The sequence below is a fragment of the Hylobates moloch genome, unplaced genomic scaffold (assembly GCF_009828535.3).
Source record: "Hylobates moloch isolate HMO894 unplaced genomic scaffold, HMol_V3 SCAFFOLD_23, whole genome shotgun sequence".
NCBI lineage: Eukaryota > Metazoa > Chordata > Mammalia > Primates > Hylobatidae > Hylobates > Hylobates moloch.
The window spans coordinates 2,768,890-2,913,068 of NW_026652298.1; the positions used below are offsets into that span (position 1 = coordinate 2,768,890).

The 144,179-nt window shown below is 38.8% G+C and overlaps 2 protein-coding genes across 4 annotated transcripts; one reads left to right on the forward strand and one right to left on the reverse strand.

Annotated features, from left to right (window-relative positions):
• The first annotated feature begins 53,792 nt into the window (after window positions 1–53,792).
• On the forward strand, window positions 53,793–120,865 carry ITGA2 (integrin subunit alpha 2). The gene is made up of 30 exons (XM_058434238.1): window positions 53,793–53,883; window positions 55,838–55,958; window positions 71,566–71,675; window positions 74,352–74,443; window positions 78,030–78,144; window positions 78,306–78,433; window positions 81,062–81,210; window positions 85,192–85,342; window positions 85,638–85,803; window positions 87,664–87,740; window positions 89,512–89,650; window positions 90,540–90,685; window positions 92,419–92,562; window positions 94,543–94,746; window positions 95,471–95,607; window positions 96,749–96,888; window positions 99,729–99,880; window positions 101,555–101,665; window positions 102,231–102,313; window positions 102,737–102,878; window positions 104,598–104,690; window positions 105,274–105,350; window positions 105,434–105,517; window positions 109,094–109,196; window positions 110,824–110,934; window positions 111,908–112,012; window positions 113,653–113,766; window positions 117,278–117,367; window positions 120,202–120,318; window positions 120,768–120,865. Exons 1-30 carry the CDS (start codon window positions 53,793–53,795, stop codon window positions 120,846–120,848), a joined length of 3,573 nt encoding a protein of 1,190 aa, XP_058290221.1. The 3' UTR covers window positions 120,849–120,865.
• A 7,442-nt stretch (window positions 120,866–128,307) lies between these two features.
• On the reverse strand, window positions 128,308–139,543 carry MOCS2 (molybdenum cofactor synthesis 2). Of its 3 annotated transcripts, XM_058433980.1 has the most exons (8): window positions 139,398–139,543; window positions 138,848–138,969; window positions 137,404–137,548; window positions 134,077–134,154; window positions 132,430–132,557; window positions 131,693–131,843; window positions 130,662–130,785; window positions 128,308–128,905 (listed from the first exon to the last, which is right to left on the reverse strand). In XM_058433980.1, the coding sequence occupies exons 3-8, from the start codon at window positions 137,499–137,501 to the stop codon at window positions 128,840–128,842; spliced, it is 645 nt and encodes a 214-aa protein (XP_058289963.1). In that variant the 5' UTR covers window positions 137,502–137,548; window positions 138,848–138,969; window positions 139,398–139,543; the 3' UTR covers window positions 128,308–128,839. The 3 variants fall into 3 exon arrangements, with proteins under 3 accessions (XP_058289963.1, XP_058289966.1, XP_058289965.1); XM_058433983.1 differs by lacking the exon at window positions 134,077–134,154 and having other exon boundaries at window positions 139,398–139,541; XM_058433982.1 differs by lacking the exons at window positions 138,848–138,969; window positions 139,398–139,543 and adding an exon at window positions 137,820–138,254.
• Between the last annotated feature and the right edge of the window lie 4,636 nt (window positions 139,544–144,179).

Consider the following 144,179-nt stretch of genomic DNA (forward strand, 5'->3'; position numbering starts at 1 on the left):
TGCTGAGAATGATGGTTTCCAGCTTCATCCATATCCCTACGAAGGACATGAACTCATCCTTTTTTATGGCTGCATAGTATTCCATGGTGTATATGTGCCACATTTTCTTAATCCAGTCTATCACTGATGGACATTTGGGTTGGTTCCAAGTCTTTGCTATTGTGAATAATGCCACAATAAACATACGTGTGCATATGTCTTTATAGCAGCATATACTTTTGGGTATATACCCAGTAATGGGATCACTTGGTCAAATGGTATTTCTAGTTCTAGATCCTTGAGGAATCATCACACTATCTTCCACAATGGTTGAACTAGTTTACAGTCCCACCAACAGTGTAAAAGTGTTCCTATTTCTCCACATCCTCTCCAGCACCTGTTGTTTCCTGACTTTTTAATGATGGCCATTCTAGCTGGTGTGAGATGGCATCTCATTGTGGTTTTGATTTGCATTTCTCTGATGGCCAGTGATGATGAGCATTTTCACATGTATCTTTTGGCTGCATAAATGTCTTCTTTTGAGAAGTGTCTGTTCATATCCTTCACCCACTTTTTGATGGAGTTGTTTGATTTTTTCTTGTAAATTTGTTTAAGTTCTTTGTAGATTCTGGATATTAGCCCATTGTCAGATGGGTAGATGGTAAAAATTTTCTCCTATTCTGTAGGTTGCCTGTTCCCTCTGATGGTCGTTTCTTTTGCTATGCAGAAGCTCTTTAGTTTAATTAGATCCCATTTGTCAATTTTGGCTTTTGTTGCCATTGCTTTTGGTGTTTTAGTCATGAAGTCCTTGCCCATGCCTATGTTCTGAATGGTATTGCCTACGTTTTCTTCTAGGGTTTTTATGGTTTTAGGTCTAACATTTAAGTCTTTAATCCATCTTGAATTAATTTTTGTTTAAGGTGTAAGGAAGGGATCCAGTTTCAGCTTTCTACATATGGCTAGCCAGTCTTTCCAGCACCATTTATTAAATAGGGAATCCTTTCCCCATTGCTTGTTTTTGTCAGGTTTGTCAAAGATCAGATGGTTGTAGATGTGTGGTATTATTTCTGAGGGCTCTGTTCTGTTCCATTGGTCTATATCTCTGTTTTGGTATCAGTACCATGCTGTTTTGGTTACTGTAGCTTTGTAGTATAGTTTGAAGTCAGGTAGCATGATGCCTCCAGCTTTGTTCTTCTGGCTTAGGATTGTCTTGGCAATGTGGGCTCTTTTTTGGTTCCATATGAACTTTAAAGTAGTTTTTTCCAATTCTGTGAAGAAAGTCATTGGTAGCTTCATGGGGATGGCATTGAATCTATAAATTACCTTGGGCAGTATGGCCATTTTCATGATATTGATTCTTCCTATCCATGAGCATGGAATGTTCTTCCATTTGTTTGTGTCCTCTTTTATTTCATTGAGCAGTGGTTTGTAGTTCTCCTTGTAGAGGTCCTTCACATCCCTTGTAAGTTGGATTTCTAGGTATTTTATTCTCTTTGATGCAATTGTGAATGGGAGTTCACTCATGATTTGGTCTGTTTGTCTGTTATTGGTGTATAAGAATGCTTGTGGTTTTTGCACATTGATTTTGTATCCTGAGACTCTGCTGAAGTTGCTTATCAGCTTAAGGAGATTTTGGGCTGAGAAGATGGAGTTTTCTAAATATACAATCATGTCATCTGCAAACAGGAACAATTTGACTTCCTGTTTCCCTAACCGAATACCCTTTATTTCTTTCTCCTGCCTGATTGCCCTGGCCAGAACTTCCAATACTATGTTGAATAGGAGTGGTGAGAGAGGGCATCCTTTTCTTGTGCCAGTTTTCAAAGGGAATGTTTCTAGTTTTTGCCCATTCAGTATGATATTGGCTGTGGGTTTGTCATAAACAGCTCTTCTTATTTTTAGATATGCCCCATCAATACCTAGTTTATTGAGAATTTTTAGCATGAAGGGCTGTTGAATTTTATCAAAGGCCGTTTCTAAATCTATTGAGATAATAATGTGGTTTTTGTCTTTGCTTCTGTTTATATGATGGATTACATTTATTGACTTGAGTATGTTGAACCAGCCTTAAATCCCAGGGATGAAGCCAACTTGATCATGGTGGACAAGCTTTTTGATGTGCTGCTGGATTCAGTTTGCCAGTATTTTACTGAGGATTTTTGCACTGATGTTCATCAGGGATATTGGTTTAAAATTCTCTTTTTTTGTTGTGTCTCTGCCAAGCTTTGGTATCAGGATGATGCTGGCTTCATAAAATGAGTTAGGGAAGATTCCCTCTTTTTCTATTGATTGGTATAGTTTCAGAAGGAATGATGCCAGCTCCTATTTGTACCTCTGGTAGAATTCGGCTGTGAATCTGTCTGGTCTTTGACTTTTTTTGGTTAGTAGGCCATTACTTATTGCCTCAATTTCAGAGCCTGTTATTGGTCTATTAAGGGATTCAACTTCTTGGTTTAGTCGTGGGAGGGTGTATGTGTCCAGGAATTTATCCATTTCTTCTAGATTTTCTAGCTTATTTGCATAGAGGTGTTTATGGTATTCTCTGATGGTAGTTTGTATTTCTGTGGGATCAGTGGTGATATCCTCTTTATCATTTTTTATTGCATCTATTTGATTCTTCTCTCTTTTCTCCTTTATTAGTCTTGCTCCTGGATTCATTGATTTTTTGAAGGGTATTTTGTGTCTCTATCTTCTTCAGTTCTGCTCTGATCTTAGCTATTTCTCACCTTCTGCTAGCCTTTGAATGTGTTTGCTCTTGCTTCTCTAGTTCTTTTAATTGTGATATTAGGGTGTCAATTTTAGATCTTTCCTGCTTTTTCTTGTGGTCATTTAGTGCTATAAATTTCCCTCTACATACAGCTTTAAATGTGTCCCAGAGATTCTGGTATGTTGTGTCTTTGTTCTCGTTGGTTTCAAAGAACATCTTTATTTCTGCCTTCATTTTGTTATTTACTCAGTAGTCATTCAGGAGCAGGTTGTTCAGTTTCCGTGTAGTTGAGCAGTTTTGAGTGAGTTTCTTAATCCTGAGTTCTAGTTTGATTGCACTGTGGTCTGAGAGATAGTGTGTTCTAATTTCTGTTCTTTTACATTTGCTGAGGAGAGCTTTACTTCCAACTATGTGATCAATTTTGGAATAAGTGCAGTGTGGTGCTGAGAAGAATGTATATTCTGTTGATTTGGGGTGGAGAGTTCTGTAGATGTCTATTAGGTCTGCTTGGTGTAGAGCTGAGTTCAGTTCCTGTATATCCTTGTTATCTTTCTGTCTCATTGATCTGCCTAATGTTGACAGTAGGGTGTTAAAGTCTCTCATTATTACTGTGTGGGAGTCTAAGTCTCTTTGTAGGTCACTAAGGACTTGCTTTATGAATCTGGGTGCTCCTGTATTGGGTGCATATATATTTAGGATAGTTAACTCTTCTTGTTGAATTATATCTTTACCATTATGTAATGGCCTTCTTTGTCTCTTTTGATCTTTGTTGGTTTAAAGTCTGTTTTATCAGAGACTAGGATTGCAATCCCTGCTTTTTTTTTGTTTTCTATTTGCTTGGTAGATCTTCCTCCATCCCTTTATTTTGAGCCTATGTGTGTCTCTGCACGTGAGATGGGTTTCCTGAATACAGCACACTGATAGGTCTTGACTCTTTATCCAATTTGCCAGTCTGTGCCTTTTAATTGAAGCACTTAGCTCATTTACATTCAAGGTTAATATTGTTATGTGTAAATTTGATCCTGTCATTATGATGTTAGCTGGTTATTTTGCTCATTAGTTGATGCAATTTCTTCCTAGGATCGATGGTCTTTACAATTTGTCATATTTTTGCAGTGGCTGGCACTGGTTGTTCCTTCCCATGTTTAGTGCTTCCTTCAGGAGCTCTTGTAAGGCAGGCCTGGTGGTGACAAAATCTCTCAGCATTTGCTTGTCTGTAAAGGATTTTATTTCCCCTTCACTTATGAGCTTAGTTTGGCTGGATATGAAATTCTGGGTTGAAAATTCTTTTCTTTAAGAATGTTGAATATTGACCCCCACTCTCTCCTGGCTTGTAGGGTTTCTGCTGGAGATCAACTGTTAGTCTGATGAGCTTCCCTTTGTGGGTAACCCGACCTTTCTCTCTGGCTGCCGTTAACATTTTTTCCTTCATTTGAACTTTGGTGAATCTGACAATTATGTGTCTTGGAGTTGCTCTTCTTCAGGAGTATCTATGTGGCATTCTCTATATTTCCTGAATTTGAATGTTGGCCTGCCTTGCTAGGTTGGAGAAGTTCTCCTGGATAATATCCTGAAGAGTGTCTTCCAACTTGGTTCCATTCTCCCCATCACTTTCAGGTATCCCAATCAGACATAGATTTGGTCTTTTCACATAGTCCCATAATTCTTGGAGGCTTTGTTCATTTCTTTTTACTCTTTTTTCTCTAAACTTCTCTTCTCACTTCATTTCATTCATTTGATCTTCAGTCACTGGTACCCTTTCTTCCACTTGATTGAATCAGCTACTGAAGCTTGTGCATGCATCATGTAGTTCTCGTACCATGGTTTTCAGCTCCATAAGGTCATTTAAGGTCTTCTCTATGCTGTTTATTCTAGTTAGCCATTTGTCTAATCTTTTTTTCAAGGTTTTTAGCTTCTTTGCGATGGGTTCAAACATCCTCCTTTAGCTCTGAGAAGTTTGTTATTACTGATCGTCTGAAGCCTTCTTCTCTCAATTCATCAAAGTCATTCTCCGTCCAACTTTGTTCCATTTCTGGTGAGGAGCTGCATTCCTTTGGAGGAGAAGAGGTCCTCTGATTTTTAGAATTTTCAGCTTTTCTGCTCTGGTTTCTCCCAATCTTTGTGGTTTTATCTTCCTTTTGTCTTTGATGATGGTGACGTACAGATGGGGTTTTGGTGTGGGTGTCCTTTCTGTTTGTTAGTTTTCCTTCTAACAGTCAGGACCATCAGCTGCAGGTCTCTTGGAGTTTGCTGGAGGTCTACTCCAGACCCTGTTTGCCTGGGTATCACCAGCGGAGGCTGCAGAATAGCAAATATTGCAGAACAACAAATGTTGCTGCCTGATCCTTCCTCTGGAAGCTTCATCTCAGAGGGGCACCCAGCTGTATGAGGTTTCAGTCGGCCCCTACTGGAAGATGCCTGCCAGTTAGACTACTCGGGGGTCAGGGAACCACTTGAGGAGGCAGTCTGTCCATTCTCAGATCTTAAACTCTGTGCTGGGAGGACCACTACTCTCTTCAAAGCTGTCAGTCAGGGACGTTTAAGTCTGCAGAAGTTTCTGCTGCCTTTTGTTCAGGTATGCCCTGCCCCCAGAGGTGAAGTCTACAGAGGCAGGCAGGCCTCCTTAAGCTGCAGTGGGCTCCACCCTGTTCGAGCTTCCCAGCTGCTTTGTTTACCTACTCAAACCTTAGCAATGGTGGTCGCCCCTCCCCCAGCCTCAGTGCCACCTTGCAGTTCAATCTTAGACTGCTGTGCTAGCAGTGACTGAGGCTCTGTGGGCGTGGGACCCTCTGAGCTATGTGTGGGATATAATCTCCTGGTGCGCCATTTGCTAAGACTGTTGGAAAAGTGCAGTATTAGGGTGGGAGTGTCCCGATTTTCCAGGTACCATCTGTCGTGGCTTCCCTTGGCTAGGAAAGGGAATTCCCTGACCCTTGCGCTTCCCAGGTGAGGCGATGCCCCACCCTGCTTTGGCTCATGTTCCATGGGCTGCACCCACTGTCCAACAAGCCCCAGCTAGGTTGGTGTCTGCCCAAATGGCTGCCCAGTTTTGTTCTTGAAACCCAAGGCCCTGGTGGTGTAGGCAGCCGGTACCTCAGTTGGAAATGCAGAAGTCACCCATCTTCTGTGTTGCTCACACTGGGAGGTGTAGACTGGAGCTGTTCCTATTCGGCCATCTTGGAGTCTCCCCTTTCCAAGGTTCTTAGCTTCCTTGCATTGGGTTAGAACATGCTCCTTTAGCATGTTCTACCCATGTTTGTTATTACCCACCTTCTGAAGCCTACTTCTGTCAATTTGTCAAACTCATTCTCCATCCAGTTTTGTTTCCTTGCTGGTGAGGAGTTGTGATCCTTTGGAGGAGAAGAGATATTCTTGTTTTTGGAATTTTCAGCCTTTTTGTGCTGGTTTTTCCTCATCTTCATGGATTTATCTACCTTTGGTCTCTGATGTTGGTGACCTTTGGATAAGGTTTCTGTGTGGATGCCCTTTTTGTTGATGTTGATGCTATTCCTTTCTGTTTGTTAATTTTCCTTCCAACAGTCAGGCCCCTCTGCTGCAGGTCTGCTGGAGTTTGCTGGAGGTCCACTCTAGACCCTATTTGCCTGGGTATCAACAGCGGAGGCTACAGAACAGCAAAGATTGCTGCCTGTTCCTTCCTCTGGAAGCTTCATCTCAGAGGGGCACCCACCAGATGCCAGCTGGAGCTTTCCTGTATGAGGTATCTCTCGACTCCTGCTGGGAGTTGTCTCTGAGTCAGGAGGCACGGAGTTCAGGGATCCATTTGAGGAAGCAGTCTGTCCCTTAGCAGAGCTCGAGCACTGCACTGGGAGATCCGCTGCTCTCTTCAGAGCTGGCAGGCAGGAACATTTAAGTCTGCTGAAGCTGTACCCACAGCTGCCCCTTCCTCCAAGTGCTTTGTCCCAGGGAGATGGGAGTTTTATCTATAAACCTGACTGGGGCTGCTGTCTTTCTTTTAGAGATGGCCTGCCCAGAAAGGAGGAATCTAGAGAGGCAGTCTGGCTACAGTGGCTTTCCAGAGCCATGTTGGGCTCTGACCAGTTTGAACTTCCTGGTAACTTTGTTTACACTGTGTGGGGAAAACCACCTACTCAAGCCTCAGTAATAGTTGACACTTCTCCCCGCACCAAGCTCAAGCATCCTAGGTTGACTTCTGACTGCTGTGCTGGCAGCGAGAATTTCAACCCAGTGGATCTTAGCTTGCTGCACTCCATGGGGTTGGGATCTGCTGATCTAGACCACTGGTTCCCTGGCTTCAGCACCCTTTCCAGGGGAGTGAACACTTCTGTCTCACTGGCATTCCAGGCACCACTGGGGTATGAAAAAAAAAAAGCAAACAAAACTCCTGCAGCTAGGTTGGTGTCTGCTCAAATGGCTACCCAGTTTTATGCTTGAAACCCAGGGCCCTGGTGGTATAGGCACCCAAGGGAATCTCCTGGTCTACAGGTTGCAAAGACCATGGGAAAAATGTAGTATCTAGGCTGGAATGCACTGTTCCTCACAGCACAGTCCCTCATGGCTTCCTTTGGCTAGGGGAGAGAGTTCCCCAACCCCTTGTGTTTCGCAGGTGAGGCGATGCCACAGCCTGCTTTGGTTCACCCACCATGGGCTGCACCCACTGTCTAACCAGTCCCAATGAGATGAGCTGGGTATCTCAGTTGGAAATGCAGAAATCACCCGCCTTTGGCATTGATCTCGCTAGGAGCTGCAGACTGGAGCTGTTCCTATTCGGCCATCTTGCCAGCCAGCCTCTGAAACATTTTAAAATGGCGTTTAGAGGATGGGGAATTGAGGTTTTGAAGAATCCCATCACTAAAAGTGCCCTTAACATTTTTCCAAAGTTTTAAATACTATCAAAGCTATAATACCCAAATATTACAAAACATTAAGACAAATCATTTTCCATTATCAGAAAATTATAAATAAGCATTTATTTGACCTCATGTAACAGAAAATCCAATTTAGGATGGCTTAAAATTGAGTGTAATTAAGTAAGTTGTGATATTGCCATGCAATGGAATACTATTCAGCAATAAAAAAGGAAAGAACTACTGATAGTCAACAACATAGTTTAATCTCAAAAGCATTATGCTAACGACCACATTAAACATCACATATTGAATGATTCCATTTGTATGAAATTCTAGAAAATGAAAACTGTAGTGATAGAAAGCAGAAAGGCAGTTGCCCGTAGCTGACATAAGGACAGGATTGACTGCAAACAACCATGACAGAAGTGTTTTGAAGTAATGGAAAAATTCCACGTTGTTATTGTGATTATACTTATATGACTGTATACAAGTCAAAACTCTCTAAATTTGCACTAAAAATTAGTAAATTTTATTTTGTAGACACAAAGCTGAACCCTACAAAGCTGACCAAAAAAAAAAAAAGAATTTTCAAAAGGAAATTCTAAGTACCTACACATCTACAGAAAATCATCAGCTCAAAGTGTGATAATGAACCTGAATGTCACTATTCCCTCAATGAGATATCATAGGATACTTTATTAGTGCAAAATTATTTTCTGACAATTCTTTGCAAAGTGCTTTTTGCAGAGATTTGAGTTAAATGTCAACTCCAGAGCTCAGATCTTCTCTTTCTCAGGGAAGTCCTATAGCAGGGTAGTCTATGACTTCTCCCTCCTCTGAATTTCGATGGCAATTACAGTCTGCCCCAGTCCTTATGGCATAAATGGTATTTTATTTATCTGCATTTACCCATATAATATCTATTATAGGCCCATGTGAAGGTAAAACTGGGCTCATATGAACAGTCACCAACATCCTTGGATATACAGACACTCTATGAACCGCAGTCTCCCTGCTGCTGGCCCTTAGAAATAACCTCTTCCAATTCTTTCTGTTCTTTGTTGTAGCTCACCAACAGAAGCCAGACCAGGCACTTTTTAGTAATCAAAGTAGTCCCTTCTTTCCAATTCTAGGTCATTGCTTTGTCTATCTTCTTAATTAAGGTAAGTTCATCATTCATGAGGCTCCTCAATCCAGAGAGCAAGTTGACTCCCAGCGAATTCTCTCACCAATTCAGAGTCAGAGGCTGTTACTGCATGAGTATGTCTCACTCCACAGCTGACCATCAGCTCCTGAGGAGAGGGCACATTGCACTTCTGGTTCTCCCTCACTGTGCTTTCCGTGCAGTAGTTAGCCACAACAGGAACTCAATAAATAAATGCTGAATGGAAGGAAATAGTACCTACCTAGCATGAAGAAAGAATCATTTCTTACCGCACAGGGTTCGAAAGTTGGCTGAAGGTGAAAATGAAAATGAACACTAGATTTTCCAGCACATGATTGAATTGCATTTGATGGTATTGTCAGGGAGGCTTCTTTGGACTAATAGAAATAATTAAAGAAGACGGACTGCTTCAGACACCCTAGGGGCTACTTAGCTCTCCAGTGAGGCATTTTGCTTTTATGTTTAAATATTATTTTCACTGATTATAAAAAGAAACATCCGTTCTCTTTTATCACTTTCTAGTCAAGGCAGCCAAATGTGCTTAGATAGATGGAAAATGCCTTTTAAGTAAGTGATTACTTATGAAGAATTAGTCTCTCTTCTTTCCTTTCCTAGACATTGTGGCATTAATATTGGCATTTTGTTTCTTTAAATGGCATCCTAAGGTCCCCTTCCACCACAGCTCCTTCCCAGACGGCTTACTGTAGACCAGACTTTTTACCCTACTCGTCTCCTTTTCTAAAGACTTTTATTTTTAGTTTGCACTTTTCAAACTCCAGCCATAATTACTGGGGTATAATTTATACACAGTGAAGGTTATCCTTTTCAAGTCAACCATTCAATGAGTTTTGAAAAATTGATATAGTCATGTAACCACCACCACAATCAAGATATAAAATCTTACTATCAATTCTAAAAGTTTCCTTGTGCCCCTTTTGTCAATTTCCTCTCCCCATTTCCAGCCTCTGCAACTGATCTGATTTCTGTCGCTTTAGTTTTGGCTTTTTGAGATTGTCATATGGATAGAGTCATAAAGTACATCGCCTTTTGTATCTGCCTTTTTTCATTTAGCATTCATTTGTGATCGTGATTCATTCATGTTGTTGAATGTATCAATTGTTCATTCCTTTTTATTACTGAGTAGTATTCCATCCTATGGATGTATTTTGTGATTAATGTTTATTAGTTTGTCTTCTTGTTTGTAATATTTGTATGTGTGGTGGGTTGGAAAAGATTTTGTTTCTATCATAGTTGGATTTTTTTCACTTTGTATTTCCTATCAGACAATATGGTCCGCTAGGAAGATTCATGCCTGGTAGTGAACATATTTACATGCCTTGCATTGTTCAGGCAGATATGTACTCAGATCCCATATGCTGTATAAATGACCTACTGCATATGTGTGATGGTTCTTCCTGTAGTTTTGAAGAGTGTGATCAGGGACTTTGTATTTCAAATTGTGCAATTTAAAGATGTGCAGTTTATTATTTAGTTATAATCATATAATTAATTATATCTCAATGCAGCTGTTAAATACAAATATATAAAATCACTGTTAAAATCTTATTCTTAAAAGAAAAATATACACATGCAGCAGGGGTTTGTGGTAGGGCTGGAGCTGAGATGTAGTGATATATTTAATGTGGAAGTAGGTAGCTGGAGAAGGCAGAGAATGGAAAAGAACAGCAGCCAAATTGCAGGGAAATATGGAGGGAAAATTCTGAGCCAGATTCAGAAATGGAGCCAAAGGTCAGGAGGAGACAGTGTTTCTGAGTCTATAGTGGTTCCTCTCATTTGAATGCTGGTGACCCAGCTATTCTGGATGCACATAGGTACCCTGCCAGTGGGGCATGGGGGAATGACTACAGATAAATAAGAATGTGTAACACATTGGGGTATACAAAAGACTTCTTTGGAATCCCTCTAAGAAAATGTTAGTCTGAGGGAAAGCAGCAGTCTCCTCAATTTCAGACAGACTCACGAGCAGACCTGGCACAATAACATCCAGTGTCATCACAGGTTGTTGAAATGGACAGGGATCTACTCCAATCTTGTGATGGATAAGTACATGGGCCGCCAAGTAACAGGTCAACAGCAGCTAGGACTGATCTCTAAGCACAGCGAGAAATAACTCAGGGGTTGAGGAACTTAGTTCATTTGTGTGGCTACAACAAACTACCACGGACTGGGAATTTATAAAGAACAGAAATGTACTCTCTCACTGTTCGGGAGGCTGGGAAGTTCAAGATCTAGTCACCGACATCTGGTGAGGGTCTTCTTGCTGGAGCCTTACATGACAAAAGATGCAAAGGCAAAAAGGAGTCAAGCTTCCTCTGTCAAGCCCTTAATCCGTTCATGAGAATGGAGGCTGCACCTCAACACCTCCCCAAAGACTTCACTTCCCAACACTGTGACATTGGGGATGAAGTTTCCAACACATGAATTTGGGCGGACAAATTCAGACCATAGCTGGGCCCTATATATACAAGTGGCAACAGTGAGAGGAGGACATCTGGGCATTTGCAGATAGGACCTCATTTGTACTGAGAGGCTGGTGAGGCTGATAATTTCCAGTTTACAAATGAGTAAAAGTCATTACCTCTAGGTTTATGGGCCACAACTCTAAGAAGGAAATGGGCCTCTATGTATAGGTTACAACTACAAGAAGAAAATAAACTGCATTACCATGATATATCATGTGAAAGTGTATGGTTTCAGGGGCTTTTAAAATGTTAGTTCCTCTCAAATTTAAGCCTTAGAATGTCTTCATTTATCTACACATACAGAGTTTTTTGATGGTACAAGCCATCTTCCATATAACCGTACTTTTATAAAGATTCCTGATGCATCTAAAGAAAATGTGCCTAGGCTGGGCATGGTGGCTCACACCTATTCCTAGCACTTTGGGAAGCCGAGGCAGGCAGATCTTCTGAAGTCAGGAGTCCGAGAACAGACTGGCCAATACGGCAAAACTCCATGTCTAATAAAAATACAAAAATTAGTCAGGTGTGGTGGTGTGCACCTGTAGTCCCAGCTACTTGGGAGGAGGCTGAGGCAGGAGAACCACTTGAACCCAGGAGGCGGAGGTTGCAGTGAGCTGAGATCATGCCACTGCACTCCAGCTTGGGCAGCAGAGTAAGACTCCGTCTCAAAAAAAAAAAAAAAAAAAAAGGTGTCTAAACGTTCTGTCATTCCACTGAATAGCATAAGCCAGACTGAACTTCCATTTTTTCTGCTCACATCCAAGCATATTATTTCAGCTAGAACAAGATTCTATCTGGTAATGAGATTTCAAGCCCATTGAGCATAGCTACTGAGGGTAGTCATGACTGATTCTCAACACTGTGCTCGGCTCAATACTTTGCACATTGTAGATGCTAAATAAATATGTGGTAAGTGAGCGAATGTTACAAAACTGAAGAGAATGCAAGATTCTCAACTTAATCCAAATGGTGGATAATGTTAGAAATAATAAGAATCTGTGAGAAAAAAGAGACTGAAAGTCTGGAGAAGAATTATGCAGAGAACTCAGATTCTCAACTTAATCCAAGTGAAGGATAATGTTAGAAATAATAACCTGTGAGGAAAAGAAATAGAAAGTCTGGAGAAGAATTATGCAGAGAACTTAGAGACAAATATTAGGGGACCATGAAATAGGCCACCATTTGTGAGCCAGGAATACTAGCCGTTGCTTTCTCATACTGCATAGTAGGAAATGTGAAAGCAGAAAATATTTAGATTGTGATTAAAACTGAGATTCTTGGAAAAACTGAAGTTCAAAATCTTTCTGGGCTCTCCCAGCTTCACCGATTCCGTTCTTTTGATGGGCAAGCAAAGTTCACTAGTCTGCCAGTCAAATAGATGCTAATGGTAAAATTGGCTCTGTTTGACTTTTTGATGTTACACATTTGAAATGTGTTTCCATCTAAAAGGACAGGCTCCAATCTAAATGGTACCAATAAAATTACTTCAAACAAAACAGGAGTTAATGTCACTCAAGATGCACTAAAAGTTAAATTGCAAAATGGCTGAAAAGGAGAGGTCTTGGCTTCAGAAAAGAATAATAACTACCTAAAGAACAAAAGTTTGTGTTCTTGGCAGGAAATTTAAAAAAAAGAAAAATCATCTGGTGTGGTCACATAGTGTATCAAACTGAAGAAGACCCTTTCTTTACTGAGTTAAAATTAAGTCTATAGAATCCTAACTGGAGACAAGCCACGGAAAACTAAAGGCATTTGCAAGTTGAAGTTAAGGGGCAATGGAAATGATGAGTAATGAAGGAGGAAGTCAGCCTACAGAGAAGACAATAGAGCAGGTACACACAGAGAAGCAAAGCCAGCAAGTCATGCATTCCCTAAAAGTTGCAGAGAGTTAATTAGGTTCTTATCTTCCCAGTCTCCACTTTAAGTACCCAAGGGCTATAATTCCTGTCTTTGGGTTCTCAGAAATTTCTTCATATCCTTGCAATTAACTATTCTTTGACTTGGGCTAGTTTAAATATGATTTATTTCCCCCCTGAAAAATAACTGCTAACTGGAACATGCAAGTTTTCTAGACAGAGTAGAGTAGCAGATAGCCATAAGCAGCCTTAATCCTTCATATGTCACATTTCTTTAAAAAAGTCTAAAGTATGGATGAACAATATTTCCCCTTCATTGAGCTTTTCCATGTCCTAAGAGATAAAATTCTTCTTCTTTTTTCGGGTTCATCTTAACAAATCAAGACATTAGTCACTAGTTGAAGAAGTGTGTTTATTTATTTGGGGAACAAACATTCACTGAGCATCAACTCTGTGTCAGGCCCTATTTTAGGAACTGTGAGTGAAAGAAGTTAATGAGACATGTTAACTTGGAAGTCCTTAAGATTTCCCAGAAGAGAGACAGATATGTCTTAAAGGTAGTCTAGTACAAGGACTAGAAACCTGCTCAAATTAGCTTCAGAGAAAAAGAGAAACTTTTATTAGGTTGGTCCAAAAATAATTGTGAGTTTTGCCACTAAAAGTAATAGAATGACACACAGATATTTCATGGAAGTAAGCCTAAGAAGAACAGCCAGATCTCACACAACGGCAAACAAAATTAAAAGACCTGGAACAATCTCTCTCCGTGTCTCTCTCTTTCTCTGTCTGTCTCATGCATGCACACCTCAGTTTCTTGGTCTCTCATATCTGTCTCTGTTTTTGATAAACAGGGCAGATTGGCTTTTTCCACATTCATTGAAGAAAATGAATGGGCTGGGCATAATTCCAACACTTTGGGAAGGTGGGGCAGGAGGATCGGTTGAGGCCAAGAGTTCCAGACCAGCCTTGGCAACACAGTGAGACCCCGTCTCTATAAAAAGAAAAATTAAAAAATTAGCCAGGTGTGGTGGTGCATGCCTGCCCAGCTACTCGGGAGGCTGAGGTAGCAGGATCATTTGAGCCCAGGAGTTTGAGGCTGAAACAAACTATGATCACACCACTGCACTCTAGCCTAGGCAGCACAACAAGGCCCCATCTCAAAAAAAAAAAAAAAAAAAAAAAAAAAAAAAAAAAAGAAAGAAAGAAAGAAAACGGTTGTACAAAGTGAACACAAATTTCCATTTCATGTGATCAGCAAAGATTCTAGAATCTCTATACCATGAATATAAATCCCTAGGAGATTGATCGAGCTTGGTCAGGCGTTTGGCTTAGTGACAAGGAGGTAGGATTATGTGACTCAGTGACTTCTAGAAGGGGATCACGGAAGACTCTGAGAAAGCCCTATTGGCAGAGCTGGCAGATAGCTTTGCATGTCTGCCACATGCATGAAAACAAGGAAGGCCAGTCAACCGTAGTAGTGCTAGAATCGAAATATGAATATGATTCATCAGTGTATTGATGGGTCCAGGAAGCTAGGAAATCTAGAATTATTTTATTTGTTTTGTTTGTTTTTAAGTTAGGAGTGTCTCTTTTATTTTGGCTATTATGCACCCCAGCCAGTGCTTAGAGACTTGTGTGTGAGTCAAGCTCAGTGGATTCTAAGCTTTACTCACTCATGCCATGGATTCATTGAGTAACATTTGAGAAGTCACTGGTTACTTCACTTCAAAATTACTAGGACTTACCTAGAAGTTCATATTTACCACCCTTTTCAGGTCTAGGGAGAAGAATGTGGAATTGTTAGGAAACTCATTTCAATGTATTATAATAACTATTAATATTTATTAGAAATTTATTTACTAGATATAGGACTAGACTCTTATAAACAAAATGTATAAGATTTCAGAGACCCAGCATTTAAATGAAAAGGTAGAGTATACACATATAACTCAATAATATATTACTCTGTAATACATATAAAAGAAAGCTTATTTGGGAGAAAAAAACAAAAGCAAAAAAAAAGCTAGAGGAAACCAGAGCCAAGAAAGAAGAATGATTAGTTCTCAGTGAAGAAGATGGGAAAGGCTGGGCTAATAATATAAAATTTGACTGGATCCTTGAAGTAGAATTTGAAACAATGGAAGAAAAAAAGAAAGCTATTCTAAGTAGAAAAACAAGGAATTGACAATGAACAATGGGAAAGGCAGGCCAGTGAATTGGTGAATTTGGCCTAAACACAGTGTGCAAGATGGAAAGATAGCCACGGAGCCCACAGAGGTGAGGTGGAGCCAAATCGTGACCTTAGGCACTAGGGTACTTTGAATGTCCTGAAGACATCTAATGATTTTCAGCAGATCAATCCTGCATTTTTGGATAACTGTGACAACAGGTGTAAAAGATGAACTGGAACAGGAGAGGAGGAAGCACAGAGAGATGATATGGGAGTTTGTCACCATGGTGAAAGATCAAAAGGGTTTGAACCAAAGAGATTAGCAGTGGAACAGAAAATAGCAGATGGCACAGAAAACCCTAGTAGGGGGTAAAGACAGAATTGGAATGGGATGTTAGCAGGGGGCTGGTGGTGCACCTGGGGAAGAAAGCAGAGGTTTCTGGTTTGGGTGATTGTCTATGTGAAAACAAGATAAGCAAAGGACGGCAGAGCATGACAATACAACAGATCAGAAGGAAACACTGGGGAAACTTATCTGAGCCGTCTGCCCCAATAAAACTCTGTCTTGAGCTAAGGAAAAGAAAAAGAGGGGAAGGCCTCACTTCACCCCTGAGTGCTTTTTGGAGTAGGGTCTCTGGGTCTCTCAAGATCCTTTCAAGTGGCCAGTGAAGTCAAAACTATTTTCATAACAATATTGAGACATCACTGTGTTTTTCACTGCGTTGACATTTGCCCTCATGGTGCAAGAACAAGGATGGGGACTGGTGGTCATCGTATTCTTCATCACTGGGCACTCACAGGAAGAGAAAGGGAGAGGGACAGGGAGAGGCCAGCAGATCAATGAATTTTAATGCCACGGAATAGGAAAAACCATTGATATGGTTTCAGATTCCACATTGCAACTTTAAGAAACTACCACTTGTTGAGTTTTGGTGTAGTATCAGGGGATTATCCAGAATTATCTCCTGTTTTTCTAAGTCCATATCTGTGTAACACCAGATTAATCAATATAATTTCACCAAAACCACATGCCACAACAGATTGGATGCAGAAGCAGATCTGAGAATCCAAATGTCTGTTTTTAAGCCAGATATTTAAAATATTAGTAAAAATGTAAAGCAATGCCACTCTTCTCCTGGATTCTTTCATTTGGAGAAATATAGTTATTTTTCATAAAATGTACATTATTTATGTTCACACGTAATAGACTTTTTGTTAAAGGACTTACTGAGTAAAGGGCCCTTGAGACCAGAGTTTGAGAAGCCCCAGCTTAACCTTCCATATTTCCTGCTCTGAACATGGTGTCCCTCACAACTGCACCTAGGCAGGAGCGCACCCCGGAAGGGGTTCTCCAACTACTTTGTCTCAGGAACACTTTATCCTCTTAAAATTAATGTGAGGCAGGAGTTTGTTCTTTGTTTCTAAAAGTTTTGCCTGGCTCTGGAAAATCGTAGCTCCTGACTTATTCTGCCTTCATGCCAGTGTAATGTTAATTTGTCCAGTTCTGAGAACAAAAACCAAGAAGGATGCATGTTATTTCCCCCCATCCCCAGAGATAAAACACAAATTCCTGTCTCACATTAAAGGAACTGTCCTGCCTCCCAAACACAGGTCTGTTCCAAACACTTACTCACATTTCAGTGAGTCAGAAGGAAACAGACGGGTATTCATCTCCCTGAAACCTGGCTGACTTCCTTCAAAAAGTCTGTAAGGAGCGTCAAAATTGTGTCACGGGTTAGTGAGCGGCCACCTAAGAGCTCTCAGGTGATAGCTGGAGTTTTAGTAAGCAAGTGAGTACCCCAGACAATTCAGAAAAAAATGCCTTCAGGTGTTTGTCAAGGTGAGTAAGTACAGCCAGTAAGTGACTGAAAAGAAAACAGGAAAGGGCCTGGGACTATATAATTTGGGTTCAAAGGGTATTAGTCGTAACCCATCAGCAGCAACATCTGATGCATACCAATTTAATACTTTAACAATGTGACACTTCAGCCCTATCTATAGTAAAGAGAAGAGCTTGCTTTTTATGAATTATTAAGTCCTTCCCACCTTGAGCCACTTTGCTTCCTAGAGGCAGTATCTCAGGCATCCCATTCTGCTCATAGTAGCATTCCATGAAGATCTGGATTGATGACAATAATGATGATTATTAGACCCATAACTCCTTAAGCTTGATTTATGAAAACAGTTGGTTCCTTCGCAAAAGTAGTCACTGGAAGAATTCTGGTTTCAGTAATGTGCTGGAAATTTGTGGCCAAACTTTTGGATAAAACATAAGATTCAGACAAGAAAAATTAATATCCTATTTCTTAGGTTTTTAACTAAAAATCTCGGATATAGAATGTTCTCTTTCCAGATGTGAGACTGAAATAATGGAAGAAAATGGTCACAGTCTATGTCACGGTGTAATGTAGACAGGGAGAGTCACAAGTGCATGTGTGGGCTCTCAGCCTTCTCTCTGGCCTTGAAGTTAATCTCCTAAACTCGGTCATTAAATCAGCTGTTAATTATCTCGGAGGAGAGGAAGTAATGATTTCTCTCTCTCTGTCTCTCTCACACACACACACGCACACACAGACACACACACAGCTCTTGCAGCAGGTAGTGCTTAAATATCACCTCGGATAATCATAACTTGTGAGCAGATCTTCTTTCCTGATGACCTAGTTTCTAACCTGGTCATTCTGTGCTTATTTTTGTCCCTTTCTCCACCCACTTAGGAAAAACAGAGAAAGGGACGCACCGCGCAGCCCCTAGGCACTGTGGTTTAGGGCTAGTGCCCTCGGCACCCGCTGCCAGAAGCCGGGCGCTGCCAAGGGCTGCGGAGGGGTCACGTTCTCCTGGGGACTGGGGCATCTCCTGCGGGCTGGCGACAGGCTGCGGGGGCGGAGTGGTGCCAGGGCGGAGGCTCGCCCGTCGGATGTGCCCACCCGTCCCGTCCAGGGCAGGAAAGCCTGCCAGGGCGCCATCCCCATCCCCACCGCCTCCAGGCTGCCGGGCCTGGGCCACTGTACGGGAGCCAAGGTGCGGTGCCGCGGGTGTGGACGAGCCGAGGTGCAGCCCGCGGGGCCGCAGGGCCGGGGTGGGGCGGGGCGCGGCCGGGGCAGATCCGGTGTTTGCGGAATCAGGAGGGGCGGGCCGGGGCGGGGCCTCGGCGCTGCAGGAGCTGCCCAGAAACTTTTCCCTGCTCTCACCCGGCGGGGGAGAGAAGCCCTCTGGACAGCTTCTAGAGTGTGCAGGTTCTCGTATCCCTCGGCCAAGGGTATCCTCTGCAAACCTCTGCAAACCCAGCGCAACTACGGTCCCCCGGACAGACCCAGGATGGGGCCAGGACGGACAGGAGCCACGCCGCTGCCGCTGCCTCTGCTGCTGGTGTTAGCGCTCAGTCAAGGTAAGCGGGGATTTCGCTCTGCATCGGCTGCAGGACGGACCCGCGCGGGTCCCTGGGGCTCGCTGGAGGGATTGGGCGGAACTAGGGAGCAAGCTCCGTGTATGTTCCCTCGGATTCCACGTAGTCTCGGGCTCCCAGCCACCAGGACCTTCTTGGAAAGAGATACTTCTTAGTCCCCTTCCTGCTCTCCCAGGCCTTGCGTCCCCATTAGGCGCGTCTCGCCCTGTCTGTTAAGCACCCTCCAAAGTCATCTCAGTGAGTGCTTTGTTTTAGGTACACACACGCACGCACACACACACACACAGTCACAGACACGCACGCACTCAGGCATGGACAGTGTGGGGATCCACGGTGTCCTGGAGACCGCGAGTCCTGCAGCCCAACTTCCCCTGGCTCACACAGGTGCCGCGCCTGCCAGGGACCAGGGGGACCCGGAATCCAGTGCTGATGGCGGCCTGCAGCTCCCCAGCGCGGTGCTTGCTGGCTTTGCAGAAGCCTCCGAGCCCCAAAATGCTTATTTTTCAACCCAAGGATGTGAATAATGCCTCTATTTCTTACTTGAGGACGAAGCGCTGTGTTTCCTCCCGGGGCCGGGGGGACTTGGAATAAACCGAGCGCCACTTAAATACTTGGCAGAGGGGAATTCTTCCTTCTCTTCTGCCTTCCTCTTATTGTTGTAACATTGTCTATTCGACGAATGTAAACTTAGGCTAGGAAAAGTTCTTTTCACTTCTGGATCCTAGATGCCGCAATGAGAGAATAAACCGGAGCAGCTGCTCTAACTGTAGTGCTGTGGCAGTGGGGCCCGCCCACCTCCTGAGTTCTTTTACACTAACAGGAGGAAATAAGGCTGGGTGGGGAGCTTTTGTGGGACCATCGCGAATACGTGAGTACTTTTTCCCTGACCATTAGACAGAGCTAGAGTGTGGTCAAATTTAAGAATTGTAGTTTATTTGGAGGGAGAAGGAGACAAGTTTGTATATTGTAGTTTGAACAGCGATCAAAACAAAACAAAAAAGTTGTCTCTGATTTTAAAGTGTGTGTGTGTGTGGTTTTTTTTTTTTTTTTTTACAAAGAAGATAAACATTTCCTAGGCTGTCCTCCTTTGAGACTGACATTCAGCCACTTGCTATTCTTTATTGTGGAGGAATGAATCCTAGTCCACGTCAACCTGGTGGCATTTTCTCCGGGTCAGAGATAAGAGAGAAATAGCACCACTGTCTCCAGCCCCAGCAGAAAATGGGCATCTTAGGTTTTCTGTCTCACGTGTATTGGGTGCTTCAGATACTTTCTCTGGGAACCAGATGAGTTGTTTTGAGGGGCCACCAACCCTAATCTATGGATTTCAGGTAAAGTTGTACTTGACATTGAAAATGAGTCTCTGGAATACAACTAAAGCTAATGGAAATATAAACCCAAGCTTTTCATCTCTCTGTGATTACCCAGTATTAAAATAAGCTATGGAAACATAACGTCATTTTCTTATGTTTGAAGTGTTGAGGCTTGTTACACAAAGAGCAGTGAGAAACACTTTAATGGAATGTAGCACTGCAAGGCATGAAGTCAGGAACAGAGACTTAACCTGGAGTTAATAAGGACACCTCAGGGCAAGCAAGCAGAGATGATGAAAAATAACATCTGCAAAAGTTTTGTGCGTTTATTCCCTCCTCCTACTCCAGTCATTTGTATACTCAAGGAACAGGTTTTCTCTTAATTTAAGATCATCATAAGAAAGCTCTCTCATTTGTGATATCACTTGAGGTTCCTGGAGAAGCAGCATCATTTTTTGATACCATGAGTATCCCAGGTTAACATGAATAAGTGAAATGTCTAGCTCAGTAGTATCTAAAATTTTGTATGGCATTACCCTTTCTGTATAAAATTTCTCATTCACTATCATTACACACGCACACATATAACTATTATAAAATTATATGTATGTACAATTGCATAATATGATCACATAGAAAAATTCAAATTTAAAAGCTATGTATGTGACAGAGCTTTATTATGATGATCTTAAATTAAGAGAAAACCTGTTCTTTGAGTATTACAATATGCTGTGATTATGTATACACAATTGTATATACATAATATACACATACACATACCTGTTAATATGTATAAAAACATGTATGTTTAGACATCTTGTATCATCCCTAGCATACATGCAAACCACTTTAAAAACATATCACCTTCAAATCTTATTTTAACACTTACATTCAAATTTGCTTTCCAGAAACCTTTTCAAAGGTGCTTAAGAAGAAACTGTACTCGTAATTTAGTCCCATATTTATCACCTTTCATTGCTCATTTCTAAGTGCTTAATACCATGAAAATGGTAAATGGGCAGTCTGAGGATGAAAAAGAGAGAACATAAGAGGCCTAGATAATCTATAAACTAAATATAGGCCCTTAGCAGAAGGCAAATGTAATTTTGAACTGAAGGCCATCACGTATTTTTTCCAGTATGTTCACAGGTCAAGGATAGTCCTTCCACCCAGGTTCTAGACCACATCTTTTCTTACTATCCCTGAAACCCTGCCCCAGCACTCATCCCTCTTCAGTGTACGTCTTCAAATTCTCTCCCTAATGTAACTTCCCCTCAGTCTGTAAATATTCTAATTTTTCTTAGTGTAAAAAATATTTCTTTTGATATTTAATTTCCTCCTGAAACATCCTGTACTTCGGGCTTCTGTTCTCTTCCTGTTTTTCTCCTTCTTTCCTCGCTGCTCTCCTGTCATCTCCTTCACAGGCTCTTTCCTTGTTGGTGTTTGCAGAGTTTCATCCTGAATCCTCTTCTTCATTCTGCAGATTGTCTCTGGGCCCATTCCCTGCACAAGTCACTATCTCCAGCCAGCCTCCCCTTCTGAGTTCCAGATCAGTATTTCCATCAGCCACCAAATTTCTCCAGCTAGACAGTCTGTAAGTAAGCCAGATTCAACATTTCCAAAACTGAATTTAATACGTGTCCTCCAAAATTTTCTCCTCTATTGGCTACCATTGTTTAATGGCAGTAATATTATCACACAAACATGAAAGCCGGGAATTTGTCCCCAGGTTTTCAACCTCACAGCCACTCTCCAAATTCTCTTGGCTCTCCTCCCATCCATGCAACTCCTGCCACCCAGTCAGTCCCTCATCTTATGTCTGCATGTAACTTTTAAACTGGATTTTCTTTTCTTATCTCTCCAACCCATTCTCTTCATTTTCACCAATGATATCTTTCTAAGACACATATACGTATCCAATTACTGCTTTGTTTCAAATGTTAGTGGCTCCCCATCTCAGGTGGGGTAAAGTGCCAATTTCTTGGCATGTCATAAAAAGGTACCTTCTACCTCTCCAATCTTTTCTTTACCGTATGCTTTCTTGAGCACAAATACACATTCACACACACACACCACACACATGCCCACACATGTACACACTCTAAAGCCATCTATATACACCATTCTTTGTTATGACTACACCTGATCATACCATATTTAGTGTGAAAATATTTTCCAAATACTCCCTTTGCCTTCATTGCATTGTTGCTTTCACTCCTTTTCACTCATCTCTTTGCAACTGACCATTATCCAATGCTAGAAGGGTCAATCCCAAGCAAAATTATAAAGTAGAGAACTTTTACTTTTGCAACAAAAAGGAAAGCTTGAGGTAACCTACCTTTGCTGGGTCCTTCCCTAAACCACCTCTCTGGTCTCACCCTTAGCCCCTTAATAGACTTAGGCCGCCCTCTGATAAAGTAACTTTGCTCCCCTATGGCTTAGCAGTTATATCTGCCCAACCTCAGCTAAGCTTTGCTCTCTTAATACTAGGTACTGAGCTGCTGTTTGACTTAAATTTGTGGACTGGGGTTCAGGATTCAGTATTTACAATGGCTCATATGTTTCTGATGTATGGTCTGGTTTGGAAGTGATTGCTTAAATATCATCACTGCCTTCCCACTTTCCTAAAATTAAAATTCCAGTGCTACCCACCCCATACCACCTTGTGGGATGACCACCAAGACAGGTAGATTTCAACATCAAGAGTTAGTGGCTGTGAGCGGCTGTGTCAGTTAAATTCCTTCCAAAGTGGATGATGACTACTCCTTGTCTTCATGTGCTGACAGCCCTGGAGATATTAAAAGGTAGAAGCTTGTTAATGTAAAGAGATGAGCTTCTCATGATGGAATTTTAGACATTCAGCAAAATAAAGACACATGTTCAGTCAGTGTATATAAAGTCAAGAATTTCAGGAAGAATGGGGAAGATATCTGGGGCCAAAAGTGTCCAGGCATCACATAAATTCTACCACTAAAGTCATAAGTCTTGACTACCAACACTGCTCAGCTTGGGATATTACTAAAAGATTTAGCACAGCATAAAAGAGGAGAAACCATGAAAGATCACCACTCTGATTGGAAAGTGAAAGAAATGGAAGGCGGATGGGGTTCTTTTTTCCAGTTGTTACAGTGACCAATCATTTACCAGCAGAACATACAGAAGAATGGCTCCCTACAGGGGAGAATCCTAGCATTGCAAATCATGAGACAGTAAACTCTGTGTATGACAGTGATTCCTGTGCCCCTTCAGGTGATCCATAGAGGCTTTATTGATTTGGCTACAGTGAATTTCATAAAATTAATACTTGATAATATTCTTATAAGGTATCTACTTTATGTAAGGCTGTGTGTTAGGCTCAAGGTGGAATCAGAGAAAACTTGAAACATGGCTGAGAGAGGTTGGAGTTTATTTGGAAACAAATCCAAACATAGGGAAAGGAAATTGTCTCAGCCCTGAAGCATACTTAACCAATTTCAGCCCCTTGTCATCTTCTTTCTAGCAGAAGTCCATTTATTGAGTTACCATCCTCTTGTGCATAGCTAAAAAATTGAGGCGATGCTGAAGGATGATTAGACTGGTCCCAGGCATCTGGCTGTGTCTGGTTTAGCCATGGGCATGTAATGCAAGGTTGGCCAATGAGATCTGCTGGGTGACTTATGGGAAAGGAATTTTCATTCCTAAGAGAGATATTTGTTAAAGAAAATATTGTCAAGTTTATATGTGAAATTTGGAACAACTACAGCCATCTTGCAACTGCAGTGTCAACTAGCTTAAGGATAAAGCCAGTATATTGGAGTTAGCCTTATGGAAAGAAATGGACTTTGATGTTGTCTTTGAACTTCTGAATTATTGGAATTTAAGACTATAGTATGTCTTGGTGTCTTTAAAATTTTCCTATAATTTAAAACTTGGTTATATCATTTTCTGTAACTTAGAGAGCTGTAACGTAAGTTTCCGTAGCATAATAGATGTCATGTGTTCACAATTAATGAGTGGTACAGATAACATGTTGAATTCAGAGGATGGAGAGATATCATTGTGATACATTGAAGTGTTGAGCCTCTTGAGATGTCTTCATGGAGACAGGTAAGAATCATTACAATTTAGATCTGCCACGAAGAACCTCAGATATCCTGGAGTACAGTTTCTACCTTTTAAAATGGGTGTGAGTGATACTAGAAACCAAGCAGCATAACTAGCAATAGGACTCATCTCCTAGTTCCTGGAGCAGATGTTTAGGTTCTTGAATAGGATACTGACACAATGAAAACAGAAGGTCCTTATGCCCACAATGTGGTATTCAAGTTGTTCCCAGGGAGTGAAAGCTGAGTTGCAGCCACCAGACCTTGAAGGGCCTTGGAAATCATGATATAGAGCAGGGGTTCTATCCTGAGGACAATAGAAAGGTCTCGAAGGGCCTTGAGCAGGGGAGTGACATGATCAGATGAGGAGAGTGGATTGGAAGGAGGCCAGGTGGAAGGCACTAAGATCATTTAGGAAAGAATATGTTTGGGTTTTAGTTTTAGTTTAGGAGACCAGTTGTGAGATGATGGTGGTAAAAACTCAGATAGTGGCAGTAGGGAAAGAGACTGGAAGATTTATTGGAAAGGCATTAAAGAAGAAGAATGAACAAGATTTGATGATTGATTTACTATGGAGGTAGAGAGAGAGGGAGAAGATAAGGCTGATGCTTAGGTTTCTGATATGGACAAGTGAGTTGATGTTGTGCCATTCACTGAGATAAGCAGTGCTGAAGGAGAGCACGTTGGAGGAAAAAGATGATCAGTTCAGGTCAACAGATTGAGTTTGAGACGTCTGGATGTACACCTGGATGTATATGTCTAATTAGCAAATAGTTATATGTAGTGGTGTTAGGAACAGGCAGGAAAGTAAGATGGGGATAGAGATTTAGGAGTCATTGGCACCTAGAGAATAATTGAAGACATGACATTAACAAGATGAGTCAGGCAAAGGGACTAGAAGAGGGCTTTGGCCATGGCTCAAGGAACTGCTTTAGAGGGTCAGGTGAGGAAGAGGAGTTGTGAAGGGAGAGAGTAGGAACAGCTGGAGAAGTAGAAAGACAACTGCAAGAACTGGGGCAGGACAGAAATATTTGGAGAAGGAAGAGGTAGTGAATAGGGTCAACTTCTTCAAAGAAGTCAAGCAAGTTGAAAGTCTTGAAGGGCAGTCTACATGGAGTGAAAAAAGAGAAATCAGAACAGAGTGGCCAGAGGAGTAAATGGAAGATGAGGAAATGTAGAGAGTGTGAGAAAGTTTGGTATGACAGTAAAAGAGAGGAGAGAGTAGCAAGAGAGGTAAAATGGGAGCAGCTGCCTTTAAGCAAACATGGGAAAGGCTTGCATAAAAATTATTATAAGGAGATTTTTTACTTCTGTTACTTATGGTGCTGCATGGTACACTTGTAATGTTTTCAAATTGCATTGAGGTATATGTATGTGGCAGAGATTCATTGCACAAGAGAAACTGAGGGAAGGGGAGGAGCTCTGATGACCATACAAAGGATATTATCAGAGAGAAAGGAGAGGAAGAAACTTAGGGTATCCAGCACCAGTAACAGCTCTGGCAGAAAGGAGCTCCTGCTTAGAAGCTACAGGTGATCGTGGGAAGGTAGGCAAAGCAGACTCTGGGCTATGAAATAGAGAAGATATTAACTAATCAGGGAAAGGTGAAGTTGATCCAGGTATGCAAAGAGGGAAAGAAAGCAGAGGGATGGAAAAAGATACCTCCCATCCTCCAGGGTGGCTGCTTAGATTGATGAGCCCATGTATACATTTTGGTTTCAAACATACTTTTCACGCTAATGTAGTTATGATTAATAAGCTGTTTTTAGGGCATGTAATATATAACACTCCCAGTTGCAGAATTAATATCGGTGCTTTAGTCACATTTCCTAAAAAAAACAAACAAGTTCTTTTAGAAATATAGATTTATGTTTCTCCAGTTAAGCCTGCAATTCCTTATTTCTATCTAGTTTAATAAAGATCTCCAAAATAATCTTGTTAGAAATAACAGTCTCATATATCACAGAGAAATAGTGTTGTCTCTGAAAGATTTTGCTAGTAAAATGTGAAAGCTTTTTGCCCTGTATCTTAGTGTTGTTTTCAAAGCATTTTAAAACATTTTCATTGAATCATAAATTAGAAAAGAAGTTGATGTCTATTCTTAATTTTGTTAGTCATAATTAAAGTGCTTATATTCAAATGTTTTATCCAGTCTATGCCTGCTAACTCTTGAACATGTAATTTACATTTTAGAACCAGTATAAACTTGAACTGCATATTTGGCTAATGTTTTCAGCTCCATAGACTGTTGGGACAGTTAATGATTTTCAAATATATTTTACTTCCTTTGAGAGACTTGTCTGTTCTGTTGCCCAAATAGGTAACAGAAACTTTGCAATTCTGTCAGCAAAGATTCCTGCATTATTATCTTGTTCTGAAAAGGTGACTGAAATTCTTTCATTTATTAAAGTGTCTAGAGATAGTTTTTGCTACAGAAGCCATATATAACTCCTGACCACTGAAAGGCTTTCTGTATAAAAATGAAGTTAATGTTTAAACAGAGCAATGGAAAAAAAGTGTTCAAAAAATGGAAATAAAACAGAGCAATGGAAATAAAAGAATCACTGTACTGTCAATGTAAGAGATTACTTCATTGTGTTTTGAAAGGCATGAGCAAAGCTATTGCACCGATGGACGCCTTGAACATTGGCAGTTGTCATTCTCCCGGATTCATTTGAAGGTGGCCTTTGTTTGTCTTTGTGCAGGCCTGATCTCATTTCCATGGATACCATGTAGAAATGCAGACTGAACACAAGCTGGCTTCGGGTCAGTTCAGTCAGACAACTCTATTCCAAATTGTTTACCAGTTGCCTTCAAGTCCTTTAGCCAACAGCTTCTTAGATGCTTGTTAGAATAGAGGCCCCAAACCATCCCGGATTTCATAACCTCTTCTAAACCATATTCTGAATGCTGGTGCATAAAAATAGATATTTCAATATAATTGATTTAGTTTTCTATGTACTTATTAACATTGTTTTCTGGGTGGAGGAGGGGAAGGAAAAACTTAGCCTTGGAGATTGGGGCACTTTTATGTGATCTTCATTATTCTTTCAGTATAAAAATGTAATAAATAGCCCTAATGAGAAAATCTAATGCCACATTGAAAAATGATTAAAAATTTATGTAAGTAGTCATGGTAATTAAGAAATGCCTTTATTATTACACAGTATTTAATTTTTGCCCCTCAAATAATCAGCCTTTATTATATTAGTGTCATTTTATTATTTTTTTTGCTGTGGTTCAAGTGAGCTATCACCTTAACTCTTTTTAAAAGTGAAGTCCTAGACCGAGTGCAGTGGCTCATGCCTGTAATCCCAGCACTTTGGGAGGCTGAGGTCAGGAGTTCAAGAGCAGCCTGGCAAACATGGTGAAACCCCATCTCTACTGAAAATACAAAAAAATTAGCCAGGGTTGGTGGTGGGTTCCTGTAATCCCAGCTACTCGAGAGGCTGAGGCAGGAGAATTGCTTGAACCTGGGAGGCAGAGGTTGCGGTGAGCCAAGATTGGTGCCACTGCACTTCCGCCTGGGTGACAGAGCCAGATTCTGTCTCAAAAAAAAAAAAAAAGGCAAAATCCCATGAGCTCCTGCCTTTCTTCATGTCCTTCTCTTTCTGGAATACTCTTTAGCCCCAACCTCCATTCTGGGCATCATTTAAATCTTAATTTCACTGAGGTTCATGCACCCTAGGAACCCTACTAATCTTCTAATCCAATTTAGGTATCACTCCTCACTTGGACCCTTCCATAGCAATGTTACATTCTATTTCAATAACCCATTCAGAACTCGGCTATAGGTCTTACAGACTGCAAGCTGAGAAGACAGGCCCATATCATCTTCACTTGTATCAAGGGTTCTTGGCACCATTTTGTTCAATGAGTGATGAATCTATGCACCATGTATGACAGCTACTGTAACGTGATTAAGGACACACTTTCTGAATGAAGGCCAAGCTGAAAAATTTCTACTTCTTTCCAATTAGTATATGCAAAAATAATTCTATTTGTAAGTGTATCTGAATTTGCTAAAATATTCCTTTAGTTGATAAATTTGTTTTCACTTCTTTGACAGAGTTTGTTTGCTTTTAAAATGTTTTTCCTTTTTCATAACATGTCTAACTAGGATAGCTCTGTTGACAAGTAACAAGATTAATGAAAGTATTAGGATAGTACAGATATCATTTTTTCCCCAAACCCTTTTCAGTTCCCCTTTTCTGTTCTCATAAAGCAACACCATACTTTATCTTCAGCTTGACTCTCTCTCCCACTGAATACATTCTTTAAGATTACCTTCTGTCCTATTTATCATTGTATTTCAGGAGCCTGGCTCATAGTAAGCACTCAGAAAATGATGTATTAAAAAAGAAAGAAAAAAATCAAAATTCAAATACAATAAATTGTAAAACCTTTATTTATTGTAAAATGTAACATACATGTAGACAAATGCATAAAAGGTAAATGTACAGCTTTTTAGGGTTTGGGTTTCATTTTACTCAAAATTAGTACTTTTGTTTGTTATTATTTCACGGACACTGGCACAAGACATGAAACTTCTAGGTCAGAGACAAAGGTCTTTATTACTCATTGCACAGCAAGTAACTTGATCAGCATATCTGTGTTGATACCCTTTGCCCACTAAGACACAGAGGGGCAACACAGAGGGCCGAGATAGATGCCTAAACATGCAGTAAGTTGCATTATAGAAAAGGAACACTGAGCTTGGCGAATCTGCTGTTTTGTAGCAAGTCAGAAAGCCTGTTCTTTGTCCCACAGGGAGATGTTACCTCATTCTTCAAAGCTGCTCACTGCAAAGACACCCCTCAGAAATGCTATGGTAAACAGTCATCAGGGTCTTGCATCTCAGGCGTATTCAGCAGATATGTAGGTGTGTGAGATCTCCATGGAAGCATGTCTCCCAACACAGCTTAATACATTATTGTTTAAAATGTTGTGTAACCACAACTCAGATAAAAAAATAAAAATAAAAGATTTCCAGGATCCCAGAAGTCCTCTATATGTTCTTTTCCAATCACAAATCCATTTCTCTAGCCTTATTTTTTTGGCAATAATTTCCTTGCTTTCATTTATACTCCTACTAGTTAAATATACATCTACATTCAAGGGTTAAATTTTGCTAGATTTTAAGTGTACACACACACAATTATACAATGCATATTATTTTGTTTTTGACTTTTTTAACATTGCATTTGTGAGATTAATCTATATGTTGCACATAGAGGTAGTTCTTTTGTTTTCATCACTGTACAGTAAATAGTATAGTATTTTTATCATACAGTTCTCCATCACTGGATTGCTAAGAGATTTTTTAAAGTGACAATTGAGTATTAACTTTTATAAATATTTTTCTGCATCTATTGGTGATTACATAAATTTTTTTTCTTTATTAATGTGGAAAAGTACATTGATTGATATTAAAATATGATGAAAACCTGGTATTTGTGGTATAAACCCAAGTTGATCAACATGTTCTTTTTATAGGTTGCTGGATTTTGTTTAGAATTTTTGCATTCATGTTCATGAGTGTGATTATCCTATAATTTTCATGTTTCTTACTCTCTCTACTGTATTGTCCCTCCATATGTCTGCCTACACTTCATTCTGGTTAGTTTCTTTTATCCTATATTACTATTCACTAATTTTTGTTTCAAGAGTGTGTATTCTGGAGTTAAAACATTCATTGAGTTCTTAATGTTGGTTATTATATTTCTCGGTTTATGAGTTTCTATTTGGTTCTTTTCTAAATTTCTTTGCTAAAACGTTTAAGTTTACCTTGTCCCCTTCACAACTTTTGTAAAGTTAGTGCTGGTTCTCATTTATGTTGCCTTCTTTCCCCTGGTGCCTGCTTGTCTTAGCTAGACATTATATTAGAAAAAATTGTTTGACAAAATAGTTTGAGGCTTGGGTGATATTTTCCTACATAAAGCATTTTCTTTTTTTCTTTTTCTTTTTTCTTGTTTTTTTTCTTGACGAAGTCCAGCTCTGTTGCCCCGGCTGGAGTGCAGTGATGCGATCTTGGCTCACTGCAACCTCCAAATCCCGGGTTCAAGCGATTCTCCTGCCTCAGATTCCCGAGTAGCAGGGAATACAGATGTGCACCACCATGCTGGGCTAATTTTTGTAGTTTTAGTAGAGATGGGGCTTCACCATGTTGGCCAGGCTGGTCTCGAACTCTTGACCTCAAGTGATCCACCCACCTCAGCCTCCCAAAGTGCTGGAATTACAGGTGTGAGCCACCACACCCAGCAAGAAAGCATTTTCATTTGCTTCTATTGAGACAATACCCTAGAAGTTTGCAGTGGCAGTGTGATGACCAGTGAGGTTTATCTGAGGCGTGATTATTGCTAATTGAAGCAGTGCCCTGAAGGTACTAGAATTCCCTATCAGTTTCATACAATTTCAGGGCTTGATTTTTTATAGGTTACCCAGACAATTCATTCAAGGGCTGCTTTACTTATGGTTCACATGTCATGTAAGGAGCAGTGGTTTTGAGCATAAACCACTGGAGTGATTTATTGGATACCCCACTTTTGACAGGTCTTGGATTTCACTTTTCAGATCCTTTTTAGGATTGGCAAATCCCTTTCCTCACTGTCCTCTAGCAAGACAAAAAGTGATTCAACTCCCCAGCACTTTGGGAAGCAAGGCAGAAGGATTGTTTTAGGCCAGGAATTTGAACCTAGACAGGTCAATATAGAGAGACTCTGTTTCTACAGAAGAAAAATTTAAAAAATTAGCCAGGAATCGTGGTGCATGCCTGTAGTCCCAGCTACGCCAGAGGTTGAGGCAAGAGGATCATTTGAGCCTGAGAGGTCAAGGCTGCAGCAAACCTGGATAACAGAACAAGGCCCTTTCTAAAAAAAAAAAAACGTGATCCAACTGTCTGCCTGAGTCATTTATCTGAACTTCTTTCTTCACCCCATCTTCTTAGCAATTTGATACTTTAGAAGACATCTTAAATATCTTGTTTTATATTTCTTCCAATTTTTCAGTGATCTTCAGTGGGAGAATTGGTTAAAATAACAAAGTCTTTTATTGCTAAAGGAGAAAATCTAGAGTGGTGTTATAGAGTACCCTTTTAAAAAAACATTGATTTTTAATTTTGCAAATTCCCCTCATAGTATTAATTGATGTGGCATTTTAACTGATCGAAAATTAGATTTTTTTTCAAAATAGCTTAAAACAATATTCAATATTGGTTAGCATTCTAAAAATTTAATTTTATAGTATAAAACATTTTTAACCAATAAATTCAACTCACTTTTTAATATACATCTGCATATTTGCTTGTATTAATTACTCCCTTTAACTGTGAAGTAAATGTGTCCATTGAAACACTAAACTTGATTAATAATTTTATTTTGTGGATTTTCTTTATAAAGTTGAATATTTAAATATCTTTAGAGAAAAATGACACATACTAAAATACTCAACAGAAAAAATATTTATGTTTCTTTTGATATTTACATGTGATTATATGAATATAACCTTTTCATAGATATACTCACTATTTATATGCAAATGAATACTGCACTTTTTTCACTTAATATATTTTGTATATACTTTTCCATGTGAGTTTTATATTTATAACTTTAATGCATCCTGCCATGCCATGGTTAACTATTGTCCCATTGTTGGATATTTAGGTTGTTTCCTGTGGGATATTTTGCCCCCCACTGTAAATAATGTGGCTGTAAACATCATTGTACAAGAAGTTTTTTCTTTTCTTTTTACTTTTGGATCATTTCCAGAAGGGGCATTACTATGTCAGAGAGTGTGTGTTTTTTAGCTCTTGTTGCATATGGAACAGTGTAGCCATCTGTAATGTGGAATTTACCAATTTCACCAACATTAGATTTTTGTTTACTTCTCGAAGTTTGACGGATATAAAGTGGTGCTCCATATTTATTTCCATTCTTTTTATTCATGAGGGTGCATTTTTTCAAGTTATGATTTAAAAATGCCTATATTTTGAAAAAAATATTTTTAGATTAGGGTATTCTAGAAATTTGACCTAGAAGAAACCTCAAGATATCATCCAGTTCAGCGTCCTGCTTTATTCTTATGATAACCAGCCTTGAAGTGACTAAAGCCCAGGACTCCAACCTGAACAGAACACTCCAGCCAGTATAGTGTCCATCATTTTAAGCTACCCATTGGGTCTCCCTCTCCAAATCTCTTTGACAAACTGCCCTTTGTCTTTTATTCCCCACAGGCTGATTACAATCCATTTTCACTTGAGGAATGGCAATCTTCTAGTTAAGATTTCCACACTTCCATGGGTCAGAACCCTTTAAGGGAGAGGGAAGACATTCTGTTTGCTAGAGCACTTGACTGTGAGTAACTGAATCTGTAGACTGTTCTGGTTATCCCTTGACGTGTAACCAGTCACCCCAAAATTTAGTGACATAAAACCACAACCTCATTTATTATCTCTCATGGTGTCTTGGGTCAGGGCTTTGAGAATGGCTTGGCTGGGCAGTCTCACTCGAAGTCTCTCCCATACTGTTAGAGGGAGGCAGCTCTCTCTCTTCCTGTGGTATCCTCAAGCCTCTCTACATGGTGCTCTCTGAGCAAGTTGACTTCTTGCATGGTGAGTAGGGAACCAAACCATCCCAAAAGAAACTGGCAGAATGGATGGGCTTTTATAACCTTGGTGCAGAAATCACATAACTGCATCTATTAATCAAAGCGATCACAAAGTCTCACCTAGATTCAGGGGGAGGAGACTTAGAGTCCACCTATGGATAGGGAGTGTCAAAAAATTCCCAGACATATTTTTAAACAAAGTAGTAACTTAATGAACTTAATGGTCCTCACAAGACCATTCATTGTTTATTTTTTTTGTTTTTATTTTTTAGAGACAGGGTCTCACGATGATTGCCCAGGCTGGTCTTGAACTCCTCAGCTCAAGCGATCTGTCCTCCCCTCCTCAGCCTCCCAAAGTGCTGGGATTACAAGCTCTTGAGAGACCATACGAGGCCCCATTTGTTGTTTAGACCAATGTTTGGGCATGGATATTACTGACAATTGGGGCTAGATAATTTTTTTTTGAAGTAGTAAGGTAGGGTGGGGGTGTCTGTTCTGTGCATTGTAGGATATTGATCAGCAGCCCTGTCCTCCACCCCCTAGACGTTAATAGCAATACACTACTCCAGCTGCCCCACAGTGACAACCAAAAATATGCCCAGACATTACTAAATGTCCTTTGAAGGATAAAATTGCATCCAGTTGAGCACCACTGCACTAAATGAACATATATTAAGCGCATTTAACGTTCATGGCAACATAAAGAGAACTCCAACTCTGGAGAGTAAGTTAAATCCCATCATTTTTCTGGGTAACTTTAGATAAGCCATAGGCAAACAATTCCCTACCTTGTTGGGTCATTGAGAGGGTCAAAGGGGATTATAAGTGAAAAAGTATTTTTCAGATTGTAAAAGCATATGGAACATTATTTTAAAAAAATCAGTACACTTGGTATGCATCCGTTTTTATCATCATTCATTTATTTAAGGGACCTTCTTAAGAGACTTTTATGGAGTGCCTATTGTATACCCACGGAGTGTCAGGCCTGGGGAACTGGAGGATTGAGGTAGCCAGCCCCCTTCCAGAAGCTCTTCTTTCCATTTCTAGTATCACCTGTACAGGAGAATAGTAGCACCTAGATCCTTAGTGAATGTAAAGTTTGACACTTAAAGCAAGGACTTTCTAAGAAAATTGCATCTTTCTTTTTTTAATAAAAGCAAGGGGAAATGTTATGCCACTGCATTCCAAAAGCAGTTGTAAGGGTCCTTTTGTGCTTTTGGTTTTTGTTCTAACGTTTTGTTTAAGGACTAGAGCCATAAACCAAACATTATAGAACTTAAATCTTTACACAGTGTGTGGTCATTTCCAAAAGGCCTACAACTTCTAAGTTTAGTTGCTTTGTTTTTTTTTGTTTTTTTTTTTTTGGAGGGGGAGGAGAGGACTTTCTACTTGCATTACTGTCCTTTCAACATGAAGACAATGCTATTGGAAAATGAGATTTCCTGTGGTGATGTATGTGTTCAAAAGATCTAATGTGACCTGTGATCATTGCCCGTTGCCATACATATTCTGAGTAATGATGAGATACACTTTAGAGTTTGAAGTCTATTTGCTTAGGTTCAGAGTCAGGGTCTGAGTAACCCCACTTCCTGTTTGTGTGACTTCCTGGAGGATCCATCGATGGATAATATTTTCTTGGCTTTTGTGGTGTGCTTCTCATGTGCCTCAGCAAAATGCAGCAACATGTCATCCTCCTACCCATTAGACAGCAATTTTCAGAAACTTAAATATAAATTTGCTCAGGATATACTTTTTATGTTAGAGATGAAAGTGGGGGCCAGGCTCACGCCTGTAATCCTAGCATTTTGGGAGGCTGAGGCGGGCAGATCACTGGAGGTCAGGAGTTTGAGACCAGCCTGGCCAATGTAGTGAAACCCCATCTGTACTAAAAATACGAAAATTAGCCAAGCATCGTAGTGGGCACCTGTAATCCCAGCTAACAGGAGGCTGAGGTAGGAGAATCTCTGGAACGCGGGAGGTGGAGGTTGCAATGAGCCAAGATTGCACCACTCCACTCCAGCCTGGGCGACACAGTGAGATTCTGCATTAAAAAAAAAAAAAAAAAAAAGATGAAAGTGGGATAATAAATTGATATGCCTTATTAAATTTCTCAAGAAGCGTGCCCCCCTCAGTAGTGCATAATGATACTAATCGTAAAAACAAAAACAATCTACTAAGTACTTACCATTTGTTGGACACTGGGTCAAGAGAGTTTTATATGTGTTGTCTGACCACAATGAGGTAAACATATACATGATATCTATTTTACAGATGGGAAAGGAATGGCTTATACAAAACAAGGAACTTGCTCAAGGTCACAGTACTATTCAAACTTCAGAGGCCAAGCTCTTAGGCACTGTGATATACTGTTGGCTTTGCTCAGTAAATGGACCTTTCAGCTTAAAAAATGCTGTACATCACAAACTAACACAGAAACAGAAAACTAAACACAGCATGTTCTCGCTCGTAAGTGGGAGCTGAACAATGACAAGACATGGACACTGGGAGGGGAACAACGTACACTGGGGCCTGTCGGTGAGGGCAAGGGGAGAGAGAGCATCAGGATAAGTAGCTAATGCATGCTGGGCTTAATAGCTAGGTGATGGGTTGATAGGTAGAGCAAACCACCGTGGCACACGTTTACCTATGTAACAAACCTGCACATTCTGCACATGTATCCCAGAACTTTAAAAAGAAATATTACAGTTGCGAAATTTTAAAAAAATGGTGTACATCTCTTAGTGGTATTAGCATACTTCTGCCATGCCATCACCCCGTAGTATAGTCAATCTTCTTTTTAGGGTTCTCCTATAGCTAGATTCTTGAAGAAGTTAAATGTTCTGTCAAATTCTAAATAGAAAATACAATGTGTTTATTTGCATGAACATATGTGTATATAGGTATATATATTTTAAATTAATCTGTCTTTTAATTCATTGATGTATATACCTGCACAGTAGCCTGCATTCAAGCATTTTCCTTTGAATCAGTCTAGAATTCTGAGGATTTATTAGTTAATTAAACTGTTCTTTATTAATCTCCTATTATATCCGTAACTTATTGTTAGGTGGAAAGGCGAAGCAATCAGTGTTTATTCAGTAATTATTATTGAACCACGACCATGTGCAAGGCATTACTCTAAGTACTGGGGAATATATCAGTGAACAAAATAGACCCAGCCCCTCTCTGTTAGGGTCAAAGGCATATTTCTCATAAAACAAGTGAAGCTGAAGTTTCAGGGGCCCTCCCTGTGCACTTCCCTTCCTCTGTTTTCACAGTGCCAGATATTTTCATTCAACATGCAAAAGGTTAAGGTCACCGTCTCTTTTCTATCCTAACACAACATATATCAACAACAAGAACATCAAAAAAAATTCATTAATCGACTTCATCAATTCAGAGTTTCTGGATTAATCACTATAAAACAAAGCGTGAGGTGCCTTGAAATGCTGTGGTTCCTATGCAAACTTAGAAAACAGTCCCAAACGTGTGCATGGCATCACAAACAGGGAGGTGTGAAAGTGAAAGGAGCTTTTCCTAACTACGAGTAATGATAATTTTAAAAATTCAATTTAGCATGCTAGAAGAAAAAATGAATTCTCTTATTCTCTTTAGAGAATAGGACTTAATAAAATTGCTATCATGTGAAGAGGTGATCTAGAGCACAGCCCCAAACTAGGAAAAAATGAGTTACATAAGTGTGTCAGGCAATCAGTTGGATTTCCAGGAAGTACACTACAGTAAGAGCTGCCAATAGTGAGCATCAAAGGAGTTGGAAGAAAGGTATGCACAGGCTAGGATGGTCAGAAAAGACCCTAACCAAAAGTTTGTAGAGAAGTGGCTTGTGAACAGGGGTATAATAAAAGAAATACTAACTTCAGTTATGTCTGTTTTTTCCATACATTGCCTCAAGATATGTGAGACATATCCTGCTGATGAGCAAGTTAGGTGACAGGCACTGACTTGCTACATACACACAAAATATGCTATTTTGACAGAGAGAAACAGGGAGAGAGAGAGAAAAAAAAGAGAAAGTTTATCCTTTCACATAGAAGCAATTTAGGAAGAAGTGGAGAAGTAGAAAGTGACTTCATGAGATGGTATTTCTAGTAACTCTTGGGCCAACACACTTTCTTCTGTATTTCACTGTCTTCCTCTCAGCCACTGAGAGACAGCAAGTCTACCAGATGGTGGCTTACCCTCCAGCAATCTTATGAGAAAGAGAGAATCTATTGAGTTGTTAAGAAGCACTGACTCATAATAAATGGACATTAGAGGCAATTGCAATGGGCTTTTGGAGATGTTCCTGCCCTGAAGATTGAATTCTGGAAATGGGAAAGGGCCTCCAAATGATCTAAACACGTGCCATAGTACTCCAGGACTCGATGCAGTTACAAAACAAAATGAAAGCCACTTTGGATTGTTTTCACACAAAATATAGACCTTAAATTATACAACTGGAATTATTGTATATCTGTCCTTATATTTATATCTGTGCATAAATATATGGACAGAATTATCTTCACAACCTAAAATAGTAAATTGGAATTTTCTGGTGTAATATACTTTCTCCTTATATTAGTCAGCTCGGGTTATCACAACAAAATATCACAGACTAGGTGGCTTAAACAACAGAGACATATTTTCTCACAGTTCTGGAGGTTAAAAGTTCAAGATCAAGGCTCTCTCAGGTTGGTGTTGGTTTCTACTGAGGAGTCTCTTCCCGGCTTATGGATGGGCACTTTCTCACCATGTCCTCACATCACCTTCCCCTATGTGTGTACTGAGAGAGAAAGATCTCCGGTGTCTCTTCTTCTTGTAGGGACATCAGTCATACTAGATTAGGGCTTCACTCTTAGGACCTCATTTGGCCTTAACCACTTCATTAAAGGCTCTGTCTCTAAATACGATCACATTGGGGGTTAGGGTTTCAATATAGGAATTTTGAGAGAGACACAATTCAGTTTGTAACACCCCCTTAGGCTTAATGGTTTAAGGAGTTTATTTCTGGCCATGGAAGTGACGCTCATGTATTTCTTTGATATGAACACAAAGTAAGTGTCAAACATATGATATATGGACACACTGTAAAAAATAGCTGCAAATCATGAAGCAGGATATTATCGCCAGATGTCAACCAGAGTCAGTCTCTCTGCCTCTTAAAGTTGAGATAAGATTTATTCAAATCCCTATTCCATTCTTATAAGAAAATGCAGTTCCCTCTCAAGATTTCTCTGAACTCCCAGGAGATGTGCATTTTCATTGATTTGGGCCCTCACTTCCTGACTGCAGAGTGTTATTCTCCACTCTGCCAGGTCTGGTATTTGATTCTGACCCTAGGTACAGTCAATACATTAGCCTGATACTGTCTCATGGATGCTGCCAGATGCCATGACATGCATGAGTCAGAGAAGGACTTTATTACTCACGGCACAGCAGGCAGCACGAGCACAAGCATGCGTCTATCAGTTCCCCTTTCCCCACTCTAGTCTCATGGTGTTACATGAAGTGGCCCAGGCAGACACCTGCACACAGTGGGGTGCACCACAGGAAAGAAACAATGAGCTTGGTGGACCTGCTGCTTTATAGCAGTCAGCAAGCCTGCTCTTTGACCTGGGGGAAGAGATTATCTCACCCCTCAATATTATTCACCATAAACACAACGCTAAGAAATGGCCCAGGTAAATAGTAGTCAGGGCCTTGCATTCTTGATATACCCATTGTATTAAGTTGAATGGTGGTCTCCCCCAAATATGTCTCTATTCTAATCCCCAACACCTATGAATATTACCGTATCTGGAAAGAGAGTTTCTGTAGATTGCCTTGAGGATACTGATGGTAAAAACATGAAGGCTCAAGCTACTTCTGGTGAGGGCTCAGAAGGAAACCAGGAATACGCTGTTGGAAACTGCAGGAAATGTCCTCATTATACAGTGGCAGAATATTTAACCTAATTGGGTCTTATAGTTGTTCAGAAAGCACACAACTTTTAAGTCAGGAACTTGGGTATTTAGCTGAGCAAATTTTCAAGCAAAATGTTCAAGGTGTAGCCTGTTTTTCCCTGCTAGATATAGTAAATTGTGAGAGGAAAGAGATAATTTGAAAGATCACCACTTGATGATCTGGCAAATTCTCAGCCTATCTAGATTGATTATATATATAATATATATATATATATATATATATATATATAATCTCTCTCTCTATATATATATACACATATGCGCTAAGTGTTATGGACTGAATGTTTGTGTCTCTCCAAAATGCATGTGTTGAAATACAATCCCCAGTGTGATGGCATTTGGAGATTGAGTCTTTGGAACATAATTAGGTCATGTGGATAGAGCTCTCTTCCTGCCTTGTGAGGATGCAACAAGAAGTCAGCAGCCTGCACCTTGGAAGAAGGCTCTCACTAGAACTTGACCATGCCGCACAATGATTTTAGACTTCCATCTCCAGAACTGTTAAGAAATAAATTTCTGTTGTTTTTAAGCCACCCAGTCTATGGTACTTTGTTATAACAGGCAGAATGAAGACACTCGTATTAGGAGTTTCACTGTTAGAAAAGCATCCTCTGAAAGCAAAGGGTGTGGGCTAGACATCCTTTTGTGGAAAAGATGAGGTATGTGGTTGCTGGATCCTCTCAACCATCTCAGCAGCAATCAGAATGGTGATGAGGTTATCCAGGAAAGATTTCCTGCAGAGAGCTCTTTTGTTTAGTGGCATGAATCCTGCATTACCTACATAAGAAACCTACAAATTTTTTTAAAAATGTTATCTCGGCAGAAACATTGCCATCTTTGACTGAAGGTGATAGACAGGCAGAGGCCAGAGGAGCTGTTGAGAGCCTAGAGGTCTATGGTTGACAGCCCGGAGAACAGAGGCTCGAACAACAGGATTATTCTCAGGCCTTGAAATCTAATGGAAAATTTCCTGCTAGGTATTAAATTTGTTTAAGGTTGGTGACCCTTTTACTCCTTCCAATTGCTGCCTTTTGAAATGGGAATGTCTATCAGATGCCTGTCCCACCATTATAATTTGGAAGCAAATAACCTATTTTCTAGGCTCACAGGGTTAGAGATGGAGAGGAATTTTGCCCCAGGACAGATCATGCCTGGCACCTGACTCACACCAAATTTAGATGATGAGATTTGGGACTTTTGAGCTGACAATATTTAGATGAGATTTTGAGCTCAGAGTTAATTCTGTAATGAGCCGTTTGGAAATGTTGAGATACCTTAATGAATGTATTTTGCATGTGGCATGAATGTGAATTTTGGGGGGCCAGGTGACAGAGTATAGTGGCTCCCAAAAAGACATGTCCATGTCTTAATCACTGGAACCAGTAATTGGAAAAGGGGTCTTTACAGATGTAGTGGTGAAGGATCTTGAGATGAAAACATCTTGGATTATCTGGGTGAGAGCTAAATCCAATGACAAATGTTTTTGTAAGAGTGAGGCAGAGGGAGATCCGACACACGTAAAGGGGAGGAGGAGATGCGACCACAGAGATAGAGACTGGAGTGATGCAGACACAAGTTAAGGAATGCTCACAGCCCCAAGAAGCTAGAAGAAACAAGAAATGGATTCTTCTCTGGAGCCTGCAGAGGGAGCAGAGCCCTGCCAACACCTTGATTTTGGACTTCTGACCTTCAGAACTGTGAGAGAATAAACTTCTGCTGTTTTAAACCACAACATTTGTGGTAATTTGTTACAGCAGCCAGAGAAAACTACGGTATCCATTAAGACGTATGGAGGGGCCAGAGACCCATAGAGGACTGTCTTTCCCAGCAGACTAATCCTGTAGTTGTTCCTTTATTTTGCCTAAAAGGTTGAATTTTCTTCCTTAACTTTCCCACAAAATCATTCATACAAAACCTTTGTGTGTGTAGTGAGCTTTCGCCAAGGTGTGGTGAGATCAGAGGCAAGCCAATTACAGCAATACAAACAGACTAAACTACTGTGTTAGGCATCCCTGTTTTTGCAAGTTTCCAACCACACCGCTATGTTGCTGGTCATCCTTTCTTTCCCTGTTGTCATTGTTCCTGCCTCCCTCAAAGTCCTATTCAGCTTCCTCCTTAGTGGCCCTGCCTCTTTATTACTGATGCCCTAAAATTTGTATCTGCACTTCAGTTTATCAAGGATTTTTCTACACAAAGATAGTTTCTCTGTAAAATATAAGTATAAAATATTTTCCCCATTAAATAATAAATGATTGCATCAGAGTAATAGTGTTTAAAAAGAACTTTGAGAGATTCAATGTAGTAATGGTGAATATGTGAGTGGGGCAGAGTGAGGGGAGTGGTAATAAGGGAGGAAGGTAGGATGGGACCAAGAAAACTCGGCATCAGAAGGATGTTGGAATTAGAACCAGTCAGAGCTAGAGAAGCAAGGTCCTCAAGGCTGAGAATATGGTATCATGCATCCGGACATCAAAGTTACAAAGTGGAAGGATTTGCCCACTTAAAATGTAAGTAATGAGTGTATTTGAAAACAAATTTGTCATCATTGATTTTAGCAAAATCTGTGTAAATTAAGTACAAAGAAATTGTCATGGTTATAAAAAAAATCCTTGGGAGCAGTAAAGCGTTATTTATATGTAAAATATCATTATAGTCTTAGGAAGTTGAGCACAGCCTGGCTTTCATTCTGCACCACACACTAGAGTGGAGATTCACTCAGGATGAGGACTGTATTTTAAATTTCATTGATGATTAACAGTTTCTACAAGGTGGGAAAATATTCTCCTACTGTACACTCTTGCTGAGAATTTCTAATGTTTGTGGATGCATTTGGATTTATTTGGATAAAAAAGGATGAGTTTGTTCCTAATACACATGAGATAGATTTGGTTTTCTGTTCCTGGCACCAGATAGCAACAATATATCCAAATGGTGGCTTGGATTGACTGGAAAGTTTTAAATAACATTAAAAAAATTAATTTCTATTTTTATTTTTGGAGAAGGAAGAAATGATTCTGTCTTAAGCATCAGCATTTATTGCTTTCTATTATTTTTATTTTTAAACAATACCATTCTTGGGCTACCATTGGTGGGCATTTAGGTTGACTCCATGTCTTTGCAATTGTGAATAGCGCTGCAGTGAACATAGGCATGCATGTGTCTTTACGGTAAAACAATTTATAGTCCTTTGGGTATATACCTAATAATGGGATTGCTGGGTCAAATGATAATTCTGTTTTAAGTTCTCTGAGAAGTCACCAAACTGCTTTCCACAATGGCAGAACTAATTTACATTCCCACCAGCAGTTTATAAGTGATCCCTTTTCTCTACAATCTCACCAGCATCTGTTATTTTTTTACTTTTTATTAATAGTCTTGCTGACTGGTATGAGATGATATCTCACTGTGACTTTGACTTGTAGTTCTCTAAAGATCAATGGTGTGGAGCATTTTTTCATATATTTGTTGACCACATGTATTTCTTCTTTTGAAAGCATTGGTTAATTTCCTTTGCCCACTTTTTAATGGGGTTGTTTGGTTTTTTGCTGGTAAATTTGCTTAAGTTCCATACCGATTCTGGATATTAAACCTTTTTCAGATGCATAGTTTTCGAATATTCTCTCCCACTCTGTAGGTTGTCTGTTTACTCTGTTGATAGTTTATTTTGCTGTACAGAAGCTTTTTAATTTAATTAGGTCTCACTTGTCAATTTTGTTTTGTTGTAACTGCTTTTGGCATCTTTATCATGAAATCCTTGCCAGAGCCAGTGTTCAGAATGGTATTTCCTTGATTATTTTCCAGGTTTTATAGTTTCAGGTTTTGCATTTAAGTCCTTAAATCTATCTTGAGTTGATTTTTGTGTATGGTGTAAGGAAGGGGTCCAGTATCAATCTTCTGCATATGACTAGCCAGTTATCCCAACACCATTTAGTAAATGGGCAGTCCTTTCCCTATTTCTTTCTTTTTTTTTTTTGTCGACTTTGTCGAAGATCAGATGGTTGTAAGTGTAAAACTTTATTTCTGGGGCTCTCTATCCTGTGCCATTCATCTCTGTGTCCATTTTTGTACTAGTACCATGTTGTTTTCATTACTGTAGCCTTGTAGTATAGTTTGAAGTTGGATAATGTGATGCCTCTAACTTTGTTCTTTTTGCTTAGATTGTTTTTGCTATTTAGGCACTTTTTGATTCCATATGAATTAGAATTAGTTTTTTCTAATTCTGTGAAGAATGTCATTAATAGTTTGATAGGAATAGCATTGAATCTATAAATTGGGTTGGGAAGTATGGCCATTTTAACAATATTGATTCTTCCTAGCCACAAGCATGAAATGTTTTTCCATTTGTTTGTATCATCTAGGATTTATTTCAGAAGTGTTTTATCAGTCTCTTTAGAGATCTTTCACTTCCCTGGTTATCTGTACTCCTAGGTATCTTATTCTTTTTGTGGCTTTTGTGAATGGGATTATTTTCTTGTTTTGGCCCTCAGCTTGGATGTTATTGGTGTATAGGAATGCTACTGATTTTTGTATGTCAATCTTGTATCCTGAAACTTTGCTGAAGTTGCTTATCAAATCTAGGAGCTTTGAGCAGAGACTATGGCATTTTCTAGGTATAGAATCATATCATCTGCAAACAAATAGTTTGACTTCGTCTGTTTCTATTTGGATGCCTCTATTTCTTTCTCTTGTTTGATTGCTTTGGCTGTGACTACCAGTAATATGGTAAATAGGAGTGGTGAGAGTCAGCATCCTCATCTTGTTCTGGTTCTCTAAGGGAATGCTTCCCACCTTTGCCCATTCAGTATGATGTTGGCTGTGGGTTTGTCATAGATGGTTCTTATTACTTTGAGGTATGTTTCTTCAGTGCCTAATCTGTTGAGGGTATTTAACATGAAAGGATGTTGAATTTTATTGAAAGGTTTTTCTGCATCTATTCAGATGATCATGTGGTTTTTGTCTTTAGTTCTGTTTATGTGATGAATCACATTTATTGATTGGCATATGTTGCACCAACTTGCATCCAAGGGATAAAACCTACTTGATTTTGGTGGATTAGCTTTTTGATGTGCTGCTGGATTTGGCCTACTGGTACTTTATTGTGGATTTTTGCATCTATGTTCATCAGGGATGTTGGCCTGAAGTTTTCTTTTTTATCGTGTCTCTACCAGGATTTGGTATCAGAATAATGCTGGCTTCATAGAATGAGTTAGGAAGGAGTCCCTCCTCCACAATTTTTTGGAATAGTTTTAGTAGGAATGGTACCAGCTCTTCTTTATACATCTGGTAAAATTCAGCTATGAATTCGTCTGGTCCTGGGCTTTTTCTGGTTGGTAAGCTTTTTATTACTCATTCAATTTCAAAACTCCCTATTGGTTTATCCAGTTTCAGTTTCTTTGTGGTTCAATATTAAGAGGTTGTATGTTTCCAGGAATTTATCTATTTCTTCTAGGTTTTCTAGTTTGTGTGCATAGAGGTGTTCATAATAGAATCTAAGGGTTTTTAGTATTTCTGTGAGGTTGCTGACAATATCCCCTTTGTCATTTCTGATTGTGTCTATTTTAATTGCCTCTCTTTTTCTTTATTAGTCTAGCTAGCAGTCTGTCTATCTTGTTTATTCTTCAAAAAAAAAAAGAACTCCTGAATTTGTTGATCTTTTATATGGGTTTTTGTACGTCAATTTCATTCAGTTCTTCTCTGATTTTGGTTATATGTTGCTTTCTGCTAGCTTTGGAGTTGGTTTGTTCTTGTTGTTCTAGCTCCCACAGGCGTGATATTAGGTTGTTAATTTGAGATCTTTCTAACTTTTTCACGTGTATGTTTAGCACTATCAACTTTCCTCTTAACGTTGCTTTTGCTGTGTCCTAGAGATTCTCGTATGTTGTATCTTTGCTTTCATTAGTTTCAAAGAATTTCTTGACTTCTGCCTTAACTTCATTGTTTACCCAAAAGTCATTCAGGAGCAGGATGTTTACTTTAGATGCAATTATTTGGTTTTGAGCAATCTTCTCAGTATTGATTTCTATTTTTATTGTGCTGTGGTCCAAGAGTGTGGTTGGTATGATTTTTTTTTTTAATTTGCTGAGAATTGTTTTATGGCTGATTGTGTGGTCAGTGTTAGAGTATGTACCTTGTGCAGATGAGAAGAATGTGTATTCCATTGTTTTGGTGTAGAAAGTTCTTAGATGTCTATTAGGTCCATTTGGTCAAGTGTCAAATTCAGGTCCTAAATATCTTTGTTAGTTTTCGGCCTCAGTGATCTGTCTAATACTGTAAGTGGGGTGTCGAAGTTGCCCATTATTATTGTGTAGTTATCTAAGTCTTTGTAGGTCTCTAAGGACTTGTTTTATGAATCTGGGTGCTCCTATTTTGGGTGCATACGTATTTAGGGGAACTGAACTCTTTACATGATATAATGCCCTTCTTTGCCCTTTCTGATTGTTGTTGGTTTAAAGTCAATTTTGTCTGAAAGTAGAATAGCAGCCTCTGCTTTTTTCACTTCTCTGTTTGCTTGGTAGATTTTTCTCCAGCTCTTTACTTTGAGCCTATGGGTGTCATCACATGTGAGATGGTTCTCTTGAAGAGAGCATACACTCGGGTCTTGCTTCTTTCTCCAACTTGCCACCCTGTGCCTTTTAATTGGGGCATTCGGCCCATTTATATTCAAGGTTAACATTGATTTGTGCGGATTTGATCCTAACAAGTTAGCTGATTGTTATACAGACTTGATTGTGTAGTTGCTTTATAGTGTCAATGGTCTATGTACTTAAGTGTGTTTTTGTGGTAGCTGCTAGCAGTCTTTCCTTTCCACATCTAGCACCCCCTTAAGGACCTCCTGTAAGGGAGAGGTCTGGTGGTAACTAATTCCCTTAGCATTTGCTTATCTGAAAAGGATCTTATTTCTCCTTCATTTATGAAGCTTAGTTTGGCTGGAAATGAAATTCTTGGTTGGAATTGCTTTTGTTTAAGAATGCTGAATTATAGGCCTCAAATCTCTTCTGGCTTGTAGTATTTCTGCCTATAAGGTTCGTTGTTAGCCTGACGGGGTTCCTTTTATAGGTGACCTAGCCCTTCTTTCTGGCTGCCTTTAACATTTGTTCTTTATTTTTGACTTTGGAGAATCCGATGACTATGTGTTTTGGGGATGATCATCTTGTCTGGTATCCTGCAGGGGTTCTCTGCATTTCCTGAATTTAAATGTTGGCCTCTGCAATGAGGTTGGGGAAATTTTCATGGATGATATCCTCAAATATGTTTTCCAAGTTGCTTTCTTTCTTTCCCTTTCTTTCAGGGATACCAGTGAATCATAGATTTGGTCTCTTTACATAATCCCATATTTCTTGGAGGTTTTGTTCATTCTTTTTTATTCTTTTTTCTTTATTTTTGACTGAGTTAATTTGGAGAACTGGTCTTTGAGCTCTGACATTTTTTCATCAGCTTGGTCTATTCTGCTGTTAACAGTTGTGATTGTATTATAAAATTCTTGAAGTGAGTTTTTCAGCTCTATCAGATGAATTTATTTCTTTCTCGAAATAGTCATTTTGTCTTTCAGCTCCTATATTATTTTGTTGTATTCCTGAGATTCCTTTGATTGGGTTTTGACTTTTTCTCCTGAACCTTGATGATCTTCATTTCTATTCATATTGTGAATTCTAGTTCTGTCATTTCAGCCACTTCAGCCTGGTTAAGAACCATTGCTGGGGAACTAGTGCTGTTGTTTGGAAGTAAGGAGACATTCTGGCTTTATGAGTTGTCAGAGTTCATAGGCTGTTTCTTTGTCATCTGTGTGGGCTGATGTTCCTTCAGTCTTTGAAATTGCTACTTTTTGGATGGGTTGTTTTTTGCTTTTATCTTCTTTCATGCACTTGGAGGATGTGATTGTGGTGTTTAGTGAACTGGCATTGTCTCTGTAAGATTACAGGGAGCAAAGGCTCAGCCCTGTACTCCTAGGCTTCATACTCTAACTCTGAGGAACCGGTACTGGGCCCCCGGCTTTGTTCTCTGGTCCTTCAAGCTTAGGCATCTGCTGCACTGGAGGGGCCAAAGTGTTCACGCTCTATATTTTCCACAACACTCCGATGGGGGAATGCCAGCCAAAGCTCTTTGTTGAGGTGGTGGGAACAGGATCCATGCTCACTTTTATGTGACAGCAGCTGTGGCAGCATGGCTGCGTGCACATGTGTCAGCTGGGGTGGAGCTCCAGAAGGAGCAGGGCGGCAGCAATCTGCTGGAGGTGCATGGTAGCAGCACAGCAGGAGCAGGGCACCAGCGGGGATGAGGTTGCCAGTATTCTTGGTGCATTCATGCCAGCATAGCAGGCTGCCCACACATCAGCTGGGGGTATGGTAGGATGAGCATGCACTGGCATGGGAGGAGAGACAAGGTCTTCTGGCATGTGTGGGCCAGCAACGCAGTGTTGGGGGGATGTGGAGGGGTGTGAGGCGTGGGTAAGCACATGCTGGCAAAATGGTGGGGAGAGGCTGCAGTTGGGGAGGCTGCCGTTGGGGGAGGCTGCAGGTAAACCATTGTGTGTCAGTAGGGGCTGTTCTGCTGGAGCCCTCTGATGGCCAGGCATGGTCTGTCAGTGCAGGAGCTCTGATGAGGTGCTCTAGGAAGCACTCTGGTTGGGCATCTGAAGCTGCTCTGCAAGCGGCCATGGTCAGGCTGGAGCTCTAGGAAAGGCCAGCAGACAGGAGATGCTCAGATAGGACTGGCCCCATCCCACGGGCAAGACTGCCCTGCTCTGTCCAGGTCCAACAGTCACCCTAAGGCTATAGTCTCCTATAGGAGCACGGCAGGCCTTGAGGGATGAGCGTCCTTGGCCATATTCTGCTGTTGTTAAACCGTCTGGGCTCCCCACTGGCTGGAGTCTGCCTCAGGCACGTCTCTAAGCAGCTGTCTTTGTGTCAGCTCAGGTGTCCGTGGGGGTCGTGAGTTCTGCTGCTAGGATGCTGGAGGTCCGTGGCAGGAGCAGGCCACTCCTCACCTGTTCAACTGACCCCAGAAGTTGCTGGGGACCAGGAAGGATTCCTGGTGCTGGGCAGCCCCATGTAGGGCTCCTAGCTTTCTCCTCCTTCAGCCCAGCATCCGCGTCCTCCCTCATCCACTCTCAATGCCTTCCCTGCAAAGACCTGTTCAGAGTGTGTGCCAGCCTTCCCAATGTCCTGGTTTCTCGGTCGGAGAGGTTTCTCCTGGCGGCCTCTAGTCAGCCATCTTGGCTCCCGTCCTGGTATAGTTTTTGAGTAACACAAAGAGGATTATAGAAAGCATATAAAATATTTGTAGAAATTACATTTATTCTTGAAGAGGTCATATCTAAAATTAGTGAAATACTCTTTAAAACATTTTGTTTTTTAGGCTGGGCACGGTGGCTCATGCCTGTAAATTCCAGCACTTTGGGAGGCCGAGGCGTGTGGGTCTCCTGAGGTCAGGAATTCGAGACCAGCTTGACCAATATGGTGAAACTCTGTCTCTACTAAAAATACAAAAATTAGCAGGGCGCGGTGGTACACGCCTGTAATCCCAGCTACTTAGGAGGCTGAGATATGACAATTGCTTGAACCCAGGAGGCAGAGGTTGCAGTGAGCAGAGATCGTGCCATTGCACTCCAGCCTAGATAACAGAGCGAGACTCTAGTCTCAAAATAAATAAATAAATATATAAACGTCAAATAAATAAATGAAACATTTTGTTTTTTAAATAAAAATAAAGGGTACTTTAAAACAATAATTTTAAAATAAGTTGAATCATTTAAAAATGATTCAATGATTTATTGAACCACAAAGGATAAAAGAAGTAATTCATATATAATAAGCAAACTCATTAATTTTTTATCTTGAGCAAAATATATAAATTAGTTACCCACGGTCACCTGTGACCTAAAAATATTAAATGGAAAATTTCAAAATTAAACAAGTCATAAGTTTTAAATTGTGCATCGTTCTGAGTAGTGTGACAAAATCTCACTCCATCCTGCCCAGGATGTGAATCGTCCCTTTGTCCAGCATGCTGTCTGAGGCCCCTGTCCATTAGTCATGTAGGAGCCATCTTGGTTATCAGATCAACAGTCATGGTACTGCAGGGCTTGTGTTTGAGTCACCCATATTTATTTATTTATTTAGAGATGGAATCTTGCTCTGTGGTCCAGGCTGGAGTGCAGTGGCATGATCTCGGCTCACTCCAACTTCCACCTCCTGGGTTCAAGCAATTCTCCTGCTTCATCTTGCCATGTAGCTGGGAGTACAGGCATGTGCCACCATGCCCAGCTAATTTTTGTATTTTTGTAGATATGTGGTTTCCCCATGTTGGCCAGGCTGGTCTTGAACTCCTTACCTCAGGTGATCTGTCTGCCTCCGCCTCCCAAAGTACTGGGATTACAGGCGTGAGCCACCATGCCTGGCCAAGTCATCCTTATTTTACTTCTAATGGCCCCAACGTGCAAGAGTAGTAATGCTGGCATATTATTATAATTGTTCTATTTTATTATTAATTATTGTTTTTAATCTCTTATTGTGTCTAATTTTATAAGTTAGATGTTATTATAGGTACGTATATATAGAAAAAACAGTATATACCGTATAGGGTTTGGTATTACCTATTGTTTTAGGCATCTACTGGAGGGATGGGAGGGTCTTAGAACACATTCCCTGAGGATAAGAGAGGATTAATGTAATTCTCATTCCTGCACTAAGAACGATGTTTACCACATCATAAATATTCAATAAGTCTATTGAGTGAACAAAAAATAAATAGGAAAATAAAATCTGTTTATTAACTGTGTGTATAAATTCATTAGTTTTGTATTATGGACAGTTTTGAATAGAGAGAGAAAAACCATAGAATCATGGAGAAAATATCACAAGTTATCATACAGATATGAACAAGTTTGTACAAGACTTATTACAGACATAGAGTTCCATGGAATTGAAGTGTTATTATGTGACCATTTGAGTTACTGAGATGAAAGACATTTATAACCATTGCACTTTTAAGTCTATAGGCATAAATGTAGGGATCCCATTCTTAGGACATGCCTAGCAAATCAAAGTAAGAGTCAAATGCAACCCAATGGGTCAGAGTTTCCTTTCTATATTATAAATGATATATTTGTGCATGTGACAAAAAGATTACACACTGCAGATGAGGTTGAAATACAATAGCTCATGCTTATAGTCCTTCTAGTCCAGGGTAGGAGAAACAATTTTCTTTCTTCCTTATTTTATCCCAATTCTTATTTTTATTTTATTTTTTTATTATTATTTTTTTTTTGGTGAGGTGGAGTTTCACTCTGTCACTCAGGCTGGAGTGCAGTGGCTCGATCTTGGCTCACTGCAACCTCCACCTTCCGGGCTCAAGTGATTAACCTGCCTCAGCCTCCCGAGTAGCTGAGACTACAGGTATGTGCCACCATGTCTGGCTAATTTTTTTTTTTTTTTGTATTTTTAGTAGAGACGGGGTTTCACTATGTTGGCCAGGCTGGTCTCGAACTTCTGGCCTCAGGTGATCTACCCACCTTGGCCTCCCAAAGAGGTGGGATTATAGGCATAAGCCACCGTGCCGGCCTTTTTATCCTGATTCTTATACACTAAAGGAAAATTTAAAAGCAGCTACATTACACTCAGAACTGTACTGTTAGTTGTGTTACTATTCACATATATTTTTATCTTTTTCTTCTATTCCGAATATTATTTTTGTATTTTATTTTCGTTAAGCACTTTCATCCTCTTCACAATTGCTGTTTTTTTAATGGCAGGATAAAACTCCATCTAGTTTATATGCTAACATTTGCATATTCACGCCCTTAATCTTGGACATTCAGATAATTTTAATGGTGGTTATTAAGAACTAATTTTTTTAGATTGCTAGAAATTATTAAAGCTGTTTAATATATATAAAGTGTGTTTTCTTAGGCCACCTCAGACTGAGAGATGACATAAAATACAAAATTGTTATTAGCAAAATAGAACTTCTGTGGCCCAGCCACCTACTTACACACACAGAGAGCCTAAGTGCCTAAACACTGTTTTCTCATTCTTCCAGAGTAGAGAACATTCTCCCAGACTCTAGAGCATGGTTCTCCTGGAAACCTTTGCTGCCCCTAATTGTGTGCCCTGTGTCCTGGTCACTGTTGCACCACGGCCCCTGCCCTCGGCATGCTCTAGTTGTTCACTATCCTCTGCCCTCTTCCCTGTCAATTCTTCTGCAGCTACTGAGGACCAGTCCCTCAGGCATGGGAGAAATGTGCTCCACCTTCTTAAAGTAATGACACTCTGTGCTCACAGTTAGAGATAGGCCTTACAGTTGTTATGTTTTTGTTCAATATTTAATGGAGACATTGTTCCCCCTAGAAGTGCAGCATGCATCTTCAGGAATGGGCCAAATTGCAATCTGAGACGCTATGTCAAAACCACACCTCTATTCCCAAGTCCACCTCTTGCTTTGGCCTTTGCTCTCTTCTCTTAACCTAAATTTCTTCCTATGTATGTCCCTGGGCACCTTTTGCAAATGAGTCCCTTCTATGAAAAACCCATCCCTGCCCCTGGCCCTTCAGTATATATAGATATGCTCAAATTTGCATTGACCACAAAAGTTAGACCCTTTTTTTTGCCACCCGTTACTACAAAATGCATCCTTCAGTTCTGACACTGATATCATAGACATCAACAAACTTCCCTTGCCAAATTTTTGTGGTTGAATATAAAATGACATGTTTTATTTTATACATTATTTACGCTTTTGTTGTTAAAAGACTTTTTCCTTTCTGAGTTTCACTGCATTTTTTTTTTTTTTTTTTTTGGAGACGGGGTCTTTGTTGCCCAGGCTGAAGTACAGTGGCACAATCACAGTTCACTGTGGCCTTGAACTCCTGGGCTCAAATGATCCTCCTGTCTCAGTCGGCCATTAAGATTACACATGTGAGCTGCCATGCTCAGCCTTTGCTACATTTTTAGCACAAAAGTAGGTTAACTATATCCAATCCCCAATCATGTTTCTCTTTTGAATTATAACTTAAAATTACGCTCCAGAAGAAAGTAGGAGAATAAATTTCATATTTACTAAAATTAATTATTAAGTTATTGTTTCCAAAAAAATTATTTCAGGGATGGTCAGGAATCCTCAGGAAAGGAGATCCTGTAAATTTTTGTTTGTTTGATTTAGAGACAGAGTCTCTGTCACCCAGTCTGCAGTGCAGTGGTGCCATCACGGCTCACTGCAGCCTGGACCTCCTGAACTCAAGCAATACTCTCATCTCAGCCTCCCAACTAGCTGGAACTGCAGGCATGCCCCACCATGCCCACCTAATTGTCTATTTTTTGTAGAGATGAGGTCTCATTGTGCTGCCAAGGACGGTCTTGCACTCCTGGATTCAAGCTATCCTCCTGCCTCAGACTCTAAGAAAAATAAGAAATCTACATTAGTTAACTTATGCTTGACTATCTGGTTTACTTATGGATATTAAAATGGCAACCAGCCTGTTATAATCTAGGATGAAACACTATCCCCTTTTTATTGTGAAAATAGAGGAAACTAGTTAGCCCTGCATGAGACAAAATGTATTTGGTGTAAGCTTTGGTGAGATTTACTGGAATACTTTGGCCTGGTTACTGTCGACACATGTGTGACAAGGTCACCTTTGTTAAATATGTTGAGTTTGCTATGCTGTTATTGCATTTCCAGGCATTCACATGAGGACAAAGAAGGAAGATTTATACTCTGGGTGATAATAGGCTCCTGGCAAAGCCCAAGTCAGTTGAAGACTCACTGCATCTAATAGAGAACTGGAAATGTATAGATTAATGAAGCAACCTATGACTTTCTGTGCCAGACTTTTCGCCATTGTCGTACTCTTCTCTTTCACACCCTATACCTATGTTTAACATGATGTTCCCGGTGCCTGGGATGAACTTTGCCTTCCTCTTTATGTAGTGAATTCCAACTTGTCCTCCAAGATCCAGATTAATTCCCATCTCCTCTGTGAAACCTTTGAACTTAGATTTACCCTCTTCTCAATACTGAGCTCAACGCTCTTTTTACCACTCTTTATTTTAACACTTATATATTTTGATGCCATTTTTTAGTAAAATTACCATAATGGAAATGCAAAGAGAGCAGGGAGAGTTTAGTTTTATTTATTTGCAGTATCCTCAGGACCTTAAAAAATGCCTGGTACAAAGGAGCTGTATAAACATATGTTGAATGATCCATTCTTTAAGTACGTATAGACACATGGGCATGGTTTGGAGGAAGGAAACAAGGTGAACCAAATATGGTTCGTATTATCCATATGATTCAGTTGAGCTATGAGGACAGACATCAGAAGATATAGGCACTGGGACTGCAAAGAAGAAATAGATGTTGAATTAGACAGAATACTTCTATTAAATTTTTATGAGCTATTTAGATATCATATGCCAAGTGTGAAATGATGACAGATATTTGAATTGTAAATACATATTAAGAGAAAAAGTATAGAGAATTGAGATTGTCCAGATTTATCAAAAGAGGCAGGATATAAAGGGAAAGATTTAAGTAGCCGAAAAGAGATTTACTATCAATGGAATGAAGGGATGGTGATAAAGAAGGCCATGCTTTGTGAGGAAAAATGAGTAGATCATTTATGAATAGAAATTCTGGACAATAAAGTTGAGAGATGAGCCAAACCTAGACTCAGAGTGGGTAACATTGCTCAAGAAAGGCATTTAGCCTTCATGAGTTTCAGTTTCCTTATTTGTAATTTGTTGATAATAGCTTGGTTTTGCAGTTTCACAGGATTGTTGTGGCACTCAAATGAGTCAGGATGATTCTGACATAGGCAGACATAAGCATTAAGAAACAGTAGGATGAGAGTTGGAATAAACATTATAATTTAAATAGAGGAAAAATACTGGAAGGAAATACATCTGAATTAACTGAACTTACAGTAGAATGAAAAGATTATGAATGATTTTTCCCTCGAGTTTTCTCTATATTCCAAATCATTATTGAAGAGCATATAGTAATTAAAATGCATTTTATTAAAAAATTATCCTAGGTGCTGAGAAAGTAAGAGTGAATAAAAGAAACAAGGTTTGACTTCTCAAGGAGCTTACATTTTAGTAGGCACAGACAAAATAATATGGCTATATAAGATAGTTTTGGATAATTGCTCTAGCAGTGATACAGTGATGAAGAAGGGTGCTGCTGCTACACAGAGGGGCAAGAGAGAGCAGAGACCTATTTGAGCAAAGTCCTACATGTCATGTTGGGGGAGGATGTTATAGGCAGTGGAACAGGCAGCTGCAAAGCGCATAAGCGGAATGAGCTGCATGTGTTCAAAAAACAGAAGGAAAGTGAGTGTGGCTGGAACACAGGGAGGGAGGAGGAGAGTGGTGGGAAGTGAAGTCAGAAAGATACAGCAGGGCTCAATCATGAAGGACCTTTGAATCTACAGTGAGGAAATTGGATTTTATTCTCAGTTCTATGGCAAGACCTAAGTTAATAATATACATCTATGCATATATAGTAACACATACATGCCTATATATGTGAACTGCTGTATAATTGAACTGCTAAATGATAAAATGAACTCCATCATAATTTCCTGCCATTAAATGATCTGCCCAGGTCTAATGAATGGGGAAAAATGAGGTCGTTGTATGTACAGTCACATGTGTCCTTTCCAGAATTAGGTATTTTAAAGGTGAAAGCAGTTTGGCATCATCCCTCCATGCTAATATATTAGACGATTGATAACATATTCAAATAGCATTTATTGAGCTCTCCACAATGGGGTGAAGATAAATGTTGATTGAAAACACCAGTATTTTGCATGCCAATTCCGATTCTCTGCTTAATTTGCTGTTATTTTCTTTTGCATTTTTTTGTTATTCAAAAATAAAAGGGAGCAATGGTGCATATGAAAAATAGATGTTAAGGAGAAAATTTGCAGATGTTAAGCTTTGTAGATTTTTCTATAGAGTATTTCAGAATGAGTATTTTTATTTCTCTTCATGGCAGCACATTATTCGTAAGAAATAAAAAGCTGAATTCCTTGTGTGGACAAATCCCTGATAGAGTGATTTTGGCACTTAGAGAGGCACGTTAACTACTTAAAGTCCCCGTTGCTTCATCATTGACTTCATTATCCTTTTGGAGCACTCTACAGAATCTGCTCCCAGAAATGCAGAGGCACAATGGAAGAGCAAGCCTTTTTCTTCCGGCCTTTCAGTGCCTAAAACAATAGACATATGAAATACTGTGCACTTGCAATGCTGCCTAGAAAGTAGGACATTTCTTTGTGAAAGCACGTGCTAATGGAACTTTGATGTCAGTTTTAAAGAGTCTATTCTGTCTTCAGTGTCTGCGAAGGTAAATATTGATCTTAAGCAACATGAGGCATATTCTTATCTCCAGAGAGAACATTAATATCCAGCATTAATGCTGTCAGTGTCAGACAGAGAAACATGATTTGCCTTACTCCTTTCCTTCATTCCCTTTCCATCAGAAATAAGAATTTAAAAAACAATAAAGTCTATCAAGGCTTTATCTGCCTTGGTCTTTGTTCTGTTTTTTGAAATGATTAGCATTTCTCAATCATTCAGAAAGAAGCATCAAAAACAAAACCACTTTTGACCGTTCCCACTGGAATAAAAAAGATATGACACCAATCCCTATATTTCATCCTCAAAAATGATAATGATTCCTTCTGAAAGAAAATGATAACAATTTTCAAGGAGCCGTGATTTTCTATCTCCTTTGATGTAGTCATCAATGCCTTTTCAACAGATGTTTCATATAGAGTCCATGTCAAGATATTCAAGGTGATTCAGAATAAATAGATGATACCCTTCAGTCCTTGTCCTTGGGTGGCTTAGAGAGAGAGAGTCTTGTTGTTTTGGGAAAGACAAATATAACTCAAATTACTTAAGAATACTTAGAGGTAATTTAGTGGTTTTAAGACTTGTGTTCAAATTTTGCCTTCATCCTTACCTCTTTCCAGCTGTGAGATATACTTGTCCCCTGGAACCTCAAAATTATCTGCAAAACAAAGATAATATTAGTAACTATCTTCTAGGGTTGCCATGAAGATTAATAAGATAATGAATTATGCATATATAGTATTTAGCTTGGTGCCAGGCCTCCAAATAAGTACTTAAAAAGCAGTAGTTATTTTTTCTGGGTAAACGTTGATAAGTAATAATTATTAGGTCAAGCAAGTTTTCTTAAAAATGGCCTTTGAGAATTATATGACACACTTATATTCATGAATTGTAAATATGTGCTGTTTCATATTTTTCTTAACAGGCATTTTAAACTGTTGTTTGGCATACAATGTTGGTCTCCCAGAAGCAAAAATATTTTCCGGTCCTTCAAGTGAACAGTTTGGCTATGCAGTGCAGCAGTTTATAAATCCAAAAGGCAACTGGTAAGAGTATTCTCTTCCTTATGATTTCAATAGAAATACAAAATAAATTTCATATTTGACTTCAATTTCTTTTTCAAATTGGTGCCTGACTGTACTATAAATGGGTGGCTCTCAAATATCCTTAAATGAACAATCTTTCTTTGAGAGTTGACAACTGCAGACTGATCATTAATGGGATGGTATAATGGTTCATTTTTAAAAACCTGGATAGAAAATTTTCTCTAAATTTTCAAAAGCAAATTTATAATACCAGTTTTGACCATTAATACATAGGTAGGTAGATTGATAGATAGAATGATAGATTTGTCTTCATTTCTTATCATGTAAACTGATATTCATTGAACTTTGTAAATCATCACCTAGTTATTAATGCTATCTCTGGGCCATTTCTAAATGGTAGAATTGTTCCCTAAATTTTTTTCTTTAGCAAGGTTTTGTCTACTTGCTTCATTCTAAGTTAGCCTTCTCCCCTCCATGTGGTGAAGGGTCCTCACAAACATCAATGCAAAATGTACAAAGGTGGCTTTCTGTAGCATATTAACACCTTTTATTTTTGCCCCAAAGTGCCCCCAGTTTTTTCATGCTATGTGATGGTTACATTTTCAAACCATGGCTATTCTACCCTGGTGAAAAACAACCACCTCGGTGGAGATGGAAATCTAGTTCCCGTAATAATAATGCACGTGAACCCAGAGAAATGTGGTGATTTGAAAGTTGTATTTGAGAAGAAGAGCTGTAGCTCCTATTCTGCCAGAGTTAATGCCCACTTTTAGACACGGGTCCTGCCATGGGGGCCTTATCTCCTTGTTGCAGCAGGAGGCTCCAGACCATCCCCACTCACCCTGGAACTTCAGATTCTGAATCTCCACTCTCTAGAGCTCTTTTCAATGATTAAATGGGCTGTCGTTGGCTTATCAAATAAGAACTGTAATGTATGGCCAAGTGCAGTGGCTCATGCTTGTAATCCCAGCACTTTGGGAGGCTGAGGTGAGAGGATCACTTGAGTCTAGGAGTTAGAGGCCACCTGGGCAGCAAAGTGAGACCTCATCTCTATTAAAAATCTAAAAATCAGCTGGGTATGGAGGTGCATGCCTGCAGTCCCAGCTACTCAGGAAGCCGAGGTGGGAGGTTGGGTTGAGCCCAGGAGTTTGAGGCTGCAGTGACCTGTGTTGGCACCGCTGCACTCCAGCCTGAATGATTGAGTAAGATCCTGTCTCAAAAAAAAAAAAAAAAAAGACAAAAACCATAACTGTAATTCATAAGCCTTTTTGTCTGTGTGAACTTCCATTTGATACTCTAAACAATTGAATTCAAAGAAAGGTTCAGGATCACATGTTGGGGCATGCCTGTCTATTTGATGAGGAAACAAAATGAAATCATCCCCTGAGACGGCGGCATTTCTCAGGAGGCATCTTGGAGGATGTAAATTGTGAGCTGGCTTTTAAGCAGTGGGGATCAAGAGGCTGGAGATGAGTATTAACTAATGTGAGGAGACTTGGAAAACAATGCATGTAGAGACAGTTTGTCAATTGTCTGGAAGGATAAGAACATCTGGTTTGAAACCAAAGATTAGCAATTATTATAACCATTTGGGATACGAGAGAGAGTTGCATGTCTAACAATTATCAAATGATGCTTTGATAATCATAAAGTGGTGAGGAGGCTAGAAAGACGATATGGTCAGTATATTTTGACCTTGGAATCTAGCAGATGAAGTAGCTAATGACCCACAGTTTTAAATATTCAGCTCTAATTTTTTCCCTGAGACTGCTATATTAAACAATTCATTCAACATCTCAACTTTAATGCCCAGTAGACATACCAAACTTAACTGGGAGAACACAAGTATCTGATTTTCTGCACAAGCTAACGAGGCCAAAAATCTTTGACTTGTCTTCTTTCTCCTCCCCTATATCTTGTCCATGAGCTAGTCCTGTTAATCCTGTCACCAAAATACCAATTATACCTGGCCGTTCCTCACTGTCTCTCCTGCTGCCATCCTGATGGAAGCCAAATCAGCTCTTACAAGGCACTGCTGCAGAAGCTTCTCCACCTGCCTTCAGCTTCCCTTCCTGCCCGCTTTATTCAGCTCTCTTTGCTCTAGCCAGCGTGAACTGTTAAAGACATGGCTCAGCCAGGAACAGTGGCTCACACCTGTAATTCCAGCACTTTGGGAAGCCAAGGCGGGTGGATCACTTGAGGCCAGGATTTCAAGACCAGCCTGGTCAACATGGCGAAACCCCATCTCTACTAAAAATACAAAAATCAGCCAGGTATGGTGGTGGGCGCCTGTAATCCCAGCTACTCCAGAGGGTGAGGCAAGAGAATCGCTTGAACCTGGGAGGCGGAGGTTGCAGTGAGCCAAGATCAAGCCACTGCACTCTAGCCTGGGCGACAGAGTGAGACTCTATCACAAAAAACAAACAAAAACCACAGCTCACTCCCTAGATTAAAACTCCTTAAAAGATGCTCTGTGATTGGGTGTCAGCCTGTCTCTCCTATTATCATCTTTTACACCTTCTCCTCTGCTTTCTATGCTCCAAGGACTAAGTCTTTTGTCTGTTCCTTGAACATGCCTAGCTCATTCCTGTTGCAAAGCTTTTTCAAATTCTTTTCTCCTGCCTGGAAGAGTCTTCCCTAAGATCATCACTCAAATGGTTTTCATCTTTCAGTCTCAGCTCAAATGTTTCCTCCTCATAGACCTTTCAGAGCAACCCTATCTATATAGCGCTCGACTGCTCTCTGAGTCACTCTAGCCTTACAGGTGGATTTATTTTCTAACGATTAGTATTATCTTAAATGATCTATACTTGTTTATATGCTCATTATATGTCTCCTGCCACTGTCTCTGAGTTCAGGGACATTGTTTTGTTGACTGCTGCATTATCAGCACCCAGAGTTATTTATATCTGGCACTGAGTAAAGGGTCAATAATTATTTGTTAAATGACTAAACGGAAGTCCCAATTCTAAATGATTCATCCCAAGTGCCATACAAAGTGAGCTATAGTAGACTGACTTTAGATGTATGAGCTGAAAGGGAGCTTCAGATGAACTCCACTGTTCTAGTTCATAGACATGGCCTAGCTGAGGACATCTGGCACCGAGTTTGAAGCAATTCTTTTAAGTAACAGCTTTCCTGGACAGAGTAAATCTAAGAGAAAGAGCCACCATCAGTAATAGACATTATTAAAGGTGATAAGCCTTTCAAGGATTGTAAGGGGCTCGACCACTGGCCATGCCGTAGGTTGGAAGTTGAACAAGATGAAAAGGGACACAGAGTTGAGAGGATCCCACCAGGCAGAGTTCTGGGAACATGAGGGGCAGCCATATCTCCTTTCTCTATCCAGGATTACCTCTAAGTATCCAAGACATGGTTGAAAGACAAGTATATCTGCAGTTCATAGTGAGATCCTAGTGCTGGTAAGACCAGGGACACTGGACATTTCTAAATCCTGCCTGGACCTTCTCATGACATCCCTGAATGATGTATAAACACAGGACAATAGGTCTGGGAAGCAAGGCACCACTCTATCATTGGCTGGGCCAGTGCTTTGAACTCCAGTATAGAGCTTTCTGGCAAGGTGTAGCACTGAGATTAGGCTCAAGGCCTAACCACCAGATGATATAAGCATACCCCACCATGCAAGAGGAAGAGACAGCACCTGTCTGACCTGAAGGGCTGAACCATGTGGAATTCAGAAGCAGGAAGGACAGAGAACAAAAGTTGGCCAGGCAAGTCTGTCTGGGTCCTTTCGTTGATCTAGTCTTACGAAGCAAAGAAACAAGAGAGGCAAAATCATGGGCATGATTTTCTAAACTACATGAGGTGCAAAAAGTGCAAAACATAGTTGTTGGCCTTAAGGAGTGTAAAATAGAGTCAGTGAGGAAGATTTATATGCAGAATAGGCAACTTTGAATAATACAGAAGACATCACTCAGTGTAAACCCCTTGCAGTTAATGGTGTTTGTTTTCTTTTAGAGTCGCTAGCTGTAATAACTTCATATTAAGAGCTCATTTTCTTTTCCCAAGGCCTGGATCATTAGAGAGACAAGGTTTTCTCATGACCTCTGTCATTTGCCCACCCCTGCCAAGGTACCTTGCCACAGACGGCAGGGCTGTGGCCAGGATCCAGGTGAGTGGGTTATCCCATTACAGTGCTAGAGTGGGCCACTTTAGGACAAGCAGTCTTCACGACTCTCCGGCTCAAGGAAAATTATATGAAACTTGGAACCCAGAATTGCCTGTTTGTTTTGACAATGGGCCCTGTGCCCTTCTCTACTCTTAATTTATGACAGTTGCATAGGCATTATGGAAGTAGCAGATGTGGGAAGGAATGTTTAAACATTGACTTTCCTTCTGATACTAATCAAGTTAGCCTTGGACACAGAAAGTGGTGTGACCATGAATTATTCCTTTAGCAAATTGTGAGTTCTTTTTCCATGGATTTATCATATAATACATGCACACACACACACACCCACACACACACAACTTTGTTTTCTTTATTCCCTTACTGCTTATTCTGAAGCTGTCATTTTGGTACCTTTTACCTCTGCTTACTTTGACTTTCTTTATAATCTGTCTATCTAAGTCCTGACTTCACATCTTTCCCTCAGACAACTCACTGAAGGCTCTAGTCTGAGTATTCTTAAATCACACTCTGTTATTTTTAAAGTACAATTTTAGCTCTGTCATGTGTGCCATGTTTTCTAAGAATTTATGGGCATATTTACATCAGGATCTACCAGATTTTAACAAAATAATCTTAACTCTCTTGCTAGTTTCATTTATGAGACTTTCATTGCACCATGAACTTCAACTCTAGAAACAGTGGTGACACGGCTTTGATAATTCTGGAGCCTTTTTAAGAGTCTCAAGTGAGCGAGATAATTTTAAAGCAAGCTGACCTCCCAAGCAGAGTACCTGGGCAGCCCTCTGGCTGTAAGTAAGGCTGTGGTCTGTTCTCTTTTCGGTGTAGGTGGAGGGCCATCCCGCTTCAGAGCCCTCACTTCACACACAGGATGTTCCAATGTGGATGATGCAATTCTTATCACAAACAATCTACAAAGGATTGAGATATGTTTAAAATCATTTCCTGGAGTTTGTGGTGATATGCACTCTTTCTGTTTGTCTAATCTGAAGGCCTGTTGCAAGAACAATCTGAGCTCATTATGTGACTCAAAAACCAGAGAGAACTGCAATCACTTGTGTGATGAGGACTGACTGGGAATTAGGGTATTTCCAGTTGTAGAAATGTCTTTCATTCTAGCAAAGACTAGTGCATTCTTTTTCCTTAAAGTGAGAGGAGAAATAGAAAGAACATATGTCATAGCAAAAAATAAAAATAAAAAAAAATCCACCTATCATATGAGCTTATAGTTTTAACTTTTTAATCGAGAAAAATTTTAATAAAGCTCTACGTGTGTTATAAATATAACATTGTTATCCACAGATGTGCCTGTAAGAGAACTTTAAAAAATAAATAAAAAATGTTTAATTCTATAACAGACATCAAAGATTATGTCACATGATACTTTGATAATAACACCACCTGGTATTTATTGAGTACTGTTTCCTTGCCAAACATGTAATACCCGTCATTACTCTAGGAGCTCTGCAAAATTATTACCCCCTTTACAAATGAGAGGAGTGTGACTCAGAAAGGTTAAGTAATTAACCTAAGATTACAGAGCTGATAATTAATAAAGATAGGGGAAGCTAATGCAAAATGAGACAAAATGTTCCAAATGTACATATTTTTGTAAGTATCCAAGAAGGAGAGTGACAGGATGTAGTTGGCATTTATGAATAATATTTAAATTTTATTTTATTTTATTATTTTTTATTTTTATTTTTTTTTTTTGAGACTAAGTCTCACTCTGTTGCTCAGGCTGGACTGCAGTGGCGCGATCTCGGCTCACTGCAACCTCCACCTCCCGGGTTCAAGTGATTCTCCTGCCTCAGCCTCCCAAGTAGCTGGGACTACAGGCGTGCACCACCACACCTGGCTAATTGTTTATTTTTAGTAGAGATGGGGTTTCACCATGTCGGCCAGGCTGGTCCTGAACTCCTGACCTCAGGTGATCCGCCTGCCTCGGCCTCCCAAAGTGCTGGAATTACAGGCTCCACTGCACCTGGCCCCTAAATTTTATTTTAACATAAACTTTATGAAGTAAGAGAAACTTTCAGAATCTTGAATGGAAAATTCTGTTACAGAATTTATAGCATCATTGGCTTTACCATCAGGTGTTTCCTGGGCAAAGATGATACTTTCCATCCATCTTTTCATCCTCTCACAGACAGGAATTTCTTGTATGAATATACTCAGGAGCCAGAGCACAAGGGTTTTACCCTCAGCTTCCCCATCACTCCCTGGGTGACTTTGTGAAAGTCACGCAACTTCTCTGGAGCAGAAAGTATGCCATCCCTATCAAACTGGATGTTATGAGCACCTTGTGTGAGAATAAAAGTAAAGCACTTCAGGGCTGGGCTCGGTGGCTCATGCCTGTAATTCCAGCACTTTGGGAGGCCAAGGCAGGCGGATCACTTGAGGTCAGGAGTTCCAGACCAGCCTGGCCAACATGGTGAAACCCCATCTCTACCAAAACTATAAAAAAGTAGCAGGGCGTGGTGGCAGGCACCTGTAATCCCAGCTCCTTGGGAGGCTGAGGCAGGAGAATCACTTGAACCTGGGAGGCAGAGGTTGCAGTGAGCTGAGATCACACCACTGCAGTCTAACCTGGGCGACAGAGGGAGACTCCATCTCAAAAAAAAGCTGGGTCCTCTCTACCTCTTCCTATCCCCTCAACCAATTTTCATCTGTCATGGATGAGCTTCCATGCATATTGGGTTAACTTCAGTCCATTTCTTCTTCTTCTTGGCCAAGAATGCTATTCCAATCCTCTTTCCAAAATAATCATGTCTTTGTCTTTTATGATATAGCCTTTTAAATATTAGCCAATTATCATCCTTTATATCTCTTTCAAAGATAAAAGTCTCTTGCCATTAGGTTGTCCTGGCAGTGCCATTTAACATGCCAACTTCATTTATTCACAGAGTTTGCTTTTATTTTAATTAATTAATTAATTAATTAATTAATTTGAGACAGAATCTCAGTCTATCACCCAGGCTGGAATGCAGTGGCTCAATTTTGGCTCACTGCAACCTCTGCCTCCCGGGTTCAAGTGATTCTCATTCCTCAGCCTCCTGAATAGCTGGAATTATAGGCATGTGCCACCGTACTAGGCTAATTTTTTTTTTTTTTTTTTTTTGAGACGGAGTCTCACTCTTTTGCCCAGGCTGGAGTGCAATAGGGCAATCTCGGCTCACTGCAAGCTCTGCCTCCTGGGTTCATGCCATTCTCCTCCCTCAGCCTCCCAAGTAGCTGAAACTACAGGCGCCCGCCACCATGCCCGGCTAATTTTTTGTATTTTTAGTAGACACAGGGTTTCACCGTGTTGGCCAGGCTGGTCTCAAACTCCTGGCATCAAGTGATCCCATCTCAGCCTCCCAAAGTGCTGGGATTACAGGCGTGAGCCACCGAGCCTGGCTCTCCTTTTATTTTAAATTCATAATATAAGTATTCCTTTTCTTCCATTCAATTTTATTTTTTACTCATAACTTAGTCCAGTGTTTGATTCTGTAAAGACATTAGAAAACCAACTGTAGTATATTCTTACACTTTTATTTTAACTTTAAATACTTATTGTTAAAATTTTTATAAATAGTTATTATGCTATTGCTGTACAATTAAGCCATTCTCAACACTATTAATACAGGTATCCAAAGTGGCATGTCTCATATCAACAATGACAATCCCCCAAGAGGCGGAGGTTGCAGTGAGCCTAGATCATATCACTGCACTCCAGCCAGGGCAACAGAGTGAGACTCCATCTCAAAAAAAAAAATATCTATAGTAGGAAGGACACTTTAAATATCTCCTGATTTGCTTCTTCATTCCTTCACTCTGGATACAAGTTTGTGTGTGCACCTACAAACACATGAATACATACATACCCATTGTTTGTAACTCGCACGTGGGACAGATATGTTGCTCCAGAATGTCTGCTGTGCTTTAATGATCTATAAAAATCCTCCATGCCGCACCAACGAGTCTTATAATTTTAAGCTTTCCTCTATGATAATGTGTGAATATCTGTTTCTGGAATAAAGTTCATTTACAAAGGTGGTTGGGACTTACACACACACCTTCCTAGTATCTGGTTGTCTAAGACATTTACATCCATCTAACTCCATCTACAGAAGGATCTGGGGAATGCTAAGTGGCACAAGTGGAAACTATTTATTAACTTGCTATGCCCCATATGATGGGAAAGCAAACAGTGCTTCTCTAGAAGAGTTCTGAGGGAACTTAATATGGTAAAAAGAACCAGCGATTTTGAACAAAAGGGTAGGGGTGCAGATATATAGGTTTTGCTTTCACTTAGACCCTTAAAGTCAGTTTCTTTAAATGAAAACATACGTAGTTAGACACTTGACCTCACAGAGTGTTTATAAGGATCAAAGGAGATAATGCACATAAAAAATGCTTTATGAGCTATAAAGCAGTTTACAAATGTTGCTATTCCAGTTTTTATCATTGATGAAACAACTATCTGCCAAAGCACCTAGTTGAAAGGTACTAGCTCGTGAGCTTTGATTTGCAAAATGTAGTGGTCTTAAAATTATCCCCCTCTCTCCCTCCAATAGCCAAGAACAGGAATTTGTATCATCATGAGGCTTTAGGGTTAATATTTTAGCTTTTGATTTTAACTTCAAGAAAACTGCATGTTGGATGAGAAGAAGTAACATAATTAGTTTTTATTGATTGTATTTCTTCTAGTGCCAAAGCCAATTTCTGGAATTTTTATGAGACAGAACAGTAAGCTTAAGATATTTTAGCAATAGTGAAGTCAGTGGACTCTTCATCACGAAACTGAGAGACGTTGAGGGTCCAGCCATCCCGCTAACTGAGGAAACAACGTGGAAGCGTCAGAAGTCTGAGGCAGCATAATGAGGCCTAAATACTAAAATTGCCTTTCAATATATGCCAAAGAATTTAACTATTAAATTTATAATAGCAGTATTTCCAAATAAGACCTAAACAATGAAATGACTCTTTTTACCTGTCTTCCTTCTTCCCAGAGATGAGCAGCCTTCACGGGTGAATTCTTTCCATCACAAACTCATTTTACGTTTACCAGCAGAAAGCAGGTACCATTTAGAGCTCACCAAGCACCTTGTGTTGTCCGTGGCCTGGAACTAAACAATATAAGAAACAATATTTATATTTATATACTATAGACTTTGAAAATTTTTACATGCATGTAGATACAGTAAGTTTCTAATCCAAAGTAAAATATCCCCTTGGATGGCTCACACACCTCTCAAACTTAGAATATCTCACAGTGAACTCTTGAGCTCTCCTTAATCGCAAAGTCTTGCTCTACTGACGGCATTCCCTACCATACTAGTCTGATGGTAGTGACTAGTTTCTTTTAGTTTCTCAGCCAAACACCTTTAGGCTGTCTTTGACTCGTATTCATTCATTCATTCATTCATTGAAAGACCAACTCCTCAAGAAGTCCTGCGGCCCCTACCATCACACTCTATCTAAAACAAGACCACCTCTTACCACTTTCCCTTCTGCCAGCCCTGTATGAGCACTCCATCATCTGTTGCCTGGATGATTGCAGTTGCCTTCTAAGTACTTTACCTGACTCACCTGTGCTTCAATGCAATCATTCCCAACAGCATGGCCTTCAAAATTCTTCTACAATATGTCATATCACATCATGCTGTACTCAAAACCCTCCAATGGCATTCTCATTTCCCTCAGTTGGAAAGCTGAGGCCTTCTATTAATCATTACATACGAGTCACTACATGATCTATCATTACCAGTAGGACTACCATCTCCTTCCACTATCCCCCTCACTCATTCTGTTCCAGCCACAGGGCTTTTGCATTTGCTGTTCCCGCAGCCTGGACTATTCTGCCACTAGAGTCTTAAGGTTTACTCTTTAACCTCCTTCAAGTTTTTACTTAAATATTGCCTTCTCAGTGAGGCCTTCCCTGACCATTCCAATAAAGATTATACTGCTCTCCACCCCACACTCCTAACTCCAGCCTGCTTATTTTTCTCCCAAAGCACTGATCACTACCACTATATGTTTTACTTACTTATTACATTTACTGTCTATTTTCTCCCACTAGAATGTAAGCTCCTCAGGCTAGAAACTTTTTTACTGATTTATTTACTAGTATATCCTCGGTACCTAGAATGAGGTCTGGTACATAATAGGTCTGGCCACCACGTATAGACTCACAGATTGTATACTGCACAAGGCCTGGACACACCATTCAAAGAATGGTGTCCCCTGGGGTTGTGTACCATTTCAGTCCCCGAGAGCCCAATAAACATTTGTTATAAAATTCAATAAAACAAAATGTTTTGCCCTACTATCTTAAGTACATCTCTCTCAGTAATCTCTGGTAAAATCTCTAGTATTGAAGAAAACACTTGGAGAATTTACAGACTCACAGACCAAAGGAAGATATTTATAACAGCCCCTAGATTGTGGGTTTAAAACTGTCCTACCTACACCACCATAAATACTGCTTGCTAACTAAACAAAGTATTTTGAATTCCACTGGAGGTAGGCAAATTGGCTGTGTTTTGAAAGTCTACATAATCACTATTTTCCCACAAGATAATTGAACAGTAAGTGTTATTTAAAGTAGTCTTGGAAGAATTCCCAGTTTCACTGGAGGAAAAGAAAAGTTTATATCTTGGGATTTTGTTTTGTTTTCAGAATCAGCACACAGGCCTGTTCATGCAACTCTTTTGTCTGGTTGGGATTAAGTTAAATCCATTACTTCAAAGAGGTTTTGCCATACTTCAACAGGTATACTCACCAACATATCCATTTTCCCACCTTGGTAACAGTCTCTTCTGGTGTGTCTCTTCCTGCACGTAAAATTTCATAGAGAAATATAACAGCCTCCCTCATCTTCCTGTCTGATTAATTTAAGAATGTCACAATTTTCTTGGAATAGCCATTGGTGATGTCATAGCCTCTTCTTATGAGGGTGAGTTGTCAGGAACTAGGATTTCACCAAGGCCTTAGGGAGTGAATGAGGAGGAGAGTCTGCTGGAAATGTTTCTAATAAAGAAGGTAAGCAAAGGTTAGTGACTTCTCTGTAGTCACCAACATGACCTGTAGCCTACTTACTAATGTGGTTCACAATATTTAAGAAATGAGTCATATATGATGAGGAAACCCTTGTTCTTCAAGAGTTACCAAAATGGTCTGGTTTCCCACTGTTTTCTATTGCCTTGTGTTAAGAGTTTAAGATAGCATAATACTGTCAGAGATGTATTTGCATGTATCTTTCAGGGAATTTCAAGTGCTTCCACATCCTTCTTGTTAAGTGCCACACAACTGCACAGATGCTTACTTTTCTCTTCTTTCTGATCAACTTAGAAGAGCTGCAGTTTTCACAGAGGTAGTCATGATGTTATGGCCCCTCCTGCGCTGCAAGGTTATCAAATCCTGAATTCTTAGAAAAGGTGGTAGGAGGTGACAGGGAGAGTGTTCAGGGAGTGCTTAGTTGAGAGAAAAAACCAAATAGTCTTCTCAGGAAGAAAATGGCTAGTTATTGCAGCTTTGCTACCAGAGGCTCTGATAAAACAAACAAACAAACAAAAAAACAGTTAAATTTTAGATCAGACACACTTCTCTGTTGTTTCTCAGCAAGCCTCTCTTGGGCTATGGTGAGGATGGTTGGAAATGTGCATAATAGAATCACCCGAATTTGGTATTTGCATTTGGTATTGTCTGAACATACCCTGTTCCTACCTGTCATTGAGTTTGTATTTGGTATTGTCTGAACATACCTTGTTCCTACCTGCCATTGAGAACAGTGTAGCCTAGGCCCCACAGTATGGATGTGCCCTCACAGGACAGCCATGCTTGGTGTCCAGTCTGCAGCCCCTTCATATATCACACAGCCACACACCCCTTCACATAAGTGTGGCCTGACTCCCTGTGTCTGGTTTCTAATCCATGCTAGTTCTAGAACCCACCTCATCTGCTGAGATCATTTTCCCAATCTGGGCCCTCTGTCAGGACTTCCTGCAGCTAAGAGGAAGGACGCTAGCCTAAGGGTTAAGAACCTGGGCTTCCGCACTTGGTTTTCACTAGCCGTGGGAACATGAGCAAGTCACTCATCAATCTATGTCTCAGTGATTCCATCTGTAAAATGAAGAGTAAAATGGAGATAAGATCATCCCCGGTGGCCAGGCACAGTGGCTCACACCTGTAACCCCAGTGTTTTGGGAGGCCAAGGAGGGTGGATCACTTGAAGTCAGGATTCCAGACCAGCCTGGCCAACATGATGAAATGCCATCTCTACTAAAAAAGTGCAAAAAATAGCTGGGCATAGTGGTATATATCTATAATCCCAGCTATTCAGGAGGCTGAGGCAGAAGAATTACTTGAACCCAGGAAGTGGAGGTTGCAGTGGCACTGCACTCCTGAGTGACAAAAGAAGAGACCATCTCAAAGAAAAATAATAATAATAATCTCTGACTTCTTCTGCAGATGAAATTAGATTATCTTTGGAAAGCCTTACACATAGTACCAGATGTTGTAAAATTTACTATAATAGGAATTAATTAATGAATGCCAAGGGGCAGAGCCACACTTCCTATGATAGTTCCTTGCTATAAGGTGCTATTTTGTTCTCTACATTTACTCCATAGTAAGCTTTTGTTTGAGAAAAAAAATGCCAGTTTGGTGCATAGTAGATATGCAGAGGCTGGGTCAGGAACAGATGACACAATAACACAATGTAACAGAATATATAATGCTTTCCTCTCAACTTGGTTGATTTGGTTTTTTTTTTTACTTTTAATTGGACCAAACAAGCAGAAATACATGCTCCCCAGAAGAACAGAAGTAAGGATTTTCTTTGGGAGGTGGAGGCGGGCGGATCACCTGAGGTTAGGAGTTTGAGACCAGCCTGGCAAACATGGCAAAACCCCCTACTAAAAATACAAAAATTAGCCAGGTGTGGTGGCGCAGGCCTGTAGTCTTAGCTACTTGGGAGGCTGAGGCAGGAGAATCACTTAAACATGGGAGGCGGAGGTTGCAGTCAACCAAGATGGCGCCACTGCACTCTAGCCTGGGCAACAGAGTGAGACTCCATCCCCAAAAAAAAAAAAAAAAAAAAAAAGTAAGGATTTTCTACTTAACTTTTCCTTAACCAGGAAACTCTTTTTTAAATAATAGCATAGAATCATCCATTCATTTGCTTGTTCATTTGTTGTTGTTTTTAACTCATTTGTTCAACAAGTGGTTATTCATTGCTGCAGGCACAGAATTCCTAGCCCTCATGTACCTTTCCTCTCTAGTGAGGGATTTAGTCAGTAGGAAGGCAGCTATGGGGCAATATGATTTTTTTTTAATGAGAAGTGGAAAGGTCAGAGGCTATGTAGGTACTTAGAGTTACCTAGAGTTAAAAGAGCCGGGGGACTTCCTAGAGGAAGTGGTGTCAAACAGGAGATCTAACTAATGAGTAGACATTGCCAGGCAAGAAACAGCATGCATGAAGGTTTAGAAGCAGCAGAGACTCTGATTTGAACGAGGAGCTAAATGCAATATGACTGAAATGTGATTTCAGGAAGACGCATAGAAAAAGCCAGGGTTAGAGAAGGAAGTTACAATCAGATTCTTTCCTTTTTACACTTTAAGATATGTTCAGCATGCAAAAATCGGAGTTATTGCTGTGTAATACTACTATGAAATGAAGACCTGTACAGATGGAGAAACTCAAGGCTCTGGAAGACAATTTTCTTGGTACCGACTCTATAAGGTTCCTAATTTCTTCTGAGCCATCATGAATTTGAAAGACATCAGATATGCTCAAACACGCATTCCAATTCTGCACTGGTTCCCTCCCTTCATTAAAGTGGCTATTGGGACTTACTAACATCCAACATTCAGATTTCTATCTTTTTCAAAAGTCTTAACTTATCTGCCTGGTATTATTTTAAACCTAACTATAGTAATATTTTAAAAGGTAAATTATGGTAAATTATTAGCTCATGAGAAGAAAAAATCTTTCAGCTCTAACGTTAAGGCTAACTGAATTAAAGTGTGCTAGAATGCTCTATATTAGTTTGAGAATAATTTTATAAGATGAACGAGGAGAGAACTTATTACTGAACTATTAACTTTCAAAATAATCTGCATTTTCCTTTTTCCCGATTGTTCATGCTATTCTGTCTGCTAATACTTCAGGTTAAAACCTTCATCCTTTGGTGTCCATTTTTGTAACCTTGGACCATTTTAATGTTTTTTCTACTGGTAAACTAGATCATATATTCCAGGTCATTTGAATTTTTATTTTACTTGTCATATATATCTAGTTTTACTAGATTTAGAAGACAGCAGTCTGCTTTAATCCTTTTGTATCTACTGTACCTCAACATGGGGCATATGTTGTTTAAATGATAATTATAAAATATATATACAGAAGGCTCATGAACGAATTTTAGTTTCTTTGATATTTTAATCCTTCCCAATATTGATATGAAAAAAACCAGGAAGCAAATATGCTTCCATATTAATTGAATGCTGCTGAGTAACCTGCTGCAGTTTCTAAAGATCAGACTGATACCTGGGCTCTTTCTGTGCAATCTTCTGTGGTTCTAAGTGTCAGGTGAGTGCTTCTGCAAGAAAACCTGTAGTCTCTAGGTGAAGTTCTGAAGGAAGTGAAACTAACCAAAGGAAGGAGGTAAACGCCAATCTCATCCTGTATTCTAGATATATGCACTTTGTTACACCTAAAGATAGTTTGTAACGTATTTGTTCTGTATTTTTGCTAAGTATCCCCATATAAAGACAGTTAGCATAAAGCCACTAAGGTAAGATATCTGCTCTCTAAATGAGTCAACATATGAAAATGCTTAGGGCATAGAAAGCACTCAGCGAAGGCTAGTTGTTGTTCTTGGTTTAGATTTGGTTTCATTCTTTAGAGCTGTGCTGAACAATATGTAGCCATGAGCCACATGTGACTACTGAACACTTGAAATGTTACTTTTCCATATTGAGATGTGCTGTAAGTATAAAATCTACACTGAAGTTCAAAGACTTAGGAAAAACAAATGTAAAATATCTCATTACTAATTTTGATATTGTGTGCTAGTTTTGATTGCATGCTGGTTTGGATATATTGAGTTAAATAAAATATATTTTTAAAATTAATTTCAGCTGTTGCTTTTTATGTTCTTAATGTGGCTGGCTACTAGAAAATTTGAAATTATATATGTGGCTAATATTTGTGGCTTGCATTATATTTCTATTGGACAGCATTGCTTTAGAGAGACTTTCTAGGGTGTGTGGCAACGCAGCAGTATTACAGACATTGATCAAGGCTCTTTACCAGCTAAGCAGAAAGGAAGCAGGTCAAATCATAGCTGAACAAATATAAACTGTTCACACTGAAATTTAAATGTGTTTTTCACTGTTTGTGATCAGGTTTATCTTTAAGAAACTATACTTAATACTTTGTGTCGAATAAAAAAAATCTGTTTCTAGGTTACTGGTTGGTTCACCCTGGAGTGGCTTTCCTGAGAACCGAATGGGAGATGTGTATAAATGTCCTGTTGACCTATCCACTGCCACATGTGAAAAACTAAATTTGCAAAGTAAGTTTAAATTTACTTGCAAAGCAAGTGATTTGTCTTAGACTCAACTGAACAATAACATCAAAACAATCATTGTTCTGTCTTAAAGAAATATAGACAGCTTTTTTTGCCCTTATGTCTTGAGTAATATGGGGCACAATCATATCCAAATTTCCAAAACAGTTTGGAGACTTGACTTAACAAGATGTGTGGAAAATGTGCTGTCTCCTGGATCATTTACCTCCAGACCATGGACTGGTTTCCATCAAGATTTAGAATAATTTTGATGATTACTTGCAGAAGTCCGAGGCTATCCATATTTCTTTCTCTCCTCTTTGCAAAATAAACCATTAAGTTTGGAAACATCAGTACAAGGGCTGTGTTTGGAGGTGCCAAAAACACTCTGTGTTTCTTGTTATGTCTAAATGATGGCATTCTAATAAAATCCTCAATTTGGAATTATTTGCTGTTTTAATTATCCACATCTCAGATGCCTCCTATTAATGCCAAAAAATTACTAAAGGTTCAAGGGTAGACAGCTAAATGAGTGACATTTCCATGTAATATGCTGATACAAGTAAAAAGTCACTCACTTTGATCATCATCACATCAGCAGCAGCAGCAGCCTAAAAAAACAGCCCTGAGGACTCAAAGAGTTCTTCTGAAGAACTGAGGCATGAATTAGAAAAGAGTGTTGTGAAAATCAAGGGAATGAAAAGTTTCAAAAATAGCGATTAAGACTTGGAAACAAGGGCAGGGGTGTTTCTTACATATCTCTGTAGACCTAATATCTAGAATAATTTATGGCACATAATAGGGCTCAATAAACTTTTTCAGTGAAGTAGAAGGAATATCAGTAGTGTCAAATGCTACAGAAGTTGAAGGGGATGAGGACTGAGTAAATGTCTTCAGCTTATTTAAGCAGGTTGTGGGTGATCTAGATCAGTGATCTCCAAATTTTTTGAGCACTCAGTATATATGTGTGATTTATATATATATATAAATATATATTAATATATATATTAATATATATTTCTAATAACACAAATATATACATTTGGAGTGAGTGTTCAAAGCTTTATTATATAGTCCAAAAATTTTAGTATATCACCCCTAACATATCATATCACTCTTAACTTCTGAACACTCATTCTTAATGTATATATTTTTATTATTTTTAAAGCTATATACATGTACTGGCCTATCTTCTCAATAATACTTTCACATAAAAATAAATTTTAAAGAATAGAAGTTCTATTATTTTCTGTCTTCATTCTAACAGATCATATTTTGTGTAACTTACTCACCTAGAGGATAAATCCACCAGTGTTATGGGGATAAAATAGATAACAAAGAATTTAGGAGTGTGTCAGTAGTGAATGTACAAGGAGTGAAAGTTGACCTCTATTTCCAGAAGTTCAGCAGTGAAGTGGGAGCTGGGAAAAACAACTCTATGGGATAGCAGAGTTAGAAGATTTTTCTAGTAAACAAGAGGTGATACTTTTCTTAGGGAACATGGAGGCAGCAGTAAAAAGGGATGATTTGTCCAGGATAGAGTTAACTGATTAAAATTAATGTCACTTGTACCTGAGAAATAGAGTCTTAAAAAGAGTTCTTCCTTCTCTAAGACACAAAGGAAGGAGAGAAAAATTAGGAGTTCTAAGAATGATCTTTACAGAATGATTAGAGAAACTGAGATTACCCTGGAAGTCTGATTCATCTTCTCTGCAGTAGTCGTTGTTCACTGAGTGATGGGATCTGAGTTGAGATTGGAGGCTTGAAAAGAAGGGGTGAACTTGGCCGGGCGTGGTTTCTCACACCTGTAATCCTAGCACTTTGGGAGGCCGAGGTGGGTGGATAGCCTGAGCTCAGGAGTTCAAGACCAACCTGGGCAACACGGTGAAACCCCATCTCTACTAAAATACAAAAAATTATCCAGGCATGGCGGCATGTACCTGTATTCCCAGCTACTCAGGAGGTTGAGGCAGGAGAATTGCTAGAACCCAGGAGGCGGAAAAAAAGGTGAATTTTACAAAGTAACCTAGAAAAGGAAGGAACAATTAAGTGACAGAGGCAATGATGGCTTGGCAGAGATTAGAAACATGACTGAATAATGGTATTACTAGAGAGAATTGCAATGTTCAATAACTCGAGAATGGATACAGTGGTTGATGCCCTAGGTCGGTGGAAGACAGGAGGTGGAGAGATTTATTTAGTATATTATATGACTAGTCTAATTTCCTTTTAACTTTCGCCCACTATTGCTTTGAGCCAGATTCTATCATAGGGCATTCTTTGATAACCCTTCAAGGATATTTTTACTGACCCAGAAAAAAAAAAAAGGGCATTAGATAGAGCTACTATGACTTTCAAAAGAGAGGCAAAAATGGTGTCCTCAAATGTGTTTTGTTTTGCCAGAATATTGTAAAAAAAAATCATAATGAAACATCTCTAAGTCATACCCTCTCCAGAGCCCACTCCTTATTGTCTTATGCTCTGCAGCCTCGCACATTAATGTAGGTTACCAGATCACTGAAAGCATCGCGTTTCCCCACACTTCATTATATAACTCAAGTGCCTATATTGATGACACTAAATTCAATGCTACATGCAAACATGGGTGTGCCTGTTTTTTTAATATCTTTAAGTAAATAAGGAATTTTTAATCACTTTTAAAAATTGTTTTCCCTTTGAAAGCTTCAACAAGCATTCCAAATGTTACTGAGATGAAAACCAACATGAGCCTCGGCTTGACCCTCACCAGGAACATGGGAACTGGAGGGTTTCTCGTGAGTGTTTACTTTACAAATCATTATTCCTCTCAAGAAAGTATGTAGACAGTGTCTTCTCACCATCCCTCCCAATCTGGGGATTTAGATGCTTAGAACTTGCTTTTTGATAAATTATGCTATTTATTTGGTTATCCAATGTTGAATATTCAAAATAATGTTTATGTGTAGACTTTTTAGGATATTCAGCAAAACCACTGCTACTGAATGTTTTGAAGAAAAGGGAACAAAAAGAACCCTGATTCTTTGCCCTTGGAAAGTGTGCTAAGTAATTGTTGATAACAGCAGAATTCCAAATATCATTTCTACTTCCTGTAGGATCATTCAAGATAGGTACTGCTAATTAAAAAAGTAGGTTTCAAAGCTAAAAAGTATTTTTGGTTTTTAATCATTTCCTGTAATTGTTGAGTAATCTGGTGTTATCCGAGGCATGGAGCAGTCTCTCATGTCAGTGCTCACTTTCATTTAGTTACAAAAAGAGTAAAAAGACATCATTGATTAGTGAAATAGTAAAAAGACATCACTTTAGTGAAACAGAATGCCTTATTTAACAAGTGCTTTTGGAACAATTAATTGATTAATATTTACATATCCAAATACACTGTCAAGTGAATTGAAAGTTAATATAAAAAACTAGAAAAAATGGAAATTTTCTGAAGGATTGAAAAATTTCTGAGTTTGGAGCTAATAGAAAAAATAATATAGGAAACTGTTGAAAGGATTTGACTATATAAAAAAAGGGAAAACATCACACATCAAAAAAAAAAAAGTTTGAAGACAAATAAAAACACAATCTTATTTGAAATTTCCATTGACTCACATAGGTATGCGTATGTATGTATAACCCTGTTAAAATTGTCTTAGAGAGGTCGGGCACGGTGGCTCATGGCTGTAATCCCAGCACTGTGGGAGGCTGAGGCAGGTGGATCACGTGTGGTCAGGATTTCAAGACCAGCCTGGCCAACATGGTGAAACCCCGTCTCTCCTAAAAATACAAAAATCAGCCAGGAGTGGTGGCACACACCTGTAATCCCAGCTACTCAGGAGGCTGAGGCAGGAGAATCACTGGAACCCAGGAAGCAAAGGTTGCATGCAGTGAGCCGAGATCGTGCCACTGCACTCCAGCCTAAGCGACAGAGTGAGACTCCGTCTCGAAAAAAAAAAAAAAAGAAAAAATATGTCTTAGACAGTGTAATTCAACTTTACATTAGTTTTATCTAAACCATTGGCACGCTTCCTTAAAAATCCTATGTTTTATAACTGTATTATTCTAAAAATGTAATCAATTTTGAACAATGTCATTCTATTTTTACTAATGGATATTATTATTCTGATGACTGTGCTGCCAGTAAGTGAATTAGATATTGCTTGTGATATGTGTTAACGTCAGTGCATAAATGAATATTGCAATGGATCTTTATGGTTTATGATATTCCAAAGTCTTTACAATAAGGTTGCTTTAATCATTTTGTTTGTTTGATTTTAAGGTTGCAAAAATTTTAAAAAAGAATATACTGATATTTAGAGATTACAGAATTTACCTCAAAATTTTTAATCTATAACTCCAGATAAAGTAAAAAATAAAAGTTAAAAAGCAAGAGAATTTAAGAGATTAATTAACAGTCCAGGTAGCAAGCAGAGAGGCAGAAAGAGAGAGGGGAGGAGAAAGAAAAAAAGAAAAAACCCAAAGTTTCCTTTACATACTTAAAAGGTCAAAATCATAAGATACTCTTAAGAATTATGTGGAAAAGACTGACAATCATCACATTTTTTTGAAACTTCTTAAGTTCTGGGCTTAAAGTAGGAATGTAGTTCTGGCACTTACAACTGGCATATTTTAATTTCAACTTCTTAATGCTGTTTTCCATTGCTTTTAAAACAAAAAAAAAATTTTTGAATACTTCATGAGTTCTTTTTCAAAGTGATTTAAAAAAAAGCTTAGGAATGGCGATATAGAAACCAATAATTGGTATCTGTTATTTGGTAAACTAACCAAAGACATTAATAATGACTTTCTTCTAATTAATTGGCAAAATAAATCAGTTTTATAGGGAGAAAACTATGCCTCGTTCATTGCACATGAAATATGGCCAAAGCTGCTTCCCCTTTGACAGTTAAACTGGGTCAAATAAGTTTTCTTTTATTTTTCCAATTACTTCCTGCAAGCCCATACTCTTCTGTTCAGTTTTAATAACTGATTCACAACTTTACATAACGTTAAATTCTGTAGGCATTTTTTAGGATCTTAATTAGATTTCTCTTTTGCACTTGTCTCCTTTTTCATCTATCAATTTTAAAGTTTTAATCTAATGTTTCCTGTGTCATTTAATCATGATTTAATCAGGAGTTCTTGGCATTCAAGGACTCCTGAAAAGGAGAGAACTGGGATTGCATTAATGGAGATATTAAGGATTGGAGCAGATATAATGTGAGCAAGAAGACAAGTGCCATTCAGCGTTAGTGACTGCAGTTAATTGGGAAGTGGGCAAAGTTAAAAACTGGTAGTCAGTGAACCTCATTTGTGTTTGCTTAGCACATGGAGTAATTTTGAACTGAATTTTCGCACAACATTTGCCCTCTCAACTCTCTTTTATAAATTAGGGAATCTGGCAACACAACCTATTTCATACCAGTGGGCAGGCAGAAAACACAGTGGTCTGTACACAGGCATGGGTTCTTCATTCACCATGATGTCTATACCTGACCCCAAGCCCTCTTCAAGCATTACTGCCATTAGGTTTATGGTTTCTGCTGAGCAGTATGAATGGAAGGAACTGCAGAAAACTAATGTTCAACAAGAACAATGATAATGATGCTGGCTAACAATATTATATGGCATTTGCTATTTAACTGGCATTGTTCTTAGTGTTTTATATCTATAGACCTATTTAATCTTTACAACAATCTTAAAAGATAGAATGTGTGGTTATCTTCATTTTACAGATGAAGCACCCGAGGCCCAGGTAAATGAGAGACAAAAAGTGAACTTGCATGCATTCTCCTCCTTGGTGTTCTCTGGAAGGAAAGTACCTGTTTTTTTTTTTTTTTTTTTTTTGAGGGAGGGGATCTCTGTTGTTTTGCCCGGAGTGCAGTGGCGCGATCTCGGCTCACTGCAAGCTCCGCCTCCCGTGTTCACGCCATTCTCCTGCCTCAGCCTCTCCGAGTAGCTGGCACTACAGGCGCCTGCCACTACACCCGGCTAATTTTTTGTATTTTTAGTAGAGACGGGGTTTCACCGTGGTCTCGATCTCCTGACCTCGTGATCCGCCCGCCTCGGCCTCCCAAAGTGCTGGGATTACAATATCTAGCTTGTTGGGAGACCTCATAGGCTCCTCCCTTCACTGACACCTGCTTCCAACAGTCTCAGCACTCCTCCTCCTGCGAGGCTTGCCACTGGGCACAGAGCACCTGCCACCTTCTCCATCACTTCTGCTTTCCCCAAGGGCATTACTGACTCATTGGTTTTGAGTTGACAATTATTAGTATCTTAGAAAAGAGTGGAGATGATTTCTGAGCTCCATAATGGAGAGCTAGAAGTTAGCATTTGTCATGTGTTTCCATTGATTGTTTTCTCATTTCTTTGAAGACATGTGGTCCTCTGTGGGCACAGCAATGTGGGAATCAGTATTACACAACGGGTGTGTGTTCTGACATCAGTCCTGATTTTCAGCTCTCAGCCAGCTTCTCACCTGCGGCTCAGCGTAAGTTATTAATGTGCAGATGGTCTGAGCAATGCCTTACGGTTAGAGGGGGAAAAGGTTATCAACTAGTGGCACCCAAACCCTCCTTACATCCATTTTTATATGGCTGTGAAATGTGACTTACCTGTGGAAATCTGCTTCTTTCCTCTTTTCCTGTGTAGCCTGCCCTTCGCTCATAGATGTTGTGGTTGTGTGTGATGAATCAAATAGTATTTATCCTTGGGATGCAGTGAAGAATTTTTTGGAAAAATTTGTACAAGGCCTGGATGTAGGCCCCACAAAGACACAGGTATGGCCGGCAGAAATGCATAAACTAACTTATGGCTTTCTTTCTGAAAAAAATATTGTTAGCTATGAAGTCTTAATTTTTATATTTGCTGAATCCCCATTTTAAATGCATTTGATGGTAGTTTTTAAAGTTAATTGAAACTTTTACTACATTGGGTTATTCTACCTGTGGCTTTGCCCAATGCTGGTCTTTTGACCTTAGAGTTCCATTTCTGACACAAGCATTAAAGGTATGGGATATAACTTTTTTTTTTTCTTTAAGACCGAGTCTTGCTCTTGTCACCTAGGCTGGAGTGCAATGGCGCGATTTAGGCTCACTGCAACCTCTGCCTCCTGGGTTCAAGCAATTCTTTTGCCTCAGCCTCCCGAGTAGCTGGGGTTACAGGCTCCTGCCACCACACCCAGCTAATTTTTATATTTTCGGTAGAGACAGGATTTCACCATGTTGGCCAGGCTGGTCTTGAACTCCTGACCTCAGGTAATCCACCTGCCTCAGCCTCCCAAAGTGCTGGGATTACAGGCATAAGCCACCATGCCCGGGCAGGATATAACATTTTAATCTTCCTTTAGTTTCCTGTCTTTCCCTTCTAACCCATGAGTTACATTTTAAAATTCAATATGTATTTTTATGTCCATTTGGACTAATAATTAATTTCTTTTGTTTATTCCTTGCTGGTAAAATAATTATTGAATTCTGAAATTTGTATAAATAAGTCACTAAGCATAGTTCTACCATTTATGATAATATTTTATAGTTATTTATCATATTCCAGTTTAGCTTGCCCTTTTGCCTACAGAAAAAGTCTTTTCAGTAATTTTATATAGCTCTTTATATTTTAAGAAGTCTTTAATTTGCTTTTATATCTTCTTGAGGTAGGCACCTAAAGCTCAATAGTATTATTTTAAAGTTCACTTTCTGGTTTTGGATTTTTTTTTTTTCCTTTCTGATTGAATCTGCCATTTCCTGAGCCATTCTGGTTGTAGCAGTATACTGAGCCAGTGTCAACCCGGACCGGTTCACCGTTACCAGTGTATGTTCATGCATTGCATCTGATACTCTAATGTTCAACATCTAATACGAATTGTTGGCATGTTTTTCGCTAAATGCTTTCCAGCTATCTTTACTGAAATTTGCTTCTCTGCTTTCCTGTTCGCTATTTAAACATGTTGTTATATGTTTCCCCCATTGAAATTGCTTTTCAGTACCAAGAGTATCTCAATACCCACAGAAGCTTTGGAAATTTCCCTGTGGGCGTTTTCCAGGACATTCTGCTAAATAAAACTGCATATAGCACTGGTTTCCAGAATAAAGCCCCTTATAAGTTTTCATATGTGTTTCCTTATTTCCTCTGTTTCTAAATGGGTTACCCTCATAACGTGACTAATTTTATTTAAGTCTCCTATATAGAATTCACAGTCTTCCTCTTTTGTGTCTTCCTACCAAAAGTGTATCTGATTCCTCTCCAGAAGTGGTTTAACTCAATTTCTTTTCTTACAGCCTAAATTTGACCTTCCTGTAAGTTCTAACCTACCACATTTCTGTAAATCTGTTTTCTTTTTCACACAGAAGTCCTGGGGCTGTGTCATGGGATTACTACCATCTTCCTCTCAGATTAGACTTTGAAATTCTCAGTTATTTTTGATTCTTTCCTCCTTCTCAAGTCTTACATCTCTAGAGAAAGGGGTCCAGGAATATTGTATTTCTCACTATCTTCCCAGTGCCTAGCTCACTGCCCCCTTGGCAAAACACAGCAGATGGAACCCAGACATCCAGTCCTCACCGCTTCCACCTCCTTACATACTGACCTGTATTTCAGAGAGCCTCTTGGTGCCATTCAGAGATCCCTCACTGCCACTCCTGTTCTAGAAAGCCCATCTCCTAGGCTTAGAGGATGATCTCCATGCCTGCAAACAAGGACATTAACAGAAGGGTGTGACCTTGTTGATCTCTAGGATTAGGGAATGCTTCCAAACATCTTGTTCAGAAATTCTCTCAAATAAGATGCTCTCCAGCGGCATTCTCTCTGAAAGCCAGAAACTTCCTGTCCCATATGCACATATAGCATCTTCTTTCCAGAGTTGCTGAAGCCCATAATAGAGGAAATCCAGCATAAGAAATAGACTTCAACTAACTACACTGATTAGGAGCACATTGGTTTTTTGTTGTATTTAATTCTAATTATTTATTACATAGTTACTATCCTTTGATGAGATGTTACTCTTCATCTGCGATTGCTTATAGTTGTTTGCGAGCTTGAGCTTCGGTCCATTGGTAATTAGAAAGTTTATTTATATCAAGTTTAATCTTCCTGTTAAAAATAGTGTTCTAATAGTCATCCATATTAAAATATTATAGGGCAGTATTAAAAACTACAAATATTACTCTTGGGAGTCAAATCATACACTGTAGCACATCATCTTTCTTGACTGCTGTTGTACACTGATGGCCTCTAACAGAGAAGAAATTATTCCATCGAAAGAAAAGTAACTATCAAGAACAAAGTTGGAAGTGATGCCTTAAAGCTACCGGCCCATGTCTAAATGTACTTTTGATTTTTATTTTATTGGTTAAGTAGAAATTATTTTTAATGTAATGACAGCCCATTAATAAATGTCTCCTCTTTTGAAGGTGGGGTTAATTCAGTATGCCAATAATCCAAGAGTTGTGTTTAACTTGAACACATATAAAACCAAGGAAGAAATGATTGTAGCAACATCCCAGACATCCCAATATGGTGGGGACCTCACAAACACATTTGGAGCAATTCAATATGCAAGGTAAGTTTTGGCGCTAATAGGCCAGTGTTTTCATAATACAAAACATTATATTTATGTAATGAATAAGAAAAAGTAAGGAAAAGACAAAGAAAAATAATATACCTGGTACCTAACTTAAATCAGAACTAATAAAGAAAAAAACATCAGGGCATTCTATGTCTTGAATACTTTGAGAAGGCAGTTGGGAAAGTTAAATCTTTGATTTTAGGATATTTATAAAATACTACATGATGTTTAAATGAATTTATATGAAGTAAATGAAATGAGAAGACCTTAGATTAAAACAGTAGGAAATGGGGCAATCTGTCATAAATTGTTAATATTCATCAGAGATTCAGGCAAATTGAGCTCATGGATCACTTGGTGCAAATTAACAAAGCCCACAGAATCTTAAACATATGAGTTTAAGTTTATTATGCTTATTACAATCAGTGGGAAATGTGAAATTATAACTATACAGGACTCTCTTGATTCTTATCTCAATTTCTCTATTTTCTCAGATCCACTGACCTTTCTCTTCACTCTATTTTTTATTTTATTTTTATTACACTTTAAGTTCTGGGATACATGTGCAGAACGTGCAGGTTCGTTACATAGTATACACATGCCATGGTGGTTTGCTGCACCCATCAACCCATATCTACATTAGGTACTTCTCCTAATGCTATCCCTCTCCTAGTCCCCCACCCCTCGACAGGCCCCATTGTGTGATGTTCCCTTCCCTGTGTCCTCATTGTTCAATGTGCTCTCATTGTTCAACTCCCACTTATGAGTGGGAACATGCAGTGTTTGGTTTTCTGTTCCTGTGTAAGTTTGCTGAGAATGACGGTTTCCAGCTTCATCCATGTCCCTGCAAACCAGATACCTTCACAAAAATGCTAAACACACTCCGGTTGTTAAACAAATTAATGAGAACAACAAGCTTGCCTTCCCTTAAACCTATTCTCTCTCTTTGTCTTGTGCACTCCTTCTTTTCACCTCCATAATTCTTTTTGAAAAAAGCAACTCTATTCCCTCCCTCTACTTCCTTGAAACCTACAGTTCTGCCACTAGATAAGCATGACCCTCTTCATCCCCCAACCCCGTGGTCCCACCTCAAACCTCATCCTTTGTGGCTCCTCTGAACATTTGATGATGATGAACATACGCTGCTATTCCTAACCAAGTTGCCATGACACCACAAACTTCTCGAACTCCTGCCAAATTCTTTTGCCTCTTCAGTAGCTCCTTTTCCTGTTTTTCTTCACTAAGCAGAGCCCTCTCTTCTTTACTGCCCTTCTCCTGTAGGAATTCTGTCCACTGTCATGGCATCAGCAGCAGCACTGTGTGGGTTATCTCATTGCTGTGTTGTCAGCCCTACACTGTCTCCCAAAACTCACACTGGCATGTAGCTGATGCTGAATATTTTTATTCGGAGTGTTGGCTCACTTGCTAAATTCAATCTGTCCCACACTGGCCTTATTCTTTTCCCCACCACTCCTCATGAACTTGCCATTTTGATTCATGCCACTGTCTCTTGCCCAGTCATTCGAACTAAAAATTTGGTTTCCTTTATTCTTTCCACTCCTCCTTACGTCACACATCTGGTCAGTGGCCACATCCTGTCATTTCTATTTCTGCATTTCCCATTTTATCTGTCTTCTTTTTCTGTGTGTGTATTTCAGTTGCTACTTCCATCAACTGGTGACAATCCCAAATGTCTCAAAAGCAGATTCCCCACAAGAGAAGATATGATTGGTTTGGTTCATCATTACTGTCTCTATTCAGGGACAATAAAGGTTTTTTGGGCCAGCCCATCTCACAAGCTGCTGGCCAGTCAGTAGATCAGCTGCCATTATGTGAAGCGCCCTTCCTGATCCAGCAAACTGGACTAAAAGGACGAAGAAGTTGAGATGAAAAGTGGCCTTCCTGGAGTTAGAAACTGTAACGGCCCGGTTTTCAGCAGGGAAGGTGGGAGTAGTATTTTTCCCTGGAAGGAGCCTGGGACCCTGGCGAGCTTTGTTCTCCAGGACAATGGCCACTGTCCGTTGAGGAAGGACTTGCCTGGCTTTCATCGTCTTTCAAAACTTTGGTTTTCTCCCTCGTGCCATTGTCTATCTCCCTCTTCCCACTATTTCCCAAGCTAACAGGTTTTAGTCTGCCCAGTGCAAGGAGAATCACCCAACATTTTACTCATCCCTCCTAGAATGTGATTGCCTGTCTCTCTCTCTGTGTCTCATCTCTTTCTTTAAAACATTGAAGATAATCTGAAATTATTTTAGTAAATGTTGCCATATTTTCATTCACCTCATTTCATTCAATGCCTACAGTTGCAGTTTATTGTTTTAAGCACTGCGGGTAATTAAAACTAAATGAGACACAGTTTCTGTCCTCAAAAACCTTAGAATCATATATGAAATTTACAGTGTATCATAAGGGGTATGTGACACTCAAAAAGGATCTGATGTGGATAGTGTAATTCAAATTTGGCCGAAAAATGCAGAATATTTTCTATGTTTCTATAGTCTACATTATAAAATACAAAAAAGATTTTAGGAAATAAAATGATACGCTCAGTTTTATAATAAACTTAAACTCATATGTTTAAGATTCTGTGGGCTTTGTTAATTTGCACCAAGTGATCCATGAGCTCAATTTGTCTGAATCTCTAATGAATATTAACGATTTATGACAGATTGCCCCATTTCCTACTGTTTTAATCTAAGGTCTTCTCATTTCATTTACTTCATATAAATTCATTTAAACATCATGTAATATCTTATACATATCCTAAAATCAAAGATTTAACTTTCCCAACTGCCTTCTCAAAGTATTCAAGACATAGAATGCTCTGATGTTTTTTTCTTTATTTGATGCTATCTATTAAAATTTGAAATGTGTGTATCCTGTGTCCCAGTAATTTTACTGCTAAGATTTTATCCCATTTGAAAAAGTATGCCAAGATATATGCACAGGGATATTTATTACAGCCTTACTTGTAAAACTCAAAATGGCCTAAACATCCAATAACGGGGAACCGGTTGAATAAACCAGTATTTCTTCATATGGTCCTCCAAATAAAATATTATGCAGACATTTAAAAAAAGAATGAGACCTTCATATATATATATATATATATACACACACATACATGTGCTGATATGGAAAGGTCTCCATCAAAGTGAAAAACAACTGTTTAGAATATGCCCTCATTTGATGCAAAGGCATAAGAATGATACAGTGGACTCTGGGGACTCAGGGGGAAATGGTGGGAAGAGGGTGAGGGATAAAAGACTACAAATTAGGTTCAGTGTATTCTGCTCAGGTGATGGGTGCAAATCTCACAAACCACTACTAAAGAACTTATTTATGTGACCAAATACCACCTGTTCCCCAAAAACCTATGGAAATAAAACATTTTTAAAAAAAGAATATGCCCTCATTTGAGTAAAAGTTTAAGGGGTAGACTATGCCTGTACCTATGTTACGTCTAAATAAAACATTTTCTAGAAGGAAACGCAAGAAACTGATAATGGTGCTTATCTGTGGAGAGGGGTTTAGTGTCACATTTGGTTTATACCTTTCCAAATACTTTGTTTTTTTTTTAACTGTGGATATCTATTACTTTTAAAAAAATAAGTATTGAAAAAGTAAACACAAGCCTAATGCATAAAATTTATAACAGAAATATCTTTGCTTTATTGATTCATACTTATTAATTCAACTTTCTTAGAAGAAAAGAATTCTAAGGAATACTGGGATAAATACATGCACACTTATACACACATATGCCCTGACACACAAGACGTTGTTTTTAATGTCAAGCAAGACTTACATTTGTATATGTTTCTCTACAAGCTACAAATGGAAAATTAAATATGTCGCCAGAGTTAATACGGGGTGTTTAAAGAAGCTAGTTTCATGTTTCTATTTTAAACCAGAGGTTCTCATATTAATTTAGTATTTTGATAGCAAGTCTTTACTTAATTTTATCTGCCACAGAAAATATGCTTATTCAGCAGCTTCTGGTGGACGACGAAGTGCTACCAAAGTAATGGTAGTTGTAACTGACGGTGAATCACATGATGGTTCAATGCTGAAAGCTGTGATTGATCAATGCAACCACGACAATATACTGAGGTTTGGCATAGCGGTAAGTGGCTTTTCTTTTTGCTTGTCTTGCAGCTATTGGGTAAATCTTTCTTTATAGCATCACTTCTCAAGGCTGCACTTTCCCATTGGCTGTTAATAGTTGAATATAAAAGAAAGTTCTTACTCTATCTCTGCTTCTTGATGATTTTCAATCCCATCTACTAAATAAAGGGTTGTGGAAATGTTGCTTGATTTACTTTTCCAGAGGGACTATTGTGTTCAAAATAGACTAGAATGTACTCATAGGGAAAATGTACAGCAGTAATGACTGTACATTCTCTTCCTCTATTTTCAAGGTTCTTGGGTACTTAAACAGAAACGCCCTTGATACTAAAAATTTAATAAAAGAAATAAAAGCAATCGCTAGTATTCCAACAGAAAGATACTTTTTCAATGTGTCTGATGAAGCAGCTCTACTAGAAAAGGCTGGGACATTAGGAGAACAAATTTTCAGCATTGAAGGTAAAAAAAAAACCTCCTTTCAAGAATTTCCTTTCAAAATGTTTAAATAATTGTTTATTATCACATATTTGCTTTATCAATGTTAATTTGTATACCATGTATAAAAAGAGCTACTACAATCAGTAAGAAAAATGTATGAAAAACATGAATAAATAGTTTATAAGTGATAAAATACAAATGACCGATAAACATAAGAAAATATTCCCAATTTACACAGTATATTTCTAAATACTTTCAGTAAGTATTTAAAAATATAAATTAAACCAACAATATGTTTTGCCTAAAAGATGACACAGAATAATAATGTTTAATCCTGGAGAGATTATCAGGAAGCAAAGAAGCTCATACACTGTTGATAGGATGATAAATTGTTATGACTTTTGAGGGACAATGTATTAATATCTATCTATTAGAATCATAAATAGTTTTACCTTTTTATACTGTGTTATGTAAGTTCTAAAATCATTGAATTTGCTTACAGTAAGCATATATATTTTTAAAATTAGAAAAATGCAGCAAAGATTTTTAATAGTTCAGTTTTTGAGGAAGCATTTTATTTATAGGACCTAAAATAATTTACTTAGGTGGACTTGGAAAATCTAGTTGTGCAGAAAGATCATGTGTTGAGGAGCTCACTGTGTGGAGGACTAGCACACGCTTCACAGTTGGTTAAAAGAAAAAAAACACACATGACCCAAATCCTAGTTCTTGATGGTTAACCCAAATAACTCTTTGCAATAAAGACCATATGTTATTGAAAACCTATGTATCAGGTACAGCCTTAGAGTCTGGGGCTAAAGGAATTGCATAAATTATTCATTCATATAGTCACATCTTGATTTGATTATCCACTGGAATTACCCAAAAAGCTTTATTGCTTCTTCAGTATCCAATGGTGCTTCAAAGTTGTTTAAATAACCATTTAAATCCAATGTACCCTGAAATAACACAAAATCACTAGGCTATCCACACCGATAATTGTATTTGTTTGTAGTGGAATGAATGCGAACAATTGCAATCTACAAGCTAGCTAGAAATGATTTTGAGCATTATTTGTTATTATGGACTTTGGGGAGCATTATTCTATTTTATTAAAAATTATCTCTACTCATCCTGTGTAAATTATCTTCTAAATAAGACTATGTTGTACAGTACTGTTTGTCTTCTTTTCTGTATTAAAGTTTAGCTTCCTTTTTGTGAAGATTGGTGAAACGTAGCCATTTTGATCACACTGTATGGAAAATAAGTACCAATTGCATCTTACAGTGTTAGTGACAGAGGCAAGCACATATACAGAACCAGAACAAACTTCCCAATTGGTAAAATTCCTACTTAGTCTCGAATTCTGATTTCTAATAGCGAACTCAATTATCTCCCAGCAGTCTTCACTACAGATCAATTGCCCAGCCCTTCTAACTGCATCTGAGATATGCGTACATTATCAGTACCAATATTTCAAAGCTAAAAATTCAGTTAGTTTCTTAGCTAGTAATGATCAAGTTTTTTAAAAATTATCATCTCAGTTTTCATCTTACCTTATACCCTTTGTTGAGTATCCTTTGGTATCAAGAACATCATACATATTCTGCTAAATACATTAATGTTCAGTTAAGATTAATGCCAACTTTGAACACTACCTTGGAAGTATTGTTATTTCTATAACCTGCTAGAACACTTTCTTAGTAATTTCTTCTTCCCAGAATACACAAGCTCTGTATTTTGGGGTGAGTATTAGAACAGTGTGTGTTTGTGTTTGTGTTTGTGTTTGTAGGCGTGTGTGTACATACGTGCCTGCTTGTGTTTGAAAACTTGATTTAAAATTACTGACAGTAATAAAATTCTTAAAATCGAATGTTCCAGGTACTGTTCAAGGAGGAGACAACTTTCAGATGGAAATGTCACAAGTGGGATTCAGCGCGGATTACTTTTCTCAAAATGTGTGTATATCAGATAGCTTCAGGCCATGTTGTCATTTGGCATAACACTTCCAGACACAGTAGCCTTATACATAAAATGGGAAGACAGCCATCTAGGGATCAGCCCTTCTGATTCCTAGTCACGTTCATTTAGTTTCTTTGTGCTGCTGATTTACCTCTCAAATTTGAAGGTTAATAATGTCTTCCCTTCCCTGTTTCACAGGGATCTTATATGGGGGAAAACTGATAGTATACAAGAAAGTCTTTGAGTACTCCGGGGCACAGACTGTATATTAAGGTATTATTCCTGCAGGAATTTTCTTTGAAAAGAACTGGAACTACTGGAAATGTTTGTTAAAAACATGTACTCTTGTCATCACTGTCATGGTCGAATTCTGAGTTGTCATAGTATCTTTTTCTAAAAGCAGACAGAAAAGAGTTGAAAAAATAAGGAGGTAGGAAAAATGTGAGATGGAATTGGAGTACCACACTGTCTTTTCAGCTCAGGGAAGTCTATTTCTATCTCTCAGAAACATCCACCTCCTGGGCTCCTGATTCTAATTTGAGTCAGGAGGTGAGAGAGATAGTGAAAGGAGGGGAAAAAAAAAGAAAGAGATCCTGGGAAATATTTGAGGAACAATAAGAAGTCAGAGGATTTGACTGGCAGGTCAGAGGACCAAGAACAGCTTGTTTTCTGCCTCGAATCAAAGGAACTGACTTTTTCTGGATCGTCAATCCTTAGAGATGCTCATAGAAGTTATGGATCTTTCCCTCAGAAAAAATGTAAATGAATCTATGCACGGAGAATTTTACCACACAATCCCAGCAGGTTTTTGTACATACGCTGAAGTCCTTTCATGCACCCCAAATCCAGAGTCACTCAATTTACTACAGTCATTCACATAACTTCATGGTCTCTTATCCTCAAAGTAGAACACATCTTTTCCTTACTTGCTATTTTTCATGGCTTGTATTTTTTAGTCCAACATCTTATCTTTGGTATGTTCTAAGATAGAAGAACAAAAAATTAAAAATAGTGTATCTCATCCTCATTAAGTCTGCCTCCTTTGATGATTTATAGCTTTGACTGTTTAGATTGGGTTTCAGGTCAATCCAGAGTAGGCTTCCTCCTTTGCCCTCCCCACAGGGCTGACAAATGGTTATTTTCCTTCCAATAGATTGAAGGTCACAGCTAAAGGTGCCTCTTGTAGATATGCTATTATCAAATAGATGGAATATAGGAATGTACTGGAACATTTGAGAAGGGGTCAGGAAGAGAGAGGAAGAAAGCTGAAAATAGAACAGGTCGGAAGAGGGCCTCCCGAGCCGTGTCTGGGATAGCAGCAGCATCTCCGTCTCTCCTGTGTCAGTACTTCCTGTTTCTCAAGCATGTCTCACATCCGGCTGTGAGCTTTCCTTATAAATATGTGGAGTGAGAGACTCACTTCTGACTCCTTTCTAAAGTTCATAAGGGTTTACCATTGGCACATATATGCCTTTGAACGGGAAATTTGAAGATGGCTATGTACCTGTCCTGTACTACAGGTTATTACAAACGTTTGTCTGTATAACATGTCATACTAAATAAAGTCCAAAATAACACAGCCAATGGGAAGGCTTGTTCTCTAGCACAAATATATTAAGACAATTCTAAGATATATCAATATATGTTCATATATATTTCATCATTTTTAATACATCTAAACAATTTATTTCAATGTTTTGCCTACCCTGCATTCTTATGTTTTAACGGTGATTTGTTTTAATGATCTTCATTTTTCAATTATTTTAGGATATTCTGATGCTGGGTGCAGTGGGAGCTTTTGGCTGGAGTGGGACCATTGTCCAGAAGACATCTCATGGCCATTTGATCTTTCCTAAACAAGCCTTTGACCAAATTCTGCAGGACAGAAATCACAGTTCATATTTAGGTAAGGCATAGTAATAATTGGCTCAGCAAACTGAAGTTCCCTTGCTTTAAACCAGCTCTTTGTTGAATCTCAGGGTGAGTTCAGCAAAACCCTTGAACTGTCATCTAATTATCATATTTATTACACATATATATGTTGTCTCTTTGCCAGTCGGGCCTTAAGGCGTAACTACTTATTGGAATACTATATTATACTCACTAGTTTCTTCTGGCTGGTCAAGTGGTTGTAATTCCTGGAACATGATTGTGTTCCTCCAAAATGGAAATAGTTCCCAAAAGTCGATACAGTAAGTGATAGTCTTATAGTATTTTAGAGCTATGAGTCTTCTTATTCTTATAATAAGCAGCCACTGATTTTGCAGACTTACTATGGGACAGTGCCTGAGCTGGCTAGTCTATCTACATAAACATTTAAATCTTTCCAACAAGTCTTTCAGGGATGTTTTGCCTTTGAGAGATAGCAAGATTAACAACTTGTCTAACGTTCAACAACCTAGTAAGTGGCAAATCCAGAATTTGAACCTCAGACTGTTTCCAAGACCTGTGTTCTTTCTACTGTGCAATACTACCTTTTAAATACATTTATTCATTCGTTCAAGAAATATTTGTTGAATGCCAGGTTCACAGGTGGCTGATGAGGACAGCCTGGAATCTAGAGGCAGTTTTATAGGTAGAAGTCCCACCTACACAGAGAAGTGCTGCAGGTCAAAGGACAGGAGCAATTCATCTTAGAAAAAGGAAGACATGTCCTCACTGATGTATTCAGGAGCACTAGAAACTTTGCATCACATCTAACACAAAAGGATCTCTGGTCACCTTTACTCACTTCTTTTAACCTGATTTTGCTCAGATATTCAATGGTAATCACTCTATTGCTCCTTCCCTTTTAGGTTACTCTGTAGCTGCAATTTCTACTGGAGAAAGCACCCACTTTGTTGCTGGTGCTCCTCGGGCAAATTATACCGGCCAGATAGTGCTATATAGTGTGAATGAGAATGGCAATATCACAGTTATTCAGGCTCACCGAGGTGACCAGGTAAATCTCACTGTTTAGCAGGTGAAATTAATTTTATGGGCAGCTGGGCAGGTGGGGAGTCGGGTGAGCAGAAATGGAAAACAACATGGCCTGAGTGCCTACTCTGTGATTGGCTCTGTAATCTGAGTTTACTTAGTGTATTCCTTAAATCGTCACAACAATACCAAGAAGACAGCCCTCCCTTTTGACAACTTGCTGGGAATTTAGCTAGCTTTCTAAAGTCACACAGCGTCCATGGATTGAGCTGTCATTAAAACTCAGTCCTTTCTGGACTCAGAGGCTGTCCTGTTTGATTACATCCCCTTCATGTTTTTGACTCCCTGGACTAATAATGCATGGACACTATTGAGTTGTGATGGCAGGCACCTAACCACTGCTTTGTAGGTAAGCACACACTAGGAACAAGTATTTGGAGAGGAAATAATGAGAAGAAGGGAGCAGCATAACATTATAAGGACTGAACTTTTACATCTGGAGCTGTCAGAATGTCCTGTTGGTTTTGAAGATTCTAAAAGTAAAACAATTATCTTCTCTGCCGCTTTCAGCTGATGGGTGACAGTTTGGTAGTCAGACCCTATGATGAATCTCAGGTATGGCCCACTACAGCAAAGGTCTGTTGCTAGAGCAAAGGCCAGCTGATTGCTTCCTGTTTCCTTACTACACAGTTTTGACCCAGGGGCTTGACACACATTTAAAATGAGCATCACTAATCCCTGACAACCAACAAAAAGTGGTTTCCTTCTTTAAGCTGGAGAAACTTACAAAGATTTCTCTTCTCTGAGATTAAGTGTGATCCTGCTGTTGCTATGGATTTTCTAGGAGTAAGAAGACCTGAGTTCTTGACTTCCATGACCACAAATTAGCTATGGTCACATACTTTTTTCTCTTTTTTAATATTTTAAAGAAGTTCTTTTTTAATTTAGAAAATAACAGTGACAGTGTTATGGAAGGAATCATTTCTTAGTCATTTCTAAATCCTTAAAAAGTGTTCACATAGGCATGCATTGAACATTGTTGAATGGGATGAAGGTTCAAAGTCTCAACTTTTCTTATTTTAATTTATCTCCACCTAGTCTTCCTGTCCCAATCTATCCAGCAACTACTTACCTGTCTCATATCATGCCAGGTACACTTACATCATCATATGTGCTTTCCCACTTCCCTCTGCCTAGAAAACTTCATGTCCTTCTTACTTTGAAATTTGAATGATATTTTAACTTTCTAAGCCTTCTTGACTCTTCTGCTTTCTGATCACTCAGCATTTGGGACTTGCCTCTATCACAATTTATTTTACTATAGAAGCTTAATTATTTATTCTCCCTGCCTCTACCCCTCCTGCCTTTCGCTACGACAAACCTCACATACCTACAAAAGGTTTGCCTTATGTCTTTGACCCCCTGGCATCAGAAACACCTGGAATGCTAATTTAAATTGCTGTGTTCTGGATCACATCCTAGACATTACATCAGAATCTCTAGAAATGGGTCTCAGGGATCTGTATTTCAAAGGCATTTTCTGGGAGATTCTTGTGCACACTAAGATTTAAGAACCAGGTGTTAGATGGTGTTAGAACCTGAGGGAAGGGACTATGCCGTCTGTCTTCATGTTCCTAGCACTTTGCAAATAGTAAACACTCAATTTTTGTGTATTGAATGAGCAAGTAAATGTTCAGTGTAATATTAGAAGTTTATGAATCTTAGGAATTCTAAGTTTAACATGTTTTATTACTCCAGATTGGCTCCTATTTCGGTAGTGTGCTGTGTTCAGTTGATGTGGATAAAGACACCATTACAGACGTGCTCTTGGTAGGTGCACCAATGTACATGAATGACCTAAAGAAAGAGGAAGGAAGAGTCTACCTGTTTACCATCAAGAAGGTAAAAAAAACACATTAAACTAATAGTTTAATTTGCTTTAGTACTGGTAATTTAACTTGCATTTGGAAAGAAAAATTTATTATTATTTAATGATAATTTGCACAGATAGTATGGTTTACATTTCATCATTTTTGAGGATGTCCCCATTAAGTTATGATTTTAAAAATCACATTAGCAGGAAAAACTAGAGTTGAATGTATAGTGTACTGCCATTTTCCATGAGAGGTCTTTGAATATATAGTCTCTTATGCAAATAAAGCCATTATAAGTGCACATCGTTAATTGAAATATGCACACACACAAACATTTGCGTATTTCTCTAGTATCACATGTAATTTTTTGCTATAAAGACAACAGTAACAGGGCAATGCTTTCTTACTATCAGTTGACAGTGAAAAACACAAGTTGTACAAGCACTTTGTAAATTCCTTGTGATCCCAGATGCTTCCTACATTAGTTTGTCAGGAAGTGTCATTGCTTAGTGTAACATTTAGGCATGTATCCAACTCTTGAAGTTTCAAGTCCTTCCACAAAAAAACACCATACGTTAACATGGCAAAGCATAATTTTTCCACTTTGTGGACTGAACTCTCTAAATCCATGTATATAAGTATAGGGAACTCCATGAAATAAAAAAGAAAACCAAATTAAAGGCACAGATTGACATAGAAAATTATATGCTCCTTAGTATATAAGAAAAAAAGAAGCTGATGTTAAAGTAGTAAATATTATGTTTAAGTATTGTGATATTTTGTACTACCTGATTTATTGATATTTATGTAAAAATTAATCTTTTAACAGAAGTAATTGATTAAAACAATTCTAAAGCAATTATACATATAAAGAATGTGTAATTGAGTATCAACAAAGGCTGGACCTAGTTACTTGTTGAAAAACTGGCAAATCCCCCATTCTTTAGATATTTCTTACTTGTGAGATATACTGAATTATCATTAATTGTTGAAAATGAACAGATCTTTTAATACCGTGTCAAACTAAGTAAAAATTTTTATAAGATTATAATAGAGGAGAAAGAATCAACACTGACCCAGTTTCATGGTTGAGAAACATTGCTTTCTTGTGAAGTCATGAAATAGTTCCATACTTCATTATAAAATCTAAGAGAAAACCATTTTTACAAGGAAACGTCTTTTCCTTTGCACAGAATTATTTAGTGTTTTTAATAATGGAGATATTAACAATCTCATTTTCTACTTCCTGTACCACTATAATTATGTCACTATTTGGTCATTTTTACAGAAAGCCTAAATCAAGATGTTGTGTTTTATTTTGTTCTGTGTCTGCTTTAATTTCATTCATGATATTAGTAATTTTCACCAGAAAAATTTTCAATCAAAAGGTTGGAAATAGGTGAAGATCGTATTATTGAGAGGAAAATGAGACCAAGAAATGGATGTTGTTCAGCTACAGTAAAGAGAATTATCTCCTTTCACCTTGGTTTGTGAGCAGTTATTTATGACCTTACTGAAATTCTTATTTATAATTCCGATCATAAATAGTTCAGGTTTAAAATTCTATCCATTTTTAACATTGAAAAATGTTTGGTCATCGATTGCTCTGAATTTTATTTTCTTTTTCATTTTATCATATTTCTTTCACTTTTTTAAATTGATAGGGTCTTGCTCTGTTACCCAGGCTGTAGTGCAGTGGTGTGATCATAGCTCACTGCAGCCTCTAATTCCTGGGCTCAAGCAATCCTCCCACTTCAGCCTCCTGAGAGCTAGGACTACAGGTGTGCGCCACCACTTCTGGCTAACTTTTTACAAAAATGTTTTATAGAGACAAGGTCTCACTATTGCTCAAGCAGGTCTCAAATACCTGGCTTCAAGTCGTCCTTCTGCCTCAGCCTCTGGAGTCTTTGGGATTACAGGCATGAGCCACTACACCCAGCTGCTCTGAATTTTAATTATACAAGTTGTAAGGTTTGCTTTAATCATGCTTTTGTTTCCCCTTTGCAAGGGCATTTTGAGTCAGCACCAATTTCTTGAAGGCCCCGAGGGCATTGAAAATGCTCGATTTGGTTCAGCAATTGCAGCTCTTTCAGACATCAACATGGATGGCTTTAACGATGTGATTGTTGGTTCACCACTAGAAAATCAGAATTCTGGAGCTGTATACATTTACAATGGTCATCAGGGCACTATCCGCACAAAGTATTCCCAGGTAATCCATGAGCTGTATGGTGATGTATGTATTTGTGGGTCTTAACATATTAGACATAGAAAGCGTCATGTAAACCATGCGATCCATCCCTCTTATTTTGTAACTTCATTGTTTCACTCAATAAACATTAAGTGAACCTCTACTGTGTGCCCAAGCACTGTTCTAGACTCTGGGGATGCAGTAAGAACAGGACAGACACAATTCTGATCTTTGTGTGCCTTATATTATATTGGAGGAGACAAATAAAAAAAAAAAAGAAGTAGATAAGATAAAGTGTTCCAGATAGTAATAAAGGAATTTTTTTTTAAAAAAGCAAATGAAACTAAAATAGGAAATAAAATTTCAGCAATAGTAGTATCAGGTGGTTGAAGGGGTGACTAATGAGGCCTCACTGACCAGCCAATTTTGGAGTAAGACCGGAAGGAAAAGAACTAGGAAATTAACCCTGTACCTGAACTTGCATCAATTTGCTCCCAGTCCACTGTCTTTTCACTGGTTTATGATTTTTTATTAAAGATTTATGCTGTCCCTTTGATGCAAATGTGGCTGTAAGAGTGATGCAGAGATCAGATAAGATGTGATTAAAAAACTAATCTTTAGAATTTGTAGAGAATAAACAATCTGGAAAATTACTATATAGAAATATAATAATGAAATTCAGAGGCTGCCATTTTCTGGTTCAGCTGTTGTGTACTATAATTTCGTGTCAAACTTGCTCTTTTAGAAAATCTTGGGATCCGATGGAGCCTTTAGGAGCCATCTCCAGTACTTTGGGAGGTCCTTGGATGGCTATGGAGATTTAAATGGGGATTCCATCACCGATGTGTCCATTGGTGCCTTTGGACAAGTGGTTCAACTCTGGTGAGTCAGGAAGAGCCAGACACAAACTAACTAAAGATTACCTGCTAAGAAAGCAGAACAGATGTCTGTACTGGTATTATAGAAATGCCACATGCATTCTGTAAGACTATAGGGAATTGATGTATCATAGTTTGCATAAAGGAATAAATGTGTTTCTCCAAGTAGGAAAAATAGATATATTTGCTTACCATTAGAAATACATTTCTCTCCTCATATGGTGAGTAAAACAGTACATAGAAAGCATAAAGTTCTCTAAATGGTATCCAGGCTATTTCTGAATGTTATCTTCCTATAAATAGCCTTATCTCAGCGTACAGAAGGGAAGCCTCATGAGACTGCATTCAAAAATACTGAAAATTCAGACCACACAAGTAAAGTGTGACTTCTATGTGACTGAATGGCATATTTTAAAATTATTAGTCATAAACAATAAGCCATTATTTAGGTTTAGCTGACTTCTCATTGACCTCCACAGGAGTTGAAGATTCGGAGGGAACAGTAGGAAGGTCATGTGATTCAAGGTCAAAAATAAGTATATTGGGCTGGCAAGGGAATAGAATCAGAAGGAAGTTGATTATTCAATCAAGAATCTCCATTCATTTGTCTCTGTCAAAAAATGTGCTTTAAATGTCCAAATATTTGAAGAACAGAAAAATAATATTCATTGATTATTTTTTATTTCTGAGTTTAATGATACTATTTACAAATCTCACTTGTGCTTTTAAAGAATGAAGTGCATTATTTTTATTGCAGAATGAAAGTTTTATGTGGAAAAAATAAAATTCAAGAATAATACTTAAGAATTTAAAAAACAAGAGAATATATTTACTGAATAAATCAGTTAAAATCATTTCAGAGTAGCGTATCAAGAGTAAATACACGTATCCCAGAACCTAAAGTATAATAAATAACTGATATGTTAAACGTGGATTGTGTTAGTGATGCAGTCACAAATTTAAAAATAAAAATTATCTCTGTCTGCCATCTTAGAGCTTTCAAATATAAACTACTGCTAAAGTGCTTTGATAGACAGTAGAGAGAAAAATTCAGTAATGCTGGTACTGGGTCCTCTGTGATAAAGGATATAATATGTGTGCTTAGTAATAACATCCATCCATCTGTTACTCTTTATGTCTTTTAGGTCACAAAGTATTGCTGATGTAGCTATAGAAGCTTCATTCACACCAGAAAAAATCACTTTGCTCAACAAGAATGCTCAGATAATTCTCAAACTCTGCTTCAGTGCAAAGTTCAGACCTACTAAGCAAAACAATCAAGTGGGTGCGTAGATCTGAAATAATCTGTATAGAAATTGGTTGGCTTACAGAGTTTTCATCCTGAATATAACAGATTTTGGTTTGTAGGCCAAGAGAAATAAGGGTCTTTAGTTACAGACACTTAAGTTTCCTTACACTGGAGATGCCTGAGAATGGTTCACTAGTCATGGAAGTTTCGTTTAGATCTTCCTTCCACATCTCTAGAAGGTTCTGCTGCAGAAAGTTGTAATCTCTATGACATAACCAAGGGCCCTCCTGCTTCCATCCTTTGAGTTTCTCTCACCTCCATTTCTCTTACTTAAAACCTTGAGCATACACAGATCATGCTGAACTGCCACTCAAATGACTATATCACGTTGGCTATGCCATGATCTATATAGGACAGGTTCAGTAAAAGTATCAAGTATTTTTCCTGTTGTTGAGGAATTAAACATGAAATAATGAAAGAAAACATGAAAAGCAATATATAACTTTTACCCAGTGTTTTAAATGTTCTAAATAGTACAGAGAAATGAATAAAAGTCTGAATTATGTCTCATCGGATGAGAAGGGTGAGGAAATCATTGTGGGCAAGCGTCAGCAGGAATTGTTGTCTTTTCTCTTGGGCTGGCCAAGTTGTCTTTCAAGGCCTGGCAAAGGTCCTGCCTCCTCTTCAAAGCTTCTTCTAAGCACACTATCTCACCTTCATCTCTCCTGCCCCAATAATCTCACCATGCTCAATACATAGCTTGCAATTTAATACTTGATTCAAAACTACCTTCTTTCATTAACTGCTGCTTCGTGGGTCCCAATTCCCCTTCCATCAGAATTTGGCTTTAAACTTCAGAACCTGTAGTTCCTATAGGAATTCAATTAAGTGACAAATATATTAACTTAAAGCTGAAAATACAGAAGCAGGTTATTTGCCATAATTCATACCAAGATACAAATAAGGTGAGAACACAAAGCAAAATTAGATTCAAATCTTAACATGCTTTCCAGATTTTCCTACTTTTCATATACATTTGGAAGTTTTCCATGCAGATGTTCAAAGATTGACCCAATTTTGAGTAGCATATCTCACTTGACCTGCCATGTAGCACATCTAACTGAGCACACATGATAGTTAAGTCAAAAACCGTTGCTGTATAAACATTGTGGCTAGTCTGCCTAATAGATTAACTTGGGAAATATATTAGTTGGCAGAAACAGTAAACTGGTCAGCTCTTCTGGCCCCGAAGCATATGTGTGTCTCATGGATCTTCCCTTTTTGACTATACTTCAACCCTTATGGCGATGCACACTCAAAAATTCTACTTTCAGAGAATTTCCTTCCCATCCACAGGCTGCCGAGGGTTTCTGGCCTTTCTTACTATTGGGCATCTTTCCCTTTAAATCTTTTTTCCTGATGCCTTCAGGTCCACCCAGACAAGCCGAGTGAAATGATTGTGAGCTCATTTGTCACTTCATTGCTTGGCAATAATAGTATGTAAGACATGAATCCCATCTTCACAACTGTGGAAAGTGAATTTATAAAGCATATGGTTTCTATCATTTATTGCATCAGGTGCACACTTCAATTTAAGATTAATAACATAGCCTATGAAGCGATGTATCATTTTTACAAAGCTACTTGAAAAAAAAAGGAAAGCATTATAATGTGGACTAACTTTGTCCTAACTGCACTCACCTCCTTGCCATTGTTTTTCCTTTACATCATCTTCACAACTTATTTTTAGTTTATTTAATTCTTTAATATTTTATCCATCATTGTTGGCATTGTTAAGTCACTGGATCAAGAAAAATTGTGCAACATATGTGATAGATTTTTTCAAGGTAACATGTAGAATTCATGTTTTGGGAAGTATATACAACCTTTAAAATATTGAAAATAATAAAGTAAGATAGAATAACCCCAAATAAGGCAACAAGGCAGCTGATGCTGTGAATGGCACCAGGTGTTCTCTCTCAATTTTGGACACACGGCCAGTGGACTTTAGTTGAAGGTAATAATTCTGATAGTTTAGACATCGGCTACTGACATCAGTTATTATCACATAATTTTTTTTCATTAGTTGGTATTAGAAAACAGAGGTTCAAAGAGGGTAAGTAAATTGCCCCAAGTCACAGAGCTCCTAAACAGCAGAATTAGGATTCAAACCAAGTCTGCCTGATTGAGACTTTATTGCTGCAGTGTTGCATGCATTTCCCTATGTGAGCATCTAGAATAGGTCAAGCACTGTCCATGTTCCCTTAGAGTATCTCAGTTAATCTTCACAATAACAATTAATTCTTACAACTGGATGGAAGCAGAAAGAACATGAGCTATTATTTCAAAAATACCCAACTTTTACTTCTGACTAGCCATGTGAGGTGAATTATTTCACATCACTTATTCTAGTTCATTATTTGAAAAATAAGATAATAAAATTCACTTTCCAGATTCATTGTAAAGCTTGTATGGCACACATGAGAATGTGTCCAATCGCAGGCACTCAGCAACTCTTCCTTTCCATTCTGTGTCTCTGTGTTATGATTAATGAAACCCGTGCTTGTGGGAGTGAGCAATTTGACCAGGTTCATCACAGTAGGTTTCCTGGCGGCAAGTCTAGTTTTCTTTCCACCGCTCCCAGCCACATTTCTCTGAATCACATTTCTTTGTATGCACAGTCACCTATGTCACATCAGAGCTGGAATGACAAATGCTTTGTGGTGCTAGCTATGGTTCACAAGCCACCAATATGAAGACTATTTCCATATTTTCTTGATGTGAGATACTTTGTCCAAGAAGACACAATAAAGCAAAGATGCTTTTTGCTATAAGTTGATTTGAAATAACATTTCTTTATGATTTTTTTATCGTAGCCATTGTATACAACATCACACTTGATGCAGATGGATTTTCATCCAGAGTAACCTCCAGGGGGTTATTTAAAGAAAACAGTGAAAGGTGCCTGCAGAAGAATATGGTAGTAAATCAAGCACAGAGTTGCCCCGAGCACATCATTTATATACAGGTAAGGCCTCAGGAACATCCCTTTTCACTTTATTTCTTCCTAAAGACAAACGAGTGGTAAAAGTCAAAAATGGAAGCTTATGAGTTAGAAAACACTCGCCCTTCTAATGAATGCCTTTCTTATGTAATTCCATAAATAAGAAGCATATTTACTTTATGCTAATATTTATGGTCACAATCTATTATTATATAAGTCAGCAGCATCAAATTTCATTTGGAATTGCAATGAAAGGGCTAAAAATATAATTCTTAAAGAGATCATAGATACAGTGTTTTCTTAAATGTTTAACAGAGAGAACTTTCCATTGGCAATAACTGTTATTTTGATATTTTCCTATCAGGGAAAATTTTTATTTATTGTTCAGCTACTGAAAAATAACTCCAATTGTGGTTTCTACTATTAGATTTAAGTTAACATAGGTGAAATATAGTAGATTATGAGATAACAATTATTTGTTCTAATTGCGTGCTGTAATTACTGTATTTAACATGGGTTTTGAAAATTTCCCAAGTAAGAAAAATGCTTTTCAGGAGAAAATTTCCAGCCAGAAATTTATTTTATTAATGATGTGAATATTTCCACCTTGGAAACCACATAATGGCATTTGAAAGGATAATTTACTCAGGAAATCACTTTTTTAAAAGGATATTTAAGTACTTTCTTAGAATACGGTTCTCAGAATTTAAGGAGCGAAAGAACTGCCAGGGAAGCTTTTGGGAAATGTATATTCTGGGTTCTTACCATCAGAAATCTAGGTTTGAAGGCCCAAGGAATATGCAGGTCTAAGGAGCACCCCAAATATTTCTGATGTAAATGGATGGTACTGAGAGGTCTTACTTCAAGAAATGCTAAGTGTAAACACTAGAAAAGCATAAAGTTGATGGTTAGATGAATTAAAATCAGTTGAGTTGTTTAGTTCATTTTTCAATTTGAAGGTTTCTTGTTTGTGAAGACATAGACTTCTTTTTTGTTAAGGTGACAATTTTATAGATTCTTTAAAGGAAGAAATCTTGTTTCCCTTCTCTCCCATCCTGTGCTAAGTGGTGGATAAGATTATACATATAATCCCTAGTGAGGAAATGGAGGCAGCCAAGCTGTTTTTCCTTAAAGTTTAAAAAAAAAAAAATCCTTTTTCTCTATTTGATATCAATGCCAATTAAAGTACATCCTACTTGCTAAGCCCACAGCCAGCCAAGGAAACATCTCCTCATAGTCCAGAGCTGTCATGGTAGACAGGCCCCCAGAAGGAATAAGTCCTTCTGGGAGGACTTCTGGGAGGCCCCCAAGAGTTAAGAGTAAGTCCTGCCTGTGAATGGACTAAAGAAGATCCCACTTCTGAGGAAAAGCAAATTCAAATGTTAGGGTTTCATTTGTATATACATAGTGCTGTCTTGACAAGAACTGATGAGCTTAACTAAGAATCCCTGCTTCAAATTCTTACTAGACCCAAGTCTCCTTTGGTTTCCTAGTAGAAGAGAGGCTAAAAGCAGAATTAGGATGGAAGAAAAAAAGCGAGAGTCTTGATTATTCAAAACAAAGATATTCTACATAATTGAGAGCTGACTGTGCTCTTAACTGTAAACACATTTGTAATCATTTTCTTGTTTTAATGCTGCTATGCCCTAATAAGCTGACTCTGTCTTTCCCTGTGTGTTTGTGTGTGTGTATGTTTAGGAGCCCTCTGATGTTGTCAACTCTTTGGATTTGCGTGTGGACATCAGTCTGGAAAACCCTGGCACTAGCCCTGCCCTTGAAGCCTATTCTGAGACTGCCAAGGTCTTCAGTGTAAGTGCAGCTTACACTTCCTGGATTTAGACTGGCAAACAAAGTTTCATAGTCACTGCAATAGTGTCTGAAGGATACTTAGGATGCAGCCCGTAAATTCTTAATTTTCTAAATGAACTACAATTCCATATGCATAAAGTTCACTAACACTTAAGTTCCATGACAGCAGGGATTTTTGTCTTTCTTGTTCACTGCTGTGTTTCCAGTCCCTAGAGCAGGGCCTGGCCTATTGTATGTGTTCAACATATATTTGTTGAAGAAATAAATAAAAATAAAGCAAATGCCTTGTGCTCACACTCAAAAAATATTACCAATACATATGAAGCTCTGTGTATAGCTGTCCCCACCATAGACACTTTCATCTAGCTCCCCCTGTGCAAATGATTATCTTGAGTTTTGTGTTTATTAATGCTTTCCTTTATTATTTTGTTAAACATTTATATATTCCTAGAACATTGTTTGGTTTTGTACTTTACATAAATAGAATAATACTGTATGTATTCTTCTGTAATTTGCTTTTTCAACCCAAGAGCAAATGTATGGATCTTTTTTTCCTTTTTCGTAGATTCCTTTCCACAAAGACTGTGGTGAGGATGGACTTTGCATTTCTGATCTAGTCCTAGATGTCCGACAAATACCAGCTGCTCAGTAAGTTTTACTTTAAAGCTTGTTGTAAAATATAGAAATAAAAGACACACTAGATTACTTTATTCAAATGAATGTTTATAGAGTTTTTCTACAAAAGAAATATTCATAACTAATAAAGACCTTTAAAAACTAAATTTCAATGTCTACCATCCAGATAGGAGTAAAACAACAAGAAATATAAAATTACTGTAGTTAAATGGTTCCATTCCCTCTAATATAATAGCAACAAAGAACAAAATCCAATTGCATTTACTTGTTTGTTGTCAGTATCATTTTGATGCAAAGATAGTTTATTACACAGCAATTTTCTCAGTATTCTAAGTAAGTCTAAAGAGTTTAGTTTTTTAAGGAGTGAAATTTTAAAATACCGGCCTTTTTATTTAACAGTAATGGCTTTTCCCCCCTCCTTTTTACTTTTAACAGAGAACAACCCTTCATTGTCAGCAACCAAAACAAAAGGTTAACATTTTCAGTAACACTGAAAAACAAAAGGGAAAGTGCATACAACACTGGAATTGTTGTTGATTTTTCAGAAAACTTGTTTTTTGCGTCATTCTCCCTGCCGGTATGTGATGAGACCCTGCGCTTACCTCCACCATGCTTCCTACTTATGGATCACTGTCTTCTCTATGTCCTCTGAGTTGTTTAAAGAAGCACCTTAACCCTCAGCATGATCAATCTGAACTTTGTGGCTTCTGACTAGTTAAACCACATGAGAACATAGTCTGGCTCTGTATCTAGATTCTGCTTGACAGCTTGGGTCAGTTTTTCCCTTATCCTGAGACTTGGCAGCAGTAGCCAGACACTCCCATAACTCTTCTTGAGCCATCAGTGTGATGAGGCTGCTGCATTCTGCACAGATGCAGTGCACTTGCTCTAAGACATTTGAGTCCCAAAGCTTAGCCTGAGCTTTGAAGCTATGGTTGTTGCTGCTGCCAAGATGATGCATGCCAGCAAAGCCAGCTAATCACATTGACTTGATCGTTATACCAGAAGCACACTTGACCGTGAGTGCACCCTGGTCCCTCCCCTACCACCAAATGATGAAGAAAAAAGGGAGAGAAGGAAAAGCTGAGATTTTCCAAATGAGCTATTTGATTAAAGGATTAAACAATGATTTCATTTAATTGAAAGTTAATGTGATCTTAATAGGCTTAGAGTTCTAAACCTAACCTGACCTTGGTGTTTAAACATCCTGTGCCAAGTGGCAACTACTTCTTTTAAAGGGGGAAAAAGGCTGGGCATGGTGGCTCACGCTTGTAATCCCAGCACTTTGGGAGGCCGAGGCGGGCGGATCACGAGGTCAGGAGATCGAGACCACAGTGAAACCCCATCTCTACTAAAAATGCAAAAAATTAGCCAGGCATGGTGGTGGGCACCTGTAGTCCCAGCTACTTGGAGAGGCTGAGGCAGGAGAATGGCGTGAACCCGGGAGGCGGAGCTTGCAGTGAGCAGAGACTGCGCCACTTCACTCCAGCCTGGGCGACAGAGCGAGACTCTGTCTCAAAAAAAAAAGGGCGGCGGGGGGAAGAAAACTAAAAAAAAAAAAAAAAACCCTCAAATTATTTAAAATACAGACAAACACCAATATATGATTTTACTTTCTTCTCTTGAAAATGCTTTGAATAAATTGAGAAAAACATATTCCTAAAGCCAGCATTTCAAAATATTGAATTAAAGCTATTTGTGCATCTGAAATATAAAAACTATCATTTTTTTCTGGGGATAAAAATACAGTATTTAATCTTTTCTTTGGTTTGCTGGATGTCCTAGGTATCTTTAGGGTTAGCAATAAAAATAGTATATTAGCCACTTGGGCGGTATAAAATTTCAAGTTGAGGTATAATGAATTATTTCAGTATGAACCAACCTTACTGCTAAAATGCCACTGTACCTCTTTTTTTTTTTTTTTTTTTTTTTTTTTTTTGAGACGGAGTCTCTCTCTGTCGCCCAGGCTGGAGTGCAGTGGCGCAGTCTCGGCTCACTGCAAGCTCTGCCTCCCGGGTTCACGCCATTCTCCTGCCTCAGCCTCTCCGAGTAGCTGGGACTACAGGCGCCCGCCACCACGCCCGGCTAAATTTTTTGTATTTTTAGTAGAGACGGGGTTTCACCGTGGTCTCGATCTCCTGACCTCATGATCCGCCCGCCTCGGCCTCCCAAAGTGCTGGGATTACAAGCGTGAGCCACTGCGCCCGGCCCACTGTACCTCTTTTACCAGGTGCGTGCATACACACACAAATGTTATATGCCAATTGATCATTGTTGTTTCCCTGGTCTTGTTCAGGTTGATGGGACAGAAGTAACATGCCAGGTGGCTGCATCTCAGAAGTCTGTTGCCTGCGATGTAGGCTACCCTGCTTTAAAGAGAGAACAACAGGTACAACTTGCATTTCATCCTGCAATCCATACAAGCCCTCCTCAGCACATATGCTAATTTACCAACATAACATCTTGCTATCATAATTTGATAGGCATCACAAAATAACTGGCTGCATACTTAGGGGAGGTTTTCAATATCTAAATGTTTTCTTTAAATTATTAATAAAAATGGGATTTTCTCCATGCAATTCATTCAAAAAGGTACACACAATATGCAAAGTTCTTTTTGTCTAAATATGTTGAGCAACATTGGTCAAAGCACTATACACAGAGTCACAGAGATCATTTATTAACCCCTAGTAATGAGTTTCACATCAGCTCAAAGCTTCCAAATTCAGACAGATATATACGCCTGGATAACTTACATGTGTCACTTGGAAGTCAAGCTTCTCTAATTCTAATGTGAGGCATAGTAAAACAAGGTGGACAAATAAAGATATTCTACAAATATGAAAGCTTAAGGTATATAAAATTCAGAATCAAATTTGAGTGAGTTTACTTTTATGAGAAACATTTTTTTTTTCACGTTGGCCTCTGAGTATGAAGCATCATAGACTGAGAAATTTTAATTTTATCTTTAGGTGACTTTTACTATTAACTTCGACTTCAATCTTCAAAACCTTCAGAATCAGGCATCTCTCAGTTTCCAAGCCTTAAGGTAAAACATAATGAAGTCATGAATGGAATGATGGAGAGCTTTATATTTCTCTCTAAGTAATTTCCTAATGTTTCTTTCTATAGTGAAAGCCAAGAAGAAAATAAGGCTGATAATTTGGTCAACCTCAAAATTCCTCTCCTGTATGATGCTGAAATTCACTTAACAAGGTAGGTGAAGCAGTGGGTAACCTGTTATCACTGACACCAACTCTAGATCAGAAGATTTTTGGTGCATGGCTAAAGAAGTCCTCTGTATGCTCATTCTTAACTGAAGAATTTGAATTAAAATTCTTGTCAACTAAAACGGAAGTCCACAGACATATTGGTCCCTAGGAAAATCTCGAGTGACTCGTTAGGCTTATTAAACTAATGAGAGTAGCCCAGAAAGGCAGAGAAAGATCCCTGTAGCCACACATCACAGGCACACTCCACATTGCAGGCCCTCTGAGTAGCTGCAAACATTCTCAAAATGTTGAAACAACTCTCAAAGGTCCTGAGAGTTGTCTTCACTTTCTTCTCACTGCCTGCTTCCCATTGTATATGAGGTCTCAAGCAGTATCCCCATTCCTGGACATTGAAGCCCCAAGCACAATGTTTTGCACATAGTAGGTCCACAATAAATATTGAAACTAGTCACAGTTTGAATATTCAAATATTGGAACTAGATCAAGTCTAGTTTCTGAGTGAAAAATTCCTAACATATCAGATTAGGGTTTTCTTCCAGCCAGGAGGAAATGAGGTTTTTTCCAAAGGAAGTCATCCATAAAGAAATGCTTTGTTCCCTGTTTTTACCTGCCCAAAGCAAGCAAACCTGAGAGCAGTGGTGTAAATGTCACTGGTTGATACAGGCTGTCTTTAATTGTTCAGAGGGACAGGTGTCTTGGTAAGTGGGTAACATACAAATTTCTGTCACTGGTTGATACAGGCTGTCTTTAATTGTTCAGAGGGACAGGTGTCTTGGTAAGTGGGTAACATACAAATTTCACAGGTTCTAATAGGTTGATATCACTTTAACTCACACTTAGAAGTAAGGTGAGTTCATGGTACAGACAAACTGGAACACAGTTGTGCAGGTGCGCTGGGCACAGGTGATGCCGTCCTACAGGCCTGGGAACCAGAGTTCTCTACCTGGTGAAGCAATAGGACAGCTTCCCAGCACAGATCAATGACCCAAGAATAGCACACTGCAGCACTTTCCCAAGAAATCCAGTGACAGCAGGTTTGTCTAACTTCTACCACATCACTCCAGCCCCTAAGAACATGGAATCTGTAGATCGTCCAGTAGCTCTCTGAGCAAAAACAAAAAGGAAAATATGTCATCATGTCTAGAGCTTGAGCCAAAGAGCAAAGATGAAAAGAATGCTTCTGTATCAAGTGAGTTGCAAACAGCACAAGCAGAAACAAAATTCAGTCCAAATAATAACGTCTCTGAAAAAGTCATCAGTAACTGCAGACTTCAAAGGATCCCCACTTGCTAAAATAAGAAATTGGAAACAAATGCAACCAACTCAAATTGATGTTACCACATTACCTGAATTTTTTCCTTCTTATATTTGATCCTTTCTTCTAAATATTTTTTGTCAATACAGTCTTTTTATTATTCTACTCTCGTACAATGGCCAATATTTTCCCAGATATTTAAGAATGAAATAAATATAAGATTGAAATTAGACTTTACTTTTACTAATTATCATGTTAGGCAGGTATTTTTGTAATGGCAACTTGAATTCAAATGTATTCTAATGTTCTTTAAAATATATCCTCAAAAAAATTAACATAGAGAATTATAAAGAACAAAAGTTAAAATGGGTCCTAGTCCTACTACCTAGAAAACCCAAACATTAGAGAAAGGTACACAGTGAGAAGTCATCCCTCCCCACCTTCCCTAGTGCCACTCCCCCTAAGAGACTAACAAGACTGTTTTCAGAATATCTTCCAGATACAGGGTTGCTTATCTACCAGGATATATGCATATAAAACACACACACACACACACACACACACACACACACGTGCACATTTTATTACCTGAAAGGAATGATAAAACACTCTTCTGTACCTTGCATTTTACATTATCTTAGAAAAGTTTTCATATGAGGACATACAGATCTAACTTATTCCAGTCCTGGCTGGATCATAATTTATGTAACCAATTCAATATTAACAAGATATTTGGTTGTTTTGCATTTTTATTTTGTTTTGTTTAACCATCATAAGTAATGCTGAAAAAAAATTAACAAACATCTTTGCAAACTTTTGGAAAAAATCCTACACAATAACTTAGTGTATTTCTTAGCAATGACTTTGATACTGTATAACTGTACAGTTATATTGTAAAAAAATTATGGGTAGAAATAGCGATAATAGTATTATTTCTGAAGCAGGATCCCCCTGAGTATAGATAATTACTATTATAAATATATTGATCAACACTTAAGTAGCTTAAGGAACACTTAAGTAACAAATGGAAAAGTGTCAGATCTCTTTAAAATGCAAATGCAGACCATATTAATTTAGAAATTGGCCCCATTTAGGATCTCACACAAAGATCTTCCGGAAGGCATAGGAAATAATTCATGCACACACATCCAAGCTTTCTGTTTCAAATCCTAGTCAGTTTTCCCATTTTCCATGTCAGGCTGACAAATCATTGTTTCCTGTCATATATAACCTTGACGAATACATCCACTCAGGTCTCCCTGTGACATAGTTTCCTTTTAAGGGTATGGAAAAAAATCATTAAGGCATAAAAGAGGGAAAGACAAGGTTTTAGTAAAGAAACCCAAAAAATTCTACTTCAGAAAATGTCCACCCCAAGTTTTTAAGAAATAGAATCAACATTCTGCAATTAACGTAAATCGTCCAGTGGGAATAAATGGAAAGGATATGCACAGTGTTCTCAGACCCCTACCCTCACTGCTCAAACCCTAATCCCCCACCCAAAGAAGCTACCCTGGTTGGAATCCCACCTCAGAGCCCCAGAAATGAGAGAGGAGAGGGAAGGTCCCCAGTTTCATTCTAGTTTGAGTGGTCCTGTGAGGGTTTCTCTGATCTCATCATCACTTTGCTTGCAGAACTTAGTTGGCAATCTTAAGCAAAGAAGTTAAGATCAATCCAGTGGTTTTAGGTCCAGAATACTAAAACCTCTGGGTCAGCCATCTTAAAGGTGGTCTCTACACTAATGGTGGAAACAGATTTGACCAACCCCATTCAGACCCAAACCATTTGAATTGGTTTGCAACTAAAGAAGGATAGGAAGAACGAATAATATAGGCATCCGGTAATGAACACTGAAGGAGCTCAATACCTTATTATTATATTTTAGCCACACCAAAGTGAAAACCCCTGGCTTATAATTCCATTCATTCAACCAACAAGTAATGATTGTCTACTATGTTAACATACTAGTCAATATAACAGTAACCTTGGGAAGACTTCTGCTATCAATTCTAAAGTAATACTTTTGTACTTATTTAGAAACTTGACAATTGGTAGACATGTAATGCACAAACTCTTAGCAGAAAATCCACAAAGAAATATGTTTTGAAAGGAATTTATGTTCGTCTTAGAAACATACATTGGAACATAAGCCCATAGGCAAGCATTTCTTTTTATTTGGTGCTTTTGTAACTAAAAGTAAAATTTACTTTAACCTAAGCTATAAGATACTTAAATAAAAGAAATATTAACCTTCAAGAACAAAAGCAAACTAAAATATTTGGCTTTACAAACATCATCCAACAGATCTACCAACATTAATTTTTATGAAATCTCTTCGGATGGGAATGTTCCTTCAATCGTGCACAGTTTTGAAGATGTTGGTCCAAAATTCATCTTCTCCCTGAAGGTTGGTAAGCCTGTCATAAGGATGGCAAATCCAGGAGAAAGTGAGAAGAAAAAAATGAGTCTGGAAATAAAAGGAGAAAGTAAAAAGAAATTGAAATACATCCATGGTTCTCAAACTTGGGTGTGCATTAAAGTCACCTGGAGGACTTGTGAAAACACAATGCTGGGCTTCATCTCCAGGGTTTCTGATTCAGTAGGTCCAGGGTGGCCTACACATTTGCATCTCTAACAAGCCCCCAGGTGATGCGTATGCTGCTGGTCCAGGTGCCATACTTTGATAACCAATAGGCTAGATCATAGATAAGTAAACAACTGGGCTTTGTGCATAGCTATGTGTCTTGGGTAAGGGAAAATTGATATATTTTGAAGGCAAATGTTCGACACTAACCAACAGAGCATTACTATAAAGGAAGGTATTGCTGTGGGTAAAAGTCTTTGGCATATAATTATTATGCCAATTTATCCTCAGAGACCACTTCTGTTTGAGTTTACCATTTGTAAACAAATCTGTACAGTAATACTAGGTAGTATCTAAAAATATTTTTGAACCAAATTCTATTTACTATTAGTAAGCCATTATGAATCTAAAGATTACTACCAGTTAAAGATAAATTAATTTGTGAAAGAATAACTATTTTATATTGTAATTAAAATTAAAGAAACTTTGGAAAGTAAAAGGAATTTATCCACTATCCTAAGCCAATACCATTTTATTTTTGTTCATTTCTCACTGGTTTGTTAAATGGTTGCAACTCTGCAATTTTGTGATAAATCTTTAGAAGAATCTTTATGATCTAGATATTATAATAGAATTTATAAAATGTGGATGGTATTTGGCAACTGTGTTCTTTAAAATGGGGCATCTGTTCAGTTCGTGGTAATAACATTCATAGAGTGTGTAATAAGTATACACCAGCCATTGTATCAAGTGCTTTACATATGTTATCCCATTTAGTTCCCAGATCAGTTATGAGCTTGGTATTATTATTCCCAGGGATGTTATTTAAAATATTTAAATAACCAGTAGCGTATAAGCCCTGGCCAATTAGAACAGAAACCCCCACCCATGAGAACAGATGCTGTATCAGTGCCCTGTGCCAGCACATACCTACTGAATTTCTGATCATCTTTATTTTACAAATAAGAAAAGCATAGAGAGGTCAAGTTCCTTGCCCAAGCCACACTGCTAATCAGCAGCAGACTGGGACACAACACCCTGGCAGCCTAGCTCCACAGATGGCATTTTTAACCATTTATACCACATGTCTCGCAAAGTCACAAATTACCCATTAACATTGTAGATGTTGAGTTTTTTTCCATTGAGCCATTTATGCCTAGTATTCCATTATTGGAACACTAAGCATGTGGGAGTTACTTATACCCTACTGCTCAAGGTCATTGCCAAGGTATGACCGAAATTTCAAAAAAATTGCAACCTCAGGCATAAATGCGTTTTAAGAGGTGAGACACAGAGACCTGAAGTGTGACTATAAAGTGATGGCTGACTTTCATTTGGACTCAATCTTACCACCTCGTAGTTGCCCTTCATCAACACAGGGGTTACTGGTGAATTTCCTTGCATCACGTACATACTGTTGCAGTACTGGCATGTTTTATTCTCCACACAGGTAACAACAGGAAGTGTTCCAGTAAGCATGGCAACTGTGATCATCCACATCCCTCAATATACCAAAGAAAAGAACCCACTGATGTACCTAACTGGGGTGCAAACAGACAAGGTAAAGATTACAAAATTGCCTTAAAAATGTGCACTTTCAAGATGTAAATAACCCATGAGATTAGGGTGATCATGTCTGACATTTTACAGATGGGAAACAGACGGTAACTCCTATGCGGCCCGGGTGCCAACTGACTAGCAGTTAATTTCATATTTGAAGAAGAATATTGTTACAAGAAAACAAATGGCTGAGTCTAGGGAATTGTGGGTGGCAGAAATTATTCCAAAAACCCCATTTTGGCCTGGTGAAGATCTGACTTCGATAGGCCCTGTGAAGGCTGGGAGGTAAGAGGCTGGACCTATATGGGGAGCATAGCAGGCCTTCACAGCTGCAGTAAGGAGCTGGTCTTCAAGCAGCCAGCCTGGACTTTCCCCTCGTAATACTCAACCCTGGCTGTTCATTTTAATCCCTCTGTTTGCTCTTTTAAATAAGAGTGCCCAGACCTAACCCAGGCAATTAAATCAGAATCTCTAGGGATAAGATTCTGACACCAGGGTTTTTCTTTAACCACCCCCACTCCACCAACCCCATGGTTCTAACACGCAGCCTGGGCTGAGAAGCACTGCTCTAGCCAAACCCCTTGACATTGGCTCATCTTCAGTCCAACAGCTGTATTATTCAACAGTTGTATTATTTCTGTAGTGTGCATAGAGGGCTACAGAAAAATCAAAATCCTAAAATGTTCCAGAGAAAATTACCCTGAATTATTCACAGTGTTTAGCTATTGCAGATTTGCCTCATCATATGTGGGCTGTAAGAACCTAGCCCACCTCATCAGTTCACTTCAGAAGCATTTAAATACTTCATGTTCACCTGGAGATTATATGAAGTGTGGCCAGGTCAGCGGCGTTGAAAGAAGCCTAACAGCCCTTCCCAGGCCCCTGCAAGTGACAGTAGGATTTCCTAACATGTTGAAAAGAACATCATAAACTGTTTTGCTTCTGAAGTCTGATCGGGTGTTCTTCTTTTATAGGCTGGTGACATCAGTTGTAATGCAGATATCAATCCACTGAAAATAGGACAAACATCTTCTTCTGTATCTTTCAAAAGTGAAAATTTCAGGCACACCAAAGAATTGGTGAGGACAAGTTAACATGTGAAAGCTCCCCTCATTCATTTATTTCACCTGTGATCAGGACGCTGCTTTTCTCCTACCAGCGGATATCATAGAACTTTCTTATTTTGCCTTTGATGCTTATATGAGTCAAGATTTAGAAAATATTAGGTTGGTGCAAAAGTAAATACGATTCTGAAACCCGCAATTACGTTTGCACCAACCTAATATGTGGTCAAATCTAGGTTACTGGAATTAATCTTATGCAACTTCTTATAAAATATAAGTTCCAGACTTCATGACATCAGAAAAACTCATGTGAAGCTATTGTGTTTATGCATTGTGCACTTTGGAAACAAAGCAAAGAGCTGTGAAGGAACTGGGTGTGTGCTGCAGAGGAGAAGCCCCTTAAATCCCCTTTCCACATAATACTGATGTTTTTTATTTAGCTGTGAAATATGCTGCTGCACTTCTCTGTTTTTCAGTGTTTTGTTATTTCCTGTTCTCAAGCTATGCCTGCTTCTTTGGGAAAGAGACTAGTCTAGCATCTGGCATGGTGCCTGGCACATATTAAATATTCAAATAAGTAAACCTTTAGTAAGCAATAACTCCTAAACAAACCTCAGCTCTCCCCTATGAACAATATTGGAATTCTCCTGGTTTTCTTTGATTGCAATTGTTTTATTTTGTGAAGGATGGGGAAAACAGGAAACCAGAAGAATGAAATTATTTCTTTTAATGTGTATTAATCTACAAGTAGGTAAATGCATGCTGTAACAGAAGTGGGCCATGCTACCTTTTGGCCTTGAACATAGGCCAATATGTCATAGATTTTCAATTAATCACTTCATTTTTTAATGCAGTTTTACATTCATGGAAGAATTGAGTGGAAAGTACAGAAATTCCCATATACCTCCTGTCCCACACAGCCTCCCCCACTATCAAAATCCTGCACCAGAGTGGTATATTTGTCACAATCGATGAAACTACATTACTATATCATTATCAACCAAAATCCATAGTTTACATTAGGGTTCACTCTTGGTGTTGTTAAAATCCATGCTGTGGAATTTGACAAATGTAAAATGACATGTATCCACCACTATAGTATCATACAGTGTATATTCACTGCCCTACACATCATCTGTGCTCTGCTTATTCATCCCGCCCATCCCACTAGCCCTTGGAACCACTGATCCTTTTTCTGTCAACTTTTTTTAAAATCTAGGGAGTCTATAATTAGGTTTAATGACTAAATTGTAGTACATTTTGTGTATGTTTAATAATTTATTTAACTAGTACATTGTTGATAAACAAGTTACAGTTTGGGGGGTTTGGTTTTTAGGTTTTTTTACTCTCAGAAATAGTAGTGCAACAAGCAGGCTTGGGGTACTTTGTTCCACACATTGCTGATTATATCCTGAGGCTATCTATACAGACAGGAAATGGATGGGGTAAAGGGTGTGCACTTGGTACATTTTGAGATATAGTCCCACAATCCCTTGAAGGAGGGCAGGAGAGTTAGAACTACTAATAGCTCATGAGATTGCCTGTTTCCCTAGGTGTGTCCCAGCACTGAGTTTTACCTAGCTTTAAAATTTTAGCATTTATTTTTAACTCCTACTAACTCACTCTCTCTTTTACCTTTGACTCCATACTATAAGAACTGCAGAACTGCTTCCTGTAATAATGTTACCTGCTGGTTGAAAGACCTTCACATGAAAGGAGAATACTTTGTTAATGTGACTACCAGAATTTGGAATGGGACTTTTGCATCAGTAAGTATCAGTTTTATTTGTTAGATTTATCAATAGCAAGGAAACATAAGGCTGCACTGACAAGTTCTTCCCATTTGACAAAATAAGTATTCTGGCTAATGTCTGCAATGGCCAAATAACCCAGAGCATTTTACCGTGAAAGGCAGCACACTTCCATCCCTTTCCAATGCTCATCCAATTTGGCAGTGGCTCAGAGTCATCTGGGATACTTGTGAAAGGGTCTGTTTCTCAGACTCCATGCGACCTACCACATCAATGAGAATGGTGTCAAGGTCATCTCTGCGGCCCTGGGCTAAAAGGGGCAGCCTGCTTTGTCCCCCTCTAGGAGCTCTCCCACTCTCCATCTTTCCAGTCTCCTCTGCCACACCCAAATCAAAATGTCTGTGTCTCTGTCTCACTCCTTGAGCTCTCAGTTAATTGTATGATTGATCTCAAACCACCTAGTAGATGAATCTAGCATAAGGATATGTCTTCCTATATTACAGCCAGGTCATCACCCTGCTCTCCTGTTTTACCCTTCCCCTGTTGGGAGAGCCCAGTGGGCACATGACTTTCTAAATCATCTCAATCCCCATGAAAAATTTGAAGAAAAAGCCAAAACAATGTCCGTTTTTTTCCATATGGCAACTGTGAGTCTTCTGCTCTAGTGATATCTGCTTTCAGCAGGGATGTTGGTAGCCAGAATTTCAGTCTGGCATGAAAAAATATAAGGATAGACAGGCCTCCTTAAACTAGACTGCTTGTGTGGCTAGCATTCCTTTTACTGACATGGGCTCCAGTTGAGGAAGAAAAACAGAAATTAGTCTGAAACCTCCTGGGGATCTCTGTAGCTCTTACTTTTTTTTTTTTTTTTTTTTTTAACAAATAAATAAGTTCCCAAGGTGCTTACAACCAAACGCTACTCATTTTTTTTTCTTTTTACCATTTCATGATCTCTCCAATAAACCCACTTCCTGCTGTAGAGTTTTGTAAAACTGGAGAACTCAGCACCATCCAAACTCATCCCTGGAGTCAAATATAAGCAATATTCTTGGATGAAGACATAGAAGAAAACGGAATAGTAAACGTTAGAAAAAATGCAGAATTGGGGGAATGGGGAAGTGAGGAGTTGAATATTTCTTCTGGCTTGCTTGCTTGCTTTTACTTTGTTTTCTTGTTAGCTGCATTTGCTTTCAAGCCTTCAGGACAATTCCAGGTCCTTTAAGATGTGAAGCATGCTGTTAGTTGTACCACCTTCCCAGCTGCTGCAGTGTGGTGCTCAGTTTTGCTTCATTGGTTCTTGGCGCCTTGGATTTGAGGAACAAATGTTTTCATAGCAAATTTTGCCAACTGGAAGGAACACTGACTGTTGCACATCAAAATGCACACATGCCAGCTCTGCAAAACACATTTGGATTTTCTTGAGTTTAAGACTACATCACTTTAACTGTGAGAATTTTTAAAGTACCTTCCCAACGATCTTCAGAAGCAGTTTATTTCTGGGAGTAAACTTCCTAGAAAGTGTAGCATTTATGCCGCTTTAATGTGGCTATGGTGGTTAAACTAAGAAAACACCCTTGAGATGTCAAGGTATGTCAAGTGACATACAAGGATTGGTGTCAAGTCCTACATCTCTTCCTCCTTCATGAAAAGTCAAATGTTTATCTTCACCTTGCTTCCAGCAATTTAAGCACAAAGTGGATGTTTCTCAGACCACTTAGGAGATCCAGTCTGAAATATGGATCTCATCTCCTGTATTTGAACCCATTAATGCACCGCCTTTTGTTGCTACCCTTTCTCTGACATAGTGCAAGGCAACTTAACATTTCAAGTAATTTCATTACAAAGTGATTGATCAGGCCTCCAAATTGATGATAGAGTTGCTGCCATTTGTAAGGAGAAGCCTTGTTGAACGCTAGCAGGTGCATTACTTCACTCTCCACATGGGTGTGGCATGCCTACCTCTACTTGTTAACCCTGCAGGATATTGTATGCCTATGAGAAGGGCCTATTTTGAGAATGCTATAAGAAAAATTCTTTCATCTTTAGTCTTTGGGGATTATGAAACCGGCATTTACTTAATTGCCACTTTTTTTCTTAAACTTAAACCATTATCAATACTCTTAATGTTTCCCCCAATAATATGTTTAAGAGACTGGTGAGCATGGTTAATTACTGATCCAATCATCTATCTTGAGAAAATTAACAGTAACCAGAGACCGAGCCAGTGGAAAGGAAATAAATTGCTCAGTTTTTGGAAATACATTCTTTCTGGCTCCCAGATATTGTTTAGCAAATTACCTCATAGAGTATGTCCAATAATGTGCCCTAGTAACCAGAAAAACTGAGTCCTAGTAGCCACAGCCTGTGAAAGCAGCTCTAACATCTAAGTGCTGCATTCTGCTTCACAGTAGCATCAGACCTAATGTAGAGAAAATAGTGAAATATACACATCAATAATGTTTCTATTGAAAAAAATAGACCTTTTTTTATTTTTTTAGACCGAGCCTTGCTCTGTTGCCCAGGCTGGAGTGCAGTGGCTTGATCTCAGCTCACTGCAACCTCTGCCTCCTGGGTTCAAGTAATTCTCCTTCTCCTGCCTCAGCCTCCTGAGTCGCTAGGATTACAGGTGCCCACCACCATGCCCGGCTAATTTTTAATATTTTTTAGTAGAGTTGGGCTTTCACCATATTGACCAAGCTGGTCTTGAACTCCTGACCTCAAGTAATCTACCCGCCTCAGCCTCCCAAAGTGCTGGTATTACAGATGGGAGCCACTGTGCCCAGCTGAAAACTAGGCTCTTTTTCTGTAACTAAATGGAGGAATGAATGTAAAGTTATTTCGAATTAGTAAGTTACCAGTGACATCAGCATAAAATATCCTTCCTATATACCTGCCCCAAATTAAGTATTATTTGATAGAAACACTTAGATAGGAAATCTGAAGTTATATTGATGTGATATAACAAGCCGAAAGGTTCAGGGCCATGGGTGGTCAAGTTCAAGTGCACTTTCAAACTATCATTTTACACACATGTACCCAGAAGGAAAATTCTCTTCCCTTTTAAATGTTGGTTTTCCATTCCATTGTGTGACTTATTCAGGTAAGTATACAAAGATGCCAAGTTTACAATTTTTTCTCATGTCACAAGCTTTATTTTTTTAAAAATCTGAACTATGATCTTCCCACTTAAAAATATTCATTTTTAAATCCTCACTTTTCAACCCAGTTCTCAAGTTCAGATCTCCTCAGGGAGATATTTTAACCTACTCATGTCTGGATCCCACCCCAGAGAGCTGATTTGTGTTGGCAAGGTGCAGGCAGACATGTCTTAAAATTACCCCAGGTATTTCTGACCGGCAGTCCTGTTACACAGCACTGGTTTAAGCACACATAGATTCTAAACAGGTCTTCAGAACCATTTGCTCTTGTCACATTCCACCAGGAAATAAATACATAAATCATAAGCATGCCAGTTTCTCTGCATTTGTTGCTGCTAGGATAAAACATATTCCTTATTCTTATGTTCCAGTCAACGTTCCAGACCGTACAGCTAACGGCAGCTGCAGAAATCAACACCTATAACCCTGAGATATATGTGATCGAAGATAACACTGTTACGGTGAGCATATCACACCCTTCCCTGTGAGCCTCAGGGTCTGTGATGGCATTCCATTTCTAAAAGCCTGGAATAGTCACTCTTCTTACCTACGTGTTATGTAGAAGTATCTTACCAAAACTTTAAAGATCTGATGTTGATTATGTTGAGATTTTGGCGAGGGTGTGTGCTACTTAAAAAGTTCAGTGATACACTTGCCTTCCTCCATGCCCCCCACCCATGTCAGCAAAGCTGGCTTTCCTAGGAGTGGAGATCCAGTGAGAAGTACAACAAAAGGGGCTCTATGTTCCTTGGGACTCCATGGTGTCTCTTCTCTTGACTAAGCCAGCAGCCCCAGTTCTTCCTTTCTCCTCCTGCTTACACAAAATGGTCTGGAGCTTAGGCCACAAAACCTAATCATGCTTATTTAAATCATAAATTGCATTTTGAAAAATTTTTAAAGAAAGGTACTGAAGCATGCTTAATAAATAATGCATTTATTAGAGGGTTTTTTAAAATAGTTCTCCTTACAACTAGACACTGACACTGTGTGGCATGTCCATTCAGTAGATCTTACATTCTGGAGGACTATAAATGCTCCCCTTGATTTAAAAAAAAAAAAAAAAAAAAAAGCTTTTACAGAGAAATGTACTTTCACAGAAAACAAAGGCTCTCTGTTCTAAGAGCTGGCATGAGATAATTTTCCTGTGCACTGACTCTCTGGTTAGAATATGCCATGTTTAGATACAGCGGGATTTCCATGCCCAGCTAATCTGCTGGCAGAGCCCTGAGCATTTTCCTCCCAGTGCTTGTGTTAGGAGGTGAAAGCGTTTAAGAGTCTGCCCCCAAGGCCAGCTTGGCAGTTGGCCTCAGTCCACTGCTCTGGCTTGGCCAAAAAGTTATGGCCCCATGAACTATGGGCCTCCTCACTCCATGCCCGAGAGTGCAGCTCACAGCACTGGGGCCCCACTCTTGTCCAAGGGAAAATGATTCCACACAAGAGAGCACACTTCTCTGCCTCTGGTTTAGGAGCCTCAGTGAAAGCCTACACCCTCTCTTCAGAGACTGGGGCCTGGAAAATCAGAAATAGAGCCAAAGGGAATGCAGACTTCAAATTCAAAATGCTATGAACTTAGCACAGGGGAGAAGTATTATAGATTTTTTTTGAAAGCTCATTTTAGAAAAGCATAGTGTTCAGACAATATGTGAAACTCTACTGAAGACTGTTTTTAGAAAGCAGTATTAAATATATTAATTGGAAATTTAAATGAACAATTTTAATAAATCCATTAGATTCTTCTTTTATTGGTTTTCTCTGAGCAATACTAATAAATAACAGAAGCCAATTACTAGGTGCAAAAGTAATTGTGGTATTTGCCATTAAAAGTAAAGAAAGGCTGGGCATGGTGGCTCAAACCTGTAATCCCAGCACTTTGGGAGGCCGAGGCGGGCAAATCACCTGAGGTTGGGAGTTCGAGACCAGCTTTGCCAACATAGTGAAACCCTGTCTCTACTAAAAATACAAAAATTAGCTGGGTGTAGTGGTGCACGCCTGGAATCCCAGCTACTCAGGAGGCTGAGGCAGGAGAATCGCTTGAACCTGCGAGGCAGAGGTTGCAGTGAGCTGAGAAAAAAAAAGTAAAGAAAAAGTACTTTTAATGGCAAAGACTGCAATTACTTTTGCACCAGCCTAATATTACTCAGCTGTGTCTATGAAAGATTTTTTTAATCTAAACAATAATTCGGATAAATTTTTGAATAAGGTATCTAACCTGAATAATAACTTCACATGTTCCTAAGCGTCTGTTACATTTATTTGAATGCCTGGCCCAGTTAAAAATCTGATCCACAAAATGCTATAGTCATGGGTCCATAGGGATCCGTGGTTCCCTGGGTTAGAAAGCTGTGGAAAAGATTTTGACTGCCATTAAGCAGTGAGCTACAAGAATTTATCATCGCTTTATTCATAAACTTATAAAGCCTTATATTTTAGCTCTTGAAGACACAAATGAAAGGAAATACAGTCACCAAGTTTAGCCCAGCCCATAAATTTATGACAAAAAGCAGCTCATCTGCCATTGCAATTTAATGTTAAATCAAGTAAATAAAACACATATTTATCCTCTCCTTTGCTTCTAAATATAGCTCTTTAGGAATATTTTCTAGAGAGAATGCTTGAGACACTTTCCCCAATTAAATAAATTTCCCCTAATTAATTAAAAACTTAATATACAGTTTTACTGTTAAAACTCAGGGCAGCCATTCCACTACAGCATCTCAAAGATTGCCAGGAAGCAGATACAAAGAATCCTAAGTAGCCTCAAGGACAACATTCCCACTGAAAAGGTCAACCTGACCCTTGAGATATTATTTCTACTTTTCCAACAATATCAACTTGGAATGAGGTTTAAGTGAAACTAGTATTTCAAACACCCAGTACAAAGCTGCTGTTTCATCACCATGAAGTTGGGTTAAAGAGTTTCTTCAACTCCCCTCCCCAGAGCTGTTTGCTTTCACTTGATGATGCTTTCACTTGATTTGAATGTATGCCAGAAATGGAAGTTTCTATTTCATAAGTAAAATAAGCATCTGAGATTGTCAGGCATGATGTAGCCACAAGACACTGATGTAGTTAAAGCGGAGAAACTAGCAAAGTTGTATTTTTCAGCTGGTTGGACTTTGCAGGAGGATTTTCTCTAAAATTATTCTGACAATGTTTGAGATACGCCATCATGAGCAAGTCATGTCACCTTTCTAGAGCTGTAGACCTTCACTTACAGAATTAGAGAATTGGACTAGACCATCTCCCCCCTTTTTTGTGGTATTAAAATAACTCAACTGGGAACTTACATTTCCAGATTCCCCTGATGATAATGAAACCTGATGAGAAAGCCGAAGTACCAACAGGAGTTATAATAGGAAGTATAATTGCTGGAATCCTTTTGCTGTTAGCTCTGGTTGCAATTTTATGGAAGGTAAGAAAAGCTTCATATTTCAAAATACAGGGCTCCTGAAGGCCAGCCTTGAATTTGCTTACAAAACATCAACCTCAGGTTTTATATGGTACCTTCTCTATCACAAGGAGAAAAGAAATGAAGTTTGTTTACAATTTCTTACTCATGTCATAAAAACCAACCAGTAAGGATTTTTTCTTCTTTTAAACCTTCCTTTCATCCAGAGCTCTGAATGTTTTGCTCAGCTTCAAATAAGTAGACGCTGAAAAATGTAGCTTTATGCAATGCAGCTGAGCTCTCTGGATATAAATTTCCTTCTAGCAGGTGACAGGTCATCAGTCTGCACACCTCCCTTCAGAGCCTCAGGGATTCCCAGAGGTGCGTCAGAGGACGTGGGCAGCCAAGGCGGTCAGAGGCACCTTACAAAATAAGCCACAGGTGGTAACATTCTTATATCATCACCTTTACAGCTCGGCTTCTTCAAAAGAAAATATGAAAAGATGACCAAAAATCCAGATGAGATTGATGAGACCACAGAACTCAGTAGCTGAACCAGCAGACCTACCTGCAGTGGGAACTGGCAGCATCCCAGCCAGGGTTTGCTGTTTGCATGAATGGATTTCTTTTTAAATCCCATGTTTTTTTTTATCATGTCATAGGTAAACTAACCTGGTATTTTAAGAGAAAACTGCAGGTCAGTTTGGAATGAAGAAATTGTGGGGTGTGGGGGAGGTGCGGGGGGGCAGGTAGGGATATAATGGGGAAAATACTTATTTTATACGATGGGGAAAAAAATATTTTTAAACTGGCTGGCCCAGAGTTTACATTCTAATGTGCATTGTGTCAGAAACATGAAATGCTTCCAAGCATGACAACTTTTAAAGAAAAATATGATATTCTCAGATTTTAAGGGGGAAAACTGTTCTCTTTAAAATATTTGTCTTTAAACAGCAACTACAAAAGTGGAAGTGCCTGATATGTAAGTACTTCCACTTGTGTATATTTTAATGACTATCGTGTTAACAAGAGGGGAAAACAAAACACAGGTTTTTTCAATTTATGCTGCTCATCCAAAGTTGCCACAGATGATAATTCCAAGTGATAATTTTATTTATAAACTAGGTAAAATTTGTTGTTGGTTCCTTTTAGACCACGGCTGCCCCTTCCACATCCCATCTTGCTCTAATGATCAAAACATGCTTGAATAACTGAGCTTAGAGTATACCTCCTATATGTCCATTTAAGTTAGGAGAGGGGGCGATATAGAGACTAAGGCATAAAATTTTGTTTAAAACTCAGAATATAACAGTTATGTAAAATCCCATCTGCTAGAGGCCCATCCTGTGCCAGAGGAAGGAAAAGGAGGAAATTTCCTTTCTCTTTTAGGAGGCACAACAGTTCTCTTTTAGGACTTGTTTGGCTGACTGGCAGTAACCTAGTGAATTTTTGAAAGATGAGTAATTTCTTTGGCAACCTTCCTCCTCCCTTACTGAACCACTCTCCCACCTCCTGGTGGTACCATTACTATAGAAGCCCTCTACAGCCTGACTTTCTCTCCAGCGGCCCAAAGTTATCCCCTCCTTTACCCCTCACCCAAAGTTCCCACTCCTTCAGGACAGCTGCTGTGCATTAGATATTAGGGGGGAAGTCATCTGTTTAATTTACACACTTGCATGAATTACTGTATATAAACTCCTTAACTTCAGGGAGCTATTTTCATTTAGTGCTAAACAAGTAAGAAAAATAAGCTCGAGTGAATTTCTAAATGTTGGAATGTTAGGGGATGTAAACAATGTAAAGTAAAACATCTCAGGATTTCATGAGAAGTTACAGATGAGGCATTGGAAGCCACCAAATTAGCAGGTGCACCTTCTGTGGCTATCTTGTTTCTGAAGTACTTAAACTTCCCTAAGAGTGAATTTGACCTAGGCAAGTTTGTTCAAAAGGTAGATCCTGAGATGATTTGGTCAGGTTGGGATAAGGCCCAGCAATCTGCATTTTAACAGGCACCCCAGTCACTAGGATGCAGAAGGATCACACTTTGAGAAACACCACCCATTTCTACTTTTTGCACCTTATTTTCTCTGTTCCTGAGCCCCCACATTCTCTAGGAGAAACTTAGAGGAAAAGGGCACAGACACTACATATCTAAAGCTTTGGACAAGTCCTTGACCTCTATAAACTTCAGAGGCCTCATTATAAAATGGGAAGACTGAGCTGGCGTTCAGCAGTGATGCTTTTAGTTTTAAAAGTCTATGATCTAGACTTCCTATAATACAAATACACAATCCTCCAAGAATTTGACTTGGAAAAAAGTGTCAGAGGAAAACAGGTTATCTGCCCATATGCATATGGACAACCTTGACTATCCCGGCCTGGCCCCTGTGTTGGCAGTCCAGGGCTATCTGTACTGTTTACAGAATTACTTTGTAGTTGACAACACAAAACAAACAAACAAAAAAGGCATAAAGTGCCAGGGGTTTATAGAAAAAACAGCATGGTATTCTCCAGTTAGGTATGCCAGAGTGCAATTCTTTTAACAGCTGTGAGAATTTGCTGTTTCATTCCAACAAAATTTTATTTAAAAAAAAAAAAAAAAGACTGGAGAAACTAGTCATTAGCTTGATAAAGAATATTTAACAGCTAGTGGTGCTGATGTGTACCTGAAGCTCCAGCTACTTGAGAGACTGAGACAGGAAGATCACTTGAGCCCAGGAGTTCAAGTCCAGCCTAAGCAACATAGCAAGACCCTGTCTCAAAAAAATGACTATTTAAAAAAACAATGTGGCCAGGCACGGTGGCTCACACCTGTAATCCCAACACTTTGGGAGGCTGAGGCCAGTGGATCACAAGGTCAGGAGTTTGAGACTAGCCTGGCCAACATGGTGAAACCCCATCTCTACTAATAATACAAAAATTAGCTAGGCATAGTAGCAGGTGCCTGTAATCCCAGTTACTCGGGAAGCTGAGGCAGGAGAATCACTTGAACCCAGGTTTCAGTGAGCCGAGATCGCGCCATTGCACTCCAGCCTGGGTGACAGGGCAAGACTCTGTCTCAAAAAAAAAAGTTAGTACTGTATATGTAAATACTAGCTTTTCAATGTGCTATACAAAGAATTATAGCACATCCTTCCTTTTACTCTGTCTCACCTTCTTTAGGTGAGTACTTCCTTAAATAAGTGCTAAACATACATATACGGAACTTGAAAGCTTTGGTTAGCCTTGCCTTAGGTAATCAGCCTAGTTTACACTGTTTCCGGGGAGTATTTGAATTACTATAAACCATTAGCCACTTGTCTCTGCACCATTTATCACACCAGGGCAGGGTCTCTCAACCTGGGCGCTACTGTCATTTGGGGCCAGGTGATTCTTCCTTGCAGGGGCTGTCCTGTACCTTGTAGGACAGCAGCCCTGTCCTAGAAGGTATGACGTTTAGCATATGTTTAGCAGCATCCCTGGCCTCTAGCTACCCGATGCCAGAGCATCCTCCCCCTGCAGTCATGACAATCCAAAAATGGCTCCAGACATTGTCAAATGCCTCCTGGGGGGGCAGTATTTCTCAAGCACTTTTAAGCAAAGGTGAGTATTCATACAAGAAATTTAGGGGGAAAAACATTGTTTAAATAAAAGCTATGTGTTCCTATTCAACAATATTTTTGCTTTAAAAGTAAGGAGAGGGCATAAAAGATGTCATATTCAAATTTCCATTTCATAAATGGTGTACAGACAAGGTCTATAGAATGTGGTAAAAACTTGACTGCCACACAAGGCTTATAAAATAGTAAGATAGTAAAATAGCTTATGAAGAAACTACACAGATTTAAAATTGTGCATGACTCGTTTCAGCAGCAAAATAAGAACTCCTAACTGAACAGAAATTTTTCTACCTAGCAATGTTATTTTTGTAAAATAGTTATCTGTTAAAACTGTGAAGAGTAAAGAAAACTAAAGCCAATTTATTAGTCACACAAGTGATTACACTAAAATTATAAAGGTTATAATTTTATAACGTATTTACCTGTCCCGATATATAGCTATAAACCAATATATGAAAATCTCAAAAATTAAGACATCATCATACGGAAGGCAGGATTCCTTAAACTGAGATCCCTGATCCATCCTTAGTATTTCAATTTGCACACATAAAACAATTTATAAACAACTTTGTAGGACTATACCCTTTTGTGTACATTCAGGCATACCCATTTTCATCAATTTGAAAGGTTAATTTAAACCTCTAGAGGTGCATGAGAAACATGGGGGAAAAGTGTGAAATAGGTGGAAATATTAACATTTCTTTGAACTCTAAAGACTGAAATTGTAGCCATTATGTAAATACATTTTCATATGTACCTGTTTATTTTGGCAGATTAAGTCAAAATATGAATGTATATATTGCATAACTATGTTAGAATTGTATATATTTTAAAGAAATTGTCTTGGATATTTTCCTTTATACATAATAGATAAGTCTTTTTTCAAATGTGGTGTTTGATGTTTTTGATTAAATGTGTTTTGCCTCTTTACTTTCCACAAAAACTGTAAAAATAAATGCATGTTTGTACAAAAAGTTGCAGAATTCATTTGATTTATGAGAAAAATTAAATTGTAGTCAACATAGTTAATAGTTTTTCTCATATCCAAGTATAACAAGCAGAAAAGTTTCATTAATTGTAAGCCACTTTTCTCATACCGCATTATTGAATATTGTTACAATTGTTTTGAAAATAAAGCTATTTTCTTTGGGCTTTTACAAGTTATATATTTTACTATTTTTATCTTATACACTCACTTTGCTCACATCCAAGACGACTGAGGCTATAATTTGCCATAAGTGTCCAGTCTATGTTTCTAGCAGTGACCACAAGGTCTTTTGTAAGACTCTTAAACTACCTTTGAAGTTTTGAGACAGTGTAAAGCATTGCTCCTCAAAGTGCGGCCCAGGGACAGATGGTGCTGCATCACCTGGAGCCTGTTAAAAACACAGCTCTCAGGGGCCACTCAAAACTAGTCAAGTCAAATTGTAAGTTCCACAGCATCCCCAGGTGATTCATATTGCATTGAAGTTGAGAAGCACTGCTCTAAAGCTTACCTCTTGAAATAAAATGTGTGCTTGGAATAGAAAGGGGAAAACAAATCAGCCAAACTGCTGCAACGTGCAAAAGCAGAGACATCTGCATAGTTTAAAATAAATCATAATAAGCAGGAAGGTTTAAATATTTTTAAAGAGTAAATATGCTGAAATAAATATGCTGAAGTTATAAAGTAAGTACACGTTGGGCTCACAGACTGCCATCGCTGTACAGATGGCAGAGTAATACAAAGACAGGGTGGAAAGTGTGTGTGTGCTGCCATAAATAGCGATGCACCTGCATCTCCATTCATGTCTGCGGCGCTCTCTCACATGCCTCCCTGCCCATCGCAGGTGTGCTAAGTCATCTCAGGAGGGCAGCTCACTGCAGCACAACCATCAATAAGTGTGTCTGCTATATATCTCACATTAAAATACAATCTTGGAGAGCTGAATGTGGGAATTGCAGCTACTTGGGAGGCTGAGGCAGGGAGGATCCTTTGAATCCAGGAGTTCAAGGCCAGCAACACGAGACCCCCGCTCCCAGCTCTTAAAAAGTAAAATAAAATATTAGAGAAAAAGAGCACTAAGTTTTATTTCTTTGTTTTTTCACAGAGCAGGTTAGGAAATGCTGTTAAAGACCTGTATTAAAGCAATCATTTATGTCCCATAGAGTTAACTGGAAAATAATTTTATACTTACTTTTTAAAAAGTACTTCTTATTTATTCTACATCACTTGTTAAAAACTACAAATTGCATTTTCAAAAACTCCTTCCTCATCCTATCATAATCTTTTAATATTTTTAAGGTGTCAAAGATTGGACATCATCTTACACAAAATCAGGGCCTAATTTTCATTTAGGAACCACTACAGCCTGACTTTAAAGAAAATGGCTACTAAACTGAACTTTTGGTTCTATGCAAAATTAAATCTAAGACTCAAGTTGCTAAAAGCAACTTTACTATAACTTTTACTATGGCTCTGGCTCTACCGCCCTCTGCTGGATGATTCACCTAACTACATCACACAAATCATTCTTAAGAGAGATCTTTACCATACCAGGTGCTCAATAACTGTGTAAGATGTCTAAATCACTTATTTCTCAAAAAAGGCTGAAAATATATTGTGACTCTATACATCATATCCAAAGGACAAAAATGTCCACAAAATAAGTCACTCATTGAATATCTGCTGTTACTTTCATTCAAAGATGATAAAAATCAATTTCCTTTTACCACCTGTTCAAAAATACTTGAAACATAAATAATTTGAATTTCCTATTTCTTAAGTGAACTTACCTAGCAATCATGCAAAGTCACGGCTTTAAAGTGACATGAAACACTGCAGGCAATCTGATTAAAGGCTAATTTTTTTTTTAGATTACTCTTCTAGTTACTTGAAGCTAAGTTACAGAGATAGAAAAGCTACATATCAGAGTGATAGTAGCCCCTTAATATCTGAACCACCAATTAACTCTGCCACTCCTAAGTAGGCAAGGGTCAGTAAAGATCCTATCTAAGTCAAGTGCAATGCACTAAAATCTTTCAAGGTCATTCAATCCCAGTTCTGGCATGCCCTGGGTTAACTCCTTAACCTCTCTATTGGAGACTTTAAAAGCTAACAGTCTCAGTTCCAAAATTAGAATAAAGCCTACTTAATGAAGGCATGATTCTTTTAAAACATAAAGAATGTCCTATGTTCTTTAAAAACATCATTACCCTCAATAAGGAACTTCTAAAGAAATATCTAAGTAGGAAAGTCTTGAAATCCACATATACCTATCAACATTGCATATGACATAATAAATCTCCATTTAACAACCTATGTCCAAAATCCTAGAAATGTCTAGTGACCCAGTAACCCCATGATAATGTGCTTTCAGATATAATGCAACAACCAACACTCACCCCTTCTCTCCAATGGGGACAGGCTGAAGCTCGATGGCAAGCAGAGTGACACTGAACTGTGAAGGTAAGGCTGAGACCAAACAGGCAACCCGAACACGGCACAGGAAGTAGGCAGAGGGTTTGTCTGCCCTTCCAGTATCCTTCTGGCCCAATCTCTCCAGACGGACTAATGAACAAGCATCAACTGATGTAACCAGGTGATTCCTAAAGTCAGTGTGGCTGTCCTGTGGGTCCCAGCCACAGATAAGATGCAGAGTGTTCCCCAAGGTATTTTAGGTTGGCAGAAAAAGATCACTGGGTGGGTGCCTGGCACAAAACAGGCATTCAATAAATATTTGTTGAATACATGGGTTCCTTAGGTAAAAGATGTTTTCACTACATATAACAAATAGGATTACTAGGTTTCTTATTTGTCCCAGACATAAGAAAAAAATCCTTCAATCTAAGTGTCTGAAAGTATGGCTTTTGTTCTTAATATGCATAATGCAAATTTTGTGATGATGCCAACTGCCCAAATTTTGCCGGTATTTTATTATTTTATGAGCTACGTGTTTACTTGAAATTTGCTGACAGTAGATCGTAAATATTCTCACCACACAAAAGAGGGGACTATGTGAGCTGAGGAATATGTTAATTAGTTGGATTATGGCAATCACCTCACAATGTATATGTGTATCAAAAATCACATTGTATACTTTAAATATATACAATTTTTGTCAAGTATACCTAAATAAAGCTGGAAAAAAATTTTTTAAGAACTATATGGGACTTATATATACAAGTCTATCAAAATACTATAAAGCTTAACCAATTAAAAATTGGGGCATTGTTTACCTAAACATTTCAACACAAACCACCTTGTTGCTAGTTAGCTTTATGACAATTTTGTGCTGATTTGTATATTGATACAAAATTAACAACTAATAAAAAACAAAAAGTTTCCTGGTAAGATTATAGATTCTGAAATCCCAGAGATCTCCATAATGAGAACTATTTTTGGCAATTTAAAAAAAAAATACTCTTTTTAAACTTTTGAAATCATGGGTTTTAGTTTATTATTTTTAATATATTTCTGAAAATATATAATATCAAGACTGTCTGATAATGATTTAATACTTTCCAGTTCTGCCAACATTCCTGTCATGCATCCTTAATAACAATGCTCTCCCTGAACCGGGACGGGGCTGGGGGTGAGGTGGGGTTGGTGGGGGAGTATGTTTCTGAGCTAGTTAAAGTCACTGAGGAGGGCCAGTACCTCAATGTGTGTTGAGTTACAATTAGAAATTAGCCATGGAAGGACATGTCTACCACAGATATCTTTCCTCACATTTAAATTATTCCATTTCTTCCTACAGTCCTCCTTCTATCTTTAGTTCCATTTTAAATAACCCTTCATCCTACATCCTACATCTTGCTTCCTTTTTCTCCCTTTTGTCCCACTAGTATAACATAAGAGATTGTGCTTCAGTAAACTACCCTGATGTGGAGAGAAAAAAATCAAAATGTGATCAATAATAATAGTTTAACAAAGTTAAGATTGCATGCCCTAAAAACATAAGAGATTAATTGCTGGATGCCCAAAAGCACTCTTTGTTTCCTTTCCAAGATGATGACTCTTCGTATATTTCCTAAAAAACAAAATCATAACCGGTATTAAAAATAGACCATTCTAATATATGAATATAAAATATATTTGAATAAATCAGACAAATGAATAGCACATCTATTTCAATGGCTCCTCTTTTAACAATCATGACGAGAGACATCATAGGCAAGGTTACATAGGGGAAGATAGAAAGTCTTTAGTTTTAAACATTTTTTTCTTTCCAAACATACCTACTACTTCAACATTTCTAAATATGTTTTTCCAAAGGCAAATATCTTCATTAGCTGTTGAATTAAGTGATCACCTCTCAGAAGTTCTTAAACAAGTTTGAGCTGCCCTCTGGTATGAGCTGTTCTTTGACATACGCACTCTACCTACCTGCCACCCTTCCCTATATCACAGATGATCTCAAAGCACAGGCCGAGACTAGAACCAGCCTAGAAGTTAGATAGTTTGTGGAAAGGAGGGGTAAGGAGAACATATCAATTTCTCCTCTCACTCTCTAGTCACATTCCATTTCTGCAGGGAGAGGAATTCAAATTCAACTGTCCTCTGAACTCCTGCACTTCCTCGGACTCTCTATGGACAAACAAAAGCAAAATACGAAGCCCAGCTAGTCCTCAAAGCATGAAAACAAGAATATGCCCCAACTCCTGCTCATTACCTGTATTTCTGGGGTTGCTCCCATCTACTTTCTGTCCACTGACTGTGCACCCTTTCCTCCCTGGTAAAGAAAGCTACCCCTGCCTCCCAGGCTTGCAGCTGATCTTAGAATGCTCTTCCTACCTCTCCCTCTCTGGGGGCCTGCCTCCTGTTCTATCAAAATTGTGTCAGCCTTGTTCATAGCAAGGGAACAATATATCTGAGCTTCACTAAGTTTCCTTTCACATATTCTATCCTCTAATCCCTACGTATTCTCTTATAACAATGGGCTTCAATTTTATTCTGAAAACATGGTCACCATATTTCCCAGGCCCTGGTTATGAGTTCAACTTGCTTCTTTCTACCACTGACTGAGGCAGGTCCCCTGGGAAGGAGGGGAGAAGTGCCCTTTAAAAGCCTTGGCTCTCTGCTCTGGTCTTTTGATCTACTGAGCTGTTCATTAACTCCTCAGCTCTCTGTCAACCACAACGCTGTAGGCAATTGTAGACCATTCTAGACATTGAATGTGCAACCATAGAACAATCCCACTGTTAATGTTACTATACCAGGGGAGAAACTAGGGAGTTGGGCCTTTTCATCCCAACAGAATGTTCTATTTAACCAGAGAATTACTTGCCCTTATTGACAGAAAACATGCCAGAAGTTCCTATTTCTGTTTTTAAATCCACTCACTGCATTTTCTCAGAGGGAGCAGTATGTCACCTTTTTTTTTTTCTTCCCTAAAAAGGACCTCTAGGAAAAGCCTCTTTCACTTTAAAGAATTTCTATTTTAGCCATTACCTAAATAGCTAATGCATTATTCTCACTCTCCAACAGAAAGACCCTCTAATTCAAGGGAATTATAATCTAAGGGAAATAACCTCATATATGAACCCCTCCAACAGTCCAGACTAGGAATTCTCACTGTTACCACTCATTGAGGCTTACTGTGTGCCATGCATTCTTTGGGGCACATATTTTTCATGCTTAACAAATCTTGGAAAGAAGATATTTCACAGATAAAGAAAACAAGATACTATAGTCAGTAAAAAGTCCATAAATATAGGGGTTTTTATCTAAAAATTCCTGAGAAAAATCAGGTCCACATGGTAAAATGTGTTATTTTCTTAACTTACCTTTTTCCATATGGGCACCTTGGCTTTTAAAGTATCAATGGCATAGCTCACAGCTTCAAGAGATGCAGCTCTGTGGGCTGAGGACACAGCAATGATTATGCTTGCTTCTGACACTGGAACCAAGCTTTAACAAGATGAAGAGAAAAAAATCACCATCATCTCTGAATCTACGTGTTAAAGAATCTGCTAGACAGATGAAAAAAATTCCAGGTATGCAGTCTTAGAATTATATTGTAGTTCTATTTTACGTAAACATACAGTTAGAAAAGAGTAATTAATTGCAGTAGCATTCAGCAGAGGCAGCAGATAAGGCTGATGCTACAGCTAATTTGTTAGAAAAGGGTAATTAATTGCAGTAGCATTCAGCAGAGGCAGCAGATGAGGCTGATGCTACAGCTAATTTGTTAGAATCTATCCAGTAAACCCTCCTGATGGGCACCAAGGAAAATCGGAAAATCCTTTCATTGATACAGCACACATCTGACTCAACAAGGCACAGTGCCAAGTAATGCCTAGAAATACAAAGTTATGTCCTAAGGAGTATAATACAAAATTTTAAATCATACATATCAAGTAATAGGAGTGACAATATTAACCATTAATAAAACCACTGGTTATCAATAACAAACTAGTAACTAGCAGAGTATGATAGATATAGTCTCAATTACTGGCTTCTTTTTAAAGCCAAGAACTCTTCTCTTTTTCGGGGTACAAAAAGGCAAACCACTTTAATGACTTTCAGAGGCACTTATATCAAATAAGAATCTGTCACAGATTGTCATAGGGCCTGTAAGTCTTGGCACAGGTGCACTTTGTTACAGCAACAGAGGCAACAAGAGCTCTCCCAATATCAAAACCCACTAGGCAGGCACTAAAGGTACTAACAGCCATCCCTATTGTCCTCCAAAAATAATACATGAATATTCCTCTCATGGTAATACAGAATTCCTAAGAAAGATTCAAGAATCAGAGTTAGTACAAAGATGGAAAACAATTATACTTAACCTTTAAAGTGATAAAGGAAATCATACCCAAGTCTATGGAACACTGCTATGTGTTTGACCGGCCATTTCTGCCTAATGTCACTACAAATCTTTCTGACTTCATTTTCCGCCATGGGTAGATACGCTTCATATTCTAAGCTAATGACTTTTTTCCCTTCAAAGTTATTTCTTGTAGTCCCTTTAAAAATTAAAAAAAAAAGAAAGAAAAAGAAAACAATTAAAATAAGGTTTTTCCCTACAAAAGAAATAGCATGTTAATAAAAAAGGAATATTTTTAATAGTAAACAAGCAGCATACCAATTCTTCTAAAACTACTTGAAATCTTCTAAAAACAAAATTTGATTAGGAAAATAAAACAGATCATCACAAAGATGACGAGGAAATAAAACAGCACTGATTAAGCAAGCTTATTAAGAACACTCACCCGGCAAACCAGGCAAAATTATTCTTCTAACAGATACTTAAAAGGAAAATATTTATGTTCCCAGGACTATCAAGTACATTTTTACCTTCAATTTTGGAAAATCTAGAATTCTCTCTCCTAACAATGACTTTTATCCTACTTTTCAAAATGCCTTGTAATTTAATATAGGTTAATTTGAAGGTTACTAAAACAAAACAAGAACTAAAAAAAAAGTCTACCCACCATCATCGGTAATCTTGGTTTAAAGTTCAGTATTTCAAACTCTTCCGTTAACACTGAACATGGAAAGCACATGCTAATTTCTACTGTCTTGTACAGTGCAATGAAAATTACAACTCACCTACAAATAGGGATATTGCACCACAGAGCGGAGACATCACCAACTGTGAGACTTCATCTACTGAAAGTTTCTCGGCAGTAAAGTTTATAACATCTTTAGATTTCTCTTCAACTTCATCCATATCTTTCCTAGAAATAATACGTTAACAAATCTTAACAAAAGTCCTAGGGGTAAAACACTCAACAACTTATAAGCTCTTTCAATTTATATTTTTTTCTACATTATGTCGATGTAAAAGGAAGAGGCTGTGGCCAAAATATAAAGAGTTTACATGAGCCAAATCAAGGACAGTGGCCCAGGATACTTCCAAGATACCTCGGGGAGTTCCCTTGGGGAGCACTCCCTCAGCCTTTGTTGCAAGCAGGTTTGTAAAGGCAAAGGGAACAAAAAGTGGGCTGACACAATGATACAAAGTTTCACCAAGAATTCTCATTGGCATACAGAGATAATGTTGATCACTGATTGGCTGTACACTGTTGAACTACAGCGTGGGTACAAGTTAGAGTGTCCAGCATATGGATTTTATGGTTTCTTAGCTTCAGCTAGTCTGCAGCCCTCATAATAAGTGGCTTCAAGGGACCAGTGGCTCACACCTGTAATCCCACCACTCTGGGAGGCCAAGGCGGGTGGATCATTTGGGGTCAGGAGTTTGAGACCAGCTTGGCCAACATGGTGAAACCCCGTCTCTACTAAAAATACAAAAATTAGCCGGGCAGTAGTGGCAGACATCTATAATCCCAACTACTTGGGAGGCTGAGGCAGGAGAATCGCTTGAGCTTGGGAGGTGGAGGTTGCAGTGAGCTGAGATTCATCGCGTCACTGCACTCCAGTCTGGGTGATAGAGTGACACCCCATTTCAAAAAAAAAAAAAAGAAAAAAAAGGTAATGATGCAGCTTAAGGGGGGGTGACATGACTGCCATTTCATTCTAGTGCCTTTCTGTGCCTCTTAATGTTTTATCTGACGGGCTCACATTCCTCAGATAAAGTTTCTTTTCTTTTTTTTCCCACCATTAAATGTGTTAGGAGGCATGATTTGATCTGAAGGATAAAAATAAGCAAGTGTAAAAATTAGCAAAACTCAATTGTGTGTATAAATATTCATAATGAATCAGGCAATGACATAAAAAGTAATCCATTATTAACATGATCACTAAAATACAATCTATCTCAATGCCAATATATTCCAAATTCTGTAATTGCTATTCATATCTCCCATCAAGATACAGTGGAGGTATCGCCACTTCCACCTACATGCCCTTCCCCTCTCACCACTATGGTACCAAGCACCACACCTAAAGCTGCCTTTTTCTTTATCCAACAAAAAAGGGAGAACAGAAGTGACAGTGATTCTACTGGAACTGGGTTCCCTTCACAAACTGGCAAAACCCCAGGTAAGTAACAGAGGAAATAAGGGAATGAACTGCACACTTATTTACTAGGTATTTTGCAAAGCCCTTTGCCATGCATTTCTCATTTAATTCCTCAAACATTACACATACTTACTAAGGACCAGAGACTAGGGCCAGGCACTAGATATCAACCAGGGAGAAAGAAGCTCAAGCTCCTTTCCTCAGGGTGCTTACGTTCAAACAGGAGAAACAAAGCACTACAGGAGAAACTCACAATTACAAATAGGGATAACTTATGGACGTAAACAGGCTTCAGAGACAGAACCTGGGGTCTGGGGGAGATTTCTCTCAAGAGGCTGTATGAAAAGTTGCAACCTGAAAGATAAGGAGGAAGTCTTCTAAAGAAACCAGGGCACAGGCCCCCAGGCAGAGAGAGGGAGTGGCCAATGCCAAGCCACTGGGACAAGAAAGGGTGTGATGTGCTCCAGAACCTAGAATGAACGAAGAGAACTGGGCAGGCTGAGGCTGGACAGGTAGGTAGAATCTTGCAGGCAATGAGGAATATAATTATTAATCCTGTAAGGTTTCATCTGAATTGAAAGACGAGAGAAAGAAGGCTCAGAGAAGTTAAGGAACTCACTCAAGGTGCTGAAATTCCAACCAAGGAGTCTTAGTTAAGCCAATGTTCTTTTTCCTATCTCCTTTCCACCACGGAAACAGCACAATTCTTTATATACCACTGGATTCCAGGATTTTTCATCTGCTACACAAGCCACCTAAGTGTCTTCCACCTCTTTTTCTTGCAATAAAATATAGGTAATACAAATATGGTCTATGAGCTTCAAACCATACTGAGTTCCCACAACTTCTGATTTTACAAGACTACTAAAACCTAGCTGGCAGGTTTTAAAAATGCATTAATACCAGTCCTGCGAAACACATTCAAGCAACACACAATGCTCTTGAGTAATCTTCGTAACCTTTTCAAAGAACAGTTGTAATTACCACAAATACCCCTTTAATGGCAGCCTATAGTTTTCTGAATAAATTCCAAATTCCAAAAAACTGCATTTTTAGAACCTCTTGAAATCATGGTGGTGATATGGTGACCACAGTTTTTAAACAGCATTGAGATACATATCTGACAAGAGATTCTTCTATTATTTCCAGATAGTAGGCCTGAGAAAGAAGCCTAGTGTTGACATGAGAGGCAATCTGTTTTACAGATTGATTCTTCATTTCTTGTGGCATTGCCCTCCAGGAGGATGGGGAAAAAAATGGGTGAAAAGAGATAAAAAGGCATCCTTGGCTTGTTCCTTTCTTTAATGGAACCAAGTTTTTGCCATTAAGTATGATATTTACTCCTGATTTTGAATAAAAATCCTATCAAATTAAGAAAGTCTTCTTTCATTCCTAACTTACCAAGAGTTTTTATTCAGGGATGACTGTTAATTTCTACTGTTTGTTCTTCAGTTGACAATAAATTAAGTCTCATTCTGTCTGTACTTATAAGAAGCCTGAACTCTCCACACTATACTGAACAAGGTTCTTGTATATTATCCTACCTGAATATGGACTAAGTTGTTTAGAAAGATGACAAGGTAGCATGGGTCAAAGAGCTACCTGCAACACAGCCATAACAATAAAGCTATTCCTTTAGTCCTGGGCAATGGTTAGCTTTCTTTTCAGGCATTATTAGCTGTGCAATTTTTCTACATTTTCCATGGCCAGGAGAGCTATTATCTAGTATTAGCAAGTGTGGTTGGAAAAAAGTACACAGACAGTCCAATAATATGAGTTCAAATGTTGTCTTTTAAAAACCTCTTGAATCCTCAGCAAAAAGAACAAAGCTGGAGGCATTACGCTACCCAACTTCAAACTATACCACAGGGCTACAGTAATCAAAACAGCATGGGACTGGTACAAAACAGGATGCATAGACAAATGAAACAGAACCCAGAACCCAGAAATAAAGCTTCACACCTACAACTATCTGATCTTCAACAAACTTACAAAAACAAGCAATGGGGAAAGGATACCTTATTCAATAAATGGTGCTGGGATAACTGGCTAGCCATGTGCAGAAGACTGAAACTGGACCCTTTCCTTATACCATATACAAATATTAACTCAAAATGGATTAAAGACTTAAATGTAAAACCAAAAACTAGAAAAACCCTGGAAGACAATCTAGACAACACCATTCTGGACATAAGAACAAGCAAAGATTTAATGACAAAGAAGACTCAAAAAGCAATTGCAGCAAAACCAAAAATTAACAAATGGGATCTAATTAAACTAAAGAATTTCTGCACAGCAAAGGAAGCTATCAACAGAGTGATTGGACAACCTACAGAATGGGAGAAAAATTTTGCAAACTATGCATCTGACAAAGGTCTAACATCAGCATCTCTAAGGAATTTTTTTAAATTTATGAGAAAAAACAACCCCATTAAAAGTGGACAAAGGACATGAACAGGAACTTTTCAAAAGAAGACATACATGTGGCCGACAATCATATGAAAAGAAAGCTCAACATCACTGATCATTAGAGAAATGCAAATCAAAACCACAATGAGATACCACCATCTCACACCAGTCAGAAGAGCTATTATTAAAATAACAGATGCTGACAAGGATGTGAAGAAAAAGGAATGCTTATACACTGCTGCAGAGAGTGTAAATTAGTTCAATCATTGTGGAAGACAGTGTGGCCTAGAGACTGAAATACCATTCAACCCAGCAATCCCATTACTGAGTATATACCCAGAGAAATATAATCGTTCTGTCATAAAGACACATGCACACGTATGTTCGCTGCAGCACTATTCACAATAGCAAAGACATGGAATCAACCTAAATGCCCATCAGTGGTAGACTGGATAAAGAAAATGTGGTACATATACACCATGGAATACTATGCAGCCATAAGAATGAGATCAAGTCCTTTGCAGGGACATGGATGGAGCTGGAGGCCATTATCCTTAGCCAACTAATGTGGGAACAGAAAACCAAATACCAAATGTTCTCACTTATAAGTGGGAGAGAAATATTGAGTACACGTGGACACAAAGAAGGGAACCATAGACATTGGAGCCTACTTGAGGGTGGAGGGTGGGAGGAGGGAGAGGATCGAAAAAATAACTGATGGGCACTAGACTTAATACCTGGGTGACAAAACAATTTGTACAAGAAACTGCCATGATACAAGTTCCCCTGAACTTAAAAGTTAAATAAATTCTTTTTAAGTTGGCTCTTTCACTTATTAGCTATGTGATTAGCTATGTGATCAAAGGCAAGTTTTTTAAGTCCTCTGAATTTGTTTTTCTACCTGCAAAATATGGATATTAATATGTCACTGTGCCTGACACATGAGATCTCAATAAACTATGCTAAATGAAACATACGAAACTGATACGTTTATTGTAATTAAACTGCTTACAATAGACTTGATGCAGAAATGGTGGTATTCATAAACCTGTTGGCACCAATGAAGAGTTGCTGCATCAATAAAGATTTGGTACAGACTGACAAAGAATATACATTAACAGCAAACCACATACACTTTATCATCTGTATGATCCTTCCCCACACGACTGATTAAGAAAAACAAATCTCACATACCTAGATGGCTCAAAAGCACTATCCTCCGCTAATGGGGGGGATAACGGCAATTTCGTCTCCAGGTTGAAGCAGGAGGAGCTGATCTCCAAGCTCGACATATTCTTGACGAACAGCAAGTATTATCTGATTTCTAACATCAGCCAATCTAAAGGGGAAAAAATATGACTCAAAGTATCAACGCTATGATAGACCTCAAATCGCTTCAGCTGCAATTAGAGATATTACATAGATATAATTATATAAAGCATCACCTGCAAAATTACCAATTAAATTTACACATAGTATATGGAGAAAGGACATATCCACTGAAGAACATACTTATACATCACAAAGATACGTTAAACTGCTGTCAACTCTTTATTGGATGTTGTATGCCTTGGGGAATTAAACAACAAAAAAATGCACAAAAAACCCACCAGACTGGAGGCAACACTCAAACCAGGTCAAAAGAAGTTTCCAATCAGTACATGGCCTTTCCAGGGTCCTTCTATCCATGTGTTCAAGCACAAGTATAGCTGCCCATAAACTATGCCTGTACACATTATCCTATTCGAATACGGATTAAGTTGCTTAGAAAGATGAAAAGATAGCATAGGTCATAAAGCCACCTGCAACACAGCTTTATTAGCTGTTCCTTTATACCTGAACAATGGTGAGCTTTCTTTTCAAGCACAGTGAAAATGTATACAAGACCAGCTGTCACCTTCCAGGTAAAGCAGAATGGGAGACCCCACTGTGTTTCATTGATTATCAGGCCACTGTAAGAGCAACTTAAAAGATATGAAATCATGAAGTAGTTTGGTTTTAAACACTTATTGCGGAGTATCTTTTACACAGAACTAGGACTTCCAGGTTAAACATCTATACAAGCTTAAGTGACACCATTAATATTCCTGAATCACCCTCAAATAAGTCACTTTTATATTTTGTTCCAAAAAGAACTTGAAGTGGGAATGACAGAAGTAAAATTACAGGTTTTGCAAGAACCAGAAAAAAAAATTAAATATTACAAAAACTCAAATTCAGCAGCATCTAGGATTTGTTGTAACTCATTTTTCTTTTAATCTTAGAAATTTCTATGTTGAGCTCTCTAAAGAGGGGCAGAACAAAATGTTTAAAGCACACATTTTTAACAGAATTTGTAACAATTTCATTTAATGTTATAAAACTGCAGAAGTGACATGTGCAGTGTTTTGTAAATTATCAAAGAGAATATAATCATGTCCCTCTGGGATTCACTGTGTTTTGGGGTAAAATATCTTTAATCTTTCTTAAAATACGGTGCACATTTAGAGTTTTTCAGGTGTTCCAAAAAAATACAACTAACGATTCTTTTTGACATTAAGCACGGAAATCGAAATTAACCTTATTTTTACTTTTATCATTTATGTATTTTGAAAATATTTAAATGTTACTCATATGCATTCTACAAATTTTTAACTACCCAGGATGTCGAGTTTCTATCTCCTTCCACAGCTGCAATGCTTTTATTTCTTGCGGCACAGAAATGGTCTCTGAACGAACTCCTGTTATTTCAGCACTCTTTGCAAAATACAATACTTCAACCTGAAAGTAAAGAAAATGCTTTTAATAACAACTCATACTCGTTTTCTGACTGTCAATGTTGAGCAGTTTTCTCATTTTCCAAATGTATTGCTTTAATCAAAGACAAATTTTATAAAGAAAATTAAATAACCCATAAAAAATTTCAGTATACCTATAAGTTCAAATTCTGAAAACTTGTTGTTTTAAATACAATTCAGACTAATTTCTGGATGCCTTTTAGTTTTACAAGCTTAAGTGTGCCATCATTAAAATCCTAAGTATTTATCTTCTGGGAAAACACGTTAAGCCTACCTTAATTGACATAAAAGTATAGCACCTTTTATAAATATGTAAGCAAAGAACAAATGTCTGAGTCAAGAGATGAGTTACACAAATAAAATAAATGAACAAATAAGCGAAAAACCTGTTTCTCACGGTTGTCAAATCACCTTAGATTCCGGTCTGCATAACATTGTCCCCAGACGCTAAGGATTAAGTTATGCATCATAGTAAATCTGACATTTACAGAAGCAAGTAGGTTTGAAACACAGGACAGACTGGAATTTGCTAGAACAAACTTGTGCCAGCAGCCTGGTATGTAAGGGATCTGACGAAGTAAAATAGGCACCTGTCACTCCGTGCAAACGACTGTTTACGAAATAATTACAGGTTTGCAAATGATCAAGGGTGTGGAAATCCACAGATGAAGCACAGTTCTTCATAAGAATTCTCCATGAGGTGCGTTTCTTTTTAGATTAAAATTTTAGGTTCAACAAAATGAATAATCTGGGAAAGAGGTGGCCACAAAAGGTGGAGGCGCCTTCAGAACGAGCCCGTCCTTGCTGCCGTGAGCGGACAGGAGTTCTTGGAGGGGACCCGACTTCCGCTGGGGCAGCGGCAGCAAAGCCCGGAGCCAGGAAGGGCCCTAGGACGGGGGCGGGGGCGCCCCTGAACCCGAGACGCCGGCCAGGTTGGGGGCTAGTGGGGAGGTCCGACTGACCAAGGCTGGGTATGTGGAGGGAAAGGGCGGGAGAAACAAGTCGAGGAGGGCTCCGCGCCCAGGCCCGCACAGACACCCGCCACCCTTACCTGGCACAACGGCACCATGCCGCCTGGGACAGCTGGACCGAATCACAGCCGCAAAGGCGCAGGCACGGGCCCACCCGGAGCGCAGGCGCAACTCGACGGCGCTCAGGCCCCGCCTGCGCCTGCGCCTGCGCCCGCGCTTGCACGGAGCATGCGCACAACCAGCTCCGCCCCGCGCCGGGCTCTGGCTGTTTCCTTCAGGCGCCTGTTCCACGCCAGGATTAGTTTTGCTTCGCAGATGGGCCGTGGTGGTGAGAGCGAGCAATCAGAATGGAAATGGAGAAAGGGCTTATCATGCATGTCCTCCCCAGGAGGGAGGTCGTGGTGCAGGCGAGCTGACGCCAGACTCCCCTGGACACTTGCCGCCTGCGTTATGGAGGATTAGCTAATAACCTTTTAGGGGCCTTGAGGATTTTCCACTGGCTCACCTTTAGGCTTCTGACACTTTTACCTACGGTATGTGAACCTCGAAAATTTGAGACAGGTCTCAGTTAATTTAGAAAGTTTATTTTGCCAACGTTGAGGACATGCCCGTGACACAGCCTCAGGAAGTCCTGAGGACATGTGCCCAAGGTGGTCGGGGCACAGCTTGGTTTTATACATTTTAGGGAGACAGGAGACATCAATCAATATGTAAAAAGTACATTAGTTCCTTCCAGAAAGGCGGAGACTGTTAAAAGCAAGCCCCGCCCCCCCCCAACTGGGGGCTTCCAGGTCACAGGTAGGTAATAGATAGTAGCATTCTTTTGAGTTTCTGATAAGGCTTTCTAAAGGAGGCAATCAGAGTATGCATCTATCTCTGTCAGCAAAAGAGGTGACTTGAATAGAATAGGAGATAGATTTGCCCTGAGCAATTCCCAGTTTGAAGGGGCCCGAGTTATTTTTCTTTCACAGGTATATGATTGGTGTTTCTTAAAGACAGAATATCCGCCTGGTCAGAACATTCGAACTGTATCACTTTTCCTGTTTATTGGCTGCTCGGTAATTGTATACTGTCCATCCAACTTTCCCAATTCTTGCCAACAAGAACTCTTGGCTTTAAATTGCTTGCGTCATTAAGTGGATGTAAGTTACACGTCCCTTTCCTTGGAGCTCACAGTCCTGGGTAGGAGAGTTTTAAATATGAGTGATAATTCCCTGTAATACTAAAGATATGTGTTACATTTCAAGGGTGGAAGCAGAAAGTGGTTGTGTCGCCTGGGGAGTGAGAAGATGCTGAGAAGATAAATCTGCTAGAATAGTGGCAGTAAATCACAAGAGTGGGAGTAGAACATGAAGAAATTTCACTGGCCTCTGACAAGCCATAGGGATATGAAGAAGCATAATAAGTTCACAGAAGGGCAAGTAGTTGGCAAGGCAGGTGTGCCTCCAGCAAAGAAGGAGGTGTTGAGAAGTGAGGCTGGAGAGTCCTTGATAGGAAAAATTGACAAGGAGCAATGAATACCAAAGTTGCTAAACACAAAAGATAAAGAATTATATTCACACCCAGGCATAAAAACAAGGGAATGACGATAGTGGCCTTAGACTCCTCAGTGGCATCTGATGCCAGCAGGTGGCAATGTGCAGTGTGTAAAAAAGGCTGAGAACGAAAGCATGACCCCATAATATAACAGCCAAACTGGTGGGGCATGATTCTCCTAAATCAGCAAAAACTCAAAAAACACAATACCCAAGAACCGTTCTTAAAAATCCTTCTTGGGCAAAAAGTCCACTCGATCAAGAGTAATCAAAGTAAATAACTCAGCAATAAAGGTATTAATATGGGAAAAACGAAAAACTAAAAAAACTGGCATTGAGATTTTAATCCATTCAAACATAAAACTAAGATATCAATTATGGGATTATGATTATAAAATAAAATGTAAATGACATCAGAATGTTAAAAAAAGGGAAACTGTCCAAAGTGGGAACATATAGTTACAAAATATCAATTCAGGTTTCTTTATATTTTTCATAATCTTTATTTTAGGAAATATTTTAGGAGCAACTATCTCTTACAAATAAACAATAATCTGATTATTTGTAATCCTATCAGTTTCACCAGTTATTTTGTTGATAAATTCAAGTAAATATATGTCAATAATATTGCCTTGCTTTCATTTTTTTATTTTCTAATTCCTAATGAGGTGAATCTTTTCATATTTTCATTGAGCACTTCTCTGTGAAGTTTCTGTTCACGTCGTTTATTCATTACGCTGTAGATATGACACAGTTCTTTTTTTTTTTTTTTTTTACAAAATACAGACCCATCTATAATTTGTGGATATGCAAGCAAAACTGATACCAAAAAATTCCAGGCTTATTCCATAGACTTTGATTTTACTTTTCTTATGAATTCATTAATTAAATCAATGAATCATCACAATGGTATATAAATTATTAATAATAACAAAATGACTTTATGAACATTTGCATTTCACTTAAGCTACAATTTTTTGTGAAAACATAGTTGGAGCCACCATTTTCCCAGTTATTTTTACCATAAGGAATCCTATTTGGTTAAGAAAAAAAAACAAGTTGAGGCAAAAACATTTCCATTTTGTTTTCGGATTGAAAAAAGATGAGATTCCATGAGACTAGAAATGTAGGAGCATCTCAGACCTTCACAGAACGCTCTGTTAGAAGATCAGACACATAACGTTGCTTGTGAGAGGTGAAGCCAGCTGGACCTCCTGGGTCAAATGGGGACTTGGAGAACTTTTCTGTCTAGCTAGAGGATTATAAATGCACCAATCAGCACTCTGTGTCTAGCTAAAGGATTGTAAATGCACCAATCAGCACTCTGTAAAAATGCACCAATAAACGCTCTGCATCTAACTAAAGGATTCTAAATGCACCAATCAGCGCTCTGTAAAAATGCACCAATCAGCGCTCTGTGTCTAGCTAAAGGATTGTAAATGCACCAATCAGCACTCTGTAAAATGGACCAATCAGCACCCTGTAAAATGGACCAATCAGCAGGATGTGGGCAGGGACAAATAAAGGAATAACAGCTGGCCCCCCACAGCCAGCAGCGGCAACCCGCTCGGGTCCCCTTCCACGCTGTGGAAGCTTCGTTATTTTGCTTTTCACAATAAATCTTGGTGCTGCTCACTTTTTGGGTCCATGCCACCTTGAAGAGCTGTAGCACTCACTGCGAAGGTCTGAGGCTTCATTCTTGAAGGCAGCGAGACCAAGAACCCACCGGAAGGAACCAACTCCAGACACACGTGTAGTAGCAAATTATCAAAAATGTTCATTGCCTTTTCTGAAAAACAATTTTCCCAGAAACATCTGGCAGAATCAGAGTTTATTGTGTCAAAAGAAAAACTTTAGACAAATTAAAATGAGCAAAGAACAATTTGTGAATTGTGCCCCTCTCCCAACCAGAACAGGTTCAAAGAGACTCCAGTGCTGCCACGTGGTGAAAGAATTATGGACAAAAAAAGCAAATAAATTATTGGAAAAGAAAATGAGGTACAGAAACAGCTGGATTGGTTACAGCTTGGTATTTACCTTACTTGAACAAGGTTTGAACAGTTGGCTGCCTTTGATGGGCTGCAACACAGTGATTGTTATAAGAGTAGGTTACGGCCTATTTACACATGCAGTTAGGTTACAGTTCACTGTGTGTTGAGAAACCTTTAGGCCAAACTTAAAATTTGTAAGGAGGCAGCTTTAGGCTAAACTTGATTTAAAAGTTATTAGATGTTCTATCAGTTGTTTCACCGATAGGTAATAGGTTTTTATGGTTTTGTTTTCTATGCTATTAAAATAGTATATAAAACTTGTCACTTGATTCTGATTTATCATGTTACAGTTCAGTCTCTAATTGAACTCAGCCTATTTTTTTCCCTAAAATCCAACCTATTCATCCATTTACACAGATTTTTTTTAAATCTAAATATATCAAATTGCTAAAAATGTTTAGTCACATTCTTTTTCTATTGCTGCCCATATATTTTCTGCCATCATTTTCAGCTACTGAATAGTATCTAGTCCTAGATATCTGGTAGCCCATTATCAGGAACTCTTCATGAAATGCTTTAGTGACCTTGTTTAAGTCAGTAATAAAGTTGAGGTTTATAATCATATTCTATGACCAAAAAAAATACAGGTAATAGATTTTCAAATCTCAGCCCATGTCTACTCCTTTATTTCCCAGT

Coding starts and splice junctions, on each gene's coding strand:
- ITGA2 (XM_058434238.1), top strand. CDS start 53,793: ATGTTGGGGGAGGATGTTATAGGCAGTGGAACAGGCAGCTGCAAAGCG. Junction 92,563..94,542: donor ACCTGTTTACCATCAAGAAG/GTAAAAAAAACA, acceptor CCCCTTTGCAAG/GGCATTTTGAGTCAGCACCA. Junction 102,879..104,597: donor TTGCGTCATTCTCCCTGCCG/GTATGTGATGAG, acceptor GGTCTTGTTCAG/GTTGATGGGACAGAAGTAAC.
- MOCS2 (XM_058433980.1), bottom strand. CDS start 137,501: ATGTCGAGCTTGGAGATCAGCTCCTCCTGCTTCAACCTGGAGACGAAA. Junction 132,558..134,076: donor TCTGAAGCCTGTTTACGTCC/ATAAGTTATCCC, acceptor TATTATTTCTAG/GAAAGATATGGATGAAGTTG. Junction 128,906..130,661: donor AGGTGCCCATATGGAAAAAG/GTAAGTTAAGAA, acceptor TTTGTTTTTTAG/GAAATATACGAAGAGTCATC.